At 30.3% G+C, this 135748-nt stretch overlaps 3 protein-coding genes and 1 long non-coding RNA gene across 4 annotated transcripts; 1 reads left to right on the top strand and 3 right to left on the bottom strand.

Moving 5' to 3' along the window:
* Positions 1–20514: 20514 nt before the first annotated feature.
* Positions 20515–21607, bottom strand: LOC111687491 (WD repeat-containing protein 82). The gene has a single exon (XM_023449932.2). The coding sequence runs from the start codon at positions 21545–21547 to the stop codon at positions 20594–20596; it is 954 nt and encodes a 317-aa protein (XP_023305700.1). The 5' UTR covers positions 21548–21607; the 3' UTR covers positions 20515–20593.
* Positions 21608–52304: 30697 nt separating this feature from the next.
* Positions 52305–52570, bottom strand: LOC124418580. Its single transcript, XR_006940082.1, has 2 exons — positions 52497–52570; positions 52305–52432 (listed from the first exon to the last, which is right to left on the bottom strand). It is a non-coding gene; the product is annotated as an uncharacterized LOC124418580 (long non-coding RNA).
* A 6929-nt stretch (positions 52571–59499) lies between these two features.
* Positions 59500–127604, top strand: LOC111687490 (kinesin-like protein KIF14). Its single transcript, XM_046946613.1, has 5 exons — positions 59500–61119; positions 106665–107281; positions 107336–107522; positions 107587–107952; positions 126933–127604. The coding sequence occupies exons 1-5, from the start codon at positions 59719–59721 to the stop codon at positions 127554–127556; spliced, it is 3195 nt and encodes a 1064-aa protein (XP_046802569.1). The 5' UTR covers positions 59500–59718; the 3' UTR covers positions 127557–127604.
* Positions 85107–94508, bottom strand: LOC111687489. Its single transcript, XM_023449930.2, has 2 exons — positions 94039–94508; positions 85107–85761 (listed from the first exon to the last, which is right to left on the bottom strand). Exons 1-2 carry the CDS (start codon positions 94190–94192, stop codon positions 85607–85609), a joined length of 309 nt encoding a protein of 102 aa, XP_023305698.1. The 5' UTR covers positions 94193–94508; the 3' UTR covers positions 85107–85606.
* Positions 127605–135748: the final 8144 nt, after the last annotated feature.

Below are 135748 nucleotides of genomic sequence, written 5' to 3'. Positions count from 1 at the left end.
AATAGTATCAAAATAGATTACATTTTATTTTTAATATTTACAAGATGTTTCTATCTAAAAGGCAAATCTAAAATATGCAATCTTTTAAGTCTTCGTACTTCTTCCGTCTCATCTAGTAAACTAATGGCTAATGGGTTAGTATGATTACTCAGTCTTTCAATATATCTAGTACTGAATTCTGTTATAGTGTCTTTGACTAAAGGTATTTTAAGATCATTATGAATGGCTGTATTTGTTATAAACCAAGGCGCTTGAGTAATAAATCGTACGGTTTTGGACTGGTATCGTTGTAGGATTTCTATATTAGAGTTTTTAGCTGTTCCCCATAGCTGTATTCCATATGTCCACACGGGTTTAAGAATAGCTTTGTATAAAATAAGCTTGTTATTTAAACTTAGTTCAAATCTCGGGCCTAGGAGCCAATACATCTTTTTTGTTTTGATATTTAGGAATTTTCTTTTAGTTTTTATGTGTTCTTTCCAAGTAAGACGCCTATCTGAGTATAATCCTAGATATTTAACACTATTTACAATTGGAATTTGCATTCCATTAAATGCAACAGGTGGAGAAGATTCCCTTCTAAGAGTAAAAGTAATGTGAGAAGACTTCGTTGTGTTTATTTTAATTTTCCACTTTTGCATCCATTGCTGAAGTATATTTAATTGCCTTTGTAACGATGTTGAAGCATCTATTGGACATTCCGCAGAAGCCATTAGCGCAGTATCGTCTGCATAAGTCGCAACTGTAATATTTTGTGAATAAGGCATATCACAAGTATATATTGAATAAAGTGTAGGGCCTAAAACACTACCCTGAGGAACTCCAGCCTGTATCGGTTTAATATTTGGAAATTCTTCTTTATTATTAACATAAAAGTATCGCTCATTTAAATACGATTTTAGAACTAAATAAAATGGTGTTGGTAGTAAAGATTTAATTTGAATAATAGACCTGGATGACAAACTTTATCAAAAGCTTGCTGAACATCTAAGAATACCGAAGAGCAATATTTTTTCGTTTCAAAAGCATCGGTTATGACATTTATAATTCTATGACACTGATCTGGAGTACCATGCTTGCTACGAAAACCAAATTGGTGGTCAGGAATGATATTATGTTGTTCCAAAACTGCTTTTAGTCTATGCAAAATCATATTTTAAAATCAATATTATTTCCAAGTTTTGTTATTTCCAGTTTGACTTCATTCGGACTAAAATGATTTATAGGAAGACTCATTTGGCATGGAGCATCTAAAAATTCCAATATTTTAGCATCATTATCAGTGTTCATTTGAGGATTAGGCTTAAATATATTTTCCAAGTGCCGTCAAAATGCTTCGACTTTACTTTGGTTTGATCTACACCAGCTATTACTTAAATCTCTTATCGGGATATTACGTTGCGTAGGTCTTTTAAGATATTTTGTAGCGTTCCAAAGGCAATTGTAGTGTTTGTTAGCATCTAAAAATTTCAAATATTGACCAGTTTTTTCATTTTTAAATTCTTTAAGCTTTTGTTTAACCTGCTTACATAAATGGTTAAAATTTCTTTTATCAATTGGGTTCCTACTTAATTGCCAAATTTTTCGGATTTTCTTTTTACTTCGAATTAGGTTTCTTATTTCAGCAGATAAGTAATTGTTTGTAGTTTGGAAATTCTGACTTTCTGGAACATTTGGTGTTGATAAAATAGCAGCTTCGTGGATTAGGCTCGTAAACTTTTCAATAGATTCATCCAACTCTTGACCATTATTTATAGAAAGATTTAAGTTTATATTCTTATCAATCCAATATGTAAAGGAATTTATATCAGTTCTTTTTCTTATTAGCTTTACTTTTTTGAAACCTTATAAAGTGGAATAATAAGTTGCTATGATAGCAGTGTGATCGGAGCTAAGATCATTACTGTCTTCTATGCCGAGACAGTTGATTGGTATTCCAGAATAGACAAAAAAGTCCAATAAGTCTGGTATTTTATTCGCATCTGAAGGCCAGTAGGTTGGTCTACCAGATGAAAGAATATTATAATGTTTTTTTAAATACACTTATAAAGCTCCCGACCTTTCGGGTTTATTAATCTTGATCCCCACCAGGGATGTTTAGCATTAAAATCTCCTCCTACCAAGAAACGGCTCCCTAAATTATTGAAGAAATATTCATAGTTCAGACATAAAATAGAATGTCTAGGTGGAGAATAAATGGCAAATATAGAAACACCTCCACAGTTTGTGTTAACTTTTACAGAGACTCAATGTTCCTAGGACATTTCGAATTTTTGTAGTATCCCAAGGTGACTGGGGGTGTAGAAACTTTGACAGCATCTTGTAAGATATCCGTAAATATATCGACATCGGATTGTAATTTATGACCATTTTTAATGAAATGTTTTGTGGCAAGTGTGAGCTGACATCCATTTTATACTTTAACCAGTTCGTCATCTTGTTAGGGAAACAAGAACAATAGTTTTCCAATTTATTTGGGGTTACTAATAACGTTAAAATTGTAGGCGAGTGGTCTGACGAGAGGTCCAGTGAAGGGATCACTGAAATAAATTCTCGTTTTATGTTTTTGATTACGGCAAAGTCAATTAGATCGGGAATCTTATTGAGGTCTGTAGGCCAATAGGTAGGTTGACCACTAGATATGGCATCTAGTCTGTTATGCGATATTGCTTCTAGCAATTGTCTGCCTTTGGGAGTAATGAGGCGAGAGCACCAAAATGTATGTTTTGCAATATAATCACCAGCTGCTATGAATCTTGGTCCAAGAGTTTTAAAGTAATCGAGAAACTGCTCTCGATTAATATTATACCTAGGGGGACAATATATTTGAAGATATTGTAACTCTGCTATCAGGTATATTTATAGAAGTGGCCTGGATATGGTCCTTTTTGTATTCTGGCATTGGGAAATGTCTAATATTTTTTCTCAGTTATCTGTTTTTGATGGGGACAATCTTGGCTTTTATGGATGTCTCCGCATGTCACACAAACAGATGCGTTTAATGGGTTCCTCTACAGTTATTTTGCGATTAAGAAGATATCTTAAACTATATATGGGATGAGTATCACCCATTTTCTTTAATTGTGAAGAGTTAAAAGTAATTTCAACTCTAAACATTAGTTGAATTTTGTCCTTGTTAAATATATTGTGAATGGACTTCACTTCATAACCTTCAGTCTCTAGCGCATTTTTAATGTCATCATTTGGTATAGAACTATCTACACCTTTGATAACTACTGCCAAAACCTTTGCACTTTTTAGTTGATATGTGTTGATATGTATAATAATTTAATTTCTCAGAATCAAAACTATCAACTATTGTTCTAAAAGACTTTTCTGAATAAGTCTGTATTTTTGTTTCCTGAATGTTTCCTTTGCGTAGGGAGACTACGTGGAAATTTTCTTTGCCTACAAGTTGGGACAATTTATTAACCAATAGATTTGTGGTAGGTTCGCGCAAATAGAGGGGAGGTGGTTTGTGGTCTTTTAGAGGCATGGATGGTGCTTTTTCACTTTCCTGGTTGTCAAGGAGTGCAAAACAATTTTGTCTTACCGAATTTGTTTTCGCCTGTTTTGGATTTAGTTCCAATTTTGAAGTCATAGGGCTGGACTTAAGTTTTGTATAAGTGACATAACGGTCCATTCCAGTTTGGATCTTTTCCGTTTTATGCGAGCTCAATGTATTTGGTTTGTTTTTGGTATGGCACCAGTATTCTTTGACATTGGGCTTGAGTGATCTTCCTTATCATTAATGGTTTTTATAGTGTTAATATTGTTATTGATACTATTTGTGATATTGTTCACATTAGCATTACTATTTTCATCAACCATTGTATTAGTTGTTTGTTTTTCTATTTTTTCTTCTGCGTTGTCTTCCACACAATTTTCTCGTTTTGGCGCACTTGAGAGAGGAGATCTCTCGTTTGTTGTTGTTTTTGAATCTGTTGTTTGTTTATTTTTTCTTTTGCGCTATTATCTACACAACTGTTTTGTTTTGGCGCACTTGAAAGAGAAGATCTCTCATTTGTTGTTGTTTTTACACATAAATAATTTTTATGATTTTTTGGATCATAATTATTGCTGTTGTTGTATGGAGAGCTCATAACAAAGTATGCATTTTTTCCATTGCTACTGAGCCTCCTTTCACATATTGGAGAGTTAGAGAAACTCATGCACAATAACAGAAACACTACACTTTATTTAAGGTTTTGTTGTTATTTTATTTTTTTTTTTTTTTTTGTTTTTTATACTTTTTGTTTTGCTACAATTTGTTATTGTTAATAATTGCATTAACAAAAACGACAATTTATTTGATTTTAATGTATTTTTAATATTAAAAATATTATATAAGTACAGTGGACGTCCAATAGTACGTACCCTCTTTATTACGAATGTCCAATAATACGAATGGCAAAATTGTTGCATTGTCTACTCTATAGTACGAATAAAGTCACAATTTTTCTGTTCGATAGTACGAATAACGCATTTTTATGGGAATTTTGGTTTTATTTGCGTATGAATGAATTTTTTAATATGTTATTATTTTATGATTTCGGTATCATTCACCTTTAGCTCAGTAATTTTGAAGTTTTTTGTATTTATTACAAATGTTTTAATCTGAGAAATTATCTCAAAAACTTAGACCCTACTAAGAAAACATAATATAATATAGTCTCTGGAAAGCTGTTAAACATATGCAATGCCCTATTGCATATGAGTCACCCATACGCCTCCAGAATGGTCAATGGACAAAAAATACGTCAGAAAAACTTGAAGCATTCGCCAATCACTTGGAGAATGTGTTTACTGAAATTGATACAGATTCTTCTTTTAGTGCTAACATTATAAATAATGCGGTTCCACGCCAAATATCTATGAATAATTCTGAGCAATATTGCTCAGCATTATTCATAGATATTTCTTAAGATTTCGATAAAGTCTGGCACGATGGACTAATACACAAAAATTATCACATCACTACCTGCAAATGTTCACAATCTGCTTAAAAATTATATATATGAAAGATCTTTTCAAATCAGATCTAAAGAAGTGATCTCTTCACGTCGAAAAATATCTGCAGGAGTACCCCAGGGCAGTATTCTAAGTTCGTTCCTATATATTTTATATACTGCAGATATGCCAACGAGCGCACTGACTCACACATCTACATTTGCGGATGATACCGCTTTTGTAAGCATACTTAATAACCCTTCAATAGCTTCTGAACAACTTCAGCTTCACATCGGCGAATTGGAAAAGTGGCTGGACAAATAGAAAATAAAGGTCAATGCAACAAAATGTACTCACGTTACATTTACTTTAAGACGAGAATATTGACCTCCCGTACAGATAAACAATATAAAACTTCATGAACAAAGCCATGTGAGATATCTTAGTATCCACCTTGATCACCGCTTAACATGGACTCACAACATTGAATATAAAAATTCATGAACAAAGCCATGTGAGATATCTTGATATCCACCTTGATCACCGCTTAACATGGACTCACAACATTGAAGCCAAGGTTACACAAATAAAATTAAAGTCAGCTCAAATGTACTGGCTAATTGGACCACGGTCAGCTTTAGACTTGGAATACAAAGTGCTTTTGTACAAAACAGTTATAAAACCTATATGGCTATACGGCATTCAACTGTGGGGAACAGCCTCCTCAGTCAATAACAGGTGCTCCGTGGTACATTCGCAATAGTAATATTCATAGAAATCTCAATGTTCCCATAATACGCGAGGAGATCAAATTCTCTTGTTTAACCTACTTGTCGAAACTAATGGATCACCCAAATCCCCTTGTCAGGGAGTTGCTGTCATTTGAGTTTCATAGACGACTGAGAATAACGGAAACATTGGATTTTGCCAGATAATCAAATTATCGAGAACTTTGGTTGAAATTGCATTGGCAATAACAACGTTAGTTATAATTTAGGTTACGATTTTAATACTTATTGTAAATTTCTACATAAGAAAGATTCAATAAAGAATAAATAAAATGGAAAAAAATCTGTAATATCGCTGCGGACTTCTGAATTTTAAAAATTTTCATATTTCTTGAACTTTTAATATTAAATTTAACTTATTTTTTTGAACATTACTATATATGTTTATCAATAATCCTTTTAATTTCAGTCCATTTTAAACTTCCGAGAATAATTTTAACTGCCAATTATTGAAATATTGCTCGAAATTGGACCCAAAAATTATCATTTTCTGTAGACAAATATAAAACTTTTTCATCTCAAAATCTTCTCAAAAACTAATTTTATAGATAATTTAACATTTTGAAGAAATTGTTTTCATTGTTTCTTAATCTTATTTAAGAATTTTTTAAAGTGGCACCTCCTATTCAGCTGTTTTGAAAATACAAATTTTAACATTAAAGAATAAAGTAAAAAGGATATGTTTACATTTAAAATGTAATTTGTAATCAAATTTTTAAAGAAATGATCGAAAAATCCGATTTAAAAAATCGTTTTAAGGGGGTGCTAATGTTTTGACGAATAAAATTTTGAATAATATGAATATTTTTTTAAATTTTTTCTTTAATATATTACATAAAAGTTTTTAAAGACCTACAAAAACTTTAAGCAAAAAGCGTAATATCATCATCATATATATTAATACGCAAAGCCAAAACGATTGGGAACATTTTCCGGCTGTATTACTTGACCGATTTTCTTGATTCTTTTTTTGTTTAAACAGATTGGCGAGCCTCACTGCAGAATCTATATCAAAAGCGGTTCAGTATTTTTTGAAATATAAGCGTTTAAATTTCTACCAATACACAATCACTCAAACATGTGCTTGAATTAAAAAAATAGAAAACAAAATAAGAATGCAAAACAACAACACTGCATTTTTTCATTTTAGAAAAAAGAGAGGAGAATGTGAAAACAGGTTACTTCTCTGTTGATGTTTTCTTTTTCTATTTGGCAGTGATATTTTTTTTGTTGTTTTTAATACGTTTTTTATAATATTTTGAAAATAAGATTTTATTGTTTTTGCTAAATTGTGAATGTAATAATGATATGTTATGACGTGTGATACAAAAGGATTTTGGTGTTTGACCAGGGAAAACATTGGTGGGACAATAATTCTAGATAAATATTAGTTTTTAATGATTTAAGGGATTTTAATGATGGCCAAAAACAAAGCCTGTTACAACATAATTAGGAAAGTTTAGTTGGTCATGTCGTTACATAATTCACCATAATAAATAAATCAGTATATCGCTAATATGCATGTTTAGCACTGTGAGGATTTGAATGGAAGACTTTTTTGTGTTAGGAAAAGAGCGGTTTAAGATATATTAGTGTAAAGTGAAAACTGTAGTTTGTATGGTTATATGTACATATGTTTTATAAAAATAGAAAAAATATGAAACTGGTCAAATACAAATCATGTTTTCTGGGTTAATGGTGCCCATTTGGTTTAGTATTTACTCTTAAAGCTCTTTGCTTAAAGGAATATAGTAGTACAACTTAATAGAATATCTACTATTAAATTCTATTAAAATACATTAAAATATATTTTTTTTAAGAAGTCTTTGTCGAGTGTTATATGGGTTTATATTATACAACATAAACCTGAACGATGGACATTTTATACTAAAGACAGCAAAATAAAACGTATTTATTTCTTATAAAGATAATATATACCTGTTCCAAAATATCATTCCGATCTAAAATTTTATTAATTTAATAAATTTTTTTTTAAATTAAAAAAAAAACAATTGTTTAAAACATCCGATTTTAAAAATTAATAGTAGTTTTATTCCAAAAGTCTTTTTATTTCATTAAAAACGGACATAATTCCACTGTCCGCATAATAGTTCTTATAGCAATAACTGCAAAATTTAATGACTTCAGAAGTAATGAATTTGGAATCAAACAAAAAAATGAATAACCTATGTTAAAATCATTACTTCTGTAGGCTACAAAGGAATAGTGCTGGAAAGGTTCGAGATTGTTTACCACAAACTGTTCATGAAGGGACATGGGTGATTGCTGGAAGAATTGGCAGATTGTTAAACATAGGTCTTAATTCAGAACTAGTAGGCGTTAAAAAAACTTGGATGAGAATGAGCAAAAATTAAAAGATGAAGAACTCAAACAGTATTAAAATAGTTTACTAATTTTACTGTAAGGAATGAAAATATCATATTGCAAGTTTTGAATAGATTTTCGGTATCCAAGCTTACAGGTCAAGCAATTGACTAGAACAATGATACCGAATGGCGAGGTTAACAAACGGCTCAGAATAATGCACTTTGAATAGCAATCGGTTGTGTCAAGATGACGAATGTGGATAATTTACATGAGGAGACCAGGTTACTGCCAGTCAGACAACATAATGTGTTGTATACTAGACAGTTTCTGTTGGCATGCCATCTGCCTAGTCAACTCAACTATCAGATTCTGATGGAGGATCCCCATCCCAGGCACCTCCGAATGGACTTCCGACGCTTTCGCATCCAAGACATCCAAGACGTCATAACATCGGACGTCGACAGACTTTCAATCGGAAGCGCCCGGGAAATGTTGCATCAAATGGCGGTCACCGAGGCCAATAATGGCTACAGATTCAACAGAGTCCTAAATGTACACCCCCTGCGATATCGGATTGTGGAGGCAATTTGACAGGCACTCATAACCATCTTGGCACAATTAAGAGCCGGCTGGTGCAGTTTCCTCAACTGCTATGGTGAACGTATCGTTTCAAGAATGTCCCCCTGAAACGATACGCTCTCATAACACCTACTACATATTCAACTGCTCAGCCAACCCTACTTCACTCTGTCCAATAAATTTATGGACGCAACCAGTTGAAGTAGCCCAATTTTCTTCTATGGTATCGTAGACAAGGTCTATTGAAAATGGTTTACATCGGTCCTTTTTTTCACCTAGCCTCCATATAACTGTATGTCTACAAAAAGCTGCAAAATCAAGTTCTATACTAGGGCATCATTTGGTCCTAGCCCACTTCAAAATATGACTTAAATGTTCAGAGTTTTATTCAACAATAAATGACTTAAGTATATCTGAGGCAAGGTACAATTCTACTTAAATGATTTATTATGAAAACTAAATCACATTTTACTTTTTGTAACAGGTGTAGGGCATTATATGGTTGGCCTCGCCCGACTATAATTTCTCACTTGTTTCTTACCCGTTTGTAGAATTTGCAAAAGTATCAAAAAATTTTAATCTTTCGTACATTCAACTCTTAAAGGAATCCTACAGATCGCACTTTGGGTCAGAGAGAAACTCTGACGCGAAAAGTATAATTAAATAATGATATGTTGTTATTACTATTGGCTGTACATAAATTTATCACAATTACGTTTGTAATTCAAAATATATTGAGCTTAGAATACCATATCCTAAATGAACGAAAAATGACTATAAATCGAAAAATGCTGATAAAAGGAAAAAATTATCTGAAACAAAAATGCTGAAACAAAAATGTTAACGTTAAAATTTGATTCACCACAAATTTTTTAATGACTCCTAAATCCATAGGATGTGCGAATATAGAGATATTTAAACAAATGTATTATTTTGACCTATGACCTCCAAAATTTCAATTATATATGACATAATTTCAGATATTATTCACCATATTTATAACTATAATTTGATACTAGACTATAAATGTGTTAAAAAGTATAAGAAGAACTCATTTCCTATGGAAATTGTAAACGTAGCTAAATAAAAACTTCTATAATTTGGTCCTTGCTAAAGGACTTCATGCAATTTTAATGAAATGCCAAAAACGAGTAAACAAAGACCTGTCGAACGAAACTTCATTTGTTAAAATTGGGTGACTGGTTCCAAAATCATTCAGTCATCAACAATTTTAATTTTGAACAAAAGTACCCGAGTTAAGGAACATTCACAATGCTAGCAACAATTTGGTTTTTTGTCTATCCCTTTCTTGATCATCATTTTTCATATATTTTCCATTAATTTTTAGTAAAAAAATGTTACTAAAGTTCTGTCAAAAAGTTGAACATACTTGTACTTCAGTTTCATTTTGTATGAAAATTTTGTTGACGGTTATTTTATAATAATTTCAAAACCAAAAAATACGAATGAAAATTTTTTATATATTATTATTTAATAAACTATTAGAAAATTATGAAAAATGTGTCAAAAGTCAAATATTAATATTGTGGCCGCAAGATAATTGAGAACACCCCCTGAAAATGTTGCTAGCATTGTAAATCCGGATTTAAGGATCTAATTTATAGAAGAATATATGCACCTGATTTGAAAAAATCGAAGGGGGTAAAGATTTAAAACAGCGTTTTTGGTCTACTTATTTTGGAATGACCCTGTTTTTGAAAATAATATTTTGTTTCCTCACCTTTCTGAAAAATAGTATAAATATTTGTTTTTGGTCGCATGTTGTAATAATTATTAAAAATGAAATCTAAGTATACAATTTTGAATTTAATTTATTTATTTCTGAATATTATTCTTTACTTTTAATTTATTAATGAGTGAATTAAAGTTGTAATTTAATGTTTCTATATAAAAATCTAATTATTCGTAAAACTGTTAAAATTATGAGAGCATTCATAAGTGCAGTTGCTACAGTATTGTGTAATGTTACGAAATGTTGCGTGAATTTGCTCAACACTTTTTTAGGTTAGACTTAAAAAAAATACGTAAAACAATAATACCAATGTTATTTTTCTTGTATTTAAAAGTTTTCTTATGCTGTTCCACTGCATTTATAAACATATTGTTACGAAATTATATTTGTATTTAAATTATACAGTTCTTAACGGCAAGTTTCAAGATTCATTATGAATGATTCTAAACAACATTTGTTAAGAAACATTCTATTTCCGGAAACTTCTATCTGTTAAAGTAACATTTGGTATGGCAACACTAAGTGTGAGTGCTTTTAAATAAACGCAGGGTAATCATTATATAAGTAGTACTTTCATGAATGTGACCATTAAAACAATGCTAGAAGTATCAGGAACGTGTCGCTAGAATATCCTGGAAATGTCTAGAAGATGTTGACAAGGTATAAATAACGCCGCCAAGAGACCAAATCAGTCAGTCTTTTATAAAACGTCGTTAAGTAAAGTTAATAAAGTCAAGTGTGATATCGTGTGTTAAAGTCTACTATATAAGTTGTATTGCTGTATAAAAGTGTTTGTGTACGAAACTGTGTAAATAAAGAGTTGTTGTAATTTAAAAACTAATTGGCGCTTCTATTTGCAATAAAAAGAATCCGGTTTGTTTCAAAACAATATAATTAAAAATATAATATAGACTAATATTTTATCAAAAATTAATATTTTACAGTTTTATTAATTATTTGTGTAAACATTTTTGCTGATATTTTTCAAAGGATGGGTTTGTCAGATAAAGGTAATCTACATTATATATATATACATATATATATATATAATATATATATATATATATATATATATATTATATATTATATATATATATATATATATATATATATATATATATATATATATATATATATATATATATATATATATTATATATATATATATATTATATATATATATATATATTATATATATATATATATATATTATATATATATATATATATATATATATATATATATATATATATATATATATATATATTATATATATTATATATAATATATATATATATATTATTATATATATATATATATATATATATATATATATATATATATATATATATATATATATATATATAGGCTCAGGCTCAGTGACGGTATCCTCCTGTCCTGCCAAATCTCGGCACAAAAAAACCCTCCCAGCGGGCGGCAACTTTAAGATTATTGAGCTACTCGGGTCCAAACCACCCGGGAACTCACTACGGAGCAATCCAATGGGCCAAGATTTTTATTCGCAGCTTTGCTGTCCGTATATATACATATATCAGCCGATATTTGATAATACCCCAGCCAGTTTGCGACTCGCTTTATAGCAGAAATCTCTGCCTGTAAAATACTACAATAATTAGGTAGCCTAAAAGAGGATTTGATTCCAAATCTTTCAATGTAAAAGTCACCACCCACTCTTCCACTCCTCTTGGAGCCGTCAGTGAAAACATTCGTTACACCATCAGTTGAGTGTGACACGTGTGCTGAATTCCTATTTGCCCTATACCTCTACTACCGGACCACGAACCACACGCGTTTAGTCTGATTGCAGAATTAAGGGCTGGTAGAATCGACAACTGCTTTGAAGATCCAGTTGATACCTTTAGGGTTGACACCCCAGTATTAACCAACTGCCCTCTTGCAGGTGTAAATAGCTATATTAGCCTTATTTATCCTGTTTTGGATATTCATATTCCAGGATAGTTTGCTGTCAAGGATTACAAAGGTATTTCGCATGATCAGTTGTTGTGATTTGGAGATCAATTCCGAAGGGATAGTTAATCTCAGGTGTACATTAATGACTCTTTCAAGAGTCTTGAGAAGAAGAGACGCGAGACTGATTGGTCTGTAATCCTTTGGTTTCGTATGTGATGTCCTTCCCCTTTAGGAATAAAGACCACATTATATCTCATCCACATATGAGGAATGTATAGCAACCTAAGGCATGCCTTATAGATCGATAGCAGCCATGGAATGACGAGATCTTCGTTCTTTTGAAGATCCGCAGGTATAATACCATCAGGACCCGGAGATTTGTATGGGTCAAAACTGTTAAGCGCCCATTGGATTCTCTCTCTATTAATGACTATAGAGCAAGTATCAGACGTTAAATGAACCGGGGTTGCAGTCTCTTCATTAAGAGGTTGACAGCCCGGAAAGTGAGTGTCCAGCAGAATTTCCAAGGATTCTCTGCAGGACATAGTCCAGTTACCACAGGGCTTTTGAACATAGCTCGGGACAACATGTGAAGTAGACAGAATTTTCCGAAGTCGATTGGTCTCGGAACAACCTTCAACATTCGTGCAGAAGTCCCTCCACGCCTTCCGCTTCGCATTTCTAGTCAGATTTTTGAAATGATTCACAGAGGTCTTATAGGGTATCCAGTTATTGGTCATTTTTGACTCATTGAACAGTTTACGACATACTTTTCTAGCATTTGCTATTTCAGTGTTCCACCACAAGGGTTTGGATTTTCCTCTCTTGATAGAAGGTTTACAGGCAGTAGTAGTCGCCTAACGGAAAGCATCCGTTAGGGTGTGAACTGCTGCGTTTATGTCCTCAGTACTTTCTAGAGTAGGGAGAGAAATTAGAGACGAGGAAAGTAGGTTATGTTGAACTTCCCAGTTCGTCTTCCTTCTATTCATAATACTATTCATATTCCCTTTTATATTACCAATCGTAAAGTCTATATATCGATAGTCTGACAAAGAACAGTCCTTAGGTACGGTTCAATGCGTTATACATTTGCGGTGCTTAGCACTCACGAGAGTAATGTCTAGTACCACTCTTCTGTTAGATGCAATGAAAGTGGGCTCTGAACTCCTATTTACTACTTCCAAATTTCTACTAATAATGAAATTGAAAAGTTGATCCCCTCTTGTGTTGCTGTTGCTGCTACCCCAGATACTGTGGTACTAGTTAGCGTCGGCACATATGACTACGGACATTGTTGTTGGGAGGACAATCCCCGTGATCGTGGGCCATGTAGCTTGAAATCAGCCATGTTGTTGTGCCGCCATGTTCTAGTGCGGCTGCAACCGTGTCTTCATCACTGAAATCAGATAAGATGAAGATGTGAAGAGAGCTCTTGGCCAGAATAGAGCACCTTACTTTACCTGAACTTTTAACATACAGGATTTTATAGTCCTTATGTTGTAGTCCGCAAACCCGTTCCTGGTGGATCCATGGTTCTTGGACCATTATTAGCTCCTCCCCTCTCTGCGCCACTCGGAGGAGCAATGCAGCTGATGCTGCTTTAGAGTGGTGTAGATTGATTTGAGTCAATCTCGCCATCTCCTGGGGTAACAACATCGGCGATGGCGAACTCCTGGGATAGACCCAGAAGGTCGTCATCGTCGCATTATGGATCTCCAAGATCTCTTCGTGAGTGGAGGGTTCAGACGGTATTTCGGCGATGGATCGAGGCCTGCGTGGAATCTCCTCAGGAGTCACCACATCAAGTTTAGTTCTATTGCATACCTCACCCAATAGTGAAATGACATCGCTTCGGTCGATGACGGCTCGCGCCATTGACTTCTGCACCTGTTTTGGACGTTTCGTCCCTAACTGCTGGCTTGCGGAAGCTGCTTCCTCCTCTGAACGTTTCCGTTTAGGCACCGCTTCCGTTTTCACTTCGGCGGGAGGAGAAGCATTTTTATTGCCAGCGATCTGGGTCTTGGCCCATTGGATTGCTCCGTAGTGAGTTCCCGGGTGGTTTGGACCCGAGTAGCTCAATAATCTTAAAGTTGCCGCCCGCTGGGAGGGTTTTTTTGTGCCGAGATTTGGCAGGACAGGAGGATACCGTCACTGAGCCTGAGCCTATATATATATATATTATATATATATATAATATATATATATATATATATATATATATATATATATATATATATATATATATATATATATATATATATATATATATATATACCGTCACTGAGCCTGAGCCTATATCGTCACTGAGCCTGAGCCTATATATATATATATATATAATATATATATATATATATATATATATATATATATATATATATATATATATTATATATATATATATATTATATAATATATATATATATATATATATAGGCTCAGGCTCAGTGACGGTATCCTCCTGTCCTGCCAAATCTCGGCACAAAAAAACCCTCCCAGCGGGCGGCAACTTTAAGATTATTGAGCTACTCGGGTCCAAACCACCCGGGAACTCACTACGGAGCAATCCAATGGGCCAAGACCCAGATCGCTGGCAATAAAAATGCTTCTCCTCCCGCCGAAGTGAAAACGGAAGCGGTGCCTAAACGGAAACGTTCAGAGGAGGAAGCAGCTTCCGCAAGCCAGCAGTTAGGGACGAAACGTCCAAAACAGGTGCAGAAGTCAATGGCGCGAGCCGTCATCGACCGAAGCGATGTCATTTCACTATTGGGTGAGGTATGCAATAGAACTAAACTTGATGTGGTGACTCCTGAGGAGATTCCACGCAGGCCTCGATCCATCGCCGAAATACCGTCTGAACCCTCCACTCACGAAGAGATCTTGGAGATCCATAATGCGACGATGACGACCTTCTGGGTCTATCCCAGGAGTTCGCCATCGCCGATGTTGTTACCCCAGGAGATGGCGAGATTGACTCAAATCAATCTACACCACTCTAAAGCAGCATCAGCTGCATTGCTCCTCCGAGTGGCGCAGAGAGGGGAGGAGCTAATAATGGTCCAAGAACCATGGATCCACCAGGAACGGGTTTGCGGACTACAACATAAGGACTATAAAATCCTGTATGTTAAAAGTTCAGGTAAAGTAAGGTGCTCTATTCTGGCCAAGAGCTCTCTTCACATCTTCATCTTATCTGATTTCAGTGATGAAGACACGGTTGCAGCCGCACTAGAACATGGCGGCACAACAACATGGCTGATTTCAAGCTACATGGCCCACGATCACGGGGATTGTCCTCCCAACAACAATGTCCGTAGTCATATGTGCCGACGCTAACTAGTACCACAGTATCTGGGGTAGCAGCAACAGCAACACAAGAGGGGATCAACTTTTCAATTTCATTATTAGTAGAAATTTGGAAGTAGTAAATAGGAGTTCAGAGCCCACTTTCATTGCATCTAACAGAAGAGTGGTACTAGACATTACTCTCGTGAGTGCTAAGCACCGCAAATGTATAACGCATTGAACCGTACCTAAGGACTGTTCTTTGTCAGACTATCGATATATAGACTTTACGATTGGTAATATAAAAGGGAATATGAATAGTATTATGAATAGAAGGAAGACGAACTGGGAAGTTCAACATAACCTACTTTCCTCGTCTCTAATTTCTCTCCCTACTCTAGAAAGTACTGAGGACATAAACGCAGCAGTTCACACCCTAACGGATGCTTTCCGTTAGGCGACTACTACTGCCTGTAAACCTTCTATCAAGAGAGGAAAATCCAAACCCTTGTGGTGGAACACTGAAATAGCAAATGCTAGAAAAGTATGTCGTAAACTGTTCAATGAGTCAAAAATGACCAATAACTGGATACCCTATAAGACCTCTGTGAATCATTTCAAAAATCTGACTAGAAATGCGAAGCGGAAGGCGTGGAGGGACTTCTGCACGAATGTTGAAGGTTGTTCCGAGACCAATCGACTTCGGAAAATTCTGTCTACTTCACATGTTGTCCCGAGCTATGTTCAAAAGCCCTGTGGTAACTGGACTATGTCCTGCAGAGAATCCTTGGAAATTCTGCTGGACACTCACTTTCCGGGCTGTCAACCTCTTAATGAAGAGACTGCAACCCCGGTTCATTTAACGTCTGATACTTGCTCTATAGTCATTAATAGAGAGAGAATCCAATGGGCGCTTAACAGTTTTGACCCATACAAATCTCCGGGTCCTGATGGTATTATACCTGCGGATCTTCAAAAGAACGAAGATCTCGTCATTCCATGGCTGCTATCGATCTATAAGGCATGCCTTAGGTTGCTATACATTCCTCATATGTGGATGAGATATAATGTGGTCTTTATTCCTAAAGGGGGAAGGACATCACATACGAAACCAAAGGATTACAGACCAATCAGTCTCGCGTCTCTTCTTCTCAAGACTCTTGAAAGAGTCATTAATGTACACCTGAGATTAACTATCCCTTCGGAATTGATCTCCAAATCACAACAACTGATCATGCGAAATACCTTTGTAATCCTTGACAGCAAACTATCCTGGAATATGAATATCCAAAACAGGATAAATAAGGCTAATATAGCTATTTACACCTGCAAGAGGGCAGTTGGTTAATACTGGGGTGTCAACCCTAAAGGTATCAACTGGATCTTCAAAGCAGTTGTCGATTCTACCAGCCCTTAATTCTGCAATCAGACTAAACGCGTGTGGTTCGTGGTCCGGTAGTAGAGGTATAGGGCAAATAGGAATTCAGCACACGTGTCACACTCAACTGATGGTGTAACGAATGTTTTCACTGACGGCTCCAAGAGGAGTGGAAGAGTGGGTGGTGACTTTTACATTGAAAGATTTGGAATCAAATCCTCTTTTAGGCTACCTAATTATTGTAGTATTTTACAGGCAGAGATTTCTGCTATAAAGCGAGTCGCAAACTGGCTGGGGTATTATCAAATATCGGCTGATATATGTATATATACAGACAGCAAAGCTGCGAATAAAAATCTAGCGGGTGTTTTTACGATTTCTAGGTTAACCGAAGAATGCCGGGTCCCTGGACATAGTAATTGTCAGGGAAACTGTACAGCTGACGAACTTGCCAGAAATGGTGCGATGAGAGAGGAAGATGAAATCGACCCATTTACTGGTATCTCTGTTACTAACTGTAAGTTACTGGTTCAGTACGAACTATATGAAATGGCTCAAATCAGTGAAACCACCTGTCTCAATTCGAGGTCAATTTGGCCTCTATATGACGCTCCCAGGTCCAGCTTGCTATTAAGCTATCGCAGGGAACAGATTAGAATGCTGGTATCAGTCACTGACACTGTACTATTGGCAATTATGCTAGAAGAATGGGTCTCGTATATAACGACTACTGTAGGAGTTGTAATAATGAGGAAGAAGAGGAAACAATTCCTCACCTTCTCTGCTTTTGCCCATCTTTCAATGAAAGCAGAGAAAAATTTTTTGGTCTTGCTGCTTTATCTTGTCTGGCATATGCTTGAAGAATATCCTAAACTTTGTGAATCAAACCGGTTGGTTTAAATCTGGAAGTAGAGAGTAATAGTCAAGTGTACCCCTACGACCACTAGGGTAACACAACGGGACCGCAATTAGGTGGACCCATGTGAGCCACTCATCCTCGATCGAATGGCTGCCCTTCTTACCTAACCTATTCAAAATCATTATTTAATTTGAAAAGCTTGCAATAAATATGGCGCTACATACAGAAAAAGTTGTGCAGAATTTTTCTAAAAATATAAAAAGATATCGAAAGATGAATTCATACAAATTTTATATGAACAATGCTTTATATGCATCATTTGAGAGGTCTACCTATTTATATAAGATTTGCAAAAGTGCTGGCTTTCGGGAAACTCTAAGTCATATACATATCTTCATGGTCAAAGTGTAACAAGTAGTCCGACTCTCACATATAGGAAATTACTCTCTCACATCTACGAGTTCCGTGTGAATTCGACTCTCTTGTGAGAAATTAAAACTTGTCAAAACACTCAAATGTTTAACTTACTTTTTTGGCCACTTTTAAGAATCGTACGCGAAATTGCAGTTATCCACAAAAAAACTGCAATTTTTGAAAATAGTTTTAAAGCATTTTTAATTTAAAATTTTGTTTAATTTTCATGAACTGGAAACATTTTTTTTGTTAATTTATTATTCATTTTTGTTGTTGTTGAATTTTATTTTACAAACAAAGTTTCAATTTTTGGTATTCAAAATTCAAAGAAATTTAAAATTGTAATTTTTTATAAAACTCTGTGTGTTTAGAATGCACCAATACAAATACATTTTTGTTACCAACACATATTTAGAGTTAGGTACTTTTTCACTAACACAGGCTTAGAGTTAGGTACTGCTGTCAAAGAGTCGGACTACTTATTATACTTTGTTCATGGTTTTTTAGATTTGAGTTGCATTTAAAAAATGGCAACCGAATTTATATCAAGATAATTTTTTCAAGGTATATTTAACTGATCACAGATTTTTATTGTTATCTCGATTTAACAATAATTTATATTTTATATTTTTGATATAAAACTCGATTTGTATCTCCCCTTAAAAAGAAATTTTAAGGGGAGATAAGAATGATTTTCTAGATAGATTTAAGTGTTATATAAGGAACCACAGCCGATTTAAATTTGAATTTTTGTGAAAATGTAATATGAATATATCATTTACCCTACTTTAGGTTCGTAGGAAACTACATCCGATTCTGATTTAAAATAGTTATTTTCTGATACACATCAGATTACAGGTTTTGAAATAAAAATAGTTTTCCGGTGGAAAATATAAGTGATGGAAGTCTTATATATGGATCTACAACAATATAATTTTGATAAAAAATGTTCATATGCTATTTTCTCGATCGTAGTAAACTACATCGGATTCTGTTTTCAAATAGTTATTTTTTGAGGATATACAGCAGATTACAAATTTCTTGAAAATCGGTTCATATTTTTTATATTTAGCCGAGACATTTGGTGTTATAGCTCTATTCTAAAAGTGATCATAAAAATATGCGTAGCATCCAATCAATATAATATATAGTATTTTTAATTTCTGAGTTTACACCTATTACTATGCCGAATTTTATGTAAATCGGTTTAGTAGTTATGTAGTGGAAGAGTAAAAAGAGTCTCATATATATTTATTAAATATATATTATACGTTTTGAAGATGTCATCTTTCGTACAGTTCATTTCACAACATTCATTATAATAGTTTTATGAAAATCGGATCAGTAGTTTTTTGTATGCCTGAACGTAAATTTGGTTTAATAATTGTTTTACAAAAAGTTGGTGTAAAAAGAGCGTCCAAACTAGATCCTGAGGTCAGACCTATTGGTATCCCTAATTTCATGTAAATCAATTCTGTAAGTCTCGAATGGAAATTTTGTATGACAATTATATAAAATAAAGTGACTGTAAGAAGAATCGTGACGTCAAATCATGATTTTATATAGCATATTGTTCCATTTTAGAATATAAGTATTAGTGTCTAAATTTCATGAAAATCGGTTCAGTAGTTTGTCCGTGAAAGCGTAACAGACATTCTCTTTCATATAATTATGGGATAATATATAGGTAAGTATAATTTTATAAAAAGTGGGAGTAGAAAGGGGCGTGGCATCGGATCACTATCTTATATATAGCCTATAGTTCTTTCCAAGCTTACATGCAAAAATTCTGATAAATCGGTTTAGTAGTTTTTGCATATTGTGATTGGAAAATTGGTGTAATAATAGTTTTATAAAAAGTGGGCGTAAAAAGGGCGTGGAATCCGATCAAGATCTTATATAGCCTATTGTTCCTTTTGGGGCTAGACCTATTAGCGGTCCAAATTTCATATAAATCGGTTCAGAAGTTTTGCCGTAAAAGCGTAACAAACAAACACACAAACAAACGAACAGTCTGTTATATAGATATATAAAGGATATAAAATATGTTTTGGGAACCATTAAAAAATAAAACAATGATTTTTCAAGCAGTATAATTTTTTCTTCTAAACATGTAAAAACTGTAAGGCGTAAAAAGTAAACAAAATATTTTGGGTGACATCATACGACCCAACAATGAATATTTTAAGAAGGGTTACTAAGCACTTTTTTGAGGTGCATTTAATATTTAAAAAATAGATACCATAACATATTGCTTTATATAACAAAATATTTTATTATTCTTCAAAGATCATAGATTTTATATTTTTTTAAAGAAAAGTTAGATTAATTTATAGGCCTTCGTCGGAAGTAGGCAGCCAAAACGCCATATTAGTACAAGCAGATGCTAATAACATATATTTGGGATTAAATTGAACGCATTGGACTGGACCTGGATGATCGCCATTTAGGACACATACTTTATACCCTGTATCAGCATTCCAAACATGAACTCGGCCATCAGTACTACCGGAAAAAATAAATTGGGAATCGGGACTAAAACTTGCTTCAATTGGGATTCCCTTAGTGTTTGGATAACCTGTAAAAGTCTGCAGAGGTGTACCATGGAATGCATCTACCAGGCGTATTATTGATCCATTTGTACTTATAAGTATAGTTTTACCATCACGAGAAAATTTTAATCCCGTCCAATCACATTCTTTCTCTTGATTTAGTTTAAAAGTGACGAAAGGCCCTTTATCAAAGGAACGTAGGTCGTACAGTTTAATACTTTCAGAGTTTACTCCAGCGGCAAATATCAAACCCTCGGGATCATATGCAGCTACGGGACGACCAGACAAATGCATTAATCCTTGGCAATTTGGAGATCTCAAATCCCATAGTCGTAGTGTCTTATCTAATGATCCTGATAAAAATGTATCTTCTACAGGAGATATGCATAAAGATATCACCTTCTTGGTATGACCAGGGAAATAACGTAAGTATTTATTATCGTGTAAGCTCAAATATCTGATTGTGTCGTCCACTTTTGTCGAGCTATGGATAGCTGTGTTATTCGCATGTGTAAAATGTATTAAATCTACGCCATATTTTTTAGAGTTCACTGTACGGGATTGGGTACCTTTTTCACAATCATATATAACAATTTGATCGTCTTCGCTGCACGAAATTAAATGTTCTCCATTTGGTGAAAAGTCAATGGCATTGATCTTATCTGTATTCTCTCTAAACACTTTAGCGACCTTAAAACTCCGCACAACATTATCAATTAGTTTCATCTTCATATTGGTAATATTTATTTACAGTTTTAACTTGTTTTTTAAGTTTTTGTTTTTGCTTCCTGTGTTGCCAGACGAATTTTTTAAATAGTAGGGTTCTATAAATCAATTTTTGAAAAATCGAACAATCGACTTTTTGTCGAAACGGTTTCAAAAGTTGACTTTGAAAATAAAAGTCGAAAAAAGGTCAAAAAATGTAAAAAAAAATTAAAAAGTCGAAGAGGCGGAAAAAACTCGAAAAATTGCAGCAAATAAAAAATGTATAAATAAAATTTTTGTATAAATAATAAATAAAAATACATGATAACAATAATAATAATAATAATAATAGTAATAATAATAATAATAACAATAATATTAATAATATACTATAAATGGCAGCATTATAAATTTACGCTTCTGGCAACTTTACAAATTTTTAACTCTGGCCACTTTGTAAACTTACGACTCTGGTAGACTTGGTCCACACTAGGAAACTTTCGATGGGAAACTTTTTCTTAATTCTATTTTGAAGTTTCCTTAATGTTCACACATAGAAACTCTTGATTCAGAAACTACGTATTAATTGCATTGATTTGTTGTTGTACGAATGAGAAGAATTACAAAACAAGTTTCCGAGTACGAGAAACTCCGTACCGCGAGAGAGATGAATGATATTCTTTCTCTTTTTCTCATTCTCTCTTACACAAAATCAAAAGTTTCCCAAAAAAATTTTCCTAGTGTGGACAGGCAATTAACTTTGTCTGGTTCAAACTGGGAAACTTTTGTTGAGAAACTTTTGATTTTGTGTGTGAGAGAAATAGATTGTTGATATTTCTTTCTCTTTCTATCACACACAAAAATCAAAAGTTTCCAAAAAAAGTTTCCTAGTGTGAACCAGGTCTTTGAAAGTTTGCACTTCATTTTATTTTTTGGCGTCACTTCGCATTTTACTTGTGGAAAAAGTAAAAAAGTCGATAATGTCGAAAATAGCACGGACATAATGAAAACAACCCGACGAAAATAAAACAAACCGTAACAGCTGTTTAATCAAAATAAACATTTTTTTTGGTGTGGTGATTTATTTTTGTTTACAAATATGTGTTTATGCACGTGGAAAAGACGCAAAAACTCGTTTTCATTATTTACATTTTCAATATGTGGAAAAATTTCAAAAAAATTGATTTTCATGATTAACATTAAAAAAATATTTTTGATCAATTAAAATATGTATATTAATATGGAAAGGAACAAATCTGATAAAATATAAATATATTTGGGATTATACCATTACAGAATGCCTTTTAATAAAAAACATTAAAAAATGTTACTATGGTCATATATAGAAAATGATATATAAATAATATCGGACCATCTTGTGCACGATAAAAACCTATATAGAACTTTAAGTTGGAAGTGTAGAAATCGGATGGCATACATTTTTTCCGGATTTCATCGTTCTAGGGTGTGTACTACAACAACAAACTTTTTTTTAAATGTTACTATAGCCGTATATATAAAATGATATATAACTGCTATCGGATGATCTTGTGCACGATAAAAACCTATATAGAACTTTAAGTTGGAAGTGTAGAAATGGGATGGCATTAGGGTTGCCAGCCTGGCTGGACTTGGCTGGATTGTCCAGCTTTTTTGGTGCTTGTCCAGTTTCAAGCTAAAATTTAATTTGTCCAGCCAAATATACAATTTTTAGTATACTACAATAACTTGTCAATAATTTTTATGTTGTACTTACTTTTGTTTTTAGTATTTATGTGACAGACTTAACCGAAAAAATGTAAGTTTAGATAATTAAATTGTAAAGAATGCAATAAATTCATTTAATTGTAATATTTTGAAATAATAATACATAAAGTCTCTGTTTTAAATATTTTACTACTACCTTTTGGTGCACTGATGAGCTTAAAATCACTTTATGGGGCGAACAAATCTTGTCCGTCCTTCCGTTAATATTTTTATAGGAACTTCTTATAAAACACTTATGGTACTTATATGAAAAAACCATTCCAATTTTTATGAAATTTGGTGGGAGTAAATTAAGTCCACAAAATTAAATTTAAAATTGAAAGTAAAAATGCAATTTCTAGACCTACTTAAAATTATGTATAAACAGATGCTGTGATAATAAGTCAAAATTCTGAGATAAACCAAAATATATTTATTAGTATAAATCTAACTAATATTCTTAAGTAACATAGCTAAGGAAAATGAAAACAAAATACAAAAGTTGTAATAACATTTAAAATCGTACGACGATCAATAATCGCGATACATGCAAATATTTGATACCTTTGGCTTCAACTGTATCATTAGGACCGCGAATTTTAGTTCTTTATTTAGATTTTATGGATAAAGCTGAAAACGAGGTTTTATTTTATTTTGTTAAGTTCTTAATTTTAGCCAGTTCTTCTGTTATGGATGCAATGCTTTCATTCGCTACACGTTATTATAATTGGTCAAATATACCCCATAAAGTCTCTTAACTCATATTTCGAAAGAAATCGTCAAATATGTGCTCCAAAAAGTCCTATACGGAGTTTTTTTAAATTGGGCTAAAGCGCGTAAACAATTGAGTAATTTTTCAAAATATTTATTAAATATATTAGTAAACAAATCCGCGAAGATGCATATTTTTCTAAGGTATCGCTATATGTCAAAATAACAGCTAAATTAAAATGTATTTTTGTTGTTCTGAAAACTTTGTAAAAATTATTAACAAATTATATTTTATAGAATTTTTGGTTATGGGATGTCGAATAGTATATTTGCATAAAAAGTCCAGAGATATAGGCAGTGTTGAGTCGCGATATGTCATATTTTGGTGTATCACTGTGAAATTATTTATACAAAACCTACATTAACATTTTCTCAGTTTTTTATGTCCAGTTTTTTTTGTTTTGTCCAGTTTTTTACAACCCAATGTCCAGCTTTTTGTGAATCGGAATCTGGCAACCCTAGATGGCACACATTTTTTCCGGATTTCATCGTTCTAGGGCACTGAACAGTGTACACTTAATAAGGTAGCCTCGTCGCTACAACAAATACAACAATACAAAAACAACAGGCGATTTGTTATTGTAGAATAATCCCATCTGTCAAAAAAAGCTGTGTGTGTAGAATGAAAAAGCAACAAATAAACACAATAAAAATATGAGTTTTTAGCAATTATTTAAATTTTTAACTATTAATATATTATATTAATTAAACGTGGAATGTCTGAAAATCATAACTATATCTATTGGGAAGACCAATTTTCCGAATTAAACGTGTTTTTTGTGAAAAGTGATTGGTCGTGTTAAAAATAGTTGAAACTGATTTGGAACGTATGCCGGAGCTAAAGATTTTCTTTTTTTATCAAGAGAGAAGGATAACAAAGACATTTAATCACGATTAACCTAGAAAACTCCTTTAAAACCATAATATTCTTCACTTTTTAAAATTTTTACACCTTTTGCGATTTTTTTCTATGTAAACAAACAGGAATTTTGACAGATAAGATTGTAAAAGCTGATGATCAGCTGTGCGGACGAGGCTACCTTATTAAGTGTACACTGGCACTGAATACTAAGAAGTGAAACCAAGGCGAATTCAGATAAGGTGGTGGCAGTTCTGCAGCAACAACATTTCCCATGTATTTTGTTTTTGCTTTTGGTTTTCGTAAATGTCAAAAACCATAAGTTCGGCGAATTCATGTGATGAAAAATTTTTGTAAAATGTTTATATTATATTAAAAAGATATTAAAATGTATGAGGAAAATATATTCTGAATTGAATAATGTTTGTTTTAAACGAAAAATTCTATTCCGGCAGCTTAATTTGCAAAATTTAAGTAAGTGCCCTAAGTAAAGTAAAACTTAATTATTTGTGAAAAATAAATATCAAAAAGTATATATTCATGAAAATAATATATTACGAATGAATGAATATTTGTTGCGAATGGATAATTCTACTCCGGCGGAGTAATTTTCAATATTTGGCTGTAATGTAGCAGCCGGACGGGTAAATACCTCATATGGGTTTTGTTATAGAAAGCGTTCCGGAACGGACTTTTTTTAGTTAATCTCTTTATCTACATAGTGTATATATAAAACAATATTGTTTAATTGGTTAACAATTAATAGATTTCAATTAAGCCATAACGTAGAAGTCAGTTGCCGCCAGCCGGGTAAATACTTCATATGCGTTTCTTAATATTAAGTGTTCCGGAAGAGATTTTTTAGTTAATCACGTTATCTACACAATTTTAATATAAAATATAAAACAATATTGTGTAATATGTTACCATTTAGGAGAAAAAATATTTTTCTTAAATAACATATTTGTAGACATACCAATTATGCTATTATTTAAATAAAATGATATTTGTTTACGACATTCTTGGTATTTTCAGATTTTTTACATAAATAATTCAAAATATTAACGAAGTTTATCTCTATTTAACGGACATTTTTAAATATAAAAATGTACACAATAACAAACTTTGACAGCTACATAAACCAGGCGAATTAAGAAAAAAATTATCAGCTGATTGATTAACACCACCTTATATGAATTCGCCTTGAGTGAAACGCTGTCATTTTTTACAACAACAACGTTACGCTCTTCTCACAGACGAGGTCTGTGTAACTCCAACACATATGTAAGAAACTTACTCTCTCTACAAACTTCAAAACTTAGGCGCAATTTACATGAAGACTTTTCAGACGTCTGTTTTTTCCAAAAAATCATGAACATTTATACGGCGATTTTTTACATGCAACTATGCATGTCTTTTTTTGATGTTTAATTGTATAATCCTTTTTAATTACTTATTCGTAGTAAAAATAAAATGAAATTTTTAACATAAAAACCATTTAATTTGATTTAAAAAAATTTAATTACACGCTATAGTATTTTTTTAATGCAAATTTTAATGTTTTCATGTAAAAAAGACATAATTATTTATTTTACATGAGCATAATATCAACAGTACGAATCAGTTTAAAGAGGAATGTCAAAAACAATCATGAAAATCCCAAATCATGTTTGTTTTCTTACCCCCCATTCTCCTCTTCCCCGCTCACCACCAATCACCGACAAACATGAAAACAGACGTCTGGGCAAACATGAAAAAAAATCATCGTGTAAATTGGGTGTTAGTCGCGAAAATTCGTGGCTTATAGAACTTGAAAATATTTTTTATCACTTAACGTTATATTTTATTATTTTTTTGCACACTTTAAATATATTTAATAGCCCGAAAAGATTTAATTTTTTACAAACGAAAAAAATATTTTTTTATTTTTTTGACATTTAATTTTTGTTGTTGAAATTGAAACGAAAAAAACAATGTTGTAAATTTTCGTATGGTACAAGAAAAAAATATTTCAACTAACTTAATTATTATTTCAATATTGCAGATTAAAAAGCAAAGATACGTTCATATATAATGTTTATAGATAGATTATGTTGCAAAATATTTAAAGAAATCTTTTAAAATATAAATTCAAATGAAATATTTTTTTTTTAATTTTTAAATCCGATTTTTTGCAACTATGTTGGCTTAAGAATTCTACTAATACATTCTTAGAGTTAGGTACCGACTGACAGTAGACTTAGGTACTTTTTGACAGCGTTTCACTTCTTATTTATTCTTTGTTCTAGGGTGTGTACTACAACAACAAACTTTTTTTACAAAAAATGTTACTATGGCCGTATATATAAAATGATATATAACTGCTATCGGACGATCTTGTGCACGATAAAAACCTATATAGAACTTTAAGTTGGAAGTGTGGAAATGGGATGGCATAAATTTTTTCCGGATTTCATCGTTCTAGGGTGTGTACTACAACAACAAACTTTTTTTTACAAAAAATCTTACTATATATGTAAGATTTCTACACTTCCAACTTAAAGTTCTATATAGGTTTTTATCGTGCAGTTATATATCATTTTATAAAAAAATAAAATTTTTTGTAAAAAAAGTTTGTTGTTGTAGTACACACCCTAGAACGATGAAATCCGGAAAAAATGTATGCCATCCGATTTCTACACTTCCAACTTAAAGTTCTATATAGGTTTTTATTGTGCACAAGATCGTCCGATATCAGTTATATATCATTTTATATATATGGCCATAGTAACATTTTTTGTAAAAAAAAGTTTGTTGTTGTAGTACACACCCTAGAACGATGAAATCCGGAAAAAATTATGCCATCCGATTTCTACACTTTCAACTTAAAGTTATATATAGGTTTTTATCGTGTACAAGATCGCCCGATAGCAGTTATATATCATATTATATATACGGCCATAGTAACATTTTTTGTAAAAAAAAGTTTGTTGTTGTAGTACACACCCTAGAACGATGAAATCCGGAAAAAAATTTATGCCATCCGATTTCTACACTTCCAACTTAAAGTTCTATATAGGTTTTTATCGTGCACAAGATCGTCCGATAGCAGTTACATATCATTTTATATATACGGCTATAGTAACATTTGTTGAATGTTTTTTTATTAAAAGGCATTCTGTAACGATATAATTCCAAATATATTTATATTTTATCAGATTTGTTCCCTTCCACATTTATATACATATTATAAGTGATCAAAAATATTTTTTTTAAGTAAATCATGAAAATCATTTTTTTGAATTTTTTCCACGTGCATAAACACATAATGAAAATGTAAATAATAAAATCGAGTTTTTTGTGTCTTTTGCACGTGCAGAAACACATGTTTGTAAACAAAAATAACTCACCACACCAAAAAATGTTTATTTTGATAAAACAGCTATTACGGTTTGTTTTATTTTTTGTCGGGTTGTTTTCTTTATGTGCGAGAAAATAGCCAGCAAGTCGGAAAAAGTCGACTATTTATAAAATACTAGACTCTAAAAGTCGACATTGAATTAAATTAAAAAAAGTCGAAAAGCCGGAAAAGCTACTTTTCATAAAATGTAAAAAGTCGTATTGTATTTAGAGAAATAACATATTTTATTTATTTAAATTTAGATTTACAACAATGAAAAATTAACAATAGAATAATTTGAACTAAAACCAAAAACTTCTTTCTGTCAGGTGAAAATAAAACTCTTGGTTTTGGTACCGTTTTGATCGTCGTAAATGCTGATCACTTGGTAAATGTGAATTCTCTATATTACACTGTTCACTTGTTTCTTTTCGTCGCACTGTAGTGTGGTGTTTGCAAGTGGTTTTGATCAGCTTGTGGTGTTTTAAATTCATCATCTATGTCCTTTTCCCAAACAGTATCTTCATTTACGGGGACTCTTGAAATTATTTAGGAATGTCTGGGGTCTAAAAGATTATCATCCATATTTTCTGGATATATTATACTCTATAAGACCTGTTTTCCTCAGATCTTTTGTTTCCATTACTCAGGTTTCCATTTACCACATCCTTTTGTACATCTTGACATCACCACGAATTTGATCAATATGTCTATACTTGTTTTCATAAAGAATTTCGTAATGTATATCGCCTAAATACCTATTTATTTAACCTGTCATCTATTTGCTTCCCTTTCAATTTCCGGATAAAAAATATATATTGTCACCCACTTGAAACTGTCTAAATTGTTCATGTTGTTTCAAAAAATTGTTTGTTATCATAAAAAAAACATTTTCTGGATGTACAAGTCAAGGGGAGTTCGAATTTGACGGCCTAGAAAAAGTTGTGCTGGTGAAACTCCAGTTGTGGAATGAGGTGCATCTTATACTGCCTTAAAAACTCGTTGAGATTTTGTTGTAATGTTTGTTTTAATTTACACATTCAGTGGTTGTCAGCTTATTTGATGCAAACTAATTTGAAATAATTAAATCAGTATAACTCTTAAATTAATAGAATAATTAAACAAAAACAAAACGCACTTTAATTGACAACACGGTTCCTTAAAAAAACAATTTTATATTTTTAATTTTGTTGTTGTAAAATACAAAAACAAAAACTGCGCTTATATTCAATCTCTCAGTTTATTTAATGCAAGAAAATTGTTAACTGTAGTGATACCGTTATATAGAAATAAATAACATGTTTTATATTATGCTGACAATATCTACTAAAGTATATCTAATATCTATCTAAAGTATTAAATAGATTTTCATGAACATGGGCCGGCGAACAACAATAGAACAAAGAAATTTGGTTATCTATCATTATAAAACAAAAAACTAAGCGTAAAATAGAAGAAATCGTGAATTTGTCTTCATCTACAGTCCAGCATATAATAGAGCGCTATACAAAGGAGAATAGAATTGAAAATAAGGGCAGATCAGCGCCTAACAAAAAATTCTCCGCAAGTGATGAACGTTGGATAATAAGAAAAATTAAGGAAAACCCAAAGTTATCGCACAAAAAATAGCTGATGATGTGGCCACAGGTATTGGGATGATGTGTAGTGCATCAACTATCCGGCATGTTTTACGATCACATGATTTTTATGGTAGAGTACAACTGAAGAAGCCACTTATTAGCCCAATAAAAAGTGTTCTCGGCTAGCGTTCGCAAAAGCCCACATTTCCAAAGGTCCAGACTTTTGGAATACGGTCATATTTTCAGATGCATGAAAATTTTGGAAGATCTTATGTAAAGCGGAAATCAAATACTCAGCTTCAATCAAAAAATTTGTATGCGACAGTTAAACATGGCGGAGGAAGCGTTATGGTGTGGGCTTGTATGACAGCAGGGGGTGTTGGAAATTTAGTTTTCATAGAAAGAAATATGGATAAAACAATGTATTTCAATATTCTCAAAGAAAATTTGATTGAAAGTGCTGAAAATGGGTTTGAGGGACAACTTCTTAATAAACTGGGCATTTAATTTTTTCTAAAAACCGAAATAGTTTTAGCCGAATAGTTTTGTATCCTTTCGACACTGCTTCAATATTTAAATCGATTTTTGGCTAATTAACAAAGGAACAAGCAATGCCTTTAATTTTTACTATCCCTAAATGTGTTGCGTGTAGATTTTGAAGAATGCCTTTTCAAAACTTTTGTGGGATTACAACTCTGTATTCGAATATTAAGCATTTACCTGAGTGTCTATAATTCGATTCTGATGCAGTATAACCATATTTTGCAAAGGAATATATTGCAACAATGATTTAAAGTTCTGAATCTTTACGTTTGAATGGCAATTTTTCTGTCAAATGGCGTTTTTCTGTCAAGTGGTCTGTCGCATGGTCGTTGTTTGTCATTAGGTAAGCGGTGAAATAACACCGCGCCCAAGCCAGTTTTGCTAGCTCACATGTTGCTAGATCTGGAATGAAGGCACTGTAGTATGGCTTTACATAGAAATAGTTGCAAGTCTTCTAAGGAGTTTGGTTTCGGTGCGTTCAATACAAATTCAATATGCTTATTTGACTTATGTATACCCTTGCCATCAATGATATGACCGAAAATTCCAATGACACTTCGATTTGTTTAATTACAACCACACTGTCTAATTCTTTCCAAAGTCAAATCTAAAATTTATTGTAACTCATTAAAATCTTTTGCAAATAATAGTATATCATCAAAGATATTAAGATTAGGTTATCCTTTTAAAACTTCTTCCATTTTTCGCTGCCATATTGCTGGAATATTTGCTGCACCACAGACTGCACGAGTGGGTTGTATAAGGCCATGAGTAATATGTTCAATTCACAATCAAGTTGTATATTGTATCTACTAAAGTGTAGTAACAGTGTTCACAATAAAAAAACAATCAAAGCAAACAATGTCAAAAGTAAAAAAACTAATAATATTAAACTAATTAAACGAGCAAAATAAACCAAATTAATTTCTTTTTATTTAAAATTCTTTTTAATAAAATTTTATTTTTGTTTTTTTTTCGGATTATTTGAATTGTTGGCCGAGCTCATAAGCAAAATGCCAGGGTGTCCACGTTGGTTTAAAGGGAATCCCCCAAGTCGACCTATATCTTCATATAGGAAGCTGGAAACCTTTAAACACTTAAGTTAAATTTGAGTTGTGAATGGTACTCCACCAGTAAATTTCAAGATTTTTAATGGTCTCCACCAGGGTATAAACAGTTAAGGTTTATTGGTCTCCACCAGGGCTTAAACAGTTGAGTTTTAATGGTCTGCACCAAGGTATAAACGTTTGAGTATTTTATGGTCTCCGCCAATAAAACATCACCTCATTTGAGGTGATACGAAAGCATGAGGTTAATGTAGACAACATATAACTTTGAACAGTTATATGAAGTAATACACTACACCAGTGCGAGCGAGACGCAAAACTATCGAAAGCCAGGCAACAAACACAAGCAGACCTGAATTACGACAGATTTTATTTTTGTTTTGGTAAACTGCTGTTTGTTTGTAATTTATGTGTTACCACTTTATCGTTTTTTATGCCAAAATCGATTGATTTTTTATTTATATGCAGAAATAAACAATTGACAACACTGAATTTTCTTACGACATTCGAAAAACATATAAAAAATTGTCATAAGAGTTGTATAGAAGTTTTGCATAGAAAATACCAACAACATTGTTATGACTATGGTAGCAGCTGCTGACATACAACGCTACAACATCGATTGTGAATTGAACAATAGTATTTAAGGTGAGAACACGTGCAAACTCTTCATCTATTGTAAAATGCGTATATGCATCGGTAATATCTAGATGAGCAAACATTGTAGCACCCTTAATTTTGTTGAATAAATCTTCTAGTTCTGGAATACGATGCTCATCGATAATTATTTGAGGGCTGACTGTAGGTTTATAGTTTCCAGTTGAAACGACGAAATTTATCCTCTACGCTGGGCGTAGCTCAGCGTTGTCCAAGGTCGTTATCAGAATTAACGAAATATTACAAAATAACACAGATATATTTTTTCATATTACGTTATAAAGGTTTCATTTAAAGAAAATTTTAATTATACATTTTACACGTGCACATAAAAAGAAGTAACAAATAATTTTAATAAAGGCAGGTCAAACAAACGATGCCGTTATAATTTTACATAGGACAGATCAAACAAACTCTATCTATTTAATCAAAAGACAAGTCAAACAAACTTTGTCTAGTGTCTAGTTTTTAAGGCAAATGTCAAACAAACATATTACCTAGTGAACAGTCCAAAACCAACTGATCCCTGTCCTAGGTTTGTGTCTGCCCCTTATACACACGGATAATCGACGCATACACACACATACATTTAATACAACCGTGTTAATAGAGTTGTAGTTTAAAATTAACACATACATTGGTCCAAACAAAATGTATAACTTTGAGTCCTCACACGTCCTCCTCTTGTCTGGTGACAAATGTTTAAATAATTTAGCTGCAGCAGTTCAAAAAAATTCTGGTTTAAATGAATTTGATGTGCATCCCCATTTCTCTATAGGTTGAACTTTGCGTTGTATGTTGATGATGAAGATGTTAATGATACCGATGAAATTTCCCACCAGAAAAAAGTTCCAGAGTTTTTATGGTCTCCACCAGTTTATATTCGAGTTTAAATGGTCTCCACCAGGTTATATCGTGAGTATTTTATGGTATCCACCAGTTAAAAACGTTGAGTATTCTATGGTCTCTACCAATAAAACATAACCTCACTTGAGGTGATACGAAAGCACGAGGTTAATGTAGGCAACATATAACTTTGAGCAGTTATATGAAGTAATACACTACACCAGTGCGAGCGAGACGCAAAACTGTCGAAAGCCAGGCAACAAACACAAGCCTAAACGCGTTTACGAAATAATCGCGATGACGCGAAAGTTGTTCCCCAACTCAGACCTGAATTACGACTGAAAAAACACTACATTAATAATAAAAAAGGAGAAAAAATTTTTTTGAATTATATGTGTAGAAAAAATTATACTAAATATATTGTTTAATATCGCTAATATAAGCAGTTTTAATGTCATTGTATTTCCGAATCATTAGTTTCACAGTGACCTTGGATGGCATTTCAATTACTTCATAAGGACCATCGAACTTGGGTGCTAGTTTGGCTGCAAATTGATCTGCGGCTTTTGAAAGGTGTTGACGGATCATTACTTCCTCTTCTATTTGTGGATTCCATATTCGACGTCCCAAATTGTAATGCCGTTCTTGATCTTGTGAGGCCTTGACTAGATTACTTCTCACTATCCGAAAAACTTCTTTTAATTGAGCCGTCTTCTCTTTTGGATTGAGTCTTGGTACTCCTATACCTATGCCCATTTTATCATACAATGCGTTTGGTAATCGCGGTTCTCGATCTTGTACTATGTATGTTGGTGAATAGCCTGTTGATTCAGAACAGCTAGTATTTATGGCCAAGGTGATTTCAGAAGAAGTCATCTCAAATGGTGTGTTTGTTCTTCGACAGCTGCGATATCATATTTTTTATCGTTCTGTTGACGCGTTCCGTAGAATTTTGTTGTGGTGTTTAAGGTGCAGTGAATTGTTGTGACACACCGATGTCTTCCAAATATTGTCGAAACACTTTACTTGTCAATTTTGATCTACTATTTGTTATAGCGACTTTGGGAACTCCGAATCTTGACAACACGCGTTCTCTGAAGGCTTTAATTATTCTTTCCGACGTTGCTTTCCTAAGGGGTACAATATCAGTCCATTTTGAAAATCTATCTGTTATTACATGTAACATAGTGCTTCCATGTTTGGTGCGTGGTAATGGGCCAACAAAATCTAGACAGCTGGTAGCCCATGGTTCCTCTGGTATTCTGACTAGCATCTCTACTGCTTTTTTATATTTTTGGAACGACGAACATTTTCTCACATAGCGGTTGATATCACGGAATATACCTGTCCATTAGTAACGATTACAAACACTGTTAATTGTTTTTCGAATTCCAAGATGGCTAGCGGTTGGGTCATCCTGACATTCCTGTAAGTTACGTTTTCGAAGATTTGTTGCTACACGCAATTTCCTTTTATGACAGTCTTCATCACAAAGGTTTCTCGTAAAATGTCTGTAAAGAGAATAATTTATGATTAGATAATCAGAGTATTCTTCCGGATTATCTTTGACGTCTTTAATTTTTCCCTTTAACTAATCACCATTCGTTGAATGACTTCTAAAGGTTGTCTCGATAAGGCATCGGCAACCACGTTTTGAGAACCCTTTTGATATTGGATTGTAAACTAGTATTGCTGAAGTTCTAGCGGAATTTATGGAATTTAACCACAAGTGGTCGGTGATTACGACAAATGTATCTAGTTTTTATGGGACGTCATGACGATATGGTGCTGTGTTAAGTTTGTCGGGTGAAGTTTGTTGTACCTTTTGTTCATCGGTCATCTTCGTATGTCTCATCAAGTTCGGTAGGGCTAACACGTACTCTTTGAAAGTTTCTCTTGATCGCTGAACTCTCCTACGGATATCATCCTCCAGCTTTTCAAAATATCTGGAAGTAAGGAACATTTTTAAAAAGTCTGATTTGAAAGATTCCCATGTATTCCAATTTTTGTTGTTATTTCGGAACCATATCAATGCTTTTTCCTTACATAACTCTGGCATGGTCCTAGGCAAGAAGTTTTTATCGAGATTGTATAGTTCCGCCTTTTCTTCCAATCTTTCAATAAACTAACTCAATAATGTTTATTAATTGTGTTTCTTTTTTCTTCATTTTATGCACGGTTAAATCATCTACCTGAGGAATTTTCATACTTTGCCTGCAACTCCAGTAAACGATGTAATTGGTCAGGAGGGTGTGGGCTATCAACAAATTGTGTCATCAGCCTTCTCATCTCGTCCACGCTGCCGGCTGGTTGAATTCCAAACTCGTCAAAGTACGATGCCAAGTCATCCTTTCTTAAGGTATAGGCCAAGAAATTTTTCAACATGATTTACAAATATATCTTTTTCTTTTAAACAAAACCGGATTATTTATTTTAATTTTTCAGAGACTTTTGAGTACAATTTTTAATGTGCAACACGTATTACAAAAGTGCATTGCCGTTTATAAATTTATATTTATTTTCGACCCGATACGCGTTCAATAAAAATTTATTTTTATTTATGACATACACTACATAAACACAGTTCTCGTAACAGCGATATTTTTTAAAATTTATATTCTTTTTAATGCCTTTCGGTCATTAATTTTTTAACAAAATTTGTTTCCCGATCTCTTGGTCGGTCTAAGCAGAATGTTAGGGATTTCTTGAAAAATCCTGTTATTAAGGATATGTATGATGAAGTCGTTAGAGAATATTTAACTTTTGGCCATATGCGTCCAGTTAATGACTCTCCTTCTTTTTATTGTTACCTACCTCATCATCCAGTTATAAAATTGATCAGGAAAACCACTAAATTACGTGTTGTTTTCAATGCGTCAAATGTTCTAAACGATTGTTTATTTGTGGGACCTACATTACAGGCAGGCCTAGTTCTCCTGACTTTACGTTGGCGCTTTTTAGATTTGTTTTCAATTGTGATATAACACAAATGTACGATTAGACTTGCGAATTTCAGCGAATATTGTTTCGCTGAGTATGAGTTATAAACTGTAAACTTTCATGTTAATTGTGCACCTTATCTTGCCATTCGCACTTTGATACAAATGGCTGGAGATTCTGAATGTGAGAACCATCTAGCGGCGAAAATACTTCGGAAATGTATGTACGTTGACGACGCACAGTGGTATAGGAAAAAAAAAGAGGGAAATAATTCGGTAACTTCTAAACGGTTAATCCGATTTTAATGAAATTTGGTATGCACAAAAAGGAGGTGTTGTCGAGTTTAGGTTTTGAATTTGGACCTTATAGGCCAACCAGGGGCCCGGCGGGGGGTCCTCAAATTAGGACACCTCGGCTATGTTAAATTTTTAAAACGATCTTATTTCTTCATTTGAGTTCCGATTTAAAAATAGAATCTTCTCATCGAGCACTATAAAAAATGTCGTCGTAGCAGTAAATTATCTCTTATAGTTTAGGAGATATTCGCATTTGAAAATTAAAATTTTAAAATTTTTACCGTCCTTACTTTAGTTTTTTGATAATAGCGGGTCCAAATATTCCCGATTTTCGCCATTTTTTTTATTCGCTTAACAACAAGTCTATATATCAAGCAGTGAAAGAATTATGTAAAAATCATGACTGAGTCCAAAGTTATAGGCATTTTAATTTTAAAAATTAAAAAAAGGCGATTTTTTGCCATTTTTTGGGAAAAAAGTATCTTTTTCTTTTTAAGTTATCTAAAAAGTTTCTAAGAAGATGTATATAGAATTTATACTTTTTGAAAAGCTGACTTTACATAAAATACGATAAATGAAACAAAACCTAAAAATTTTTGATACCGAGGGGACCAGATCCATCCAAAAAAACCCTATTTTTTATATAAAATTCAATTTTGAGCAAAAATTCTCAAATCGCATAGTCGATATCAAATTATAGTGACCTGTTTTATATGACCCAATATGTTCTTAATCATTTTGTAACGGGTTTCGATAACCCCGCCCCTGGTATGGATATAATAGGCAAAAAACCAAAAAATACCATTTTTGGGATTTTTTAAAACTTTTTTGGGAATTCCGGGATTTCTAATAAGAAAATTCGAAATTTTTATTTAATTTTGGATTTTGAGTAAAAAAATCTACCTAACTGTAAAATTTCATCAAAAAATATTCATAAATAAAATTTTTATTGCAATTTGAAAAATTTGTATCTTCGCAAAAACTGAATAAAAAACATTTTTTATTTTTTTTAAAAAAGTATTCCGCGAATTTTTTAATTTTCAAAAATTATATACAGTTTTGAAAAATAGACAAAATTACCTTTCCATTGATATATAACATGCCTACCTAATGTTTTTTAAGTGACAAATTAATTAGGGAAAACTCAACATCTTTTAGAGAATTTACCTATTACTATTATTTTCATCCATACATTTGTTAGGCATGTTTTACTACCTAAATTTTTATGAATTTTTACAGCCACTTTTTACGATTATTCTTTTATTCTATATCCCTAAAAAAAATTAACAAGTATTTATTTTATATAAAAATAGTCTTTATTTATTTTGTTATAAATTAATATAATTTTGTAAAATAATCGGTATCACAGTAGTCCATATCTAAAAGATAAAGTAAATCTTTAAATTCATGAATATTTTCAAATGCTAACGTTTTGTAGCAAATCCAACGTTTCCTTATAGTAGATAAAACAGGATCAGAAGATAGAATCAGATTATTAAAAATATCTTCATTTTGAGACTGCCTAGAACACTTCCTTGAGCTAAACTGATGAATATGCTTAAAGTCTCTATTCCTCGATTCTTGGGGTTCTTCTGTAAGCTCTCCTAAAGGCAGAATATTATGTTCTATGATGACCTTTCCATGACATAATATCTTGTGAACTGTAGGTGTCATTTCTTTCCAGGGATATAATTCCAAAAGTAATTTAGAAACTTTTGTAGAATACTCTCCAAATTTTGTTGCGTTCACTTTATGCTTGCTATTTATCGCCATTAGAATAATATTGACCTTTTGCAGTAAATCCATACTAATTCCGGTTATTTCGGAAGTAGTTTCAAAATGTTTAAAAAAACGTCTAGCGGTATTACCATCGTTTGTGCTTCCATATCCTGTGAGTGGTTTATCAATATTTAATCCCATCCGCTTTTTAAATTCCTCTTGAATTCTTCGTTTCTCACTGGCTCTCATTTCCATTAACTCCTTATTGTTATTTGCACTTTTGTTTGCATTTTCCGGTATGCTTCTGTACTTTAAATCATATGCTAAATGTAGAAAATGTTCCAGAAATCGTATGCGAGCATGTAGGGGGGATATTCCAAATTGTAATGTTTCCTCATTTATTGATCTTTGCTTGGAAATATTCGAAAATTCTGATTTTTTATCACCACATATGTAGCAGTACCAAGTAGATGATGTTCCTGTAATGGCATTTCCAACTTTCCCATCAATCATTGTAAGTTTTAAATCATAGGACATGTTAAACGAATAATTTTCTATTTCGATTGTTATAGGTTCCAAGTTTTTAATTTCTGCTTCAATACGATTTATCAAATCTTGCGTTGTTGTTTTGGATTCCTTTATATACTCAAAGCTTATTGGCCTACAAAAAGCTTTGGATCCTGGAGTCGAATTCTTCCAAATATCATCGTAACTGGTTGATGGAGAATCGCTGTCAGCATACTTTCGAATTCTTAATGGAACTAGCGATGCCATAAATACACTTTTATACTCGGAAGATGATTCACTTGTGTTGATTTGTTTATATTCCGAGAGTGCTGATAATCCATCACATCCCCACTTACAAATGAGTTGAAGATCACAAGAATTTATTTTTTTTAGTTGGTCTGAAGAAAAGTCAGAAGCAATCCTTAAAGCAGTATTTTCGAGTAGAGCGCCGAGTCCAATAACAGCCTTCCGATCAGTTATTTCAATAGGAGGTGGTATAATGCTTTTCTTCTTTTCATTTATTTTGTCATATGATGGTAAAACATCCACTCCTTTTTCAGATAGCGCCTTTCTTAACGTTATGTAGTTATCACGACTTAATCCCAGCTGCAACATAAGCGCAATAGCTTCTTCCTCAGTGAACGTTGTATCAGATGATGGTGTGGGTATACTCTTTACAATTCTTTTCAGGCGTCTTGGTGATGCGGTTGGAAGAATATTTGCAATTTTTATGGCACCCAAAGGCTGTTTTTCTTTTCTTAACATTGCTTTAAAAGTGTCCGAAACTTCTTCGTTAGATAAGGTTTCTAGTGAAGTTGATAACCTTTTCCTCTTAGATTTTGAGCTCAAATCCTCATACTGCTTACAGGGAGCACCAACAGTTGATACGCAAATAGCAACTTCTACACATTCATCCAGCCAATCAGAAAATTTCGATCGAAATTTAGCAATGGAATACCGAACACTCTTCAGTTTTATATCAACTGATTTTATAAAATTTTCAATTTTACATATATCAGTTTTATCCACTTTATTTTTATGTGCAGTTTCAATATATTTCAATAAGAAGTTCACTTTATCTTGAAAAGGAGCTGAAGAGTGTTCAAATAAAATGGAGCACAAATCATTTTTTTTAGTACGATCGTCATGGTTAGAAAATTACAAATAATTACAAACAGATATAAACCTGTCTTATATATTAATTACAGGTACTTAAATTAAATTATTTTTTAAAGGGTTATGATATTCTACCTAATATGTCTAACGTATCCTTATGTAATGAATTTTTCCTCAATAGGTCACTTTAATAAGCTACCTATTAAAGTGACCTATAGGGGTAAAATCATTACAGTTTAAAAAATAATACCTGAAAATTTTTTAATATATGTAACAAATTTAAGAGTTAACGTTATGGATGAAAATAATAGTGCTAGGTAAATTTTCTAAAAGATGTTGAGTTTTCCCTAATTAATTTGTCACTTAAAAAACATTAGGTAGGCATGTTATATATCAATGGAAAGGTAATTTTGTCTATTTTTCAAAACTGTATATAATTTTTGAAAATTAAAAAATTCGCGGAATACTTTTTTTAAAAAAATTAAAAAATGTTTTTTATTCAGTTTTCGCGAAGATACAAATTTTTCAAATTGCAATAAAAATTTTATTTATGAATATTTTTTGATGAAATTTTACAGTTAGGTAGATTTTTTTACTCAAAATCTAAAATTAAATAAAAAGTTTGAATTTTCTTATTAGAAATCCCGGAATTCCCAAAAAAGTTTTAAAAAATCCCAAAAATGGTATTTTTTGGTTTTTTGCCTATTATATCCATACCAGGGGCGGGGTTATCGAAACCTGTTACAAAATGATTAAGAACATATTGGGTCATATAAAACAGGTCACTATAATTTGATATCGACTATGCGATTTGAGAATTTTTGCTCAAAATTGAATTTTCTATAAAAAATAGGGTTTTTTGGATGGACCTGGTCCCCTCGGTATCAAAAATTTTTAGGTTTTGTTTCATTTATCGTATTTTATGTAAAGTCAGCTTTTCAAAAAGTATAAATTCTATTTACATCTTCTTAGAAACTTTTTAGATAACTTAAAAAGAAAAAGATACTTTTTTCCCAAAAAAATGGCAAAAAATCGCCTTTTTTAATTTTTTAAATTAAAATGCCTATAACTTTGGACTCAGTCATGATTTTTACATAATTCTTTCACTGCTTGATATATAAACTTGTTGTTAAGCGAATAAAAAAAGAAATGGCGAAAATCGGGAATATTTGGACTCGCTATTATCAAAAAACTAAAGTAAGAACGGTAAAAATTTTAAAATTTTAATTTTCAAATGCGAATATCTCCTAAACTATAAGAGATAATTTACTGCTATGACGACATTTTTTATAGTGCTCGATGAGGAGATTCTATATACGAAATTTTTAAAATCGGAACTCAAATGAAGAAATAAGATCGTTTTAAAAATTTAACATAGCCGAGGTGTCCTAATTTGAGGACCCCCCGCCGGTCCTCCGGTAGTGCTCGATGAGGAGATTCTATATACGAAATTTTTTTTAAATCGGAACTCAAATGAAGAAATAGGATCGTTTTAAAAATTTAACATAGCCGAGGTGTCCTAATTTGAGGACCCCCCGCCGGGCCCCTGGTTGGCCTATAAGGTCCAAATTCAAAACCTAAACTCGACAACACCTCCTCTTTGTGCATACCAAATTTCATTAAAATCGGATTAACCGTTTAGAAGTTACCGAATTATTTCCCTCTTTTTTTTCCTATACCACTGTGCGACGTATTAACCGGTACTCTCGACATCCCAACCGCTTTGATCGCTCTTCCTTAGCATCAGCAGGCTTTGTCGTTAGGAAATGGACATCGAATGAGAAGGTCATCTGGGAAACATTTGCGGCCTCATATCATGAAGTCAATGAAATTCAGGTTCCTAGATGTGTTAATTATATACCTAATTCAGATGCATCTGAGAAAGCTTACGCCGGGGTAATTTACGCTGGAGTCGAAAAACCTAATGGCGAAATTTATACCCATCTGTTAACTGCAAAGACCAAGGTAGCTCCCATCAAAGCAATTTCGCGGCTTGAACTTGAACATTTTGGTGCAGTTCTTGCGACGGATCTTTTAAAACCCATATTATCTGAAATTGACATCCCATTATGTCAAATATACAATCGTAGGAAGACATAATTAGCACCATGTCAAATCTGAAGACAACCCAATAGACTTCGGAAGTCGGGGTATTGCACCCTCTAATGTGAGTTCAAGGCACAAGTAGTTTCAAAATCTCCCTTTCCAGATCCAGTTATCGATATGCTTAGGCCAGGGATGGAAAATTAGATTTTTTTTCAGTATCAAAAAATATTTGAGACGGTACTTTTTTGACCTTTAGAGTACTAAAAACATTTCTGCTCTGAAAATTAAGATAAACATTTCTCTGCGTTGATAATATTGGTCACTCCTTAAGTACATTTAAATTTAGGTCATAAATCTGGCGTTATAATTCAGCTGATTTTAAAACATTTCTAGTTAACATGATATTAATTTTTCTTGTGACTTCAATAAAGGAAAAAAATTATTTGGGAATTGTTTGCCGATATGGGTATCATGGGAAAGTTCGTTAAAAGCTTCCTATTAACATATGAGCAATTATAAAAATTTTGGAATTTAACCCCACTAAAGTGGTGTAGGGTATAAATATAATTTAAAGGAATTGCATATTTATAGAGTAATGCTCTTTAAGCTGGAAACATTTTATTTGCTCAACAAACCTACAATTATTTCACTTTTTTGATGCGCCATAGTTTTACATTTAAGCATTAAAAAACATACAAATTATGATAATTTTGACCAACTTTGTGCGTCTTTTTAGCACAATATTTGTAAAAGTTTATAAACCACAAAAATAAAATTTTGCAATGGTTTTAAAAAGTTCATAAGATTGTAGCATTCAAATATTATTGCATACTAAATTATGTCCTATGTAAATGCAAATGTGTCTAGCCAAAAACTAATATTTTAAAAAAATTGTTCAACTTTTGTAGCTGTCGTACCAATCTCCTTTTCAGGACACATTAAGGAGATATATACCATACTGCGTATAATTACATCAGCTAACTACTGTTTTCAATATTTTTGTATTTTATTAGCAGGCGCCATGTCAAAAAAAAAACTGTAAAAATTCAAAATTGGAAAAAAAACTGGTGACAAATTTCAACAACCAAGTTCTAATACGTTAAGTCATATCACACGTACTAGCTTGTAAATAATTTATCTCCTAAGTGCCTATAGTTAGTACAATAACAGATAGTGTACAAAAGTATAAAGCTATGGACAAAATTTGTAAACAAGTTAATGACCTACTTTTATTAATATTATTATTATAACTTCCAAACCCGATATCGTTTAAAAATTAAGGTCTTGTGTATATAATCCTTTAAAAAATTATTTGACATTTTATTCTTACCGAAGTTATTAACAATTGAGTTCAACTTCAAAGGAATTAAAAACTTTGATAATTGCTCATAAATTAATATATATCTCATCTACTTTAAAAATAATAAAAAACTTTTGAAGTCTATAAAAATCGGAGAATTTGGTTCCACGGTTAACCGAAAACCCGGTTTTATTGCATATATCGTTTTTTTATAAACCGTTTTTTAGACAACATCGATTTCCGGTTAACCGGTTTATCCGGTTTTTATGTCTCGGTTAACCGGTTTCAAAAATTTAAATGTTTAGTACAAAAATGTATGTTTTTTTTGACAAAAAATCACTTATTTAAAATTTTTATTTTTTCCGCGATAAGTTCTTACAAACGGAAGTTTTGAGACCAATTGCGGAAAAATTGCAGAAAATATTTATTTATAAATATTATTATTTTTCTCATATTTAGTACATACATAAATAGTATAATATATGTATTGCAAGGTCAATTTATCCCTCCTATGACTACTTCCATGTACCTAACTAATCAATTGCAGCTTCTTAGCTTTCTTATGATATATTACTGTATATAGCTAAACTAAAAAGTCTAAATATCTTATTCAGCAATTTATAATATTTCGCAAAATATTCTCATCCAACTAAATATAGTAAGTTAGTTTGAAAGGAGGATGTATACACATCAAATCCGAAGAAATACACCTAGGCCTCTATCGGGCCTGTTGTGCGCTCCTTAACCAGTGCCACGGGTGGGAATCGAACCCACCACCCATGGTCTACCAGACTAGATCACTAACCACTAACCTACCGGAGGCCACAACTAAATATAAGTATATTAAATATATTTCCGTACATTTTGGTTAACTGGTTTAACCGGTTTTTTTTATTCTCGGTTAACCTATAAACCGGTTTTTTAGGAATTACCCATTTTCGGTTAACCGACGAACCGGGTTCTTGAAAAGTCGGTTTTTTATAAACACTAATTTGTTAACATGTCTGTATTAAAAAGAAAAATGAAGTCTATAAAAATCGGAGAATTTGTTAACATGTCTGTAGTAAAAAGAAAAATGCTATAAAAAACTCTTAAAATCTGTTGAATTAGAGCACTTGATAAGTTCCGAAAATATATTAGATATGAATTGAGTTTCAATCACTTGATTTAAAGTCAAATATTTAGCAAAATTTAAACATCTTGTATTATTTATAAATGCCAATCAAGATAAAAACAAGTACAAATTCCGGCTCCATTTCGAAATAAGGTAATTTGTAAAACACACATCTTCTAATTCCATTATTAGAAGCCGTTTTTTAAGAACATATAGTTGATTCATATTTGAGAACAATGTAAATATGTGCCAAACATTAAAAACAATAAATCAAGATTTAAAATTTGAATAATATTATACAGTATTTTAAAGATATTTTGAGAGTATCAAATAACACTCGGGAGTATCACGGTACTTATCAACATCACATAGTATCAAAAAAAAGTACGATCGTACCAATTTTTCCATCCCTGGCTTAGGCATATCTGTTTTGTGAGGTTAAGGCACAAGTAGCATTTAGTTTCAAAATCGCCCTTTCCAGATCCAGTTGTGGATATGCTTTTATATATATATATATATATATATAATATATATATATATATATATATATATATATATATATATATATATATATATATATATATATATATATATATATATATATATATATATATATATATATATAAATATATAATATATATATAATATATATATATATATATATATATATATATATACATACATATAATTCGTGAAAAAGAAAAAGAACCAACCAAGCAACTATATAAATCAAATAGAAGAAATTTGGGGATAAACTAAAACTAACCTATCTAAATCTCAAATAATTTAAGCATTAAAACTTATTTCATCCTAATTAAACGCTAAATCTAAACTAATTTTATCTTGAAAAAGCCTCTAAAATTAATTTGGTTTAATTTGAACGATAAACTAAAACTAATTTTATTTTAAAGCTTCTAAAAACTATCTTCTTATCTTAAAAAACTAAAAAATTTATTTAATTTATCTTAAACTTAAATTCTATTAAATAACTTAAACTATTCTACTTTAACTTAACTTAAAACTTTAATTTTCTTAAACTTAATCTTAACTTAATTTCAATTTTATTATTTAATTAACTTAATTTTATCTAAAATTAAAATTTATCATAACTTGAATTAACTTAATTTGTAATAACACTTACATACTAACATTTTATACACCCTACATACATAAATACACTTAAAATCTTTGAAACTATGAGAATTTAAAATTCAAAACCATAATTGAAACACACTCGGCTCATAAAAGTCGAAATTCCTTTGAGTCTACTATCGTGAGAAACATTAAGGTAAAGAAAGTAAAACTGCGATTAACCATTTTAGCTCAAAAAATAAATTTTGCAGAAGAATACAAATGTCTTTTGGATAAAAAACTTTATATAGGAAAAGTTCTTTATTGACTTTGAATCCATTTCTGAATAATGAGGGTGTTATGAGACTTAATGGTCGTTTGACAAAATAACCTTTATTAGTCTATACCGAACGGTATCCCATATTGTTGCCATATTCTTGTAGTTCACCCGTATTTTGAATGAGTTCGTTCATACGATTTTTATCCACCGTAGAAATCAGTCAATGCTCAGGATCTTAAGGATAGAATATTGGATACCTCGACTAAAACAACTAGTTCGAGTTGTTCGGTGCAAAAGACCGCAAGTGCACCTGCACCCAAATCATGCCAGCATTACCATGAACATGAACAGACTATTTACGACAACTGGCGTCAACTATGCTGGCCCTTTTGATATAAGAAACTTGAATAGTAAATCGTGTCAAACTTTAAAGGCCTACGTTTGTACTTTTGTTTGTTTTGCGACTAAGGCCATTCATTTGGAAGTCACTTCAGATTTATCAACTGATAGATTCTTGGCGGCTTTTAATCGATTTATGAATATCGAGTCGTGGTTGTCCCACTACTATGTTCTTTGACAACAAAACAAACTTTGTGGGAGTTTCACATGAACCTGAAAAATCTTTCATGGTCCTTGGACAAACTTTGTGGGAGTTTCACATGAACCTGAAAAATCTTTCATGGTCCTTGGACCTTTCGTCGATATGTTTAAAATTTCAAATAATAATAATTATGAATAATAACCCATTTACACACACACGAAATTTAGTAGATTTCATTTAAAATCTTTTTTTAAAATCTAGACCGTTTACACTTACTATTTTTGGCATTTAGGAAGATTTCACTTTTTCTTATATTTCTTGAAATTGTGTTTGATAAATATTTTATTTATAATAAAAATTAGATATTGAAATATAACACTACCTTTTATTTCCAATAAAGTTTTCATTCATGTTTTTCAGTTAATTAAAATTTTGACGACATTTTTTTGTTTTTCTCTTTCTTCTTGCACAGCGTCGTATTTTTTAGTATTATTCAGGAAAAAAACAGAGTTGCATCACTAAATACTATTAGATTTTGAGTAGATTTTAACGAAATCTAGTTACGAAGTAGATTTTGTTTTGTATGGGAAATCTAGTTAAAATCAACTAGATTTCGATCGAAATCTCATAAGTACTAGATTTTGTGTATGTGTAAATGGGGTATAAGAATATAAAATATAAAAAATATAGATTTATTAACCTTTATTTATCATTGGTTGTTGCAACTGACTTCGTCGTTGCATGGTGGCCTGCAAGGTTTAATTTAGAAATTTTTTTGAAACTCTATTTTCTATTCCTTTTGTACTACGTTAGGATTTATCTTACCACTTCTTTTTTATCCTTGAAAAAGTGTAGAGATAAATTCTAACTAGTAAAACCGTTAACGGTATAAATAAAGTCACATCTAGTTGCATAGTTTTTGTGTTTAACAAGTAGGAAAGTACACCATGAGTATATTTTTAAAATTTTTATTTTTTATAAAGAAACTTTTATGTTGAATATTACCATAATTCCAAAATATTTAAGCAATTTATTGAAAAAAAAACTAAAATTTCTAAATGAGGCTTTATATAGGTCAAATATGGGCCGATCCTCGGTAAATTTGGAAAACGGATATATTTTTAAATCACAGTTAGTTTTGTTGAGTTTCATTGCGATACAAATAGTTACAAGTCAATTTAAGACGTTTAAGACATTTTTTGAAGGGGGGTTTGTATGGGGGCTTGGGTCAAATAAGGTCAGACCCTTACGAAAATCTGTAGTGTCATTTATACTTATATAAAACTTATTTGTGGCAATTTTTAGAGCGATGATAGAATATTTGACGTAATTATGGCGGGAGGTACGGTAGTATGGGGGCTAGGTGAAACACGGGCGTACCACTCTCCCACATACAGGAATACGCTGTAAAAATTTCAAGGAAATGTTGAAAATTTCAGTAAATTATTATTATTAATTTACGGAATAGAGTAAACACATATTCGGTAATCAGTAAAATACAAAATTTTTTTGCATTAACATTTAAATTTATTGCAGTAATCATCAGTAAAATTTACTAAATAAATAAAATAAAAATATTTTTTTTTCAGTAAAGAGTAAAAACGAATTCTGTTCAAACATATTTGAACATAGTTTAAAAACTTATTTTGGTGCATGTGTTTGGTCATAAAAACTATTCGATTAGTTCACTTGAGTTACAAATAAATATTTATCGTTTAAGTTCTTTATGACCTTTAGTAATGATAAGAATGCTAGTACTAAGATGCACATTAATTCTCTTGTTTATGTAACGCATAGACATTATGAGATATAATTAGAAATAGATGATATTCTTATCACTAGCGCACTTGAAAACCCACCCTTAAAAGGGAATATGAAATTGATAAGATTGAATGCATAAAAAGAGTGCATGAGGTCTTATCTTAGTTCTAAGTTAGTTTTAAGAGTTTGTTTAATGGTTCTTAAGTTTTTAGTTTTTAAAATAAATTTAGTGTTATTCAAGACTCGTAAGAGTGCTTTACAACCACTCGCGGTCTTGTAACATTCACCGGTAAATTTTGTGTTTTTACTTAATACATTTTTTACAAAATCCCTTACACCCCTTTTACACATACACGAAATCTAGTACTTATGAGATTTCGAGCCTAATCTAATTGATTTTAACTAGTTTTCTCATACAAAACAAAATCTACTTAGTAACTACTCTACTCAAAATATAATAGTTTTAAGTGATGCAACTCTGTCTTTTCCTGAATAATACTAAAAAATACGACGCTGTACAAGAAAAAAAGAAAAACAAAAATAGGAAATAAAAATTAAAATGTCGACAAAATTTTAATAAATTGAAAAACATGAATGTAAACTTTATTTAAAATAAAAAGTAATTTTATATTTCAATATAATGGAATATTAATAAATATTCCATTTTTCTTCTTATTTTTTATTTTTATATTAAACACAATTTCAAGAAATATTATAAAAATTAAATCTTCTTAAGTGCCATAAATAGTGAGATTTTAAATTAAATCTACTAGATTTTATGTACAGTGTCTCTTATAAGTATTCGAATTTAGGTATAATATGAAAAGAAACCAAATTTAATAACATATTTTGTATGCAAAATTAATAAATTAATTTGTTAAATTGTCTAGACAGTCCTTAGCTTTGATATCACGCTTTTTAAAACATTAAAAATTCACATTTACTTAAATTAATTAACCTTTTTTAAAAAAAGTCTATAAAATTACTTCATAAAAATTAGAATCGAATGGTCTTTTTGCTTAAAATTGTTTTAAGAGGTTACTATCAGCTGAAAGGCCCAAAGGCCCCATTTGGCCCACAATTTTGGGGCATTTGTACCATCTTTTCATATAAAATCGGTAAAATTACGATTTTTGACCACATTTGCCATTTTTCTCTCTTTTTCCAGAGATAAAAGCAAAATTTAATATTGGGGTTTAATAGATTATTTGAGGTGTCTAAAAAAATAATTTTTGTTATAAGGATATGGTTTTAAACATTCCAAGATATATCTTTGGTATCGTTCTTCTGTTTCTAATTAAATTATCTGGATCTTAACACCCTTTTCAGGATCGATATTTTCCGACAAAGTTGGCTAGTATATATTATTGTAGATATAAGCACTAATATATTTTAAATTTTCAAGACATCGTACCGGTAGACAACTCCAAAACATGCCTTAACAAAACGTGATCCTATACAGTATATTTTAGTTTTTACTACTCATATCATTCATGATTATGTTGCCCATTACAACAACACTGTATGTTCAAAATTTTAGGTTTATTTTGATCATAGTAGATAATATTTAAACAGATATAAATATTTTTGTGACATTCAGCCTAGAGGCCATTGGTTATAAAAAGAATGATTCCACTATAGTGAATGGCGTTTCTTCGAGGCATGCTTTGGAATTCTACACTTACACAATTTATTAAAAACTTAAAACGTATAACAGCTGATATCTAAAACAATATATAGAAGACCAGTTTCCCCCAAAAATTGTGACCCTAGTATTATAAAAATATACTTGAGTTCCAATAAATTGAATTAGCGATAGAAGAATGATTCCAATAATATATCTTGAAACGTTTAAATACAGATTCTTGTAACAAAAAATATTGTTTTTAGATACCCCAAGGGGTATATTAAATTCCAATAACAAATTTTGGTTTTACCTCTGGGAAAAAAGAGAAAAAAATACAAATATTGCAAAAAATCGCCATTTTAATGATATTACATGAAAAGATGATACAAATGTCCCAAAATTGTGGAGCAAATGGTCCAAAAATATATCCATTCGGTTGATAGTTACCCCTTAAAACAATTTTTAGCAAAAAAACATTCGATTCTAATTTTTGTGTTTCGTATAATATAGTCAAATATGAAATACAGAAAAAATTCGTATACTTTTGTGAGGTAATTTTATGGACTTTTTTTAAATAAATCTAAATTAATTTAAGTAAATGTGAAATTTTAAAGTTTTAAAAAGCGTGATATCAAAGCTAAGGACTGTCTAGACAATTTAACAAATTTATTTATTAATTTTGCATACAAAATATGTTATTAAATTTGGTTTCTTTTCATATTATACCTAAATTCGAATACTTATGAGAGACACTGTATGTGTAAATGTGGTATAAGACACAAAAATATTTTTCATATTATTATAATTAGTACTTCTTATTATTAATGATTTGAAATGTATATTAAAAAATGTTACATTTCTTTCATGCAAAATAATTTAATATTGAAATATATTCTACAACAAATTAATAAGGAAGGAAAATCATATCATAATATTAAAAATAAAATAACATATATTTTGTATAAAAACACTAATCAATTTTTACTTGAATAACAAAAAACTTGAAAAAATCATATTTGAATTACATAAATACCAAAAAATTTTAATAAAAGTTTAAATAATTGTATTTGTTAAAATTTTAAACGAATAGATTTATTCAAACTAAATATATTTGAATATAAAAAATTCAAACAAATTTTTAGGAATATTTATTTTTAGAAATTTTAAACAAAAAAATTTATTAAAAAAATATGTACAAGTAAGAAGTTATAGTCGGGCAAGGCCGACCATATAATACCCTGCACCTGTATACGAATAAAAAGTGATTTAGTTTTCATAATAAAGCATTTAAGTTGGATTGTACCTTGCCTCCATTTACTGTTTAATAAAACTGTGGATATTTTAGTAAAATTTTGATGGGGGCTTTTTAGAGTTGCTAGTGCCAAATTAGGCCTTTTTGCAGCTTTTTGTCGATACGAGTATATTAAACATAATTATGAACTAAAAAGACCCATTTGGCGGGTTCAGTTCTATGGGGCCTTGGTGAAATAACCGATGTTAACTATTTTCAATAGGCTTAGTCTACAGTTCCATAAAATATCATGTGCCAAATTTCATTGAATTATCTCCAAAATTGTGATCTGTAGTTTAATTACAATGTTTACAAGCCCTATTCGGGGGTACAGTTGTATGGGGGCTAGGTGAAATAATGGACCGATCTTAACCATTTCCAATGGGGTTCGTCCCTGGGACAATAGAATATCATGTACCAAATTTCATTCAATTATTTTCAAAATTGCGGCCTGTTGTTTGATTACAAGGTTTACATGAGTTGTTATAAAAAGTATTACAAAAAAGTTGTTATATTAATTCTAACTTAAATATTAGTTTTAGTGATTAATGTTTATTAAACAAATGTAATTTCATTTTAATTGTTTTATAAAATATAGCATTATTAGAGTAAAATTATCTGAGTTGTGATAAAATCAGCATTTTATTTGCCTAGTGCAATAACCTAAACATAAAATGTAAAATTGTTCTGCAGACGTTTTGTTAATATGTACAAAATTTATTTCTGATTTTATCTCATTTATATGAAATTTTAATTACTTTTTCTCCTTTTTCAGCCAAAATTTCTTCGATATTTTTTTTTTCCATTTAAATCTGTGAACCAATTTAAATTGTCTGCAATTATGTGATTATTGGAGCAGCCATCACATTTTACAATTACAACACCTTTTTGGTATGCTATTTTGGAGATTGTTTTCATATTTCTTCTTGAACAAATTTTACAGGTATAAAATAGTTGTAGATTTTTATTTAATTCTGCAGTAGAATCAGAATCATCGGTATTTTCCAAACTCTTTATATTATATTGGAACGAAAACTCTCTGTGCAAAATTCCTCCCTAGAACCATCAGCGAACAAAAATTGTGATGCAATAAATGGTGTCGTATCCTTATATTTCCAATTTTTAGCATTCCATTTCTTAGCAGCTTGCAGATTAAAGACATTTTGCTCCTTATCAAATATCAAAATACGGCCGGTCCAAAATTTATCACGTCTTGTATTTAATTCATGTATTATTATTTACGTGTAAAGATAACGTCACCGAATAGTTTTAATATTATTTATTAAAAACCGGCAATAAAACAATTTGGGAATTAAACACATGATTAAAATACCCATTAATAAAAAAACGATATAAATACCAAACGTCCGTCCAGATACCCTACAAGAACAGTGACAGTCATTTAACCGGTCATTTGACTGGCAAATCGATCAAAGTTTCCATCAAAAATTTCTATCTGTTTCTTAAGGGCAATATGTAAAAAAGATGGAAACTTTTGTGTACATGTGATTTTGCATCACCCTCGCACTTATGAATTCTATCGATTTTAAAACATATATTTGAGCTGCTCACTCTTTTGCTTTTTACCAATCAAGGATGATGGAAATGTTAGTCACGATTGACTAATCATTCTTTATGGATATATCCATCACAGTTGATCGATCACACTTGATGAATTTATCCGTCAAATCTGACAGCTATGCCAATTTATAATAAAACACAATTTATTAACATTTTAAGACATATATTTTTAATTTTATTAATATACATAAATTAACTATCATTTCACCATTTTACATACCTCACAGAATGTAAAATCCTCCTATGCTCCTTTTAATTTGTGGAAATAAATTGTCTGTAAAGAAATGCATATAAATATTGAAATATTAAAATTAAAAGTAAATATGTATTCATATTACCACAAATAGATTAAACTCCGAAGTGTATATTCTCAGCTCCACTTCCTGCACCGTTTTTAAATTATAATAAATCTCTTTAATAAGTAAAATTTTTTCGATACTTACCTCCTAATTATCTACATATGTATATTAAAAAAAGTAAGATATTAATTTTGGTATTGTTTATTAATGATATGGTCAATGTAACAATGTCAATAATTTGATAATTCTAACTAAGAACTATAGAAGAATTATCTTTAAAAGCTGTTTTTAAAATCAAAATGTTCATCTTAGAATTTCTCCTAGGAGTATTTTATAAACCTGCAATTGAAAATAATCGTTCCACCGGAGCAGATGATAAATACTTCGTAAATTCTAGGAAATTTCTTCAAATTTCTAAGCAACGTATCAGTATAACTAAGATAGAAAAGTAATTAATTTCCTAATGGAGTTGCTGTTGAATTATTGGCATCTAAAAATATACATTTGAGTTATAATAATTGTTAGTTTTAATGTAGTCTTAGGGTACTACTTAGCATACGTTCATATATATTGATCTATTTGGATCACGACGTATTTAAATGGATTGATGAATACGTCGGGTTGCTACACGTTCAATATTTTTACGTCAGTATTTGGAATATTTTATGGTATACGGGTCTGCGGATGATTAAACAAATGCCGCGAAAATCCCAAAATAACACAAATTTAGAAAAAAGTAATTTTCATTTATATTTTTTAACAACTTTTTAAACGATATTTCATTTTTGTTTTATTATATTTATTTTTCGGAATTTTACAAATGTATCGTGATCGATATCTCAAAACATGCTACACGTTCAATATTTATCCCGTGATCCATTATAAATATTGATATAAATTTTGGATTTCAGAAAATTTGGGTTTTCTGTGATATGGAACACAATTCGTCAATATTACATGCTTAACGTTCAATACATACCATAATACAGCAAATATCACGATATATATTGAACGTGTGACACTGCCCTTATATATTTATAATAAAAGTAAGGTAGGAACGACTTCTTTTTTGATTCTTTCCTGTTCCATATTCCAAAAAAATTCTCCTGAGATATATTTCTTCTGACATTTTTACAGCATTTATGGCAGAGATTACAATTTCTTGAACTTCATATTTGTTGATTTCTATTGTTTGCGATATAACATTAAACCATTTAAGTTTCACATACAGAATCTAGAATCGCGTAATGAGCCGATTAATTAAACATTAAGAAATCGATGAAACGATGTTCAATAGCAGCATACTGCCGGTCCACACTAGGATACTTTTTTTTTGGGAAACTTGATTTTGCATGAGAAAGAAAGAGAAGGAATATCATCTCTCTCACGGTACGGAGTTTCCCGTACTCGGAAACTTGTTTTGTTATTCTTCTCATTCGTACAACAACAAATCAATGCAATTAATACATAGTTTCTGAAATAAAAGTTTCTATGTGTGGACATTTAGGAAACTTCAAAAAAGAATTAAGAAAAAGGTTCTCTACGAAAGTTTCCTAGTGTGGACCGACACATAAAGTTCATCAATAATATTTTGTTTTATAAGACTTAAGGTTCCCTTCAGAAAATGACTTTAGCGCTCAATACTGGCTTAAGAATTAAAGAAATTCGACACACGGAAGTTTCAATGGAGCCAAAAACTCTATCAGTAGTAATAGTCGTTTTTTTTGTTTCTTTAAATTGCAGAAAAAAGAGATTTATGGAAATTCAAATATTTGGGGGTAAAACAGGGAAAAATAGGCGAAACAGGTTTCTTTTACTCACTATTAGAAATACAAGAGAAATTTTGCATTAATCTGCATCTATTCCTAAACAAGTTGTAAAATTAGCATATCTCAGAACCTGCAATTGCAAATTTTTATGGACAATTTTAACATCCATATACATAAATATATAAATAAGCAGAATTTTGTGAGTAAAATTTGCCGGCATATTGCTAGGCTAGGGCTCTCTATTAAGAAAACAAACTTTTTAACAAACTTTTTTCAGTTTTGGAAAACTTTTTGCAGTGTTGCAAAAAATGTTCTTTTACTGCATGCATGTGTTAAAAAACATAAAAAACAAAAAAATAAATTGTGCACCAAAATTAAATATATAGTAAACAAAAGACGTGTTTTGCTTAAAAATATAAAAATATTCCTTAGCCATCAAACGAGCTAATATTGACTGATGTAAAATCAATAACCCCATCGATCTTCGTATTGTTTTCTCATCCTGGTTCTTGCTATCAGCTGTTGTGATGCAACAAACTTTGAGAAATCATCTTTTTCGACAGATTTGTGAATATAAGTTTGTTGAGTTTGTTGGAAAGCATTTATATAGTGGTCGGTTCCTAAATCGATTCTCTATCGATCAATATTGGCTGTTTTGGTGCACACGGAATATTTTATAAAAACTTTTTCCACTTTTTGTCAGATTTTGTGAAGTTTGTTGTGTCAAAGCAACTAATAGAAAGCACCTCGGAAAAATATTTATATTGGGATCGATTCCTTTATCGATTATCTATCGATCAGAATTAACTGTTTTGGCGCACACGGAATATTTTTAAAATTTTTTGTATAAAAACCTTTTCCTTATTTTTCCATTTGATTTGTGAAATTGTCAAAGTTTGTTGCGTCATAGAGTCCACTAGAAAGTACTTCGGAAAAAAATCAATATAGAGATCGATTCTTTAATCGATTCTCTAATGATCACTTTTAACAATTTTGGTGCACACGGAATATTTTAAAATTTTTTGTATAAAAACTTTTACCTTATTTTTGTCAGATTTTATGAAATTGCCTAAGTTCGTTGCGTCATAGCGTCCACTAGAAAGTACTGCGGGAAAAAATCAATATAGAGATCGATTCTCTATCGTTTTGGTGCACAGAGAATATTTAAAATTTTTTTGTATATTTCCTTATTTTTCCATAGATTTGTGAAGTTTGTAAAGTTTCTTGCGTCATAGCGTCCAATATAAAGTACTTCCGAAAAAATCAATATATGTATCGATTCTCTATCGATGACTATTGACTGTTGGTGCACACACAATATTTGTTTGTTTAATGTGTTTCTCAAAGTTTGTTGCATCACAACAGCCGATAATAAGTACGAAGAAAAAAATTAAAACGGTGGTCGATACATTTTTCGATTTGCTATCGATTACATATTTCTGTTTTATTGCACAAATCATATTTAAATTTTTTATTATGTAATTTTTCACGTGTATACTATGGTTTTATAAATCGTCTTTCGAATAATCGAACAATCGACTTTATGTCGAAAAAGTCGAAAAGTCTAAGTAGACTATTTTGTTCCCAAAAGTCGATGTGGACTATTTTGTTCCCAAAAGTCGATAACTCGACTATCGTCTGTGAAAAAAGTAGAAAATGCGACTTTGTTAATAAAAGTCGAAAATTCTGAAAGTCGAAAAAACTCGAAAATTGTAGAAACAAGTCAAAAAAGTCGAAAATTTAAAAAAAGTCAAAAAAGTTGGAAAAAAGTTGAAAGAAGTCGAAAATAGTCAAAAAGTCGAAAAAATCGAAAAGTCGGAAAAACTGTAAAAAAGTTGAAAAATCGAAAAAAGTCGAAGAGTCGAAGAGTCGAAAAATAGTAACATTTTTTGTAAAAAAAAGTTTGTTGTTGTAGTACACACCCTAGAACGATGAAATCCGGAAAAAATGTATGCCATCCGATTTCTACACTTCCAATTTAAAGTTCTATATAGGTTTTTATCGTGCACAAGATCGTCCGATAGCAGTTATATATCATTTTATATATACGGCCACAATAACATTTTTTGTAAAAAAAAAGTTTGTTGTTGTAGTACACACCCTAGAACGATGAAATCCGGAAAAAATTTATGCCATCCGATTTCTACACTTCCAACTTAAAGTTCTATATAGGTTTTTATCGTGCACAAGATCGTCCGATAGCAGTTATATATCATTTTATATATACGGCCATAGTAACATTTTTTTGTAAAAAAAAAGTTTGTTGTTGTAGTACACACCCTAGAACGATGAAATCCGGAAAAAAATGTATGTCATCCCATTTCTACACTTCCAACTTAAAGTTCTATATAGGTTTTTATCGTGCACAAGATCGTCCGATAGCAGTTATATATCATTTTATATATACGGCTATAGGAACTTTTTTGTAAAAAAAAAGTTTGTTGTTGTAGTACACACCCTAGAACGATGAAATCCGGAAAAAAATGTATGCCATCCGGTTTCTACACTTCCAACTTAAAGTTCTATATAGGTTTTTATCGTGCACAAGATCGTCCGATAGCAGTTATATATCATTTTATATATACGGCCACAATAACATTTTTTGTAAAAAAAAAGTTTGTTGTTGTAGTACACACCCTAGAACGATGAAATCCGGAAAAAATTTATGCCATCCGATTTCTACACTTCCAACTTAAAGTTCTATATAGGTTTTTATCGTGCACAAGATCGTCCGATAGCAGTTATATATCATTTTATATATACGGCCATAGTAACATTTTTTGAATGTTTTTTATTAAAAGGCATTCTGTAATGATATAATCCCAAATATATTTATTTTTATCAGATTTGTTCCTTTCCACATTTATATACATATTTTAATTGATCAAAATTATTTTTTTTTATGTAAATCATGAAAATCAATTTGTTTGAATTTTTTCCACGTGAAAATGTAAATAATGAAAACGATTTTTTGCGTCTTTTTCACGTGCAGAAACACATATTTGTAAACAAAAATAACTCACCACACCAAAAAAATGTTTATTTTGATAAAACAGCTGTTACGGTTTGTTTTTCGTCGGGTTGTTTTCTTTATGAGCATGTCAGTATGTTAAAATTGGTTGATTAGTTTTTTAATTTTATTCCGTAAAATTTCTACAAGAGTGCTTAAAGGGGAGTAGGGGAAAATATAGACCTATCCTTATAAATGTTGGTAGAAGTACTCACATCTACTTCAAAGTTATTTAAGTAGAATTTAAAAGTTTTAATTAATGTTTATATGTGAATTTTGACCTTCAAGTCATTTTCTGAAGGCAGTTTGTATAGGTCAAATGATTATTAAAAAATCGGTAATGTCATTAAAAGTTCTATAAAATTAAGTTTTGCCTACTTTTGTTGACATAATAGAACATTGAACTTAATTATGAACCCAAAGGCCCTATTCGGGGAGTACGATTATATGGGGGTTAGTCGAAATAATGGACCAATTTAATGCATTTTTAATAGGCTTCGTCCTTGGGCCAAATTATCTTGAAAATTGCGACCTGTACCTTGCGCACAAGGTTTAGCTTAATGGACTCAGAAAACGATTCTAAGCCGATTGGTACATTTTAAGGTGGGTAGGACAAATATTTTTGTATGCTACAAACATCAGCACAAACCCAATATACCCTCCCCACTAAAGTGATGTAGGGTATAAAAATTATTGGAAGTTATTATACGGAAATTATTGATGATAATCAAAATTATTTAATGAAGTAGCATCACTTGAACAGCTGACTATTTTTTTAACTAGATAAATTAGAAAGTTGTCAAAATTTGTTTAGAAAATTGTTAACATTGTTTATGTCGCCATTTTTAAATTATGTTTTGCTATTTGTTAAAAGTTGAAAAAGTGAATTTAAAGTGGTTTAAAGCAGTTTAAATGTGTTATAAATTGAATAATATATAATAACATAATTAAATCCTTAATTTTTCAACTTAAAAGTAATATTTTTTATTTATGTTTTGTTCACATTGTTGTTAAAGGAAATTTTGTAAAATTTTATTTCGACACATTCTTGAATTATTCCAAAAACAAAATTCATGTGTTTGTTGTAGATATTATTGTACAACAAGAGATGTCGCTACTTTATTAATTTACTTTGATAGTATTGCACCTACCTTTTTCGTCATCTTTTTTTCTCTATTTTTTTTTTCTGTCATTATCCCTCTGAACAGCTGTTGTCTTGAACAGCTGACTATTTTTTTAACTAGATAAATTAGAAAGTTGTCAAAATTTGTTTAGAAAATTGTTAACATTGTTTATGTCGCCATTTTTAAATTATGTTTTGCTATTTGTTAAAAGTTGAAAAAGTGAATTTAAAGTGGTTTAAAGCAGTTTAAATGTGTTATAAATTGAATAATATATAATAACATAATTAAATCCTTAATTTTTCAATTTAAAAGTAATATTTTTTATTTATGTTTTGTTCACATTGTTGTTAAAGGAAATTTTGTAAAATTTTATTTCGACACATTCTTGAATTATTCCAAAAACAAAATTCATGTGTTTGTTGTAGATATTATTGTACAACAAGAGATGTCGCTACTTTATTAATTTACTTTGATAGTATTGCACCTACCTTTTTCGTCATCTTTTTTTCTCTATTTTTTTTTTCTGTCATTGTTGAATTTTATTGTGATTCTATGTTTAATGTGATCTTCTTATTACAGGAGAATTCAACATTTACTCACTCAGGGGTGACGTGACGAGTCTATGTATAGAATCTATGTGTAAATATACATATTTTAAAAAGCACAGGGTGTGTGTCTATACTAGACAAATATTATCAGATTTCTTGACAAAACGTCGGCAGAAAAATAGTCTATGTATAGAATCTATGTGTAAATATACATATTTTAAAAAGCACAGGGTGTGTGTCTATACTATACAAATATTATCAGATTTCTTGACAAAACGTCGGCAGAAAAATAGTTTTTTATGTTTAAAAAAATCCATATTTTATCTCAACAACTTTCAGACAATTTTACTGAAATAATGCTTGCTATATATGGTAACAAAATTAAATTCAAATTTTTTAAATAAACACTAATTTTACTAAAACTTATATTAAAAATCAATTTTAATTGTATAAAAACCAAATTCTATACAAATTGTTCTATTGTTTAGGCAACTTTGTCATAACGATGCTGTAACGTAATAAATGCTGTCTTTACCTGCTAGTTTTTTATTTTTATGATAACAATGTGACATTTAGCATAATGAACATATATTTAATATAGACAAAGGCTTCTTTCCACACAAAGGCTAAGGCGGCTAGCTTTTTTAGAAGGCAGCAGTGAACGCCTTGTAAATTTTTACGGGCGGCCATACGCCGCCTTTTGAAACGTCTCGGCTTGTATCTCTTGATGCAGATATGACATTTTGAAGTTTATAATTTAAATATTAAGCGGTCAATTTTTTTTGGAAATTTTTAAAATATAGTTGGGACATGAATAACTCACGTTACTATATGTCTCCGAATAGAATTTTAAAAAACAATGCTAAAGCAGTATTTAGTGATGGAAAGACGACATTGCGGGATGGCGTTTTAATTAGCTGTGCACAAAAACGTTTAAATCAAAATATTAATAGTGTTAAAAATGATCTTAATGAATCAGAATTATTAAAAGATTCCCCAATATTATCGTCACCATCAACATCACGTTGCAAATCTAAAAATTCTGTTATAAATGCTTGCTACACTCCATCATCTCTGTTTCGCAGTGCGAATGCATGCTCCACACCAATTAGTGGACGAAGCACAAAGAAATCTAAGCAATGTTTTATGAATTCTAGTCGAAAAAATAATGATGTTGAGGATCGTTTGAAAGTTGCAGTACGCGTTAGACCATTAAATGCCAAGGAGTGTTTGCTTGCTTCTGTATCGAATATTATAAAGGTAAATAACAACGAAGTGACTGTTATGGTTGGCTCTAGTGCTGATGCATCATCAGGTGTCAGCCATTCATTTGCATATGATCATGTTTTCTCCAGTTGCAATCCTGATTCGCCAGATTATGCTCATCAAAAGGATGTTTTTTTAAAAACAGCGCAGCCATTAATTGTTCGTTCTTTTGAAGGCTATAACACATGTCTTTTTGCATATGGTCAAACTGGTTCTGGTAAATCATATAGCATGATGGGCATTGACACATTGGAAAGTTTGGACAGACAAGAAAAACATATACCCAAAGTTGAAATGAATGCTGATGCAGGAATAATTCCAAGATTTTGCCATGAGCTATTTCAGTATATTGAAAATGAAAAAGAAAAATTCCACGCTGAAGTCGAAGTCAGTTATTTTGAAATTTATAATGAAAAAATCCATGATCTACTTTGCGTTTCACAAGACATGGAAAACAGTACTAATGGAAGACTTTTAGGTGGAACGCCTATTAAAATGAACAGAAAGGCTCTTAAGGTCCGCGAACATCCTATTTGGGGCCCATATGTCGTGGATCTCAGTGTACATCCAGTAGATTCGTTTGAGGCCCTACGAAATTGGCTAATTGTTGGTAATTCCCAGCGTGCTACGGCAGCTACTGGATTGAATGACAAAAGTTCCCGTTCACATTCTATTTTTAATATAATGCTTAAAATAAATAAATCGGACTCCATTGAATGCAAGGACAGCACTACAATTGAGCAATCTAGACGCAGTAAAATTAGTCTTGTTGACTTAGCAGGAAGTGAACGTATAAGTGGTTCGAGCAGTGAAAGAATACGCGAGGGAGTACATATCAATAAAAGTCTCCTTACATTAGGAAAGGTTATATCGGCACTTTCAGATGATCGAAATAGTTCTGTATTCGTACCATATAGAGAAAGCGTTCTTACGTGGCTTTTAAGGGTGAGTACGATTTTATTTGCAAATTAAGTGTACCAGCCTTTACAGAAGTTTTTAATCATTTTAAATTTAAATTCATTTAGAATTATTGAATTAATAAATTTGAAAAATTGTAGATCCATGAAAGTATACAATACATTCTGTGTCTCTTTTAATATGATCTGTAAAACGTTACAGGGTCCAAATGGAGAAGAAATTTCTGTTGATTTTATTTATTTATTATTTTTTTTTTTTTTTTTTTTGAGAATGACAAAAACAACAACAAATTGCATTTTTCATGAAACTTTTTATTTTTATAAACATTTTTACAAGGTTTTAGGAATGAAACATATTTAAATAATGACAAGGAAATTTCGGTCCAAGCTTTTTTAGTTCCTTAAATTTAGGCTTCTTCTTAGGCCCGATCTATACACATTACGAGAAAAATATTCAAAACCTTTTCGATAATAAATAGATGAGAAGATTATGGAGGACTCTCCAAAATTTATACATTCTGGCTTCGAATACACCCTTTTACAGCCCTAGCGGTATGGATTTGGGCATTATATTTTTGAAATATATACGGCAATGGTTAAAAGATATCCGAAAATGTGAAAAAAGCTGTTTCCAGTATGGTATTACAATTATTACAATTCTTACTAGATGAAAGAAAATTAAGCTCACATGTTTCATAATACGAAATTGGCCATCACTACATCCCACATCCTCAACAGCTATGCAAATGATTCAGGTAGAGCTCTTCCTTTCAAAAATCATAAAAATAATGATTATATCGATCTGGACCTTTTAAATTAAAAATTTTTTATCCGAAAAACAAGATGTTGATATAGTTTTTATAACCATGTGTTCACGTGCAAACTGAAGAGGATTTCTCTTTACGGGTGGCAATTGGAGTGACTTTAATTATTTTTTTCAATATTTCTAAAGCCTTGGCCCATCTCACAATTCGTTTTACTGTAGCTAGTCTTGCTTTAACACCCACTTTTTCTCTAATTTTTGCTACAGAATCACTTGACTTGGAGGCAAATTTTATAAAATCTCTTCTGTTCGCTTTTATTTTGACTCTATATTCAGTTCCATTTATGTTTCTTAATATTCAAACTGTTTTCTTATAAAATTGCTAATAACATTCTGAATTTGCTCAATTTTTTTTGGCAAATTCCTGTGATTTTGGACAGCTTTCAAAAACGCTTGAATTTTGACATTTTATTCTTTAGTTAATGGCTAACCGCAACTTATTTGTTAAAAAATATATTGTCTATATTCACAGACACTAGAATATGAATGGATTTTAGTAAATTCCGTCCGAACTCTAAATTTCGTTCGTTACCGAACACCGAACCCGACCTACGGTAAGTTTGAAAGTGCACACGAACTTTTTTCCTATATACATAGGTACAAAACGCCTTTTAAAATGTTCTTTTTTCGCCTGATTTGAAAAACAGTTAGCCAGAAAGTGATTAAAAAGCTAAGAAAAGTGAAACATTTAATTTGAATTATCTAGTTTCGACTATAAATCTTTGATCCTATTTGTAATATTGAAATTTTCTAGGTCCTTATTCTCAAACGATCTAGATATGTCTAGATCGTTTGAGAATAACAGGCTTAAAAATACTAGTATTTTTATGAAATTATATTTAATTTTTTTATGAACCCAAATTTCATATAAATCGGCAAATTCAAATTTGTGAATTGTGTTAAGTATTTTAAGTATATTATCTTTATATTATACTAGCTTATAACCCGCTACCTTGTAAGCGAGCCGTTTTATAGGCATTGTAAAATTGTGTTAACCTCTCTATTTTTTAATGTTGTATATTTTAGAAAATTCAAAGAGTACCTTTTGAAGAACGTACCAAAAGTACCATAAAATCCCCTTCTATAAGGTCTTACTTAATCCGGGACATGTTTAATTTCCTGTTTCTGGGTCTAATATTATAGAAATTTTAAAAAGTACTTTTGAAGAACGAAAAAGTTTCCTTTTATAGGTTCTCACGGGGCATACATACTTAATTACATGTTTCTAGATTCAGCATTGTAGAAATTTCAAGAAGTACCATTTGAACAACGATAAAGTACCAAAAAGTCCCCATTTATAGGATCTCATTTAATCCGGACTCTACATACCTAATTTCATGCTTCTAGATCGATAAAGTACCGCAACATGCTTAATTTTATGCTTCTAATTTCATATTTCTTGGTTTAGTATTATAGAAATTTCAAAAAATATCTTTTGAAGAACGATAAAGTACCAAAAAGCCCCCTTTTATGGGTTCTCACGCAATCCAGGCTCTACATAGTAAATTTCATGCTTCTATGTTCAATATTATAGAAATTTCAAAAAGTACCTTTTGAAGAACCGAAAAGTACCAAAAATACCCCTTTTATGGGATCTTACTTAATACTTGTACAAAAATTTCAAAAAGTACCTTTTGAAGAACCGAAAAGTACCAAAAATACCCCTTTTATCGGATCTCACTTAATCCGGTCCATACATGCTTAATTTCATATTTCTAGGTTCAATATTATAGAAATTTCAAACAGTGTCTTTTGAAGAACGATAAAGTATCAAAAACATCCCTTTTATGGGATCTCACTTAATCCGGGCGCTATGACCAAAGATGGACCGATCGTAAAAAAAAATTTTCAAATAATATTTATGTCTACAAAAATAGTATTTATGCCAAATATTATAGGAAAAAATTTCACAATATTATTTCTCTGTATATGAGCAATACTTGTGCAAATTGTATATGGAGATCCTAATTTAATAATGAGTTACGCGCGTTAAGGTGATTTTCGGGAGGGGATCTTGTATGGGAGCTATGACCAATTATGGACCGATCCAAAAAAACTTCATGGTAATATTTCTGCATATAAGAGAAATACTTGTACAAAATTTTACATCGATATCTTAATTAAGTAATGAGTTATGCACGTTTAAGTCATTTTCGGGAGGGGACTTTGTATAGGAGCTATGACCAATTATGGACCGATCGAACAAAAATTTCATAGTAATATTTCTTTATGTGGGATCAATACCCGTACCTAATTTTATATGGATATCTTAATTTGGTAATTAATTATGTGCACTAAAGTGATTTTCGAGTGGGGACCTTGTATGGGACCCATCCGAAAAATTGTTCCTCTGAAAAAATTCTATTAATATAGAATTTTAATTTGTAAAATTTTGTAAAGATATCGACATTGCGACGGAAGTTATTAACAAAAACCCATTTTCGGGAATATGTACTTATGTATGGGAGGTATATGAAATTTTGGACCGATTCTGGCGATTTTCCGTAAAGATTAAGCTCTTGTATAGAAACAAATGTATGGTGAGTTTTATGGAATTATGGAGCTATGACCGATGGAAAAATTTTTTCCTTGATATGAATTGTATTGACAAAAAACTTTAATTTGTAAAATTTTGTGAAGATATCTATATTGTAACGGAAGTTATTAACAATAAACACATTTTCCGGGAATATGTACATTTGTATGGGAGGTATATGAAATTATGAACCGATTTTTCCGATTTTTAACAATGTTAATTCTCTCACCAATAGATGTATCTCTGACAAAATTCATCAATTTAACTGCAGTAGTTTTTGTAAAAAGGACAAATAAATATGTGAAAAATCGCTTTATTTTTGGAGGTTGTCTTAAATTTTATTTTTTTTTTATTTTCAATATCAAACTGCTTAGGATAACAATGAATATTTTGAGTGAATTTTGTAGAGTTCCATTGTTTTGTTTTAACGTGAGCGTGTTTTATCTAGATCGACTCAGTATTTCATAAGCATCAAGAATATATATACTTTGTTGTGTATTAGATGAATATTTCTTAGTGTTACAAACGAAATGACAAACTGATATATACCCTCTATCATCACTGATGGTGGTGGAGGGTATAAAAAGTATAAAAATCGCCATTTTTATGGGATCTCACTTAATCCGTGCCATATATACTGAATTTAATATTTCTATGTTCAATATTATAGAAATTTCAAAAAGTACCTTTTGAAGAACCAAAAAGTACTTGTTTGTTGTTGGAGTTGCGCTAGTTCTTTTTGTTTTAAATAAAACACTTTTATATTTGATTTTATAATTTTTATTTTATTTGTGTAGTTTATTTTGTTAAAATTTAAAATTTTTATTTATTTTTCATAACAATTAAATTCATTCATTAACTGTTTTATACTTTTTTCTTTTGCTATTTTAATACTTTTTTATGGTTTATTTTTATGTATTTTTATTTTTTTAAAAAAAGGTCACACTTGTTTGACTGTCAAAACTAGAGTGATCTTTAACAAATTATTTTGGTGCTTGTTAGCAAATTTATGAAAAAAAGAAGTAAGGAAAAGAGAATAAAAAAAGTCCGTTAGTATGGTAAAGGGTGTTTCAAAAAAATGTTAACGTTGAACAGTACCAAAAATACCCCTTTTATCGGATCTCCCTTAACCCGGTCCATACATGCTTAATTTCATATTTATAGGTTCAATATTATAGAAATTTCAAACAGTGTCTTTTGAATACCAAGAAGTAGTATCAAAAACACCCCTTTAATTGGATCTCACTTAATCCGGGCCATATATGCTAGATTTCATGTTTCTAGGTTCAATATTATAGAAATTTCAAAACGTACCTTACATGAACGATTTTATAAGCCATGTTAATTTACCAACCTCTGATATCTTCTTATATGCAGATGATATTCATTTACTTTTCTTAGGTGAGAGCCAATTTCTTGATTCCTTGAATGAACGTATTAATTATACGTCGACTGGTATCGATTCCTGGATGGGTCACAATTTTTTACACATTAACGTGAATAAGACAAAGGCTATGAGTTTCGGACTAAGTAATAAATCCCTTCTTAATTTAAGGATGTCCCATAATCCTGGGTACATTTTCTTTTTATATTATAATGTTTAATAGTTATATTATTTTTATATCTTCTTATATGTAAATATTAATGCATTTATGAATTCTTCCACATTTTTATAAAACTTTTAACCATATATGACCCATAAGGGCTCGGTTAAATAAATAAGTAAAAAAATACCCCTTTTATCGGATCTCACATAATCCGGTCCATACATGCTTAATTTCATGTTTCTAGGTTCTATATTATCGAAATTTCGAAAAGTACTTTTTGAAGAACGAAAAGTACCAAAATGTTCTCTAATTGAGGTTCTCACGTAATCTCGGCAAATATATGTTTAATTTCACATTCCTAGGTTCAATATTATGCAAAAAATCAAAAAGTAAATTTTCGTGCTTATAGGTTCAATATTATACAAATTTCAAAAAGTACTTTTTGAGGAACGAAAAATTATCAAAATGTCCCCTTTTATGGGTCCTTACATAATCCGGGCCATACATGCTTATTTTCATGTTTCTAGGTTCAATATTACAGATATTGCAAAAAGTACAAAAACGTACAAAAAAGCCCCCTTTTATGCAAAAATGACCAAAAATAAGTACATTTTTCACCCCTTAAGCGTTCGAATATCCAAAAAGTACTAAATACGTATTTTTATTTTTTCGTTAAGTTATGAATAAGCCAAAAATATTTGTTGTATGTTCTTTGGTTTAAAAGATACATGGGGTGCAAAAAAGTACCAAAATGCAGTTTTTACCAGTTTTTTCCCTAAAGGGGTCGAATTTGAAAAAAGTACCAGACACCTATCCTCCTTTTTTTAAGTGAACGACGATAAGCTTTTTACTGATTTTGTATCTTGACTAGTTTAGGAGATATGAAGTTACCGAATTTACCCGTTTTTAACCTTTTTAGCCCCTAAACATTCGAATTTCCAAAAATCTTAGTGGATCTATTCGTTGTGAGACCAATCTCCTGTCCAAATGTCAGCTCTTTAGCTTCAACCGTTTAGGCTGTGGGATGATGAATCAGTCAGTCAGTAAGTGAATTACATCGTTTAAAAACCACAAAATAAGGTATTAAGAAACCAAAAATAAAGGTATTAAGATGCATATCATTTCACAAAAATAGTTTGTTATTAGAAATTTATCATTCTCTGGGATTCGGAATTAGTTGATAATTTCCCCAATTGCTAATTAAAAAAATTTGTACAATAAATTTCCGATATTCATAGGTACTGAACGCCTTTTCGTTCCCTTTTTTCGACTGATTTGAAAAAGTGTTAACCAGAAAGTGATTAAAAAGCTAAAAAAAAGTGAAACCTTTAATTTGAATTATGTAGTTTCGACTATAAATCAAGGGTGTGAAGTTAAATTCGTCGGCCAAATACGTACCACAACATATTTGTCAAATACGTTCCACATACTGTAAAATTCGTTTCCAAATTAATTTAATTAATTTACTGTTTTTGTGAAAAAAGTAAAAATTTATAAAAATATATTCCAAAAATAAATATGTAAAATTAAAATTAATTAAAATAATTGTGTACTCATCAAAAATGGTGGTTAAATATAAAATTTTCATATGAAAAAAATCGACACTTTGAGAAGACATGAATCGGGGTACCGGCAGACCGTAAGTAGCCCAGGACTAGCTGTTTCCAAAAACATATAGTTTATATGCAATTCCAGCTCTGGATAATCTTTACGAATTTTTAAAAAAACTAAAATTTTGCCAAAAATTTCGACATTTTCAAGTGGCTCCAACGGGTATTTGAAGAAGACATGAATCGGGGAACCTGAAAAGGGTAAGTAGACCAGGACTAATTCTTTCCAAAAACATATAGTTTATATGCAATTCCAGCTCTGGATAATTTTTAAAAAAACATAAAATTTTGCCAAAAATTTAGACATTTTCAAGTGGATCCAAAGGGTATTTGGAGAAGACATGAATCGGGGTACCGGAAGAGTGGAAGTAGCCCAAAACTAGTTCTCAGAAATTTTCAAGTGGATCCAACGGATATTTGGAGAATACGCGTTAAAACTAGTTAAAGGGTTGTACTTACATAACCAGTTACTTTTCAGTGACTAGTACTTAGCGTCTGCATTACTTTGAAGTACTTTAGTAATGAAATTTTGTTAATCTAGTATAGAAGTATGTACTTTTTATAGATTTGTTACTTAGTTTTCACATTTTAATCGATTGCGTGAAACAATTGTGTTTTACAAATAAGATAACAAAATAAATTTGTAGGTGAATGTTAAAACCCTAGAGTATATAGAGCGGAAACTCTGCTGTCAAGGACCTAAGTCTGTTATCAAAAACCTACGTCGATTGAATGTAGTAGTAGAAAAACTTATGGTAGTATTAGTATATTCCCCATATTTTAAATAACCCAACAAACACATAATCAAACGTTTTAAAAATGTTATTAATTTTATTTAATATTAAACATTAACTGTTCTTTAAAAGAGAAACTGGTTTAACGTTTACATTCGATTTAGAGTTTTAAAATTTAAAAATAGCTTCATTTACTACCTTTCTAGACTTTACATGAACACTCTGTGTTTGCTGGGTAACGACATTTTAATTTATTCACCACAACAATTTTTTATTTATTTTTTAAATTTTACATAACTTCGGCAAAATAAACAGATGTAGGTGACCCAAATTCAAGAGAAAACCCTCGACATTGTTACGAGTATTTGGGTGTGGCGATGTTCATATACCCTTGATTCATTCAGTAATTTATTCGGTATGTACGTGATGGCTGCGGTTTAAACCCGGGAAGAGAATATTGGTTAAAAGACTGGTGCACGGTAAAGTCTATAATTCGTGATAAGTTCGGTGCTATAGCTGAGATAACAGCGTTGGAAATGAGTTGGTGTCAAATGTATATCATACGGGATGAATGTAGGATTTTACGGACCTTACTTACTCAGATGTTAGTCTCAATTGTTCAATTCACAATCGATGTTGTAGTGTTGTATGTCAGCAGCTGCTACAATAGTTATAACAATGTTGTTGGTATTTTCTATGCAAAAATTCTATACAACTTTTACGACAATTTTTCATATGTTTTTCGAATGTCGTCAGAAAATTCAGTGTTGTCAATTGTTTATTTCAGCATATAAATAAAAAATTCAATCGATTTTGGCATAAAAAACGATAAAGTGGTAACACAGAAATTACAAACAAACAGCTGTTTACCAAAGCAAAAATAAAATTTTATTAAAAACTGTTTATTTATTAGTTAAAATGTTGAATAATGAAAATAATAGAATTTTAAATAAAAATGAAATTAATTTGGTTTATTTTGCTCGTTTGATTAGTTGAATATTCTTTGGTTTTTTTACTTTTGACATTGTTTTGATTGTTTTATTTTTATTGTGAACAGAAACTTATGACTTGCTACAAAAATCTGTTCACAATCACTGTTACTACACTTTAGTAGATACAATATACAACTTGATTGTGAATTGAACAAATGAGTGTGTCGGTGTGCAGAGTTGAATGTTGATGTATATAAAGTATCTTATAAATGTGATACCAATGAATTTGCCTTCCATGTCAGGGTGTATTTAGGGTTTATTCTGTCCATGCCAGACCACTGTGTATCCACTGATTACGTCTGTAGGTGCTATTGCTGAATCACATATTCGTTGTTGAATACTGAAGTGATCTTTTGCATCTCTTTAGTTAAGCAATGGTCAGAGGTTAGTTAGCTCGAGTACATTAGCAAAGCATAAGGAGCACAAAATGGTGGTGGTGAGTCGTCTCAAAAGCTTACCCAATGGTCCTATAAGGCCAACACGACAGGTGTTCACGTAAAGCATGTTCACTTATGTATCTGTTATTTTTTTCGGCAGCAGCACCTAACTTATTCCGAATAGATATAACCCGTAATTTTGTGTTTAAACCACAGCCATCCAGAAGGGACCACTGCAATAATACACAGTACCAATATGTGTGAACAGCCTACTTTATGTTTTCCAAAAAATTTGGACAGGTTTCCTCTCTATGTTTCTCTATTGAAGGACAATATTTTATTTGAAGGACAATAGAAAATCTAAGCATATGAGCAGTGAGTAAAACATTTGACTAACAAAAAAAGAATGCTGTATGTACTTCCTGGGTATTTCATATATTCTTGAGGAACTATATTTAACATTTCCCAAAGAAATAGCATTTGATTTTAAAGTGTTAACTTCTTTAATCCGTTTACTACCATAAAATTATTAGTATGTTATATATATATATATATATATATATATATATATATATATATATATATATATATATATATATATATATATATATATATATTATATATATATATATATATATATATATATATATATATATATTATATATAAATATATTATATATATATATATATATATATATATATATATATTATATATTATATATATATATATATATTAAACATATTATATATATATATAGCGTTTATCATTTTGATCGAGGGGATTTAATTATTTAAAAAAAATCCTTAAAATTGTATTGTTAATATATTACTATTTGAAAAAAATTGCACGTAATTGTAAAAATAATTTAAATTTAGCGCATAAGATTTATTTTAAAAAATTTTAAGAAATTTCATTTCAGAATTAGTACAATTTAAGAAAAAACTGTTAATATCTGAATTCTGCGAGCTTGATTTATAAGGGAATTAAAAAATTATAGTTTCAAGGAATTAAATATTTATAGAGCGATGCTTTTTGATGCTAGGTACAAGGGGTGGGAAAAAGGGAAATTTAAAAAACTTTGATAATTTCTCATATATCAACAATCAAACAAAAAATTAAATTGATTAAACCAAAAAGGTTTTGTTTTACTTGAAATACTGTGAATTAATTTATATCAGGATAGGTACAAATATCGCTCGCGAACGCGGTAATTCATAATTTTTATGAATTTAATTTTTATGAATTTAATTTTTATGAATTTAATTTTTGTGAATTTATGATGAGAGTGATACAGGTAGCAAAATATTGTGTAAATTTTAAACAAATTAAAAATGTTTTTGCATCTGTTCTATTGGATTGATCGTTTTGGGCCTTTTTGTAAATTTGTGGTTAGGAACGCGTTTTTTATATATGATTTATATAAATTCTTGAAGGACATAATTTTGCAGGTTGTGAAATCTTTGATTTTTATTTTTTTTAGAGACTTTATCTAAAAAGTCAGTTGAATTTCTTAAAATAAAAACATTTTTAAAACTTAAAGGTTTCACAAAGGCTCTAGAAAAGTAGCAAAAATAAAAACACAATTTAAAATTGTGAATATTGAAAAATGTAGAATACATATGCAAAAATATTGGTTAAAAAAATTGGTTTCTTTAAGAGAATAAGAAATAAAATTTCAACTATAACTGCAATAAACATTTACAATACAATGATAAAACCACACTTTGAATACGGTTCTACAATTCTATATTCATGTCTTACAAATAATCAAATTGAGAGACTACAAAAACTACAAAACAAGGCTATGAGGTCAATTATAAAGTGCAATAGGTTTACACCAATACAAATTATGCTGGACACTTTAAAATGGTTAAATAATAGGCAGCGGCTTCAACTTAATACATTGATATTTATATACAAAATGAAAATGGGAAAAGCACCAGAATACGTAACAGATCAGCTAACTTATGTCAGCCAAATACAGCCCTATAATCTACGAAATGCGAACTATTTTAGACTGCACAAAGCTACTAGCAATAAAATGAAGAGGGTACTATTTTACAAAGGACTGCAACTGTTTAATCTGCTACCAACGGAGACCAAGAATGAACAAAATTTTAACATATTTAAAAGAAATTGTGTAATTTTTGTGAAAAATAATATATATCAAAGTTTTTAATAATGTTGAATTAATATTAAATTAAATCAAAATGTAATATAACTCCAAAGATAAAGTATTTGAAATACAAATAAATAAATCATAATATATAATATAATATTAAAAAAACTAAATATTTCACAATTAATCTAAAAAAGCCGAAAAAAGCAATTTGTTGAGAAAATTTGACATTTTTTCAGCAATCCAAGACCACTCCAAATGATCATTGCATAGTTTTAAAATTAAATTTTTTGTATTAGTAGATGTAGTGAAGTTTTGTCTGGAATTGTAAATCTTTTACAAGAAAAGAATTCAGCTATATTAAATTATTTAAATTACTCCAATTTTTGTAAAACTTAATGTTTTTTCAAAAATTCGTAAAAATTATCCAGAGCTGGAATTGTGTAAAAATTATATGTTTTTGGAAAGAACTATTCCTGGGCTACTTCCACTCTTCCTGTACCCCTATTCATGTCTTCTCTAAATACCCGTTGGAGCAAATTGAAAATTTCAGCATTTTTGGCAAAATTTTGTGTTTTTAAAAAAATTCGTAAAAATTATCCAGAGTTGTAATTGCATATTAACTATATATTTTTGGAAAGAACTAGTCTTGGGCTACTTCCAATCTTCCGGTCCCCAGACTCATGTCTTCTCCAAATACCCGTTGGAGCCACTTGAAAATATCTAAATTTTTGGCAAAATTTGATTTTTTTTTTTTTAAATTCGTAAAAATTATCCACAGCTGGAATTGCATATAAACTATATGTTTTTGAAATGAACTAGTCCTGGGCTACTTCCACTCTTCCGGTACCCCGATTCATGTCTTTTCTAAATACCCGTTAGAGCCACTTGAAAAAGTCTAAATTTTTGGCAAAATTTTATGTTTTTTTTAAAAATTTGTAAAAATTATCCAGAGCTGGAATTGTATATAAACTATATATTTTTGGAAAGAACTAGTCCTGGCCTACTTCCGGTCTGCCGGTACCACGATTCATGTCTTATCAAAGTGTCGATTTTTTTCATTTGAAAATTTTATATTTAACCACCATTTTTGATGAGCATACAATTATTTTAATTAATTTTTATTTTACATACTTATTTTCGGAATATATTTTTATATATTTTTACTTTTTTCACAAAAACAGTTTATTTGGAGTTTGTTTTATTAAAAAATTAAATTATTTTGAAAACGAATTTTACAGTATGTGGAACGTATTTGACAAATGTGTTGTGGGACGTATTTGGCCGACGAATATAACTTCACACCCTTCTATAAATCTTTGATCTCATTTGTTGCATTGAAATTTTCTATTTCCTTATTCTCAAATGATTTAGAACGTCTGTCAGTCAGAGAGACTGTCAGTCTCTTAAAAGGACAATAGGACCTAAACTATTGTTGCAGTTTGATTGGCATTCAAAATGGACAAAATCGGTTTACATTTGGACATGGCCTCCATATAGTGTTCGCTTTATAAAATGATTAACGTTCATAACAGGCTTAGAAATACTAGTATTTTTATGAAATTATACTTAATTTTTTTTATGAACCAAAATTTCATATAAATCGGCAAATTGAAATTTGTGAATAGTGTTAAGTATTGTAATTGTGTTAAGTATTGTATCTTTATATTATATATATATATATTCTATATTTTTTTAGAAACTGTAATTTTACTAATTCGATAAAATTCATTTTGATTTCGATACATATTTAAAACAAAAATTTGATAACCGTGGATCATAATATGATCATGTATAGCAATATTATGATAAATACAAAAATATCATGATAAAATATTTAGACGGTATTTAATCATAATATGACATTTAAAAATTGTTACAATAACGTGTTACAATAATGTTTAGACTACAATAATACACAGAATTATATCTTGTCAATAAATCGTTTAAAAACCAAAAATAAAGTATTAAGATATATGCATTTCACAAAAATGGTTTGTTATTAGAAATTTATCACTCTCTGGAATTCGGTATTAGTTGATAATTGTCCCAATTGCTAATTAAAGACCCTCTTCAAAAACTCTTCCGGATGTTCATATTTTGGTTTTAAAAGTTATAAATTTATTACTTTTTAATCATAAATGCATTTTTCATTTAAGAAAAAAGTTCGTGTACACCGAACTTTGAAAACCGAACAAAGTTCGGGTTCGGTCGAACTTTCGAAATTTTGAGTTCGGTCGAACTCTAATAATTCTGTTAGACATGCTTTCGGGAATATCGCTATTTAAAATCAGAAAATCGGTCAATAAATAACGGAGATATGAGCAAAAATCCGAGACAACCTCTGAAAATTTCATCAAAATTGATTTTTTTATTCATGCTCAAACAGAAATTGCAAAAAACAAAATACACAGTTATACGGTAAATTTTGTCATTGTACTCTTGTTTATAAAAACAAGGCAGAGCGTGAGCAGCAGAGCAAGAGTAGCAGAGCGAGAGCAGCACTAGTGCCTGGATTAAGTGGGAACCCATAAAAGGGGGCTTTTTGCTACTTTTTCGTTCTTCATATGGTACTTTTTGAAATTTCTATAATATTGAACATAGAAATTAAGTATGTAGAGTATGGATTAAGTGAGAAGCCATAAAAGGGGACTTTTTGATACCTTACCGTATTGCTTCTACCCAATTTTATCGCTTGCATTTTCTGATAATTTTTTGATGAAGTGCAAAAGAGCGAACAACACTTCTAAAAATTTTACAGGAATGATTTAACCAAGGCACGATTAAACCAAAGCATTTCTACTTTGGCTATATCCTTTTTATTTCGATATTGAAAATTGTCCAGACATAAACGGTTCTTTAGTAAGAAACCGAACATTGTCCAATTAGTTTTAGACTTATTCCGAAACTATCGGCTTTGGTGGCGGCGGTAGTATTTTGAATCTAAACATATCTCTTATGAACATATAGAAGGTAGCTTTATTGCCTAGGTTCGATGTGAACAAGTCTTTAGTATTAAGGAAATCCATGAGGACTTGCGATTGTTGGCATCATAACCTATTAAAATTTTCTTATTATAATGGTTTAGAAAAGTTGGAAATTTATGTAATTTAATCCAGAAACCTTGTTGCGAATCGTCCAAAGTTCCTGTATTAAAGCTGTATGTATTTTGGCTGTGTTAATTTTAGCCACCTCAACCATTGTCATTCATTTAAACTGTTTTCCAGCGAGTTAGTGATCGGCGCCTTCCCAATTTTGGAAAGGGAAACTGCACCTGCTTTTGGCGAGTGGTAACTTCCTCGCTTTTAGGATTTGACTCCTCAGCGTTGTTGTTTTTGTTGTAATAGGTTGGCTGTAACTGGATGTTCTTCCCTGGGAAAAAAAACTTTCGGTTGATACAGCTGTTGCTGAGTTACCAATCTTTCGCTGGATGAAAGTCGGGTCGCTCCGGAGCGGAGATCTAATTATCATGGGGCTTTTGTAACAGTCCTTCCAATCGGCACCTTTCCAATTTTGAATATGACAGATATAGAGACGAAGTAAACCCTACCTTTATTCTTGGCAATACTAGCCATAGATTTCTGGTCGATACCTATTACAAATAAAGTTCCGTCAGGTTTTTTTTCCTGTAAAACACGTCCCATTAGACAGTGGACTCTTCTTTGCCAGTCCCAGCTTAGCGACGTGGCGAACCAATTAATTTGAGTGAAGTATGGCTTGGCTTCGACTGTGCTCTTTCTCTTCTTAGGTTTATTTTCAGTTGTCAACTCTTCGGGAGACCTGTTGTTGTAACAGATCGACTGTGGCCGATAGTTCTTTCCTGGGGAAAAAAATTTTGTTGATACAGCTGTCGCTGGGTTGACAATCTTTGGCCGAGTATGACTCGGATCGTTCCGGAGCGAAGATCCAATTGTCGTGGGAACGTTCTGGAGACCTGATCCTCTTTGCCTCAGATCTTGTGATAAAGTCCGATTTTTCCTATGGAGAGTCGTTGGATTGACTAACTATGATTTCCTGAAACATCTTTTTCAACTTCCTCCTCTGTGCTCCAGATAGTCCTTTCTCAGTAATAGATAGTTTAGCTATTCTATCACTAACCTGTTTCACTTTTTGAGATATTGAATTTTAAAGTTTAAACGGTTTCTGAGGTGATTTTTGATTATGTAAATTTAAAAAACAAACTCACATGCATAGAAAATAAATAAATACATGAAACTAGAGTCCATTTGAATTATTATGCATATATGTATATAGTTTTTCATAATTCGTTCGTATGTCTATGCGTAAAAACTTTTTTAAAATTTTAAAAATAAAATATCAGCTTATAAATGTTCATACTTTAAAAACGAAATATGCGTAGATTCTACGACCCAAAATTAAGTTTAGGTGTCTCGGCGTTTTTCTTTTTGACGTACTTACAGTGTAATTAAATAAATCAGTTTCATACAGCAGAGGCTGTGAATAAACCTTTCAAACAATTGTCCGTAAAGCATCCCCCCCGGGGGCATGTTACCTTGGCGAGACCTCCGCCTTGGTGTTATTGCAATCCCGGGGTATATAGAGGTGGAAAATACCTCCAATCTGACCGGGATTGAAAAATTGGTTACAGTCTACTGTTTGGCTTAGTCCTTGCATAGATTGCCAGAGGTCAGACCAGAGCACCTAATCTGGTACTACGGGTGGCCTGGTCAGTTGGTTGAGGTTCCTTCGGGATCCACGTAGTGGCTGTGGTTTAAACCCAAATTCTCCGGAAGAGTAAGTGGCGGTTAAAAGACTAATGCATGATAATAGTCAATATTTCGGGATAAGTTCGGTGCTGTTGCCGAAAATCAACAGATACCCCACAGAGGAGTGACTGTGGGACCAAGCGTTGGAAATGGGTTGGAGTCAATTGTATATGATACGGAATGAATGTAGAGGTATGCGGGCCTCGTCCACCCGTATATCTAAATGAGTGTGTCGTATGTTTTTCTCTATGAATGTGTCGAATAAATTAGATGTGTGCTGGGTTGAATGATGAGGGATGAAAGGTATCATATACAAGTGATACCGATTAATTTTCCTTCCTTGTCCAGATATGTTCAGAGTTTACTCTGTTCATATCAGACTTGCCACAGCGTGTCACTGTGAGTAAGAACAATGTCTACGGCTTATTGATGGATCGTGCTTCGGTCCACCGGTTACGTCTCTAGGTGCTGTTGCCGAATCAACAGAGCCATAGTAGTGTGGTTGTCTTTCAACGTGACTGCTTTGGCAAGAGATTAGATAGCTCGAGTACTCCGGCAAAGTACTTGCGCATGAACCGGTCATAGCCAATGTGCAAAAATTGCCATCTGAGTCTTCATTGAAGACAAAGGGGCGATGGTAGACCGTTCTCAAGTCTACCCTGTGGATGAAAAAGACCACCGTGAGATAAGGCCGACACGGCAGGTGCTCACGTTAAAACTCTCGACAGTCTGTCCGTAAAGCATATATTTAAAACATTAACATTAATTAAACTCAATATTCTTGCAAATGATTTTTTAAATGCAAAACCTCTATAATCAAACTAAAAAGTGTCCGTACAGAAAAAAGGAAAGGATACAGCTCTAAAGTATAACGTTGAATAAAAATGAGGTTTATTCTAATTTATAATGTTGGCAGGATTGCCTTAAAGACTTTTCGTTTAATTTTTAGTTTGTTAAGATTTAATATGACAGCCTGTTTTTTATAAAATTCTATTCTTAAAAATAATGAACGTTTTTTTTAACATAAAAATAAATGCTTTATTATGAACACTAAATCGTTCGACAATATTTTCTTACTTGTTGGAACGTGAATTCGTTCATAATAAACGAAAGAAAATGTCAAAAGTAGACGATAAACAAATGCTTTTCGTTTGGCCAAAAAACAGCAACAATAATACCAAAATATGTGTTCCCTGTAATTTGCAGACAAGGCTTTAAATTTCTAAATACATTTTTATGTTGTTTTTCAATAAATATTTCTTTAATAAAATTATTTTATTTTTGTTTATTTTTTAGGGTTAATACCAAACACATTACTACATGAATCAATATTGTAAATGTTTTGTTGCGATAGTAAAATGTTTCAAAATTCAAATGTTTTATAATAACCAAATTTTAAACTTGATCGTAATGAAATGAAATGTTCGTATTAGAACTAAACCGGCTGTAAGTGTAAAAATAATACCGGTGCCAAAGATCCTATCAAAATCAAAGAATTAACATTTAAAATGAGTAATGAGTTTTTTTGCAAAATATTTTCAAAGTGTATGTATTTTCTGTTTAATATATTGTAGGTTAATAAAAAATTGCCGGGAAAATAAAAACGTGCACAGGGTGCACTTATAAGGTGAAGTCAATTCAACAGCTGATCATTAGGACAAAAAATTAATAAATAAATTTTATATTCATTTTAATCTATAGTAAATTTGTGCGAAATACTCAAAAATTGCACAAACTATTTGTCTTAAATATGCATCTATTTTATCATTTATAGGGAACTTTTTACTAATCAATTGAGAGTAAAAACATCCCACAATTGCAAATAAAATTATTAAAACTCGATTTTTTCATATACATATATCTTAGTTTTTGACAACTTTCCATGGTAGTGGTTTGGTAACATTTCTATAGAGATCATTATATATTTCTTATACCACAATAATACCGGTGCCAAAGATCCTATCAAAATCAAAGAATTAACATTTAAAATGAGTAATGAGTTTTTTTTGCAAAATATTCTCAAATTGTATGTATTTTATGTTTAATATATTGTAGGTTAATAAAAAATTGCCGGGAAAATAAAAACGTGCACAGGGTGCACTTATAAGGTGAAGTCAATTCAACAGCTGATCATTAGGATAAAAAATTAATAAATAAATTTTATATTCATTTTAATCTATAGTAAATTTGTGCGAAATACTCAAAAATTGCACAAACTATTTGTCTTAAATATGCATCTATTTTATCATTTATAGGGAACTTTTTACTAATCAATTGAGAGTAAAAACATCCCACAATTGCAAATAAAATTATTAAAACTCGATTTTTTCATATACATATATCTTAGTTTTTGACAACTTTCCATGGTAGTGGTTTGGTAACATTTCTATAGAGATCATTATATATTTCTTATACCACAATAGTAGAGACCTACACGGTATTATAAGTTCCCAATATTTGTAATCTAACTAACTAATGTAACTACTTACAATTTTGTATTCTAATACCAATTTTTTGTTATTTTAATTAATAATTTATTTACTTTTTTAATAAGTAATAATAAATAATATTCTAACCCCCTTATTCACAAACAACATTTTTATTTTATTAAAGGTTTATAAAACAAAATTTTCATACAAAATAATAATTTTGTTTGTTAATAAGGGGGCTTACCCTTATTTTTCAATTCATGTATAATTTTTACATTTACATATTTACTTCACGTGAACAGATTTTTAGACATGTGGGATTGTTTTTTTTGTAAGGTAAATTAAAAAAAACACGTTGGCAACATGTAAATTTTTTGACAAAAGTATCTACTTTTGTTGTTTTTGTAGAATTGACTTCACAGTATAAGTGCACCCTGAACGTGCATATATAGTGCTTACCTAATTTAGGACACGTTTAATTTCTAAGCTTTATAGAGGTGTTCCATTTAAAAATAATAAAAGCATGGAGTATTATTTAATTTTTTCCAATTAGTAAATTTATTAGGACAGTATCACCAATTTAAAAAAATAAATTTTGTTTAAATCGGATAAATATAAATGACAATTTAAAAAAGCCATAATGATGTAGGATATTTAGACTTTGTGGAAAAAGGTATTTAGTGAAAACATTATTTAAAATAATTGGTTTATTAACATCTTTAATATAAGGGCATTCCATCTTTATACAAAAAGAAAGTTGTCAATCAAGATATATTAATTATAAGGTAGTGTCGTCGGCGAATTCAGAAAAACAAAGTATGCCTAAACTTAAAAGTGCCAAAATACATATAAAAAATATCAAAAGTGTTTTAGCAAAAAACAATCAGCTGCTCTGTTAACACTACCTTATAATTAATATACCATGTTTTTAATGAAAGTTTTCAATGAAATACATGCTTTCCTCGGAGAAATAAATCAAGTGTTTCCAATATCAAAAACTTATTTTACTTAAAACCAATAATATATAATACGTTTTGTTTCTAGATAGCTAGTGTTATTTAAAGTACTCTAGGTTATCTAGAAACAGCACATTAAAATTTCAATTGAGTGAAACATTTCTCTGTTGAAAAAATATTATTTTAATATTTGAAGGGCTTATTGCAGTAACTCGATAAGTAAGCCACAAACCATCACAATTCGTTTTAATGTGCCTTTTGAGTTGCTGGTAATAATATCTATTGTCCTTAAAAAGATGTTTATCATATTATGGTTAATTAACGATATAAGGGTCATTTTCATTTTAAACTATTTGTAAAAATTTTTATTTCATAAACTCGATATGCCACATATATTTTTTACACTTTTTAAGAAAGCCCTTTATAATGATGTAGATAAAAGCGGAATTGATAATTTTTTATGTTGTTGTGATAAAACATGATAAGACAAGTATACTTCTAAGAAAAAAATTATTTTGGTCATAATCTTAAGAAATATAATTTTTTGAAATTAAAGTGGCTTACCATGTTAGTTAGTTAGTAAGTTAGTTAGTTAGCTAACTACCATATTACTGCACAAAAATAATTTCATTTGTAATTATGTTGCTTACCAAGTTCTTGCTAAGTGGAAAATGTTCGATTGCAAAACATAATAAATTTTACTTATAAATTACCTTTCATGTCCCAAAAATATTATTGTATATAAATTTCAAACTATATGCAAAATATAAAGTCACTCCAAATTAATAAAGTCTTTATAAAACATGTCACAATCATCAGCTTATAAAAAGTACATATCAAAACATTTTTTAAGCAATGGACTTGAAATTTTCAAAATCCATGTATGAAATCTGACACAACATTGATTATAATTAGTTCAGATGTTTGAAACGATAACCAAGAAGCAGAAAATCAACTATGCTAAAAAAGCAAGATTATCACAAATATTAATCTGAATGTTTAGTACAAAACCAATGCAATGTTTTTTGTCATTACACCTACAATATTTTTTACCTATACCAAATCATACTACCGGACCTGTTTTTACTGTAGAATAATTTAGCTATATTTAACCAAAATTATTCTTATATGAAAAAGTAAATTTCAATTTCATGATAAGCCACTTTGAAAATATACTAGAACTCTTAACAATTATTGTTAAGCAATAACTTTATAAGCCACAATTTTTTTTCAAAAACTTTATTTATGATATCCATCTATTGGCATCCGATAGTTATCGACCTTATATGATTATTAAGCATGTTTAGAAAATGCAATATTTTTAGAATTTTTTAAACATAAATGTCGATTTATTAAAAATCTTATTTTTGTGGTATATCGAGTTACTGCAATAAACCCTTCATTTGTTTTTGTGCAGAAAAATTATAGGCTGTAAAAAATAATACTTTAATAAGCTTGAAATATATTTGTTAAACATTCTAAAGTAGTGAATAATTTTGCACTACCGCTAATTGGTAGTGGTAGTTAAAAATGAATGCACTTCCCCTCATGTCTAATGTAATGCTATATCTACAGTGAATCAACTAAGTAATTTGCCTATGTAAAATTTTCCAAATTTTAAGAAAAAACTATCTGAACAATTATTTTTAGAAAAATTAATCAATTTTATTATTTTATTTTTAAAAGAATATCTTATGTTTTAATTTTCTATCATAAAAAGTAAAATCGTGATATTAATTAACAAAATTTTTGATATAATGTGTTGGTTATTTTTTAGGCTTTTTGTTAATTTTTTTAATATTGCTGTATTATTTTATAAAATTTAAAATTTTTATCACTCTTATACATTTAAATAACAATTTTTAGATATTTTGTTCTAAATTTGGACATTTTTTAAACTATTTATTGCCATATATACATACCTATAAGAATTTATGAATATTCGACTTAAAATAAAAACTAACGTTTCTTTGATTTTTTTTTCGAAAATAATGAGTAAATTTTGAATTGGATACATGATGTACTAGAAAATCAATGGATTTAGACCTAGGTTTAGTGAGTTGTAAAACTATATTTTATAACAAAATAATTGTATAATATTGATTCTTATTCAATAAAGCTAACACTAAGTACCATCCTATATACTCTAAGTATTGGGACATCATCATATATCACTATAGAACTATTACATACAAAAATCTTGATTTTCTATCTCATATTTGAATGATTTATTTTATGAATAAAATAGAGTAGGCATATTTGATCTGGATAGTTATTCCTGGTTTTTGGTTCTAAATACATGTACATAAGTGGTAGTTAAAGATTTTGAAAGAGCACTCAGTGTGTTTTTTCTGATAATTCCTTAATTTATTTCATCAACTACTTTATATTTTATAATGATATTGATAAACTTTTCATAATTGTATTTCATTGATTTACACTTGTTCTAAAAACCTGTTTTTTCGAACCTTATTTATGAACAAAAAACAAATTCTCTTAAATAATGGTAGGCAAAAAAACTAGTTGATTCACTGTAAATATAGCAAGTAAGTGCTATATTCGGCTGTGACGAATCTTATATACCCTTCACCATAGTGTATTTTAAACATATTAGTTTTATAAATTTTATTTTTTTTTCGACTACATTATTATTACACCAAAAGTAAGGCAATTAAACCAACAGGCATCTAAACATACAAAACGAAAGACATAGAAAAACAAAATAAACAACGCAAAAAAAACTGACCTACATCCAAATCATAGCTGTAAAATTTCGATTACGATTAATAATCAATTAAATTATTTTTCAAAAATAATCCTAATGATTATTTAATTTTCTGGTATGAAATTTCTGATTATTAATTGATTACGATTAAAATTAATCTAAAAATAATCAGGATTAAGTAAAATTAATGAAAATAATCAAAAATAATCAGAATTAATCAAATAATTAATTTGATTATTCTAAATGATTAATTTGGATTATTTTTGATTAATTTCAATATATTTGGTAAAATTCTCTATCTTTTTACATTACGTGTAATGGAAAACTGTTTGTCAAGTTACTCACTATTCGATTATATGACTCTTTTATTGAAAATAATATATTTATCAAGTTTATTTAGATTGATCTCAGTACAAGATATTAGAAAAAAAATTACTGCAATCTTTTCGAAATGGTTTTGAGACCAATACGTAATTTTTAGCGGATTTGCCGGGAAAATAATTAGATTTTACTTAAAGCTTTTTTTGGGAGGAAATTATACTAAATATATGGAAAATAATCAAAATTAATCCTTAAAAATAATCAACTAATTTTTTGATTAATTTTGATTTTTTTGATTATTTTCATTAATTTTAATTAATCCCTGATTAATTTTAGATTATTTTTAATCTTAATCAAAAATTAATTTAAAAATTTGAAAATAATCGTTAATTAATCATTAATTTTACCCATTTAGTAAAAATAATCTAATTAATAATGATTACGATTATTAATCATTATTTTACAGTTATGATCCAAATATACGAACAGAATTCTCAAAAACAAAAACAAAATACATAACTCAACGATAAACATACAAAACAAAGTACACAGCGTAATAAAACTAAATACATCTACACACATATGTACATCTTTCTCCATTTCACATGAAAAATGTTTTTTTCTGTTGGAATTTTCAGAGGTTGTCTCGGATTTTTGCTCATATTTCCGTTATTTATAGGCCGATTTGGCTAATTTGGAGCGATATTCTCGAAAGCATGTGTAACAGAATTATTAAAGATTCGGATCTCACCGATATCTGGGGACCTCTAAAAATTGATTTCAACAGACATGGCTAAATCGACTCCGCTATCTACTTTATAGGGTCGGAAAATTATATTATAGAAATTACAAACGGAATGACAAACTTATATATACCTTTCTCACGAAGGTGAAGGATAAAAAATGAATGTATGTTTGTATATTTGAAGTTTGTAGACTACTAAACGATTATTTAGTAGTCTATAATAAAAATAGGCGGACTATCAGCAGAGGGCGTGGCACCTCCCATATACATTAAATTCACAAATTCGTTTATCTTGGAAACTATTACAATTAGAAATTTTGCACGAAATGAGGGGAGCGATACCTCCCATACGAATTAATGACAAAAATTCATTTATATGGGAAACTAATAGAACAAAATTTGTCACGAATAACTTTAATATTCATCTGAACATTTTGTAAAAAGAAACATGGCGGATTTTCATTTGAGGGACTTGAAGCTTCCATATAAATTAAATAAAAAGATTTAAATATCTGAGAAACTATAAGAGCTAGAATCTTTAAATTTTACACGAAGAATTTTGACATTCATATGAACATTTAGAGAATAACCGGGCGGACTTTCAAGTGGGGGCTTGGCACCTTCCGTATGAATTATATACCAAATTTCGTACATCTGGTAAACTATTAGATTATAAAATTTTTTAATAGATTACATTAAAATATTAATTAACGTTCGGAAAAATAAGCGAACTTGCAATAATTTGCGTAGAGTCTCTCATATGTAACAAATTGTGTATGTGGAAAACTATTGTACTAAGAATCTTTTATTTATATTGCCTTTAGGGTAGCAAAGCACAATGGGTAAAGCTATTTAATAATAGAAGTGAAATTTTCCTTTATATAAGAGCATTTCTAAACTTTGGTTTAACATAAAAATAATAGAATAACGTTTAACAGATTTACAGTGACTTCCACAAAATGTTATGTTAATTTTAGTCCATATATAATGAGGTTTGTTTGAATACATTTATAGTAAAAATAAGTAAAACAAGAAAAAATAACAAATATTCTCAAAAATATAAAAATTAAACGAACGAAATTCAAGTAAATTTCGTTTTATTTTTCTAAACAAATCAATACAGAACAAATTTTGATTTACTACTGTCTTATCGATAAAAATATTCAAGCCAAAACTAGTAAAAGAGAAAAATATTTTTTTCAAAGAGCTTACTATATTTAACAATTTTTTGTGCACAAAAACAGAAAACTTAAAAAATAGTAAAAAATGGTAAAACTAGTAAATTTTTTTGCAACAACAAAACTTACATTAATGCAAAAATTTGCCGCATTAAATGCTGAAATATCCACTCGGATATAGAAAATATCGACATATATATGCATAAAAGTTTTTTACTTTATTTTTCAAGCAAAATTGTTTTACTATTAGAAGTTGATCCAACCAAAAACTTATTTTTGGTTAAATCAACTTTTTTTAATGTATATTTTACCATGTCTTTATAGATTTTGGAATATCTTAAGCAAAGTCAAAAAATAGGATATAAGTCCGACTTATTTTTTATTGACACATTTTTAAACAAATTGCCTTTTTAATTGTAAATGTTATGTTAAGTTTAATAATTTTCGCATCTCAATAATTTAATTATTACCTTAAATAGGCTGAATAACATCAAAGAAGAATTTAATTTTATAAAAATTAATAATAATATTTGTAAAATGTTAATTTTAACATTGGCTCTGGGATTATTATGATATAATAACAATTTTAAATCCAAAAATAATGTGTTGTTAATAACATGTAATATCAGCATACATATTTTATAATCTCTTACAATAAAAAATTATATAATTGTTAACTTAAAAATTAATATGTGCTAAGCACAGTTTTCTTCGTCTTCACAAATGCTCTCGTGGTGCTTACGTGATTCTCGTTTTCTTAGATAGTTGATAAGCGGTCGCTTTTTATGTTCCTTACAAAACGGACATTCCTTTTTCTTTGTTTTTTCTGCTTGTACTTTTTGAGATTTTTCTGTAAGTAAAGAGATTTAGATTTTAATCAAACCAAAAAATGATATTTCTGAAAAAAATATTATTTTGTTTAAATATGGAACTTTTGGCGTCATGAAATAACTCGACACGAAATTGTGTAAATGATGGTGAAATATTAAAACTTACGGTCTAATTTTTTAAACTAAAAACGATATATAAAAATGTTTCATTCTTTTAAAGCTGTATTTATTGAAGATATATATAAACTAAAATAAATAAAAAAATCTTCTTCAGAATAATAAAAAAAATTTACACATATTTGGCGCGTAGTACTAAAGGAAAATTTTTGTTATAAATTTACATTTTCTAGTGCAAACATTTTAGCATTTCGTATCTTCTCTTTGTGTCAACGAGAGTTTCAACTCTGAAAAGCTTATCAGCGCAGGGATGGAAAAATGATTTTGTTTCAGTATGAAAATATATTTCAGAGAGTACTTTTTTGGATCTCAAAGTACTTAGGTTAGTTTGATAGGAGGATGTGTACTACATCAAATCTGAAGAAATACACCTAGGCCACAATCGGGCCTGTTGCTCCTTATCATGAATAAAAGAACTAAATGAATTTTCAGTGTTCAGAAACTCAGTTTCCTGAAGGTAATTCCTAAGAATTTTCCAACCTGAGTATGCTCTACATACGTCTGAATCTGCACGTCCAATTTTGTATAAATGTGCTCGTAATCGTGTTTGTCCACTCAGAATACGCACTATCTTACTAAATTCAGACTTGCTTATTTTTAAGAGATTTTTCGTCTTGCTCTTATCAGGGTCACTCCATAGGATTTTCGTGGTTCTTCCCACTGTTTCATTATTCAAAGTGGTCTTATGGGATTCTTTCACCCATATTTTTAGTTCAGCTTTTGTTGCGTTGAATGGTTTTGCATTTGTCAGGTTAACTGCCTCGAGCTCCCTTCCCTTTAAAGCTATTACATTCGCTCTTTCGATACCGAGTGGGCTGGTACCCATAAGATGTGAAACCTACCTCTGGGAGAGTATTCAGTTATAGCTTTCTTACAATCCAAAGTACTAAAATATTTTTTTTGCTAAAAGTTTGTAATTTCTGAAATATATTTATATATTTTTAATTGGAATGGGCGTTATATGTTGATATGGAGTGCGTGCCTCAATGTTAACATCTTGGAAATAATTTGATGAAGTTTGCTACACAATTGCTTGCCCAGGAAATGCATGGTATCTCACAGCTACGATACAAATATTGTAGTTTGTAAAATGTTATATTTAAAGCACTCATGGCGCTGTCTCGAAAAGGGACAAAAATTGCGATTTCTCAAAACTCAGGACATAATATCTCAGATTCCAGATGTGATGGGGAAAATATAAAATAATATTCGAACTCAGCGCTGATTAATGCTATAGAAGCGTCTAACTTAGTCTCAGGGTTTCAACTATTTTAACATTTTGTCTGATAATATTTAAAAGAAACAGCTACTAAAGTTAAAGAGTACTTTAGTTGGGTGTTTCCTACATTTTTTTTTGATGCATTTTCGAGAATAAATGCAAAAAAAAATGAAAAATAAAAAAAAGTATTTTAAATTTTAAAGAAACTTTTATCCCTATAATGTAATTCTCTTGTTATTTCAAAACGACGTATTGAAAGTTTCCAAACAAAAATATTATTTTAACAGACAAATTTACTACCGGTTAAACGATAATCAGATATTGAGATTGTAGCCCTGAAAGTATCAAATAAGACTCAGGAGTATCACGGTACTTTTGCACATCAAATAGTATCAAAAAAAGTACCACCGTACCAATTTTGCCATCCCTGTATCAGCGTGCCACATTCTTCTTACGTTATGAACGGCCATAGATCTGTTGTGTTTTCAGATGAGTGTTAGTAAGTGTAAACCCGATTTTACCATAAATTCTTAATCGGGTTTAACTCTGGCGACAGTGAAATGAAATTTGAACAGTTTTTGGAAGAAATCAAGTGCTTTTTCTTTATATATGGGGTCATTATCCAGATTTTTTTTGACTACATTATTATTACACCAAAAGCAAAACAAAAGGAACAACAACAACGCTTAACGAAAAAAAAACAAGTAAGAAGTTATAGTCGGGTGAGGCCGACCATAAAATACCCTACACCTGTATACGAATAAAATGTGATTTAGTTTTCATAATAAAGCATTTAAGTTGAATTGTACCTTGCCTCAGATATACTAAAGCCATTTACTGTTTAATAAAACTGTGGATATTTAAGTAAAATTTTGATGGTGGCTTTTTAGAGGGGCTGAGGGTCATCAAGACTAGTATAGAACTTGGTTTTGCTGCTTTTTGTCGAGATACGAGTATATTACACATAATTATGAACTTAAAAGCCCTATTTGTAAAGTAATAAATTGAGAATGTAATAATAATATATTATGATGTTAATGATGTAAAATACAAAAGGATGTTGGTGTTTGACCTGGAAAAACATTGATGGGACAACAATTCTACAAAAATTTTAGTTTTTATTGATTTTAAGGATTTTAATGATGGACAACAACAAAGCTCTTAAAATATACATAAATAGGAAAGTTTAGTTGGTCATGTCGGTACATGATACTTAAATGAATCAGTACATCGCTAAAATGAAGTTTTAAAACAGTGAGGATTATTTTTGGGGTTAATGTATCAAGTATGAATTTATAGTCGAACATTGCCGACCATATGATACCCTACACCAGTCAGTATGTTAAAATTTTGATTTTTTTAAATAAAGCATTTAAATTGTTTTATTGTGGAATATTTTTACTTATTATTGACAAAAAAAAAGAGATTTTCTACAATAGGGCTCATACGGGAGAAGGGGTAAATATGGACCTATCCTTATAAATTTTGGTAGATGAATTTACGTCTACTACAAAGTCATTTATGTAGATTTTAATAGTTTTATAAGTAACTAGCTATACCCAGTGTGCTTCGCTACCCTCATCGTAATGGAATAAAATAAATATCATTATTGTAAATGTATATATATCTGCAATATCAAAAATTCCCCTTTTAGAGAACTCTTTAAGTTTGATTTTATGATTCTAGTCTCAATATTACAGAAAATTAGAAAAAACAGTTGAAGAACGAAAAATTACCAGACAGTGCCTTTTTATATATTTACATTAAATCAGGATGACGCATGTTTAATTTTCAACCAGAAACCAAAAAAATCGCATAAAGATTTTTATACAATCAGGAAGCTACATGTCCAATTTATTGTTTTTAGGTTCAATATTATAGAAAATTCGAAAAGTATTAGTAAAAGAACAAAAAAGTACCAGAGTATGCTTTTTCAATTTTCGTTCAATTGGAATACTGCGTGTTTAATTTTATGTTTATATATTCAATATTTTAGAAAGCTCTAAAAGTACCAGTGAAGTACGAAAAAGTACCAAAGGACCTATTTTATTTAAGTTCAATATTATAGAAAATTCAAAAAGTACCAGAAAATATTCCAGTTTAAATTTTCATTTCCTCAAGTCCCTGATTGCTTTTAAAGATTCTAATTAACTCCGGGCTCCACATGCTTAATTTCATTTTTCTAGGATCAATATTATAAAAAACACAAAAAGTACCTTTTGAAGAACGAAAAAGTACCCTTTTATAGGTTCTCACTTAATCCAGGCTCTAAACGCTTAATTTCATGTTTCTAGGTTCAATATTATAGAAAATTTAAAATGTACCTTTTAAAGAACGAAAAAGCACCAAAGAGTCCCCTTTTATAGGTCCTCACTTAATCCGGGTTCTACATGCTTAATTTAACGTTTCTAGGTTCAATATTATACAAAAATCCAAAAAGTACCTTTTGAAGAACGAAAAGGTTTCAAAAAGTCCCCTTTTATATGTTCTCACTTAATCCATGCTCTACATACTTAATTTCATGTTTCTAGGTTCAATATTATAAAAAATTCAAAAAGTACCTTTTGATGAACGAAAAGTCCCCTTTTATAGATTCTCATTTACTCCGGGCTCTACATGCTTAATTTCATGTTTCTAGGTTAAATTTTATAGAAAACTCAAAAAGTACCTTTTGTAGAACGAAACAGTACCAAAAAGTCTCCTTTTATAGATTCTTTTACTCAGGGCTCTACATGCTTAATTTCACGTTTCTAGGTTCAATATTATACAAAAATCCAAAAAGTATCTTTTGAAGAACGAAAAAGTACCAAAAGTCCCCTTTTATAGGTTCTCACTTAATTCATCCTCTACATACTTAATTTCAGGTTTCTAGGTTCAATATTATAGGAAATTCAGAAAGTACCTTTTGAAGAACGAAAAAGTACCAAAAAGTCCCCTTTTATTGATTCTCATTTACTCCGGACTCTTCAATATTATAGGAAATTCAAAAAGTACCTTTTGAAGAACGAAAAAGTACCAAAAGTCCCCTTTATAGATTCTCATTTACTCCGGGGTCTACGTGCTTAATTTCATTTTTCTAGGTTAAATTTTATAGAAAACTCAAAAAGTGCCTTTTGGAGAACGAAAAAGTACCAAAAAGTCCGCTTTTACAGATTCTCATTTTCTACGTACTCTACATGCTTAATTTCATGTTTCTAGGATCAATATTATAAAAAACACAAAAAGTACCTTTTGAAGAACGAAAAAGTACCAAAAAGTGCCCTTTTATAGGTTCTCACTTAATCCAGGCTCTAAACGCTTAATTTCATGTTTCTAGGTTCAATATTATAGAAAATTCAAAATGTACCTTTTGTAGAACGGAAAAGTAACAATAAGTCCCCTTTTATAGGTTCTCACTTAATCCATCCTCTACATGCTTAATTTCACGTTTCTATGTTCAATATTATACAAAAATCCAAAAAGTACCTTTTGAAGAACGAAAAGGTTTCAAAAAGTTCCCTTTTATATGTTCTCACTTAATCCATGCTCTACATACTTAATTTCATGTTTCTAGGTTCAATATTATAAAAAATTTAAAAAGTATCTTTTGATGAACGAAAAGTCCCCTTTTATAGATTCTCATTTACTCCGGGCTCTACATGCTTAATTTCATGTTTCTAGGTTAAATTTTATAGAAAACTCAAAAAGTACCTTTTGTAGAACGAAACAGTACCAAAAAGTCTCCTTTTATAGATTCTCATTTACTCTGGGCTCTACATGCTTAATTTCATGTTTCTAGGTTCAATATTATACAAAAATCCAAAAAGTACCTTTTCAAGAACGAAAAAGTACCAAATGTCCCCTTTTATAGGTTCTCACTTAATTCATCCTCTACATACTTAATTTCATGTTTCTAGGTTCAATATTATAGGAAATTAAAAAAGTACCTTTTGAAGAACGAAAAAGTACCAAAAAGTCCGCTTTTATAGATTCTCATTTACTCCGGGCTCTACATACTTAATTTCATGTTTCTAGGTTCAATATTATAGGAAATTCAAAAAGTACCTTTTGAAGAACGAAAAAGTACCAAAAAGTCCCCTTTTATAGATTCTCATTTACTCCGGGCTCTACATGCTTAATTTCATTAACGAAATAAAAATTCTATTCCAAAATGTTGCAACATCGTAGTGGGAGCCCGTTATTACGTATTTATATGTATAAGTTAATAAACCAAAATCAATGTTTTATGAAAAAAGTACCAAAAATAGGTACAATTTTCACCCATTAAACATCCGAATAACCAAAAAGTACTAAATTTATATTTTTATTTTTTCGTCAAGTTATGAAGGGGCCGAAATTGAAAAAAGTACCAGACACCAGTCCGCTTATTTTTTAAATGAACGACGATAAGCTTTAAACTATTTTTGTATCTTTTCTAGTTTAGGAGATATAAGGTTACCTATTTTACCCGTTTTTACCCTTTTTTACCCCCTAAACATTCGAATTTCCAAAAATCCCGTCTTAGTGGATCTATTTGGTGGGAGACCAACCCCTGTCCAAATTTCAGCTCTTTAGCTTTAACCGTTTAGGCTGTGCGATGATGAATCAGTCAATCAGTCAGTCAGTCAGTAGCGTTAGAATTTTATATATATAGATTATAAGTTAATTTTTACCTTCAAGTCATTTTCTGAAGGGGAGTCTGTATGGGGGCTAGGGTCAAATGATCACAATAAAAATTAGTATTGTCAATTATTGTTCTATAAAACTAATTTTTGCTGATTTTCGTTGACATTATAAAACATTTAACGTACTTATGAGCCTAAAGGCCCGATTCGGGGGGTACGGTTGTATGGGGGCTAGGAGAAATAATGGACCGATTTCAACCATTTTCAATAGCGATCGTCCTTGAACCAAAAAAAGAGTATGTGCCAAATTTGATCAAATTATCTTTAAAATTGCGACCTGTAGCGTGCGCACAAGTTTTACATGGACACACAGACAGACAGACAGACGGACGGACGGACAGACGGATATAGCTAAATCGACTCTGAGGCGATTGGTATACTTTAAGGTGGGTCTAGGACCATTTTTTTGGGGTGTTACAAACTTCAGCACAAACGCATAATACCCTCCCCACTATAGTGGTGTAGGGTATAAAATGCCGGTTATAGAAATGGTAGTTTAAAGTGAAAACTGTAGTTTGTGTAGGTGATGGTTACATGTTTTGTCCTAAAGGATGGACTTTTTATACTAAAGAGAGCAAAATTTACTTATTATAGTATATACCGCTGTTCCAAAATCTCATTTCGATCTAAAATGGAATTATTATTAGTAAAGATTTTTTATTAAAGCTTAAAAAAAATATATTTCCCACATTAAAAATTGAAAGTGGTTCAATTAAAAAAAGTTCCTTTTACTTAATTTTAAAAACCAAAAAAATGGAAATAATTATTTTTATATGCCTGATAGAATTAATTGCAAAATTTAATTTTAAATAACAGTTTGTAGATCATTTTTTGTTATTATGTGAGCTCTTGAAATTATTAAAACCTAAACACTTAAAGATAATTAAAACTAATTTGGATAATTTCATTAACAAATAATAATTTTTCATTGAATTAAAAATATTTTGTACTTAATGATTCCTCTTAACAACAATAAATTAAAGAAGTACAAGTATTTCTTGAGGATGAATTCAGAAGTAATGAATTCGGAATCAATTCAATGCGTTAGAATCATCACTGTCATATTAATTTCAAAATTCTACAATACAATTAATTTTTTATTGGGTTTGTTAACACCCAACAATTTGTTTAACAACATATTAATCATATTGAATACAAGTTTGTTGGCAATCAAGAGTTAAATTGGTGCAATTATTATTGATTATTAAACAATCATGTTGTTGCTTGTTAAGTACAACTTTATTAAGGATTCTCCTTTATATTTAGCAAACTCCTTTTAATAAAAAAGAAAGTTCTTATTGCCTTGCGGGAGATCCTATATTCTTGATGTGTTTAAACCTTAGAGGGGTTTCCCTTGGATGTGTAATTTTGCAAAAACGGACTGAACTAAAACATGTGAACTTAAATGTGGGCTTTTGACAAAACCACTTATTTGAAAAAGTAAATTTTACAGGAGAGCACTTTTAACATGGCAATCATTTTTCTTATTTCGAAATAATATATTATATATTATTACAGAAATATTCGGAGTAATTGTCGTATATTGAGATAATATTTGCTAGAGAGTAATATGAGAGTATTGGATGCAATTATGCGTTCACTTATGACAGCTTTATTTGAATTCAGAAAAGTACTTAATATAATGAAATAATGTATTTTAATGGAACTAAATAATTTAAAGGCCTTAAAATAAGTATATCTAATATACATACATTTTAAAATGTGGTTGTTCAACAATAATTTTAATGAAGAACTTAAGCAAGATCAATAAAGAATGTAAGTATTTATTTAAAAACGATAAGATTACTTCCAATCTTATCATTTTAGATAGATGTATGTATACAGGCTATTCTATAAAATAACTATAAGTTAAAACGCATTTAAAATGTGAAGATATTAAGAAGATATTAAAAAATATAAATAACGACTTATAAATATTTGTTTTATTTTTATTCATTATAAAAAATATATAAATGTACATACATATGTACATAGTTATGTGTGTATAAATAATAAAATATATTTTTAACAAGGTTATATACATAATTTGATTTTTGAAAAAGTCAAAACAGATATGTTTTTAAATTCTCATTATTACACACATAGAACGTATCTATGTACATACAAACGTATAAACTATATATATTTATATTAACATACATCCATATGTATATCTATTGCGCATTATCTTATTTTATCCCAATTTGGCTTTTTATGGATTCATATAAATTGATTACCTTGGACTTTACTGTATGGATCTTTTGAATTTGCCATAGAATTTTGTTCCAATGTACCATAAGGAAACTGTTCATAATCTCGATAATACGTTGTACGCATTACACCACCTGAAGTGATTGTAGAGTCTCCAACAAATACGCCCCAAACATCCATATTTACAACTTATTTTTGTGTTTTTAATTGATGAATACTTGATTGTGAGTTTAAAGGCAGTTGTGTAGTTGTTCTGTACACATGTATTTCGTATCCATACGCATATATTTAATGTTTATATTTTTTTAGGTCATTTACATTTTTGTTTAAAAATAAACCAAATCAAAATGCAACAAGTCCTCTATTGTTTACATGCTACAGCATTAATGTTTATAAAAATATTTGATTGAGAATATAATCGGTAGCAAAATACTAAGTAAATATAAAAAATAATTAATTTCACTCTTTCTTAAACGATGTCTTAAATGTGACTAAAACAGTATGTATTTTATTTATACGTGACTTATTTTATTTGTTTATTATTTTTAATTTTTGTTATACGTTCATATGTACATACATACATGTGTACTACATTGTAGTGTGTATGTGAGTATGGTTTACCTCTCAATGCACGTATACATTGTTGCTAGAGTTGCCAAGTGTATAATACATTTATGAGTGATGTGCATATTCAATTCTCCTATCTTCCCAAGTGCAAAATAAAGCTTAAGTTCAAAGGTATATTCTAACATATGCCTGCAAACATTTTCTATTGCGGAAGTTACCGGTGTGAAACTTCCAAAACTCGAGAGCGATATTGCGGATGTATACGAATTAAATTGTCCAAATAGTAAACAAATGTAACTTTGGAGTTTTTGGTTTTGAAAATTTTGTAATTTTTCTTCTTGTCTAGATTTAAGCTTTGATTATATTTAATAAGAATAATAATAACTTCTTTAAACGTATAATTAAGAATAAGGTCTCCACGTATTTTAGAGAAATTTTTTCATGAACTCAACGTATAATATCACATCATTCTTATGTTCTGTTGTACCAAAATGATATATAATGAATTGGGACTATAAAATATTTTTTTACCTTTTTGCATGTGTTTAAAGCAGACGTCGGCGCTATTATTGATCTGAATACGAAGATTTCGACAATTTACATCTATACAGCACAGTCGCATACGAAATTTTCAAGAAGAGCGTAAAAAATTCAAATATTTCATTTAGTTGCTTGGCAGCATTCAACAAAGTATGATGATGTCGCTTTGTTTCAGAAATAGTCGGGCATGGCCGACCATATTATACCCTACACCATGAGCATATTTTTAAAATTTTTTAATATCATAAAGAAACTTTTATGTTGAATTTCACCTTAATTCCAAGGTATTTATGCAATTTATGAATAGAAAACAAAATTTTCTAAATGAGGCTTTACAAAAAATATAGGTGAAACATGGGCCGACCCTCTTTAAATTTGGGAAAAGGGTATAATTTTAAATAACAGCTTGTTTTGTTGAGTTTCAATGCGATATAAATGGTTACAAGTAAATTTTAGACGTTTAAGGGGGGGTTGTAAGGGGGCTAGGGTCAAATAAGGGCCGATCATCACGAAAATCTGGAGTGTCATTTATACTTATATAAAACTTATTTGTGCAATTTTTTAGAGAGATAACACCGTCCAACACCATTTTTCACACACGAACCAAACCATATACATACGAAAGCACATAATTTATATGGTATAACTGCGTACTCAGTTTTTCATTTTCTGATCGTTTGTCCTTTTAAAAGGACTTTAAAATTTGAGGTGCATACAATTTTCAAAAATTTTTATAAAAGATTTTAAGCCACCCTATTATGACAATATGGGTATCAAACTAAAGAGGACAATTGCAGTAATTTTATCTCGTATTTTGTTTTATTTTTTAAAAATAAAAAGATGTAAAAAATATTCTTATAAAAGTTTATCCTATATTATCCTTGAAATTTTATACGAAATTGTTCATCAAAAAATATTCATAATAAAGACAGAATGGAGTACAAAAGTCTGAAATTTGGTCTTCATAGTTCCATTTGTTTAATTTTTATAATATTTTTTAAATATCTCAATAAATTAATTAATAAAATTGTCCCCTCTAAAAATTTCAAAGTCCTTTTTTTGTTAAAATATTATGTAGAAAAATTAGAAATTTGTTATTGTGGAACCGAGTTTCTTTATCTCTATGATAAAAAGTTAAAAAAGTGAAAACTTTGAAGAATATGAAAGGATAACAATCGATTAAGGATATCTTGAATTTTTTATCCTTTCATGTTAAAACTCCCTTCTTGGAAAAAATATTTTCCCTTTTAATTTAAAATAATTATTCCGAACTCTATAGTTATTCTAAATTCTATATATCTTTTAAAAATATCTTTGACCTCCCAATAATGTTATCAAAGTAGTTTATTATATAGTTTTTATTAAAAAATACAACAGTGCGAAGGTATATCATGTGCAATTAGTAAACCACGATATACATAGCCGGGCTTGGCCGAGCATATCATACCCTACACCAGTTGTAAATTTCTTTCAAATGTGATTTATTTTAGCAAATAAAATATTTATGTTGAATTTTATTTCAATTGCGACATATTGAAGAAAAACTAATTTTCTGAATGTTGGTTAGAGTCAAATAGAGCTTAAAGATCTGCACAAGACAACAATAATGCGACAATTTGTTAAACAAATATCGTGTGCGCCATCATAAGCAGGCCTTTAATATGTATATTATTTATTTATTAAGAGGAGAGATTTACTTATGTCTACATATATAAACGTTTTTATGTAGCTTTTCATCGTAATATGAATGTTTATTTTAATTATATTATATTTTACATTTATATTAATATTGCGCTTATCATATTATGCTGAAGTGGATTTTAGAATTCGGAACATGCATGTTTTAATCACTAAATCGTCATAATCATACGAAATAAATTTTTATATATTTTAAGACCTGTTATCTCAACCACCGGTTGTTTAATCGGTAGATATTTTGTCTGAAAACTGTCAATTTAATGTTAGGATAAAAAATTAACAGACATTGGGATAATGGGGGTAGGTAATTGGTATAAATAATATTTTAAATTAAACAAAATATTCTCAACAAAATTTTTTTAATTTGAATACATCTTAACTATTATTTTTTTTTTCATAGAACTAATAAAGATAAAGACATGAAATTTGGGAGTCTGCAACTCCATATTTGTAAAAATAACATATATTTTTTTTCTAAAAAAACTGACTATAGAAAATAAGGATATTAAAGGATTAAAATTTAAAAGGACATTTTTTTAGTTTTTTTATTCTAACATTTTAAAACTATTTTATTTGTAAAAATACTGTTATTCTCATCTTTCAATCGATACCTACATTGACCTACTAGACCAAACCAAATTTAAGCTTTAAAGTTCTTTTAAAGGAAGAAACGATCAGAAAATAAAAAAACCAAAAATGTAGTTTAACTATATCAAGTATGTAGTTTCCAACGTATAGGATCTTGCTCATGTGTGCAACAATTTTTCCCAATTTGTTGTACGGTGTAAAAGTATATATGACGTAATTATGGCATAAAAAGCTTAAATCGGAAGGTACGGTTGTATGGGGGCTAGGTGAAATAATGGACAGATTTCAACCATTTTCAATAGGCTTCGTTCCTGTGTTCGTCCGAAAAACATGCTTGGTCCGAATTCCATCAAATTATCTTAAAAATTGTGGCCTATACCTTGCGCATAAGGTTTACATGGACAGATAGCCAGCCGGACAGACGGACATGTCTTAATCGACTCAAAAAATTATTCTGAAAAGCACAACTTCAAAAACAAGAGTATAATTTACAAAAACAACATACACCCTAAATAATATTCTAGAATGCATAACAATGAAAGTAATTAAGATCATTGAAATGTTTTTTCTATGTGAAGAAATTTTCATTCTTATGTCCATTTGTTTATAAATATTCCCATTTTATAGTAGTGCAATGTAATCTTCAAAATTTAAAATAGCCAAACATTTTTTCAGTGCAATTTCATTAAAAAAATACCAATAGTCTGTGTGTAATGGTGATTTTTTATCTGCCTCTCTATACGCCGGTATATGGTTTAAAGATAAATTGTACAATTTATTACCCTAGACAAATTTTAACAGAACTCTGTTAAAAATTAACAGAGCTATGTTAAAATTCAACAGAGGACTGTAAACATTCTGTTAATGTAACATAAAGCTACGTTCAAAGTAAATTTATAAAGTAGACTCATTTGAACAGCTGACTATTTTTTTTTTTAAACTTGCTATTTGTGGACTTACTTGTCAAAAATGTTTATGTTGCCATATTTGTTTTCATTTTAATGCTTGCTTTTGTACAAATTTCTGAGTAATTTGTTGTATTTAATGTGAAAAAGTGTATTTTAAGTGTATAATATTTTTAAGAATGCTCTAATTTTTAAAAAATAAAGGAAACTCTGTGACTTTTAATATAAATAACAACATATTTTGGAAAGTACAACAAATTTTGTAAACAAATTTTGTCAAGTGAGTATTTCGAACAAAAACAAATTGCCTGTGGTTTTTGTAGACGTTTGTTGTACAACAACTCGTGTCGCTACTTTATTAATTTACTTTGGCTACGTTCATAATGCTGGAGTACTCCACAGTCCAGCAAATTTTATTTCTTTCTTTTTCATACCAATATTGTCAAAATTATTACAATTATTTTATTATTATTTTTTTTTTAACTATTCGGGAAAAAAACTTTATAATTTTCTTTTAAAATCGTTTATTTTCGCGAATATTTTTAACCCAAATGTTCTCATGGATTTTGAAGATGTTTGTGCCCTCAAAATTCTGTTTCTCTATGTTTATATGGATGTTATGAATGTCCACACAAAATTTGATACGCGACATTTACTGTTTATTTCGTATGTGTGCGTAGAATTCCTTTTAGACATACAATGTGAAAATATCATGAAAAACGGTCCAGTCGTTTATTATTTAAAAAGTTATAAACGGCCAAAAAAGGTACCAAATCATCTTTTTTACACATTTTTGCACCCTAGACGTATCTCTAATAGTGTGTACAAGAAACCCTATACAGAACGAACGTTTAAGTTATAGAATAAGGGTATTAGATAGCATAATTTCCAAACAGGGAACAATATAACAAAAAAAAAAAAAAAATAAGAATAAATTGAGTTGAATTGAGAATTGACATGCCATTGCCTCTTCAATGATCTTTATCCACCCTGCCATGCCATCTCTACAATATTCTGGGTGCCCTAATACTAACATACTTGACGTTCAACCTTAACTTTTTATGGAATTATTTAAAAATGAGTTTAATCGGACAGTTTCATAATATAAATATACATTAAAAATATTTATTTAAAAGGAATAAAGAATTAGTAATTTATTAGATTTAAACTAGATAAGATTTATTTACTTACATTTTTTTTAATTATAAATATTTACTATTTTTAAATCAAATGTTTGTGTGGATATGTAAATGTTTTTTAATATTTTTTTATTTTTTTAATAAAAAAGTAATTTTGGAAAAAATATTGTCAATTTATTCAAGAATCAACTATTTACGGATCTGTTTAGAAATTTCCAGCCCAGCACGCTATGTTAGACATACTGTTAACAGATTTTTTGTCTGCTATCTTGTCTACCAATTCTATTGGAGTTTGCCCGCCGACGTTGACCCTATCCCCTTAAAATCGAAAATTTCGTTAATTTCACTTTTTTAAACATTTTTCACTATAAGGGAAAGTTCCAGCCCCAGCACACTCTGTTAGAGACACACATAAAAATACACATTTATTTATAAAAAATATATAACAGAACAATTTTTTGTAAGCATTTCCGGGCTTTGCCGAAAAATAAATATTGACTATTTAGAATTTTCGATGTGTTTGAAAATCGATAACTTAAAAAATTAATTGTTTTAAGTTATCGATTTAGCAGAAAAATTTAACAACAAATATAATATTAATATTTTGCAAGCCGCGCCGCCGCCGACTTCTTTCGGCTCAAAAGCTAAGCCGGCTTAAACTTAGCCGCTGATAATGATTGGAATCGCACATATATTTCCGGAAAAAATTTCATCAATTTGAACGGAGTTGCCACACAATATTGCGCTAATATTTAAATAGTGAAAACTACTATAAATGTCTATATTGTGCAGAATAGAAACAGGTGCAGGATAGTAATCGTGATCAAATTTAGAGCAAGTTATTTTTTTATATTGAAAAACAAGTATGAATGTATAGTCGAGCGTAGCCGAACATATGATACCCTACACCAGTCAGTATGTGTGTTAAAAATGGGGATTATTTAAAAAAATAAAGCATTTGGTTTGTTTATTTAACTTTTTTTCGGAATATTTTTACTTTTTTTTGGCAAAAAAAGAGATTTTTTTAAGAGGGCTCAAAGGGGAGTAGGGCAAAATATGGCCCTATCCTTAAAAATGTTGGTAGGGGGATTTAAGTCATCTTCAATATTATTTATGTAGAATTTAAAAGTGTTATTAGTGTTTGTAAGTGAATTTTGACCTTTAAGTCATTTTCTGAAGGGGAGTTTGTATGGGGGATAGGGTCAAATGAAGCCCGATCATTACAAAAATCGGTAGTTCTATAAAACTAAGTTTTGTCGACTTTAGTTAACATAATAGATCATTTAAATTAATTATAAGCTAAAAGGCCCTATATGGGGGGTACGGTTGTATGGGGACTAGTCGAAATAATGGACCGATTTTAACCATTTTCAATAGGCTTCGTCCTTGGGCCAAAAGAAGCGTGTGTGCCAAATTTCATCCAATTATCTTGAAAATTGCGACAAGGTTTACATGGACAGCCAGCCAGACGGACGGACGGACATAGCTTAATCGACTCAGAAAATGATTCTAAGCCGATTGGTATACTTTAAGGTGGGTATAGGACTAATATTTTTGTATGTTACAAACATCAGCACAAACCCACTAAGTGGTGTAGGGTATAATTATATTGTAAAGAATGGCGGACATCGGGCTTTATTTGATCCTTGCCCCAATATAAGATCCCAAAATATTTCATCATGATATTTTTGTATTTATCATAATATTGTTATACATGATCATATTAAGCTCCAAGGTGATCAAAATTTCGTTTTAAACATGTATCGAAATCATAATGAATTTTATCGAATTAGTAAAAATACAGTTTCTAAAGAAATAAAAAATATATATAATATAAAGATAATATACTTACAATACTTAACACAATTCGCAAATTTCAATTTGCCGATTTATATTTATATAATCGCATAAAAGTACTACACTTTTTTCAATTGAAAATAAGAACTTTTCATTTCAATTCAGAAAACATCGATTGAAATTTAGATTTTAATTTTGAAAATTGGATTTTTTATTTGAAATTTAGAAAAGAACAATTAAAAAAGAGAATTTTCAATTTAAATTGAGAAAATATCAATTGAAAATAAGATTTTTTATTTGTAATTCGGAATACAACTGTTGAAAATGAGATTTTTCATTTGAAATTCAGAAAATTCCAATTGAAAATTAGATTTTTCATTTGAAATTCAGAAAATTCCAATTGAAAATTAGATTTTTCATTCGAAATTTACAAAAATTTAATTGAAAATGAGATTTTTCTTTACAATTAATTTTAACTTAAGGTTGAATAAAATAAACACATACGATTTTCTGGATTTCAAATGAGAAATTTTATTTTCAATTGATTTTTTCTAAATTCCAAATAAAAAATATCATTTTCAAACGGAATTATCTGAATTTCAAATGAAAAATCTCATTTTCAATTGGATTGCTGTTCGTAATATAGACCGGCTCCAAAAAAGTAAGTTTTTTAATTTTTTTGTAATTGTAATTGTAAAACTTTGGTACAGGGTTATTCACGGCTTCAAAAATCTTTTATATGACACAATTATTGTATAGTTTCATAATACGAAAACACTAAAATTTTAAAATAAATAAAAAATATCTTTTTTGAAATCGGTCCAAATCACGAATGGTCATGTTATACTGAAAATAATTTGGGTTACATCATATGACATAACAAGATGTATTTTGAGAAGAGTAACTCGAAGATACAACTTTCTTAACTTTAAACATCAAAAGAATGTAGACAACAAACTCGTCTACAGAGAAATCTTCATGATTTCTCGTTTACCCCTCTTGAATACGATTTTTGCTTAGTATGTGAAATGTGTCTAGTTTAAAAAAATATTCTTCTTCTGGAACAAAACACGTAAAAAGACGATGATTTATAGAAAAACATCCTCATTTCTTGGTCACTTGATTAGCTCTTCCAAAAAGTCACGGGGAACTGTATATGCAATCAAATACAACATTATCAACAAAATTTATTTTCCGCTATTTAATATAAATACTTACGATTTAATCGTCGTTTAATAAGAATCTTCTTAAAACGAATTTATATAATTTTTTTAAAAAATTATTTTAATATTGACAATTAAACTTTTTTATAAAACATACGAATGTATACATACATATCATGTATTTATAATATAAATATGTTTATAATAAGGAGTGAGAGCGAAAAATTCTTAACACACGTTTTTCATTACATTTTTCAACCAAAGTATTATTTGATTTTTTTTTTTTTGATCAAGTTACCTTTGAAAAACATGTCAGTTATTATGTGGTAATGTCAATTATATTAATTTTTTTGTTAATCTGATTAAAATGAGTGACCAGAAAAAAGTGCGTACTGAAATTATTAAATATTTTCAACTAAACCCAACTTGGTCTTACAAAAAGTTGGCCCAGCATACAAAGGTCTACCGTCAAACTGTTTCCAATGTTATTAAACAGTACCGGGAGAACTTGTCAGTTGATAGAAAACCTGGTTCAGGTAGAAGGAATGGTCCACATGATGTTTCTAAAGCCAAAAAATAGAACGCATTTTCAAAAGAGCTCCCAACACATCCGGTAGGAAAGCAGCTCGGTTAGCTCAGTGCTCGGACTATTTGGTACGAAAAGTTAAAGCTAATGCAGGTTTAAAAACATACAAGGCTCAAAAAGTTCCTGACAGGAACGCTGCTAAAAATTTAGAGGCCAAAAACAGAGCACGGAAATTAAAGTCAAGTTTTATAAAAAAATATTCTTGCTGCAAAATGGATGACGAAACGTATGTTCTGGCAACTTCCAGGTCAAAAGTTTTATGTTGCTGATGCTGGAGGGAATGTTGAAGAAAATTTTAGGACCCAAAAGCAGACAAAATTTCCCAGAAAGTTCTTGGTATGGCAAGCAATATGCAGTTGCGGCAAAAGAAGCCAATCATTTGTTACAACGGGCTCTATAAATACCGAAATTTACATCAAGGAATGTTTACAAAAAAGGCTGCTTCCATTCATAAGACTTCATAATGTGTCCACTTATTTTTGGCCTGACTTGGCATCCTGTCACTATGGTAAACAAGCCCTTGAGTGGTACAAGAACAATAATGTGGTATTTGTACCAAGAGAGGCAAATCCTCCAAACTGCCCGGAGCTAAGGCCAGTGGAGAGATATTGGGCTCTTGTTAAAAGAGAATTGAAGAGTACAAAAAAGGTGTCCAAAAGTGTGGTAGATTTCGAACTTAGTGTCATCAAAGGCTTAAAAATGGCTTTAAAAATTTTTCAAACTTAAGTTCGAATTTTCGAAAATTTTATTTTTAGTTTTTATGACCTAGAAATTATTTTAAGAGCATAAATTTTTTTTTCGAACATAACTTCGAATTTTCGAATATGATTTCGAATTTTCGAACATAGTATTGTTTTGTCATTAGCTGTACTGACAACCGCCAAATTTCAGCAAATTCGGGCTACCGGAATTGGTCTTAAAACAATTTTCTCCAATTAATTCGTCGTTCGTCTGCATAATAAATAGAAATAAACCTATCGCATAGTTCGTTACGTACGACGAACTTTGTTATACGCAATGATTGTGTACATTTTCATATACGCAACTGTGTTCTATTTCTGACGTCGAATATTCGTTCGGAAAAATTCGTCGTTTATCCCGATTGTGCGTATACTATAAGTTATATATTATATCTATATAATATAACAGTTAGAGTCCTCATATTTTGAGCCACTTTAGAGTCAATTTAGATTATTTATGATAAAAAGTAGGCGGTACATTCCATACGAATTAATTAAAAAAATTTATATGGGAAACTGATAAAACTAAATTTTGTACGAATAACTTTAATATTCATCTGAACATTTTGTAAAAAACACGGCGGATTTTCATCTGGATATACGAATCATAGAAAGATTCATATATGGAGAAACTATTAGAGCTAGAATCTTCACATTTTACATAAAGAACTTTGATATTCATGTGAACATTTTGAGAATAACGGGCGCACTTTCAATAGGGGGTTGGCACCTCCCATATGAATTTAATATTAAATTTCATTTATCTGGGAAACTAATAGAACTAGAATATTCAAAATCGTTAAGTGTTTTTTTTTTATTTTTATTGCTTTTATGGTAGCAAAGCACACTGGGTATAGCAGCATTTTTTAAACAATTAGATTTATTAAATCCAAATGTTAGTTCTTGCACTGTACGCCAGGTGGATAAGGCAAAAAGTTTTAATTGAGGTTAAATAAATTTCAAATCATAATGTCAGAGGCAAAGTGAAACAAATTTATTTCCTTAAAAATTACTTTGGTTTTGTTCTATTAATACAATAATAATAAATCGAAATTGCATTTACTACTTATAGCTATAGAAATGCCATTTTTGCACTGAAATAAACTTTTCTTTGACCTTGTATTAGCTTATACAGTGTATTTTCAGATAATGAAATTTCAGCCTCTAAAGATAGTTATTTCCTTTAAATAAAATAAATCCAAAATAAATCCATTGATTAAAAAAATCCCCTATTAATAAATTTTTAAATTCAGTACTATTTCTCCGTAAGCTAGTGGAACATGTCAAGGAAATGAATATGAGAATGTGATGTTAATGTGTCATTAAATGAGGCTGAGGTACTATTGTTATCTATATATAGATTTTCATTTCAACAGTTTTTATAATTTTTATTGAAAATCTGAAATTTAAGCAACACATAATTATGAACAAGCAGTTATTCGCTAACCATAAAAAAATGCATCAAAGTTTCTCGTGCGCTGAAAACGCTATGTTTTTCTTTTAAGAAAAACTGATAAAGCTCATCTTACAATAAATAAATAAATTAAAATCCTCATAATTTTTAATCTATCAGAAATAATGGTATAGTTAATGATTGCAACTATTGTATTAGTTCACCACATTAAAAATTTCTACTTAGTTTTATAAAAAAAATTGTTTTGTGAAGAGGTAGAAAAATCTCTTAAAAATGTATTTAAACTATTTGATTAAATTTTATTTTATTTATGAGATATTTTTTCCTCTCCCTCCTCATTATTACAATTTATACAGTAATCGTTATATTCGAGACCCATTCTGCTGGCGTGATTGCCAATAGTACAGATGATGCTCATCTCTCTCGGAGGGATCAGAGGTGGAGTTGCTAACCGTGCCTTCTATCGATTGCACGGTATGTGATTAGATCCATCACATACCTCACCCAATAGTGAAATGACAGACTTGAGCATCAACGCTGCACAAGTCATTAGTTTTTCGTGACCCTTGATTCATCCAGGTTGATTGCATTGAGAATGAGTGCCTGGGCTCTCTTTGAGAACTTGCCGTCAACATCGCTTCGATCAATGACGGATCGAATGAAACTATCTTTGGCAACCTCACTGAAAGAGTGCGTCATTGACTTCTGCACTTGTTTTGGACGTTTCATCTCTGACTGCTGACTTACAGAAGCTGCTTCCTCCTCAGAATGTTGCCGTTTAGGCGCCGCTTCCGCTTTCACTTCGACGGGAGGAGGAGTATTGTAGTTTTCAGCGATCTTAACACATTGAAGGGAAGCTGATTGCTCCTTAGTGAGTTCCCTGGTGGTTTGTACCCGAGGAGCTCAATAATCCCGAAAGCGGAACGCCTCGTAGTTGCCGGCCTTTTGGAAGGTTTTTTGTTCCGCGGTGCTTCCTGTTAACGTGGTCATATCTTGCTAATTTTTTCTGAACACTTCCATAAGTTTATTGCCCCTCTTATGGTTTACAACTCAACTCAGTTGAATTGAAATTGAAACGACTCAACTTTTTTTGGTATTATGAATCACAACCAATTTGTTACAACTGTGTCTGATAAGTAGTAATTTTTCCAAAAAAGTTGTAATAAATTTCAACTTTAGATTTTAAGTTGTTATCGATAATACCAAATAGCAAAATTTCAACTAATAAAGAGTTGAGTTGTAAACCATAATAGGGGCATATGTTTAAGTCTAGAGGAAGAGAACTTCTGTAAAGTTACCAAATTTTATGTTTGGGACACAAGTATACATGTGGTAGGACTCTATTTCCATATTCGGAATCATTACACAAAATAACACTGAAATTGGTGAAAATTATTTATTTGAAAAATATATTGATTTTATATTGTCTATAAATCATTTTGAGTTCTTGGAAAGTGCATTTTATAATAAGCAAATGTACATAAATACAAATCTTTTTATTTAATTTATTTTCAGGAAAATCTTGGAGGTAATTCAAAAACAGTTATGTTGGCAACAATATCTCCCGCAAGTATACATGTAGATGAAACACTGGCTACTCTAAGATATGCTTGCCAAGCTCGACGCATAGTAAACAGAGTGAAAGTAAATGAATCTGAACATGATAAAGTAATTAGAGAATTAAAATCTGAAGTTGAGAGGTTAAAATCGTTGCACTATGAATACGAACGCCAGAAGCGGCTTTCTATTAGTACAAACGCAACTCCAAGAACAATTATAATTGAGACTTCAAATATAAATGAAACTGAAATTGAGAATCTAAGAGAACAGCTTTCAGAAAGAGAGAAAGAACTTCAGCTAGCACAAAAATCATGGATGGAACGTTTGAAAGAAGCTGACGATTTAAGAAAATCTGGTCTACATTTACTTAAGCGAAAAGGGCTTGCAATAGAGCTAGATAAAGAGCAGAAACATGCTTGTCTGATCAATTTAACAGAAGATCCAATGCTAACTGAAACTCTTTTTTATATAATACCAAATGGGTGTGTAAAAATTGGGCGAACAAGATCTACCTTAAGTGGTACAAAACCAGATATAATTCTTGATGGACCACTCGTAGCTCACAATCATTGGTAATAATGAAAAAATTGGTAATGTTTTTAATGCTTAAAATCTTTATATTTCAGTATAATTGAAAATATAAATGGCGAACTTTATGTTACCCCAGAAAACAAAGATTTTGAAACCTATTTAAATGGAGAATTAGTCAAAAGTAAGAAACAAATTTTTCATGGAGATCGCTTAGTAATTGGAGGGTCTCATTTTTTCCGAGTTTCTAATCCTTTTTGTTCTCAGAAAGAGAAGAAAAAGAAAGTGGGTTGTATTCACTATTCAAAAACTTACTTCTCCTAATTATAAGTTTTATATTTTTTTGTAGATGGCTGACTTTTATCAGGCCTATCAGGAGGTACTCGAAACTCAAGAAGAAAAGTTACGTCTTGAATTGGAAGAGGAGAAGCGAATCGCATTGTCTGACATTGAAACGAACCGTATTGAGCATGAAAGAGATGTTAAAGAACGCATGGATAAAATTGAATTAGAGCAACTAATGTTGAAATGCAACAAGGAAATTCTGGAATCGGAGAAAAAAATAATTGATGAAAAGAAAAATAATATAAAAACCATGGAATCCGACATACTCTTAATCAACCCTGCGAAAATGAATGAATCTAAACTGTTTGACGAAATTAATAATATTATGCAACAACCAAGTCAAGGAAGCTTGCACAAAGTTCAACTAATGGTAAGAATTATTATTAGATTATTTTGAAATATACGTACTCACAGACATGGACAAAAAAAGGTGTGTGAATTGCTTTTTTATAAAATATGATATAAATCGCAAAATTTACTTCATTATGGAATTTTTTGCATTTTTCAATTTGGAAAACATTCATATCTTACATTAAAAATAAGATTCGCACTTGCGAAAAGCTATTTCGTGAAAAATTCAGAGATTTTTTTAATTTTTCAGCTTGAATAAAAAAATGAAAGCTTTTGTGAGGAAAATGTGTTATTAAGTAAAATTATACTCATTAAGAATATATTTCACATTAAACTTTGATGGAAATCTTTGGTGTAGAGAGGATGGACAACTTGTTGTTAAGCTCCGCACAGTGGGGCAGAATCGAAATTTTTTGGAAATAAATCTGGCATTTCTAAACGGCTGGTCCGATCGGGATAAAATTTGGCGTAAGCCAAGGAGCCAAGGAGTATTCGAGTTTAAGTTTTGAAGATGAACCCCGCAGATGCCCCAGGGACGGCGCTGTGGCGGCTCAAAGTAGGGCACCTACGACATGTCAAATTTTTAAACTCGTGCAATTTTTATGTTTTTCATCCAAATACAAAGATTTTTATATTTTCTGAAAGCTAAACATACTACTTATCTCTTATAATATCCGAGTTATAGGCATTTAAAAATTTAGTGATACAAAATTTACCATACCTTGGTCCGCCTTTTTTTTGAATACCGGGCGTAATTTTGGACCAAATGAACTCAATTTTTTTTCCTGTTAGTTAAACAACAAAATAATCCAATAATATACAAAAAAATTTCAGATCAATATCATTTACAGATCCAAAAATATACGTTTTTTAATTTAAAAATTCAAAAAATTTTAGATTTTTGTCGTTTTTTTGCCAAAAATGTGTCTTTACTCATTTATTAATAAAATAAAATTTTCTTTAAGAACATATAACAATTTTATAGTTTTCTAAAAGGTATCTTTACGCAGAACGCTTGCGTAAAAAACTTGTCTTATTTTTTGAAAATGTTGCCACTGTGTCGTTACGAATATGACCTATTTTTTTTTATCAAAACTTCAACTTTGGGCGACATGTTCTAAAATCCCAAAGCTGGGATCAGAAAACTGAAAGCAGTTTTAGAAACCTCAATATGATTTCTATTTACTCCAAAAGTATTTTACCAGCCCTGAAAGAAATTCATTATTTCTTTTTTTCTTATTTGAAAAGACAAATTTAACAAGCGTTGAAAATTTCATTGAGTTTTGTTCATAAATAAAGATTTTGTCATATATTACATATTTGTTTAATTTCTAAAACTATGATTTATATCAAAATTTTAATAGGGTCGCAGATAGCTACAACAATTTAGTCCATATTTATCCCTTAATATCATTTTTTGTTAGATAAAAAATTTCAAGCCAATATCTCAATTACATTCAAAAATATGTTCATTTAAACCTGTGTCCTTTAATTTCATCTTTTTCATATTTTAGTATTAAGTATGACAGAACATACATTTGGTGTTGAATAAAATATTTGGACAATTTTTAAAAATTATTTAGTTAGTTATTAAAGACTAAAACATTGTATATACAATAAAAATTATAATTTTATTATGAGCCACGCACAACAACACCTAAATCACCCCACACAAACCACCTTTCCCGCCCACCGAAATATAAAACACAATTTAATACAATATCATCAGTTAGTATAATAGCTTTTTTTATTTGAACTGTTTATCTTAAACATAATACAATTAATTCTTACAACCTACTTATATAGTTAATTCCTAACACTACTTATTTTCTATAAAATAATCTGTCATATCGGTATACATATCCAGAAGGTAATATAAGTCCTTTAAATCTTCCTTGTTTTGAGATGATAGAGTTTAATAACAAATCCATGTTTTCGCATAGTTGAAAGAACAGGATCAGAAGATAGAAGTAAACTATTAAAAATATATTCATTCTGTGATTGCCTTGGGGCATTTTCTTGAGCTGAATAGTTGAACATGCTTAAAATCTCAATTCCTCGCTTCCTGGGCTTCTTCTGTTAAAGATGACTACCCGTCGCGAAGGTTTAAGTGAACATATTTTTGAATGTAATTGAGATATTGGCTTGAAATTTTTTGTAAAGGGTTGAGAATTTCCATATCTTACTAAAAAATGATACTAAGGGATAAATATGGTTGTTGTAGCTATCTGCGACCCTATTAAAATTTTGATATAAATCATAGTTTTACAAATTAAACAAATATGTAATATAAGACAAAATCTTTATTTATGAACAAAACTCAATGAAATTTTCAACGCTTGTTAAATTTGTCATTTCAAATAAGAAAATGAAAAAAAAACTGGAAAGGTCAAAGGGCATCCCGCAATTCCCAAAAATAGGAATGAAAATCCCAAAAATGGGATTTTTCCTTTTTTGCCCGTAGGGTCCACATTTCTTTCAGGGCTGGGAAAATACTTTTGGAGTAAATAGAAATCATATTGAGGTTTCCAAAACTGCTTTCAATTTTCTGATCCCAGCTTTGGGATTTTAGAACATGTCGCCCAAAGTTGAAGTTTTAATAAAAAATAGGTTATATTCGGAAGGATGCAGTGGCAATATTTAAAAAAAAATAGGACAAGTTTTTTACGCCAAAGCGTTCTGCGTAAAGATGTAGATATGTTCTTTTGGCAAAAAAACGACAAAAATCTAAAATTTTTTTAATTTTTAAATTGAAAAACGTATATTTTTTGATCTGTAAATGATATTGATCTGAAATTTTTTGTATATTATTGGAAAAAATTGACCATTTGGTCCAAAATTACGCCCGGTATTCAAAAAAAGGCGGACCATGGTATGGTAAATTTTGTATCACAAAATTTTTAAATGCCTATAACTCGGATATTATAAGAGATAAGTAGTATGTCCAAGCATGTTTTTTCAAGATCTTGTCGAGCGCTTTGTATTTGGATGAAAAACAAAAAAATGGCACGAGTTTAAAAATTTGAAATGTCGTAGGTACCCTACTTTGAGCCGCCACAGCGCCGTCCCAGGTGCATCTGCGGGGTTCATTGGCTACGCTCACGCCATTTTATCCCGATCGGATCAGCCGTTTACAAATGCCAGATTTATTTCCAAAAAATTTCGATTCTGCCGCACTGTGCACCGGCAACAAGAAAAATCTAAAATTATTATCATCTGCAGAAGTTTTCTTATCATCCTAAAGGGCAAAATATCCTTCTCAAGAACGAAAATAAAATAAGTTTCTTGGTAACAATAAAAAAATTAACGAAAGAGACAAAAATAAAGTAGTTCTTTCTGAAATTAAAAAAAATATATTAAAAACAAGTAAGAGTGTTATATTCGGCCATGCCGAATCTTATATATATGTTTATGTAGAATTTTACTGATGTACTCACATTTTTGGGTCAGTAATAAGTCTTAAAGTCATTTTGAGAAGGGGACATTGGTAAGGTCAATTATAAATCCATTTTCATTAAATTTATGAAAATGATTTTATTTCCTATAAAACTTTTTTATGTCGAATTTTATTGCTTTATATATGTTATGAGCAGATATGAGCATAAATTTAAGTTCTCATTAAACATGTTTGTGTTGAATTTCACCGCTATTGATACATCTCTTAGCGATAAAGTTATTTTCTGAAGGGGGCATTATAATAGGGATAGGAGAAAACGTGAACCGATATTCTTACTTTCAATAAGGATCGATCCTTATAAAATTTGATAGGGAGATTTTGGCTTGCACGAAACTTGTGTATGTAGAATTTTGTAGTAATGAGCGTTGAATTCGTTGTCTAAAGGGTACCTTATTAGGGGGTTAGATAATAATGGACTCATCCTCATAAAATTTAAGAAAATGATTTTAGTTCCCATAAAACTTTTATATGTCGAATATTATTGTTATATATATGCCTTTTAAGGTAGATATGAGCATTAAAGTCGTTTTCTGAAAGGGACCTTATAGGTGGGATAGGGTCAATTATCGTTATAAAATTCTACAAAGAGATTTATGAGACCATAAAACATGTTTGTGCCGAATTTCACCGCTATTGATGCTTCTCTTAGCCAGTCATTTTCTGAAGGGGACTTTATATGGGGGGTAGGGTCAATTATGAACCAATCCTTATAAAATTCTACGAGAAGATTTATGTTCCTATAAAACATGTTTGTGCCGAATTTCACTGCTATTGATGCTTTTCTTAGCCAGTTATGGGCGATAAAGTCATTTTCTGAAGGGGACTTTATATGGGGGGTAGGGTCAATTATCGACCGATCCTTATAAAATTCTATGAAATGATTTATATCACCATAAAACATGTTTGTGCCGAATTACACTGCTATTGATGCTTCTGTTAGTCAGTTGTGAGCGATAAAGTCATTTTCTGAAGGGTACGTTGTATGGGGGGTAGGGTCAATTATGGACCGATCCTTATGAAATTCTATAAAAAGATTTATGTCGCTATAAAACATGTTTGTGCCGAATTACAGCGCTATTGATGCTTTTGTTAGTCAGTTATTGGCGATAATGTCATTTTCTAAAGGGAGCCTTATATGAGGGCTAGGCGAAATCGTGGACCAATACCAAACAAACTGGATCAACTATAAGTATCTGTGCAAAATTTGGACTCTATCGTGTTTTCAACAGACAGACAGACAGACAGACAGACGGACAGACGGACGGACATGGCTAGATCGCCTTAGAATCTAATAAGGACCCAGAATATATATACTTTTATGGGTCTTAGACGAATATTTCAATGTGTTACAAACGGAATGACAAAAACAATATACCCCCCATCTTTTTTGATGGTGGGTATAAAAATGAGGCTGGTTTAATTTGAATGGAATAAGTCGATATTGCGGCTATTGACAGTCCTAATAAATATTTATACCAACAATACTGGTAAATTTTTTCTTTAAATCTTAATTTTTCTCATATATACATATATTTTGTCCAACCCTTAAAGAAATGTAGATTAAAAAATCAATGATTCCTAGACCTCTTATAGTCGCCCAACCACACTACTGAGATCTCTTCCGTTGTTTTGGCAATAGTACCTAGAGCACATAATTTGTGGTTTGAAAAACACAGATACATACATATATATTTAATTAGCCAGACCTTTTTCAGTGGCCATAAGGAACTACTGTGATAAGTTGGGCATGAACCCACTCAACCATAAAAGAAAATCAACGATAAATTAATGATTATGGTATTACAACATCTCAACCAACGCCAACCTTCCTTACGTCATTCCGACATCTCCATAAATACTCAGGATCCCTCTCGCTCATCAGATACAATTATGCTATGGTACATCTCACTCCAACACATACACAATCTTTGCGTTATCAGCTCAATTCCAACATTTTATTAGTCCACAGCCTTGCCCTGTGGTTTTTATCGCTCCTAGAAACTAGGAGTGGTTAAGAAACTTACACTGAAAAAATATATTTTACACTGTATCAAAGCAGCCTCTTTCCACAAGCTTGGGTTTAACCCACAGACATGTTTTCGAGAAGTTTCCTATTTAAAATCATTAAAATCTGTCCATAAATAAAAGAGATAAAAAGAAAAATCGGCGACAACCTTTGAATTGCATGCTTTGAAAAAATATCAACAACAAGCGCTTCTTTAAAAAGCGTATGTATTTTTTTTTTTTTGCTTTACGTATTTTGTAGGTTCGTTTGGCGGTAGAAATTTGCGAATAAAAAATCAAATATTAAATAATGTTGGTAGGCTTATTCAATATGCAACAATACCTGGCACTTTCATCAAAGTTTGAATCCGGTCTCGGACCCTAGTCAAACAAGCAATTGGCCGCCAATCATAATGCTGTTTTTGGAGCTTGCCAAGGTTTTTCTGGAATCTGAAAACAAGACATTGGAACAAAAGATTCAAGAGTTTCTTGAAAAATGTCAATGGATGTAGTCAGGTCGGTTTCTAACAAAAGAAGTTAATACAAGTTACCACATAGATTTTCAGAATACAATTATTTTTCAGAAAAAGTATTAAAGAAAAAGTATCACGGAGCAATAATAGGCTGGGGACATATTATATCCTACTCTCAAAACAAATTCAACTACTAAAATTATAAATAAAGGAACTTGTTAATATGGAACAGGCTGACAGATATAACCATTGACTAGATAATACTAAACCGGGCCCATCAGCGTTTAGAGAATTCGACAGTTTCATTTGTAATAAGCAGGGCAAGGATTTTCATACATTTCAAAATTCAAAATATGCGCTTATAATATGCACTATAAAATGAGAAAATATGCACTAAAAATGTGAAAAATATGCACCAAAATTATTTCTTTGTGAAGGTACATAATAATAGATATTTAGATCTTAACCTTTGGCAACAATTCTAATAAAATTTGGTAAATGAATGTATTTCTGTATAAATTATATTTCTTCTGAATTTTATCGTTTGGCAATGTTTTTAAGTGAATTATGAACGCACTATTTTGGTCTTAAAAATTAAATAAAACTATGTAAAATTGTATTTCATAAAACCTAGTATTTTGGGGTTAAATTTAGCGTTCTGATCCAGCTGATTTTAAAACTTTTGTTTATACCACATGATAGTACTTCCCAGCAAAAAAAGTGAGGAAAAAGATGTAGAATTTTCACCACAAATAACATACTTGAAGTAATTGTATATATCTCGATCACTGATAAATGGATATGGTCGATATGGGTATCAATGGAAAGGTCTTTGACATAGCCTTCCACTAATGTGTTAGATGACAAATATTATAAACCCATGACCTTAGCTTATCTTATATAAAAGTTTGTAGGCAACATTTGGGGCTTTCCTTTGATATATGTTTGAAAGCTATAACCCATGAAATGCAGGAGTTATTTATGTTTAAAATTTTACATGCATACATACATACATACATACGTACATACATACATACATACATACATACATACATACATACATACATACATACATACATACATACATAAATACATAAATACATACATACATGATGTAGGTACATCGTATATCATCATTTCACCAAACTTTACCATCATTTCATTTCTCATTTCACACAATTTCACCATCATTACGTTTTATTTCATCAAAAGTGAAACCCATTTCTTTGTTTAAGAATTCATTTCACTTAGATATGCTTACTTTCTGAATTAACTTAAAAAACTCCTGGACTTCATAACTTACAGAATTTAAACGTATATCCTAAAAAGCTCCAACTGTTATCTACACAATTTCATGTTAGATGATGTACCCTTACATCGTTTATTTTTGTGATATCAGTACTTTTGTAAAAAATTAAAAAAATGAAATATATATAAAAATTGATCCTGGGTTAATGACCTTTTCATATCGACCATATCCGTTTATCAGTGATCAAGAAATATGCGATTATATATCAAAACTTTGGAGGCCCATCACTGCACTCAGAACGTAAAATGCTATAAGGTAGTAAAAAACTCTAAAAATCTGCTGGATTAGGACACTTAATTTGCTCCTTTTAAATAATAGTTTCGTCGAGTATAATTGCGATACAAATGGTTACAAGTCAATTTTAGACGTTTAAGACTGATAGGGGTAACCCTGTCAACTACTTTACCCTACAAGAACAGTGACAGTCATTTGACCGGTCATTTGACTAACACTAGTAAAGGAAATATCGATCATTGCGTAAAACAAAGTTTCTATCAAGTTCTTTTTTTAATTTAGTTTAGCGTTGTTGTTGTTCATTTTGTTTTGCTTTTGGTGTAATATTAATGTAGTCGGGAAAAATTTTATAAAACTAATATGTTTAAAATACACTATGGTGAAGGGTATATAAGATTCGGCACAGCCGAATATAGCACTCTAACTTGTTTTGTTTTGCTTTTGGTGTAATATACAGTGAATTGACTAAGTTTTTTGCCTACCTTTTTTAAGAGAATTTTGTTTTTTGTTTATAAATAAAATTCGAAAAAACAGGTAAAAAGTAAATATATGTTTTCCAATTAAAAATAGAGATTGTGTAAAATGGGAAAAATTAGAAAAAATATTAAAATACAAACTTTGGTGCATTTGTTGTTGCATTTTATTATTTTTCATCAGAATTTGCATGCCAATAAAATATTTTGCATATTGAGAATTCCGGTTAATTTCATTGGGGTTTTAAATTATTTTTTAATTATTTTTTGGAATTAATTGTTTTATTGTTAAAAGGAAGAGTGTTAGGTATTTTTTAATTGCGATTTGCAAAAATCATATCCTCATTGGGTGAAAATGTGATGTTATTTGCCTAAGAAATGTTTAAAGGATAATAATGAGGCAATTTCGATATAAAAGATTAGTTTAGATTTCTAGAACAAGTGTAAATCAATAAAATATAATTATGAAATGTTTAATCAATAACATTAAAAAATATAAAGTAGAGTAGTAGATGAAATGATCCAAAGAATTATTAGAAAAAACGCACTGAGTGCTCTTTCAAAATCTTTAACTGCCAAAGGGAGGCGACTTGTATTCAAGGAAAACTATTGGACTCCTTATTTATCTTTTTCAAAATCTATATACGAACTAGGAGGAACACTATGTTTAAATTTAGACCTCTAAACAGACCTTAGGTTGCTTGGAACCAATGTAATTTATGTTTATACCTGTCGATTCTTCAATGGAACCTTTAGATGCTTAACGGAGCCTGTTCATGTTAAGTACAGAAAATATGAAAATAATGTTCACTTAGATAAATGTATATAGTATTTCTTATACACTACCTTTTAATAGCTCAAATTTTTCCTCATAGTATTTTTTCAGTTTTTACATCATAGCAATGTGTTTGGATTATCTGTAAAATAAAATAAGATTTTTACTGATTTGTATATACATATATTACTTACCATTTAATATCATTTAATATCTTCTACTTTAAAATTTTGAATATAGCCCAAATTGTCTTGGTCAACTACACAAGTTTTTAGAATTGATAGCAAGTCAAATGGTTCAACAAAAAATCTCAATATTTCTAAAACGCCTTCCTAAGACAGCCTGGATCTATACTTGAAAACACTGTTATTTGTTTTGGGATGTAAGGTTTTATAGCACATAAGATATTTCGAGACATTCTAGTAAATGTAAAGTTTTGATAGTTTTTCCATTTTTTCTTGGAATTTTGCTGTTGGTTGTATTAAAACCATGTCTTTCGAAGGTTTTTTTAACGAACTTTTTTTTGTAGATAATTTTCAAATGGGTATCCTGAAAAATTAACACAACGACCATGCTCTCTTACGCACTCACTTAAATGTAAAAATCTATGGATGTTATATGTGACGCTGCTTTCTCCAAAAACAAAAAATGTTGGAACGAATAGTTCAAACATTTATTGTGCATTGTCTACATTCCTTACACACGTTCTAGGACATGAAAGAAGACGATAAGCACAGTGGAGCAAAAGAAATGATCTTGGTCTTTAAGAACAACTGCACCGGTGTACAATAGAAACTGGCAAAATTCCGTTGCCTTCCAATTTTGTATTTCGTCTAGCTCTCTAGGACAACGGAAAAATTCTTTAGGAAAAATTTTTTTGGAGATGTTAAATTATTTGATATTTTTGTTTTGTATTCTTTATCGGCTTTTAAGTTTGTTTTATTATGTATTAATCTTATAATTATTTTCATCATTACCCCAGATCAACAAGGTGCATTGGATCTAGAGGTACTTGACTAAATGCCTCTAAGATATAAAGTCTTCTTCCGTTATTAGCTGTGATAGCTCTACGGAATACGTTACCACATTATTAACTTTTTTACCAATTTGACAGCATTTGCTGCAACCTGCTGCTGAAGTATGGCCAGCAATACCGCATATAAGAGCTTTCGCAGGTGCGTCACATATGATTGCTCGTAAATGAAAAGGTTTCACACTATTATCATTTAAGTCATTTTAAATAAGCACCTCCAATTCATCCACCAGTTCTTTTAAAAAGCTACCTATATTTTGCGGCTTTTTTCCCAAACTACGTTCTAGTTCGGGAATACGAATACAATCAACGGTCAAATAATATTGCACACCTTCCACCTCGTCAAATAATGAACCAAAAAACTGATTAAAATTATTGATAACCAACTTTATATTATACATATATCAAAATGTGCGTGGATTAAAAACCAAATCGTCTAAGCTTTATCAAGATAGCTTTGGTGTGTTCTGTGTGCGTTCTGCTTTACTGGGACTTTGCTAAATAATACCTTTCTAAACTCAGAAATATTATGTGACAATTTTCAAGTTTATCGACGAGATAGATTTACAGTAACAACTGGTGGTGGAGTATTAATAGCAATCTCTAATAAATTTTTAGCCGAATAAAAAAAAATAATTTACCCTCTAATATTGAGTTTATTGCAGTGGTAATAAAACTTAAGACCATTAAAGTCTTCATTACATGTTCATACATACCTCCTCAATCAGACTTATCAATTTATCAACAACACATTGATGCAATATAAATGGTGTCTATTAAAACTAATACTAATGATTTAATGTTTGTTCTTTGTGATTTTAACTTACCACAAATAGGATGGCAATTTTCCACTGAATATAATAATTATGTACCCATAAAATCGGATGATTATGTCTTTATCAAATTAACGGAATTTACAATATTTTTAGTAAACTGTTAGATCTGGGATTTGTAAATGAACCCAATGAATGTACAATAAATCGTGCGAAATATAACTTGCTGAATGTTAAATTGAACAATAACTGTTTATATAAAATGAAACGAAATTTTGAACAGTATCCTCGATCGTTTTTTACTTTTGTTAATTGAAAAAGAAAAACATGCGGAACCCCGAAAGTTATGAAGTTACACTAATGTCCAATACAATGATAGCACTATGCATCCACTTAACACTCAGTCAAATTAACCAATATCATCATGTTTAATTGACACTACCCACATCTTTAAATGTTTAAAAAGTTTTAAATCATTATTCGCTGCATATTAATAAATTGCACACATTCTCTGGCTTTTCCTTTATCCATTTTGTTTAATAAGTCGTTAAAATATGGTTATTTTCCTCTATTCAAGTCTGGAAACAAATTAAATGTAATGAATTTTAGAGACATAGCTAAACTTAGCGCAATCCTAAAGCTGTTCGAAAAATGTATAACCGATTCACTGGTTCGCCAAGTTTCTCCTCTATTGACACCCCTTCAACATGGTTTTCGCAAAGGATTATCTTCTATGACAAATATTCTACAGCTATCAACTTTAGTTAACGAAGGATTTGTAAATGACAACATGCCGATGTTATTTACACCGATTTTAGCAATGCTTTTGACAAAGTAAATCACCTACTCTTGCTAAAAAATGGATGCTTTAGGAGTTAAAGATAGTTATATAAGCTGGTTTAAATCGTATATATTATTTAAAAAACAATACGTAAAATTTAATATGTCAACCTTCAAAACTTTTTTGGTTACATCTGGTGTTCCTCAAGAAAGTCATCTTGGCTCAATTTTGTTCTTAATCTTCATCAACGATATGTCAAAAGCTATCAAATATTCTAAAATATTAAAGTTTGCGGAAAATGTAAAAAGCTTTAACATCCTTCAGAACGACTTAGATAATTTCTACGTCTGTTGTAAGCAAAATTTAATGGATTTAAAATTTAAACAAAGTGCAAACACATACATTTTTCAAGAAAATTTGATACTAGCATTTTTTACACCATTAATGGCTCCAAATTGGATTCTGTTGACACCATCCTGGATCTCGGAATTTTGTTGGATGCAAAATTGACATTTGTTCAACATATAACAATGACTTTTAATAAAGCCCGTAGCATTTTAGCCTTCATTAAACGATGAGGAAAATAATTTAATGATACACTTATACCTAAACGACTATTTACTTCTCTTGTACGACCGATATTAGAAAATGGATCAGTTATATGGGACCCGTATTACAATATGCATATTGATCATATTGAATCTGTGCAAAAACAATTTTTATTATTTTGCTTAAAGATCATATATAGGACTGGCACCGTATGCAGCAAGACTCGCTTTAATAAATCTACCAACACTGAAAAGTCGCAGGACGATGCTTAATGTGTCATTTATGATGAATCTTCTAAATGGAACTGTATGTTCTGAATTTCTATTAAGTAAAATTTCTTTTAATGTTCCTCAACGTCAATTATGATTTAACAATCCATTATATGTGAAAATATTTCCAACAAATTTCGCTATGGAAGATCCGTTTAGAAAGTTATGTTGCTGTTTTAACGAAATTTTTAACTTTGTTGATTTTTCTTTAAATGTTGATGTTATAAAAAGAAATATATTATATAATCTAAATAATTAAAGTTATTCTATGTTTAAATATTAAAATAAATTGGTAAATAGTCTGTAAGGAATATTTCCATAGACTAAAATAAAAATAAAAAAAATAAAAATAGATGCCAACGGGAAATATGGTTATATAACTAATATTAACGATTTTCATTAGAATTGGCCATAACTGGGTGGATGAGCTTTTAAACAATGGTAAACCGTCGATATTTATATCAACAATAATTTCGTTTACATTTTGGAGACTAGTCAGTTGATTGATAATACCCACATGATAATATTGTACAGAAAAAACTTCTTTCAAACATAGTTTGGAAATACTTCGCACTTTTTGGCACATAGTAGCTCTTCAAAACTGTCCTCATAGTAGCTCTTCAAAACTGTCGATGTATACGATTTTTATAATACCAAACACCTAACCTTCCAGTTAAAGTCTTATCCCTTTTTTATCTTTCAGTTCATCTACTTCCATTTCCCTAACGTATTATCTTCTGTAAGAAATATTTCATTATCTTCTTCCCTTCTTGCCCACTTATATTCCTTTTAAGTTTTTCTAAGTAAATTGACTTCTCCTTGTTTATTAATCTTTTTAAATTTATTTTGCTTCCGCCCATTATATTCAAATATCTTAAAATAAATCTTTCTTACTTGTATTTTTTATTCTTTCTTCTTCTCTTTTTTTTTTCTTCTTTTGTTGCAGTTTAAATTATTATAATTTAGTATTGAATTTATATTTTATAAATTTTCACAATTTTTTTTATAATGAAAAATATTGAAAGGTATTTCAAATATTTACCGCTTCTAAAACTGAGATTAGATCCAGGATCGGCAGACATATAGTACTACATTTTGCACTTGTACAAGTGAAAGAGCGAAAAAACAAGAAATAAGAAATCATTATACTCTCATCTCCACAAAAATTCATGTATGGAAAACTGATATTTAGAAATAATGTTAATGTAACACAAAACTAATATTTTTTAGTTTAAAAGTAGCAAATATTTTTTGCCCTGTTTTGCACATATTTTTAATAAAAATATTATAATATATATTGATATAAATACACAAAATTGAGCCTTTTAACTATATTTGTAATTAAATATACAGTATCCCTCATAAGTATTCGAATTTAGGTATAATATAAAAATAAACTAAATTTAATAACATATTTTGTATGCAAAATTAATAAATTAATTTGTTAAATTCTCTAGACAGTCCTTAGCTTTGATATCACGCTTTTTGAAACTTTAAAAATTCACATTTACTTAAATTAATTTAAAAAAAGTCCATAAAATTACCTCACAAAAGTATACGAATTTTTTCTCTATTTCATATTTGACTATATTATACGAAACATAAAAATTAGAATCGAATGTTTTTTTTGCTTAAAATTGTTTTAAGGGGTAACTATCAACCGAATGGATATATTTTTGGACCATTTGGTCCACAATTTTGGAGTATTTGTACCATATTTTCATATAATATTGTTTTAAGGGGTAACTATCAACCGAATGGATATATTTTTGGACCATTTGGTCCACAATTTTGGAGTATTTGTACCATATTTTCATATATCACAAATTACGATTTTTGACCATATTTGCCATTTTTTCTGTTTTTCCAGAGATAAAACCAAATTGGGATTTAATAGATTCCTTCAGGTATCTACAAATAATAATCTTTGTTATAAGGATTTATTTCTAAACATTCCATGATATATTTTTGGTATCGTTCTTCTGTTTCTAATTGAATTATCTGGATCTTAAGTCCCTTTTCGTACCACTAGGATCGATATTTTCCGACAAAGTTGGCTAGTATATATAATTGTAGATATTAGCATTAATATATTTTAAATTTTTAAGACATCGTAGCGATGTACAACTCCATAACATGCCTTAACAAAACGCCATCCTATACAGTAGATTTTAGTTTTTACTACTCATAACATTAACGATTATGGGCTTATTTTGATCATAGTAGATAATATTTAAACAGATATGAAAATTTTTGAGTTAGACCATAATGACATGGTGACATTCAGGATAGAGGCCATTGGTTATAAAAAGAATGATTCCACTATATTGAATGGCGTTTCTTCGAAGCATGCTTTGGAGTTATAAACTTCCACAATATATTGAAAACTTTAAATGTATAACAGCTGATATCTAAAACAATATATAGAAGACAAGTTTCCCCGAAAATTTTTGACAATAGTATTATAAAAATGGACTTGAGTTCCAGTAAATTGAATTAGCGATAGAAAAATGATTCCAATAATATATCTTGGAACGTTTAAATACAGATTATTGTAATAAAAAATATTATTTTTAGATGCCCCAAGGGGTATATTAAATCCCAATAACAAATTTTGGCTTTATCTCTGGGAAAAAGGAGAAAAAATACAAATATTGCCAAAATCCGCCATTTTAATGATATTACATAAAAAGATGATACACATACCCCAAAATTGTGGACCAAATGATCCAAAATTATATCGATTCGGTTGATAGTTACCCCTTAAAACAAATTTTAGCAAAAAAAAAAAAACATACGATTCTAAGTTTTGTGTTTCGTATAATATAGTCAAATATGAAATACAGAAAAAATTCGAATACTTTTGTGAGGTAATTTTATGGACTTTTTTTAAATAAAGCTAAATTAATTTAAGTAAATGTGAATTTTTAAAGTTTTAAAAAGCGTAATATCAAAGCTAAGGACTGTCTAGTGAAATTAACAAATTTATTTATTAATTTTGCATACAAAATATGTTATTAAATTTGCTTTATTTTCATATAAGACCTAAATTCGAATACTTATGACAGACACTGTACACATATTAAAGGTAAAAATTAAACAAAAGTACCTTAAATTTTGGTTAATTATTATAATTTGCAAATTATGTTAAAAGAAAAAACATTTTAAAAAGTTAATAATTCTAAAAACTACTAAATATGTAGTGTAGATACTAAAAAAGCACAACAATAATTAGTATTATCCATCCCTTCATTAATAGACTTTCGTTCATTTTCATTGCAAAAGCAAGAAACGAGCGACGACTCAACCCTCTTCTATGACAGCTCAAATGAGACTAAATTGTGTTGTCTATGCGTGTGAGTAATCTGTGTAAATTTAGTAACGGCCAAAAAACACTGGGTATAGGAGTTGCCGATCGTGGGATTAGATGTAGTTCAAAGTTGCCAAAAATGAACAACATCCAACCAATGACACGCTTATGTAAAATTCATAGGTTTTTCACCCCAATTTGAAGCACTTCGAGTTCCTAGTTCCCAGCAAAAAATAATTGATATCATACTTTAAAAGCTACATCTTAATCACATCTAAAAATACGATTACGTATTATTCACTTTTATAAACCAAATATTTCCTTAAATTTGAAAACAGAGTTAAAAGTAAGGAAAGAGGCGTAGGAAAAAATGGACATTGAACAGTAACTGGCCATCTACACTGTGCACATAAACAGTATAACTATACGACCTGACAACATTTATTACAATGGGGTCTGTTGATGTTCCTGTGAATATTTTATTGATTGCTGGCATTGTTTGGGTTGTTGCTGATACTGCTGCTATTGTATTTGCACATAATGCTGAGGTTTTTGATACTGCAGTTGTTGTTGTACATAAATGATGAGGTTATTGTGGGTGTTGCATGCAGAAAATATATGCTTGCGGTTGAGGTGTGCTGATCTTTTTTGATTTACCACACTTATTGTTGTTCCTCTTCCTTAAGGAGGGACTTTTCTCCTTGGGACCGTCGCTGTTTTGGGGTTGTTGTTGGGTTGTGGGTTTGTTCTCCTTTTTCGCCTTCGTTTGGCAGTAGAGAAGATTGTGATATTCGGACATCCACTCAAGGCACCTCTCACAGCTGGCACATTTGTCCTTCATATGTGAGTGTTCCAAACAATTGAAGCAATAATGGAACTTCTTTACCGTTTTCCATCGGTTCCCCAACGACATTTTACGAAATTTGAGACACTTCCGTAAAGCGTGCTCAATCTTACACAGGCGGCAGTCCCGAAGGATATCATCACGTGGGTTCTCAACGGGTTTGCGGTGGTTTTCTAGACCGCGTTTCACGTTCGACATCTTCCTAAGGGTAAAGTAAAAAGTGAGAGAGAGAAGAGAAATAAATAGTCAGTTTCTGACATTTGCAAAAGAACAAGCTTCACTATGGTCCGGGTAAAAATACACGAAGCTGTTCTCACGTCCGCAGTTCAGACCTTGCTGTCATGGCCTACAAATGTCTTCTATATCTTGCCTAAACGCTATTCATTCGCGGGCAAATTATTCTGACGTATCATAACTAAATCTCCTACTGTGTCGTCCCTTTGTGAATATTTCCACTTAAATCGCCGATTGAGTTCTTTGATGTATTCGTCTTTCGTATAGCAATCTGATGACAGAGCACTTTGAGTTTTTTCCAATTAATGGCCACACTCAATGAAAGATAGGTATGATTGGATTTAGGTTGTGCCAAAGGGGGGCTCCCAAGATGTATTAATTAACAGGTGAAGTCAATAAGGCAGCTGGTTATTTTGTTTTATATATTCTAACTGCTAAAGTTTATTTACTTTTTTGTTTTAAATTCTTTTTGGTTAGAAACAAAAATTTTAAAATGTGTGTGTTTTTGTAAACCGCCAATATTTTTATGCAAATAAAAGAAAACACTGTTAAAAAACGGTCACTCCGTGGGACTTAGCGTGCAGAATAGGGGTGAATAATTGATTTAAAGCTAACGCTAATTTTAGTGATTCCGAGACCACGATTTTTGAGCCATGATAAAACTATAGTATAATCAGTTTACAGATAAATCATTCTGTTGGCTAGATTTAATTGACTACTACTAATTCTACCATATTTGACATCAAAGCCGCTCCACAATGTTTCAGGATTAACAGTAGCTAACTTCGTCTTTGCAGAGAGTAAATATGAAGTGATTTCATTCAAAGAAGTGCTTCGAATGCAAAGAGGAGCCTATTCTGAGGTTTTAGAAAATGCTTAAGTTCAACTTCAAGGTTTGGAATGTTAATTTTATCGATATAGGGGTAATCATTTAAAAATGAGTATAATTGCACAAGGGTTAAAGGTTTTAATCATTCATCCAAGTTAGTATTTATTAAAAACCTACTTTTGAAGAAACTGGATTGTCAGTTAACCGAAAATTGACCATTCTTAGAAAACCGGTTTGTCGGTTCACCGAGAACAAAAAACCGGTTAACCGAAAAGTACGGAAATCTATTAAATATAGTTATATTTAATTGGATGAGAATATTTTGCTAAACATCATTATGTATGTACTAAATATAAGAAAAATAATAACAATATTTGAGGTTTGAGGCATTAAATTCCACATGAAGTTTAGTGGTTACACTATCTGGTTTAATTAAGTCGCATTTGAACTTAGGGGGTTAACTGCTCTGATAAGTCTCATTTCTTAATCATTTTAGATCGGGGCTGAGTCTAATTTCGCATAAATTGGGAAAGAGCACTATGTCGAGAATCTCCTAAAGTCACTTCATTGAAAAATTTCTCATAAATTGGGAAAGAGCACCATGTCGAGAATCTCCTAAAGTCAGCTCATTGAAAAATGTCTGTCAAGAGGGCAGTTAAACAACATAGCAACCATCGGGGTTATTATAGGTAGTAGTCCGGTAAAGGTCTTCAGAATATTCCTCAGTTTCCAACAACCGTATCGCTTGTGGAACTTCTTCAATTTCCCTAAACCGAGCACGTTGAACGTTCAACTACATTTGATTGTAAAGGGATTAAAATTGACCAGTTACTTTCCAACAAAAACAGTTTTCTGGGCGATCAGGTTACCATTTGGATGCTTTCTAACTTCCGAAGTTAAAATTTTTGGATAAACATTTCATCCAAATAGAATATACATACTGGTACATATGATGTCGGTCATAGTAATATCGGGAAAACTAGAGCATACAATATCTGAAAGGTAACACGAGGGCAACCTGCCGTTAATCTTCTCCACTACATATGCACAAATTTTTGATTTGAAATTCGGGTCTATTGGAGATAAAATAGCAAGGAATTTCCAGCTAGGCAATCCATCATACCAGAAACATTTTACCATGAATCTGGTTTTTATAATGCTGGGTTTGGTTAGACTGGGTTTGAATATGCGGGTATTGAATTTGTACATTTGTACCAGGAGCTAGTGCATAGCCGTCGTTAGTGAATGGAACAGTTTGTATGACATCATGAGAGTCTTTTGTAGTTTTCTGCAAAGAATAGTACAGTTTCTGTACTGGGGTTAAACGGGGGTTAAATAAAATTTAATGTTACAATCTAAAACAGGACTAAGTCCTTATTGTTAGATTGTAACTTTATAGGCATATACTTTAAATTATATATTTTTTGACCATTAACTGTAAATTTTAGACGCACATTATATTTATGCTTTAAGAGCAAAATAGAAATAAAGCAACTACAAATTTATAGTTAAACAATTTTAAATATCGCACAGACCTCTTTCTATCTATATTTCTGCCTGATAGAATAATTTAGGTAAAAAATATTTGTTGCAAAATTTAAAAAAAAAATAAAAAATATCTAAAAATACTTATTAAATTTTTTCTATTTCAGGTGAAAGAAGCCACTCAACATTGCCGCAACCATGGCTTATTGTACGAATTTAAACAGTCAAAAGTAATTGATGAATTTGGCATATATCAGACTAAAATATTAATAATAGACAAAGGAAATGAACTTAAGGCTGAATGGCCTATTGCCAGACTCGAAGTTTGGCTCGAAAGCATTCGTGAACAAGAAAATTGGAATTCAAAAAACATATTCAATTGTTTTGACATTGAGTGGGAAAAAATGGACATTAGCTTAAATGATAGCGTTCATGACTCACTAAATGCTAGTCGGATTAATCTAAATATAAGTGCATATAAGGAAACTATTTTAAAGTCAGAAATTTCTAAACCACAACAAATAAACAATTTGGCAAATTGCAGAAGTATTAAAGAAATGGATTTTGAAAATCTAGTAAAAGCACATATTCAAAAAATCCAATGTTCCACGATAAAATTAAAAGATATTTGTAAAATACATGAAAATGACAATAATTTTGTGTATAGTAAGGCATCGCGAGTATTATCTGAATCAATAGAAAGATTAGAATATACATTAAATATAATGCAAACTTGTTTTGATGAAGCTCATTTTGATAATACCAAAAGTGTTCGATTCCTAATGGATTGAATTTGTATAGAATAATACGAAAATAAAACATTATATTGTCAAGAAAAATAAGAGTTCTTTATTTCAATATTTCAATCTTATTTTTAAAAGCCCAATAAACCAAAGAACGATATTACTTATGATAATTTTTATTACCTAGGTGATTTCGTTATATCGTTTGGTTTATTGGGAGAGAATATTTGAAATAACTCTAATAAATTAAAGAAAGTTAACAAATAATATATGTATATTTTCTCCAAAACTGCAGAAATAATTTAATTTTTCATGATTTATACGTATCCAAACGAATAATGAATTGTTGAAAGAATCTGCCGTATCACTAAGTGTTGATAATTTAAATTTAGCGTCGGAGCTTCGAAAAGTAGAATACCAAAGTAGAATAATAAATGAGATAAATGACAAGATAAAACAATGAACAACAAAATTACATATTATAACACCCTTCCATAATCTTATAAATACATTAATTATTAATACATCCAAACATTGTTTTATGCAAATTTAAATTCAAAATTCTAATTTTTTCGTAAAATTGATTTAGAGCAAAATGTTGGTTCATATACATCAACAAAATACTACTACTAATATTTTTACCAAATCCGGTTCGGATATAGGAAGTATTGTTCAAAGGCTTTGGAGAAATAACATTTTTTTATTTTTAAGAAATTTTATAGATTTCATTTATTATTTGGATTTGTTATTGTTTTGTTGTTTATTTCTTTATTTTTTATGGTCTCAGAAAATAATTAAATTTTTGTTGATGTTTTTATATGCGATTTTGTTTGACTTTTAAGAGAATAATTTGAAAACGTGCGATTTTTTGTTTAAACCACATTTAGTAAATTTTGTATGATGCTAGTGTTTCGGTTTGTGCGAATTTGAATTATTCGAATTTTAGCGAAACTAATTAATCGCAATACGCGAGGTTTGAGTGTATTAAGACAATTTGTAAAGAAACTAAATTTACTGTTAGCTGGTGGTTTTGTGAAGAAAAAATGTTTTTGGTTATCAGAGTGGGTGTACTTTAATTATCTAGTGCCGCTTTGAACTTACTGCCTTATAAAATGATATATCAACTCAATATGTTTTGATCTAAAGCTGATGACTGTCTATATTTATTAGAAATGATTGATTTTCAACAGTTACTTCAAAATCATCCAGTATCCAAATACCCTTCTGTGTAGCGGTACTTAGAGCCACGTTTTCTGCTTCGATAGATAATAGACTTATATTTTTTGGTTTTGTAATTTTCCAAGAAATAAGATTTGAAGCAAAAACAGGTTGTACTTTTTCTGTCTTCAGTTTCTCATCAACTATTATCTGAGTATCCAAATTAAGGCAAATTTTTCGACTTTTTATATGTCAATCCATATACGTTAGTAAAAATAGCAGTTTGGACCAGGTCGCGTCCAAATGCTTAGATATAGTAGGCTGCCCATAGATTGACGATATTTTTGTTGATTCCCTTTTAAATTTAAATTTTATTCATTTCCAACGTTCCAATTTTTTCAATAGAAGTATTTTTAAATTTAGAATTTTCATTTATTTTTCATTTTAATATATTGATAATACTATTGAGTTGTGCTAATTTTATTTTTGCCTGTAGATGTTCGTAAATTTTTAAGATGTGGAAAAATTTCCAGAAATTTCATTATAATTTTATGGCTTTTTACGATCTTTGTTCACGTGTGCAAGTAGAAATATCAATTGTTATTGTAATTGAAGTAAGAAATAGGATATACGATGTGTCAATTAGGGTTTTGTATTAAAAACATTTGTTGATGCAATTTATTTTGTTTTTTTTTTACATAAAAATTTAAAGGTCAGTAATATTTTGAATTTTTTGGAATTCCAGTTATTTAAATTGGGTTTTTTACATTTTTTATTTAATTATTTATTTGTTAACAGGGCATTTTAATATTAGTATTTTTTATAATGTAACATCATAATTGCATGGTCATATTTAAAATAAATATGTAATTTAATAAAATGTTTTAGAGTATTTAAATAATAATATCAATACTGCGACAACTATTTAATTATCCCCATACTCATACAATTATCCCAGTTTCCATACAAAATTCCTACAATAACCCATTAATATCTTTATTAAATATTTATAAATTAGTGTTTAACCCAAATAAAATGCTTAGAAATATATGCAGGTTTTTGTTTTACAAGTAAACATTTTTATTTTTTAAAACATTTGTTTGTCATCATAAAACCTTTTTCTCCGCACCCACATCCATTTTTCACATACATATATATAGGTACTGTTGAAAGAAATCATCTAAATGAATACTTTTTATCATTCGTGAATGATGATAATTGGATTGAGTGGATACCTTATTATTCATTTGCATATAATATAACTCCACATATAGACACTAATTATTCACCATTTCAACTAATTTTTGGAAAATTACCTAGTTCACCAGGCGAACTTGTAATGAATAATGACACGGTTTATAATTATGAAAATTACGCAAATGAGGTAAAAGTTAGATTGAAACATTCATTGGAAAATGCAAGAATATTAGTTTGGAAAGTAAAAGAAAATAGAAGTTTAGCTTCCTTGGACAAAACTAATAGCATTGATATTAAAATAGGAGATTTAGTTCTACAGAAAGTTGGAAATAGAAAAAAAATGAATCCCCATACCAAGGTCCATATGAAGTAATTTTCATTGATAATTTAAATGTAACTATTAAAATAAAAAACAAAAACAAAGTTGTACACAAAAATTTATTAAAAAAATATAATGAAAAGTCATTATAAGCTTTTGTACGAAAACTATAAATTAAACAAGAATAAGATGTAATAAGGAGAAATAAATAAAATTGTATTCACGAGTGCTAAAAATGCCTACTCGGCTGTAAATCACACACCGGCGTATAGAGAGGCAGATGAAAAAATCACCACTACACATACACTATTTGTATTTTTTCAATGAAATTGCAATAGATTGTAAATTGTACTACTATGAATTGAAAAAAACCGTCCGCTGGTTGGTTACACTTTTATTTTTTGCATAATCTCTTAATACTACAAAAAACTCAGGCTTCCAGGCTTAAACAATTTACAGGTCCAACAAAATCACTATTTATTTTTTGTCCACAACGAGTTGCTCTTTTTCTGGTTTCATTAAAAAATTTTGGCATTTTACCCATTAAACAAATTTCAAATTCAGTGTCGTTCTTATAATGACAGCTATGTCCAAATTTCAAATCATTTATAATATAAATTCGGCCTGTGCTTTTATTGCGCTAATAGATATTCGATTTCTGCCAAAATGTTTAACATAGAGAATGTAAATTATATATTATCCATAATTTATTTCATGCATTTGTATAATAATTATTCTAAATAGACTTTGTATTTTAAATTATTTGTTAAATAATTCATTTTTTTCGTCTATTCAATAAATTTATCACCAAAGTATAACAAGTTGTCCGACTCTTTGACAGCAGTATCTAACTCTAAAAATTACATTTTTAAATTTGATTGAATTTTCAATACCAAAAATTTAAACTCTGCACGGTGAGACATTTGGAACTTTTAGAACGACAAAAATTAAACGCTTTCCAATTGTCTTGCTTGTTATTACAGTTAACAGTACCGACCGAAATATAGGTGCTCAAAGTTGCTACTTTTAAAAATAAAATAATTTTCTTGTAATATTCCTGAAGCGGCATATTAATTTTGAATATGTATATCTTGGTAAATATTTCAGATATTTATATAGTTCCTTCAGTGTATTATAATTTAATACTTCAGAATTATTCTGCAATGATTTTTTTAGATAAAAACTCAATTTTAGAGGTTTTATTTTTAACTCTAAGGAAAAATAATATTAATAATAAAAATATATTTCAAAATTATATTTTTAATGGAATGGATCTAATGACTGCAGCTAATTGCAGTTATCTTATTATAACCCTTGCATAGGAAATTTTCTATAGAAACATATATGTATATGAAAATTGACTGCGACCTTTTGCGGTCTTCAGAGATATTCAAAAAATTAGAGTGTCCTAAAGAATTTAATATGTATGTTTTTTTTGATTAAGTGTAAACTCACGTTAGGGGTATACATAAATTTTGGCCTTGGCACCGTGTATTAGCCCACAATTACTTCTTTTTAAAAACAATTACATTAGCCAATCAAGTGTCATACTTAGCTTTGTTTAAAAAATAAAATTTTCTGTTTATTTACAGATTTAAATTCATTGATTATAGTTTTACTTTTTTTTTCTTTGTAAAAATCGCGGAATTTATATTTTATTTTAAATTTGAGTTAGAGTATAAATTGTTTGTTAATGAGTATAAATTGTTTTGCATTTTCTTATAAATAAATAGCAATCTTTATAAAATTGTCTTTCTACAAATATATAAAATCGACTGCAAAAGTTTGCGACCAAAAATTAAATTTTTATTCAATATATATTTGAAAAAAATGGTCTTACCGTGCTGATTATTATGTGGAGCGTTTGGCCAATTGTTTTTTATCTGTAACTAAAATTAGAACTCAATATCACTAAGATTTGGTTAATGTCGTTCTAAAAGTGCCAAATGTTTCACTGTGCTCTGTTTGTAAATTAAAATTCAACAACAACAAAAATTAAATGTCAATAAATTGAAAAAAAAATTTTTCTCAGTTTAAGAAAATTAATTGCCGTTTTGTAATTGTGGTGGTAATAACTTCTCAGTAAATTTGGGCAGTGATTCGATTGAGTTTTTAGATAAGATAAGGTGTCTTGGTGTCATTCTGGATACAAACTTGAGTTTTGAAGGCCATATTAACTCAGTGGTATCCAGAGTAAATTTTACTTTGCGTTAATTATACAATTTAGATTTGATGCTTCCTTTTTATATTAAGGAGATGGTTGTCCATGGACTTATTATACCTATTTTTTATATGCCTTGGAAGTGTATAGTGGTACCTTGGGATATGTTTTAAAGAAGTTAAGATTGGCTTTTAATAGAGTGATACGATTCCTGTACTCTTAGAATACGGCAACATATTTCATCTTATGTTGTAAAATTTCTGGGAATTCTTTTGAAGATTTTATAAAGTTTCGAAATTTGTTACATTTTTATAAGTCTTATAAGCTGCAAACTCCAAAATATTTAGTTAACTTATTTCCATTTTGTAGATCTAATAGAAATAGATAATTAAAAATTCCACCATTAACTGCCATATTAGAGAGATCATTTCAGGTTAGATTTGCGCGTTTCTATAATAAATTACCAAATTCTTTGAAAATATTTAATGTTTCTGCCCATACATGCAAAAAAAGGCTCTTCCGAGAATTATCCCATACTAATTTTGTCCAATAGATGTAGTAGTGAAGTAGTATGTGTTTACTTAGTGATGCTTGTATATGGTAACGAAATAATATGAATAAACAAGTAAGAGTGCTATATTCGGCTATGCCGAATCTTATATACCCTTCACAATTGTGTATTTTAAACATATTAGTTTTATAAATTTTAAATTTTTTCCCGACTACATTATTATTACACCAAAATGAAAAACAACAACAACCTAAACGAAACAAAATACACAAGGCAATTAAACCAACAGACACCTAAACATACATACGAAAAACACAACAAAATAACGCAATAAAACCAACCTACATACAAATATATGAACAGAATTCACAAAAGGAAAACAAAAAAAAATACAACTCAATGAAGCCAGAAGCATCCAAATACATCTATACACACGTATACATCTTTTACCAATATACAGTGTTGTTGTTGCTTATTTAACAAAGCATAAAAAATATGACATTTATATGGGAGCTATGACCAAATATGGACCGATCGTAAAACAATTTTATAGCGAATTTATGTATATAAGATCAATATTTTTGATAAATGTATGGATATCAATATTTGGTTATGAGTTATGTGCGTTTTTTCTGATTTTCGGAAGGGAACCTTGTATGTGTGTTTTTCTAAGAGGGACCTTGTGTGGGAGCTATGATCAATTATGGACCCATCGGAAATACATTTCACAATATTATTTCTCTGTATATGAGCAACACTTGTGCAAAACTTTATATGGATACCTTAATTTAGTAATGAGTTATGTGCGTTTTAGTTATTTTCGCAGGGGACCTTGTATGGGAGCTATGACCAATTATAGACCGATGGAAAAAAATTCTTAGTAATATTTTTGTGTATATGATCAATACTTGTACCAAATTTTATATGTATATCTTAATTAAGTAATGAGTTGTACGTGTTTAAGTGTTTTTCGGAAGGGGAACTAATATGGGAGTTATGACCATTTATGGACCGATCGGAAAAAGATTTCGTGGTAATATTTCTTTATGTGAGAACAATGCTTGCAACAAATTTTATATGGATATCTTAATTTACTAATGAATTATGTGCGTTTAAGTGATTTTCGGGAGGGAACCTTGTATGGGAGCTATGACCAAATATGGACCGATCGAAAAAACTCTCATTGTAATATTTCTGTATATAAGAGCAATACTTGTACCAAATTTTATATCGATATCTTAATTTCGTAATGAGTTATGCGCGTTTGAGTGATTTTCGGGAGGAGGCCTTGTATGAGAGCTATTACCAATTATGGACCGATCCAAAAAAAACTTTCATGTAATATTTCTGTATATAAGAGCAATACTTTTACCAAATTTTATATCGATACCTAATTTTAGTAATGAGTTATGTGCGTTTAAGTTATTTTCGGGAAGGGGCCTTGTATGGGAGCTATGACCAAATATGGACCGATCCAAAAAATCTTTCATTGTAATATTTCTGTATATATGAGCAATACTTGTACCAAATTCTATATCGATATCTTGATTTGCTAATGAGTTATGCGCGTTTAAGTGATTTTCGGGAGGGGACCTTGTATGGGAGCTACGACCAAATATGGACCGATCAAAAAAAGCTTTCATTGTAATATTTCTGTATATATGAGCAATACTTGTACCAAATTTTATATCGATATCTTAATTCAGTAATGAGTTATGCGCGTTTAAGTGATTTTCGGGAGGGGACCTTGTATGGGAGCTATGACCAATTATTGACCCATCCAAAAAATTTTTCCTTTGAATAAATTCTATTGTCATAAAATTTTAATTTCTGAAATTTTGTGAAGATATCGACATTACGACGGAAATTATTGACAAAAAACCAAATTTCCGGGAATTTGTGCTTTTGTATGGGAGGTATATGAAATTGTGGACCGATTCTGGCGATTTTAGGCAAAGATTAAGCTCTTGTGTGGAAACGAATGGATGCCAATTTTTATGAAATTAACTTGCATAGCTTTCGAAAAAATTACATCAGAATGTGTAAAAATGCCTATTTTTTCGAGGTTGTTTCAAATTTTGATTCATAACTTTTCCCGATGTGAACCGATTTTGCCCATTTTCAATACCAAACAACTTAGGAAAACAAAGAACATTTTGGGTGAATTTGGTTAAATTCTATTGCTTCGTTTTATCGTGAGCGTGTTTTACACAGACAGACGGACAGACGGACATAGCTAGATCGACTCAGAATTTGATAAGGACCCAGAATATATATACTTTGTTGGGTCTCAGATGAGTATTTCTTGGTGTTACACACGGAATGACAAAGTTATATATACCCTCTATCACCACTGATGGTGGTGGAGGGTATAAAAAAGAAGTAGTTAGATAAATCCTAACGTAGTATAAAGGGAATAAAAAATAGGGTTTCAAATTAATTTCTAAAACGAACATTGCCGGCCACCTTGCAACGAAGAAGTTAGTTGCAACAACAAATGAGAAATAAAGGTTAATAAATCTAGGATAAACCTATACATATATACATTTTTTTTTAATTTTAATATATCTATTTATATTATGTTTTCTTTTCAATTTTTTTTATAATTATTATTTTTTCAAATTTTAAAAATATCGACGAAAGGTCCAAGGACCATGGTAGATTTTTACGAAGTCTCTCGACCGATGTCCCGAAGGAAAATTTTTACGAAGTCCCTCGACTTTCCCCACAGAACCGAAGTCCCGAAGGCAGATTTACGAAGTCTCTCGACTTTCCCCACAGAACCGAAGTCCCGAAGGCAGATTTTTACGAATTTCGGTCGAAATTGTCTCAGTGGGTGTTCGTATCCCAAGCATTTTCCTTACCGTTGCCGTTAATGTTATTTGCGGATAAGG

This window comes from Lucilia cuprina, chromosome 2 (assembly GCF_022045245.1).
Source record: "Lucilia cuprina isolate Lc7/37 chromosome 2, ASM2204524v1, whole genome shotgun sequence".
In the NCBI taxonomy this organism is placed as follows: Eukaryota; Metazoa; Arthropoda; class Insecta; order Diptera; family Calliphoridae; genus Lucilia; species Lucilia cuprina.
Note: the sequence above shows the minus strand (reverse complement) of the source record. Positions and strands in the feature narration are given on the sequence as shown.

What these genes read in the sequence shown, in the direction of transcription:
- LOC111687489 (XM_023449930.2), bottom strand. Translation starts at nt 94,192, where the DNA reads ATGGATGTTTGGGGCGTATTTGTTGGAGACTCTACAATCACTTCAGGT. An exon ending in TCCATACAGTAAAGTCCAAG is followed by an intron (nt 85,762 to 94,038) that starts GTAATCAATTTA and finishes CTTTACTTACAG; the next exon opens with AAAAATCTCAAAAAGTACAA.
- LOC111687491 (XM_023449932.2), bottom strand. Translation starts at nt 21,547, where the DNA reads ATGAAGATGAAACTAATTGATAATGTTGTGCGGAGTTTTAAGGTCGCT.
- LOC111687490 (XM_046946613.1), top strand. Translation starts at nt 59,719, where the DNA reads ATGAATAACTCACGTTACTATATGTCTCCGAATAGAATTTTAAAAAAC. An exon ending in TTCTTACGTGGCTTTTAAGG is followed by an intron (nt 61,120 to 106,664) that starts GTGAGTACGATT and finishes ATTTATTTTCAG; the next exon opens with GAAAATCTTGGAGGTAATTC. An exon ending in AGAAAGAGAAGAAAAAGAAA is followed by an intron (nt 107,523 to 107,586) that starts GTGGGTTGTATT and finishes ATTTTTTTGTAG; the next exon opens with ATGGCTGACTTTTATCAGGC.